The sequence below is a fragment of the Pseudorasbora parva genome, chromosome 8, assembly GCF_024679245.1.
Source record: "Pseudorasbora parva isolate DD20220531a chromosome 8, ASM2467924v1, whole genome shotgun sequence".
Lineage (NCBI taxonomy): Eukaryota > Metazoa > Chordata > Actinopteri > Cypriniformes > Gobionidae > Pseudorasbora > Pseudorasbora parva.
The window spans coordinates 32,787,544-32,914,564 of NC_090179.1; the positions used below are offsets into that span (position 1 = coordinate 32,787,544).

At 37.8% G+C, this 127,021-nt stretch overlaps 3 protein-coding genes and 1 long non-coding RNA gene across 6 annotated transcripts; 1 reads left to right on the forward strand and 3 right to left on the reverse strand.

Moving 5' to 3' along the window:
• The first annotated feature begins 1,068 nt into the window (after window positions 1-1,068).
• On the forward strand, window positions 1,069-55,965 carry npas1 (neuronal PAS domain protein 1). Its single transcript, XM_067450970.1, has 12 exons — window positions 1,069-1,580; window positions 12,279-12,454; window positions 15,406-15,644; window positions 32,009-32,076; window positions 35,280-35,369; window positions 44,815-44,989; window positions 46,355-46,467; window positions 47,612-47,808; window positions 48,731-48,837; window positions 49,488-49,635; window positions 52,452-52,564; window positions 52,657-55,965. The coding sequence occupies exons 2-12, from the start codon at window positions 12,360-12,362 to the stop codon at window positions 53,622-53,624; spliced, it is 2,313 nt and encodes a 770-aa protein (XP_067307071.1). The 5' UTR covers window positions 1,069-1,580; window positions 12,279-12,359; the 3' UTR covers window positions 53,625-55,965.
• A 13,287-nt stretch (window positions 55,966-69,252) lies between these two features.
• Window positions 69,253-74,148, reverse strand: tmem160 (transmembrane protein 160). The gene is made up of 4 exons (XM_067451787.1): window positions 73,866-74,148; window positions 73,493-73,517; window positions 71,032-71,124; window positions 69,253-70,843 (listed from the first exon to the last, which is right to left on the reverse strand). The coding sequence occupies exons 1-4, from the start codon at window positions 74,079-74,081 to the stop codon at window positions 70,542-70,544; spliced, it is 636 nt and encodes a 211-aa protein (XP_067307888.1). The 5' UTR covers window positions 74,082-74,148; the 3' UTR covers window positions 69,253-70,541.
• A 2,767-nt stretch (window positions 74,149-76,915) lies between these two features.
• LOC137085226 (uncharacterized) lies at window positions 76,916-80,566 on the reverse strand. 3 transcript variants are annotated; one of them, XR_010906937.1, is made up of 5 exons: window positions 80,394-80,566; window positions 79,563-79,624; window positions 79,352-79,470; window positions 78,975-79,109; window positions 76,916-77,502 (listed from the first exon to the last, which is right to left on the reverse strand). It is a non-coding gene; the product is annotated as an uncharacterized lncRNA (long non-coding RNA). The 3 variants fall into 3 exon arrangements; XR_010906936.1 differs by lacking the exon at window positions 80,394-80,566 and having other exon boundaries at window positions 79,563-80,257; XR_010906935.1 differs by lacking the exons at window positions 79,352-79,470; window positions 80,394-80,566 and having other exon boundaries at window positions 79,563-80,257.
• A 5,942-nt stretch (window positions 80,567-86,508) lies between these two features.
• egln2 (egl-9 family hypoxia-inducible factor 2) lies at window positions 86,509-108,955 on the reverse strand. The gene is made up of 6 exons (XM_067450971.1): window positions 108,737-108,955; window positions 106,684-107,994; window positions 91,824-91,943; window positions 91,591-91,727; window positions 87,832-87,899; window positions 86,509-86,870 (listed from the first exon to the last, which is right to left on the reverse strand). The coding sequence occupies exons 2-6, from the start codon at window positions 107,758-107,760 to the stop codon at window positions 86,818-86,820; spliced, it is 1,455 nt and encodes a 484-aa protein (XP_067307072.1). The 5' UTR covers window positions 107,761-107,994; window positions 108,737-108,955; the 3' UTR covers window positions 86,509-86,817.
• Window positions 108,956-127,021: the final 18,066 nt, after the last annotated feature.

Genomic DNA, 127,021 nt, shown 5'->3' on the forward strand with positions numbered 1-127,021 from the left:
GTCCACCATTTGAGAATTACCGGTCTATGGTCTGTCCTCATTCAGATAGCTGGCTAAAAGTGTGTGTTTGTGTGACTGGATGTGTGTTTGACAACTTTTTAGTCAGCTGTTTAAACTTTGGAGGTTTTCTATGATCTGGACTGTCCTGCTGTCCTTTATTCCTCTCTCTCTCTCGCTCTCTCTCGTCTTTTTCTGTCCCTCTCACTGACAATTGCAAAAGTAAGAGTTCTCTTACGCTTTTACCACGCGCTTCTTTGTTTTCCTATTATCCTGTCGCTTCCGCATCACTTTCTGCGTTTACAGCCGCACACATTCTTTTCTCCTCCTTCCAGAGCACTTACGCCAATTTCTGGCTTGACATAATCTGAAATGGTGCTTAAGTGAATTTATGTTGTGCTCAGTGCATTAACTTCTGCCGTTTTTGCCTTTATGTTACGGAGAGCTTTTGTGCGAGCGCACGGAAGAAAGCGAGAGAGAATGAGAATTTGAAACCCAGACCACGGACTAGACAGCCTATCAGTATTCAGCGGAGAAAGTGAGTGATGGAGAGAGAGAGAAATGGAGGAAAGAAAGGAGGAGGGGGTGATGTATCAATATTCTGAGTAGTGTTTGAGGGCAAGAAGAACGAACCGAGGAGGGGTGGGAGAGGGGCGCGGGTGCGTGAAACAGTCCAAGCGGGTTTATTCGCTCAATGTTTGTTAGTGCGAGAGAGCCCGTTGGGGCGAGATGATATCGGTAGAGCAGTTACGTTGAGGACAGAAACTCAAGTATGTGTTTGTCTGAGAGAAGTGTTGTTCAAGTCGAATGTGACGGAATCTTAGTCGAACGTTAGCCATAACTCCACTCTCCCTCTCTCTTTTTTTACTCTGTGTGCTAATCAGCATTTGAAAGGCAGCTTTGACAGTGAGAAAGAAAAGTGAGGGCAGCGGGGAGGAGGGAGTGTAAACGAGAAAGAAACGAGAGAGAGAGAGAGAGAGAGAGTGAAAGAGAGAGAGAGGTAGGGGCCGTACAAGCATTTCTTTTATATTTACTAGCGATTGAGGAGAGAGAGCGAGGGAGAGAGAGAGAGAGAGAGGGGGGGAGCGGGTGAAGAGACGACCGGTGCGTGCAGCTTTCCCAAGAGGAAATGAAAAGAAAAGAAGCTCAACGAGGAAAGAGAGAGAGCCAAAGCGGGGAGCACGCCAGAGAAGGAAACAGACTCGCATCCTCTAACTCCAGTCATATCTGAGGCGATCCCGGTTGGAAAGTGAGCGAGGAGAGAGAGCGAGAGCACGGTCGCTGCCGCCGTGCGCCCACAAACACACACACACATACACACGCTCTTGCGGCAGCAGACCGCTGTGTGTTCGCCTGCTCTTTTGTGCCAGCAGCTGGGATTGTTCTTGGCCCCGTCTGACCCCCTTGTCACCCCCCGTGTGAGTGTTTGTATGTGTGTGTGGGAGTGCGAGGGGTCCTGGAACGTGGACTGAGCGGAGGGGAGGGTCACGGTTCGGGTGTCCGGACGGGTCCGAGACAACTGAAGAAGAGGAGGGATACATCTGCCTCCGAAACAGCTGCTCAGAGTTGGACATGCACATCAGGTGAGTCACGCAACTGCTCCTGATATACACATGTCAGACTGTCAGATGTATTTCTGACAGTTTTAAGTCTCAATGATGTCAATCCGAATGGAGGGTTTCTCCTTTCTCCACAAACTTGTTGAAGGCTTCATGCCGGGAGGCTTGGCTTCCTGGGAAAGTTTTTGGGAAAGACACTTTACTCCTAAGTACACTCATCTTTCCCCCTTAATGACGGAGGTATTGGGAGCGGAGGGGGGGAGCTGGGGTTAATTGTGCGGACCACCTTGGCTCGTTCTCAAACATCATCTCTCACTTAATTAGTGGATTTTACAAGATTAGTGCGCTTTGCATTGACGGCGTGTTCTGAGGAAGGTAGTGAATGGTAGCGGCGAGGCGCTTGTCTTCTGTTATCTGATGTCTTTGGATTTAACAGCTTCTTCTAAATGACTGGATTTGTATTAGAAATAAAAAGGCGTGGGTAAATATTAACCTTTTCCTTCATCGGTCAGTTTGGGCTTAACATGGGATTATTAAAGAAACTAAAAAGCTATTGTAATAATGAGTTTTAATTCAGTTCTGCTTGTTTTTTAAATTAACTTTTTTGCTGAGAACAACATTTTTAAATAGTTAAAAAAAAGTAATAAAAAACATGTAATTATAATGATCCTTTTAATAACAATAATTTGTCACAAAACGATTTCTAATTTGTCGCACGTCTTAGAAAAAAATTGTTATTTTGATATTGGCAATATTCATGTGAATATAGTGAAGTATTATAGTAATAAAAATGACAAAGGGTGTTTTCAAGTAGGTCCACAAAATTATTTAACTTAATATTATTATTACTCAGTAGTTACTATGTACTTACATACTGAAGTGTCACCAATATATCATTTTTTGAGTTTTTTGAGCTATATTCCTTGATAAACGGAAAGTTCATACTGTTAGTTTGTACTATGCTGGACAATCGGAATTACTGTAAAGGACAGGAAATTGTTTGACACTTTCACACTGACTATGGCAGCAGTTATCAGGAAGAAAAACAAAAAAGTGAGTGAAAAGCTTTCCTGGGACAGTAAGATTAAGAGGGTGGAAGTTTGTTTTTCTGTTTTCTTCTCATCATTTTGCTTTGGTTGAGTGTTTCTATCAATATCTTCATATTAGTCTGGAAATCTACCTGTTGCTCATTAAATGTATTTGTTTAAACACAAGTGAAAATGGGCAGCTTTTTCTACCTGGCCTGCCTGGTAAAAATAGCTTTCATCTGTGTGGTGTAATGTGGTGAGAGCGATTCAGTCATATTCTTTTTTTTTACTTAAATAAAAGTGGTTTATTTAGATGATACTATAGCAACTTGGTTACCTGAAGCAATTTTTGTTTTTTATTATTATTGCTTATCCTGGTGAGGATAAATTGCTTTTGTAATTAGTTGTTGTTTAGACCCTGGCTGGACAGTGTTTTCTGAAGAAAACATTACGTTACAGTTTTATTAGTCAGTGTAAGCGCATTAATCAAAGACACAAAAATGGCCATTTAATTGAAATCGAGCTGCCCTGTTAATAAAGTATACACAACCAAAGACTATATCCGCATGTGCGTAAGGCATCAGGGGCATCTTGGAAATAAACGTGAATTGAGAATGGATAGAAGTTATGCAGGTATGTACAAGAGAGCTATAGGACCATAAAAGCCGTCACACACACACACACACACACACTCTCAGAGCGGGACAGACAGGCCTGGTGACAGACAGTGTCAGGGAGGTGTCAGTGAGAAGCTGTTGGTGTCACACTTGGTTGACCTGATCTGTGGTCAGGCTGTCCACTGCAGCCCGTTGTGACTCCTTACATAACCACTTCCTGCCACTCACACCCAGCTCTGCAGGGATGTGCTCGGATATTTATATACTCAACATACACACACACACACACACACACACACACACACACACACACATCGATATGCCCTTATAAACACACACACACACAAACAAACAAGAGCCCCTGAGTCTCAGTCTTCTGCAGTCAGAGAGATATGATCTTGTTCACTGATTTTGACCTCCTGCATCCTAAAAATGTTCTCTTATCATCCATAACCTGCACACAAACATCACACAAGTGTCTTGCGACAGTTGTGTATGGTTTAGGCCATTTTCAAAAAATAAATAGAAATAAAATTAATAAAATAATTAATATAAAAAATTATATAATTGTTTCATATATATTTAATATTTCCCTTCAAATTCACCCAGTGCATTTAATTATTTTATAGTAATTTAAATAATAAAGTACAACATATTATGTATAAAAAATTTACATTATAGTAAACTTTTACTTTTTCCACATTCAAATACCTAGAGTTTTGGGAAAATGCGGTTAAGCTTATTTTCCCCACAAATATATATTTAAAAAAAAAAAAAACCTCAGTGGTGCAAAAAGTGTTTTTACAATAATTTTAATAATTAGTAAGTAATAATAATCAGTAATAATTAAAGTACAAAAAATTATATATATATATATATATATATATATATATATATATATATATATATATATATATATATATATATATATATATATATATATATATAATATTTGCATTACATTGGGGAAACCTTGGGGAAATATGATTAATTACAATTAAAATATTGTATCAGATCAATAATTGTATCAATATTTTATTAATGAAAAATTAAATTTTTACTTTTTTTCTATTGATTTTAAGATGAAATATGACTCGGATATGTTCATGAAAGGATTTATAAGATTCACACACATATCCTGCGTTCTCCGTGTCAAAAAAAAGCAAGAATCATGCATAGACTATATACATTTTATATATACTTCGCACATCATGCGAAATCCTCTAATTCTCATTGGTGTGCAAATGATGTTGGCCAACGAAATGGGACATTTAAACACACCGATGTGGCTGCATGTCTGCATATAGACTCTAGGCTTCTCTCTGACATTCTCTCTGTGGCTATTTGACCCTGTGTGTTTTCAGGACACGTTCTCTGCCTGAGGGGGAAATGCTGTGTGTTTCAAATATGTTGTGTATTTTTTTAGTAGTATTCAGTTAACTACAATACAAGTGTTTAATATTCTGAAATGCATTTTTTTTCTTCTCTCCATAGTTAATTAATTTTTGAAAAGCTGTAGAGCTGTCCACATCCAACCCGAGTCAAACAAATATAGATTTAGACAAATTCATATTGAAATCTCTCAACATATGCTGGCATATCTGAATTTAGGACATAGAAACTCTCAGTTGGTTCTTTAGAGTTTTAAGGGTTGAGAGAAGCAAAACCATTATTGATATGTTTTGCTTTCAATCTTTTAGTCTCTTATAGCCCAATTTCTGGTTAAACATTGTATTTAAAAACTTAACACGCAACATTTCTCTTCACGTGAGATGTAAGATCTCAGGGGCCAGTCCGGTATCCTTTACACTTTCCGTTTTACCGTTGCGGGTCAGAGGCGGGTAGGGTCAGTTTGATCTAATCAAATGGGGTATTGATTCCATTTGATAATTAATGGGCCAGGTGAAGATGAAGATGCAGCCTCCAGCTCTGAGGATTTGAGAGGAACCTTGGACTAGGAGTGATGGGAAGCCGCCAAGGTCAGCGCCAAACCACAAGAGTGCAGAGCGAGAGAGGTCCAGTTAAATGAGATAGGGAGAGAGAAATGCTTGTTGACCAGAGCTGATTTATCAGCGTTCGAAGAAAATGAGACTACATCTGACTTCCTAATGCTGGACTTCAAATGCAGAGAGATGTGAAGAGAAATTAGTATTCTGCAGAAACAGCTCCATATATTGATGGAAAACTACATGCAGTATATATATACGTGTGTGTTGCTGAACTATTTGCACTTCAAAGAAGTTGGATTAATAATTCCAACAGCAAATATAATTGAATGTTACATGCTACAACATCATTTCTGCAGTTATTTTTATTAAACGGTCATTTGAAATGCTCTTTATAGGTGCATCAAAGACAGAGGAGGTAAATTATGGACGTTTTCTTTCATGCATGACTCCAGGTTAATCTTTTAAAGGCATCTTTTGTTCTCGTGATTTATTTTAGTGACATATGGCTGAATTTGTCTTTGCGACTTTTGCAACCTTTCCAGAAATTAAGTTTTCTGGCAAACGTCTGGTTTATGACTAATTAAGCCCAAGTTCACCTCGAAATAATATGCAGTTTTTATTACAGAACAAACTGGACTTTTAGAAGTGCATATAAAAACAACACACTGAACTATTTAAAGAAGGATGTTTGGGTTACATGGTGCGGTCAACATAAAGTAAATGAAATATCACATTTTTGTAGAATATCACATTTTTGTAGAATAAAATTCATCGGAGATGCTCTCTAAAGACAAGAAGACAGCATATGAGCAAAGACAATATTAGAAAACAATGGAAAATGTACATCCTAAGTAAAAAAAAAACACTAAAAAAGTTTGCATTAGTTTATGGATCCTAAAATATGTAGTAACTGCTATGATACAGCTGTTCACCAGCACTGTATATCAGAGACGTTTTTGACCAGGAGTGGCAAGTGAGCTTCTAATATTGGTGCACAAAATGTAAACAGACATACTTTAAACATAATTTCCTGTCAATCATTGCAACTTCACAATCTAAACGACTACATGACGAAAGTACAAACGACTGAAATGTAAAAATTTAAATTCTCTCATCACCTTCAGATCGTTACAAGACATATCGCTTTCCTTCTTCTGTGAAACAAAAAAGCAGACATTTTAAAGATTTTCTAAATATGAAAAAAATATATATATATTTCATGCATTTACAATAAAATCAGATCCGCAATTCGACAAATGCTTCTCATCTGAAAGCTATCGTATGGCTTGACAAGACGGGCTTGTCTGGATTTTTTTGTGATAGAAGTATTGTGCTTTTTTGAGCATAAAAGCTTCAGTCACCATTTATTGTAATTGCATGGAAAAGACCGACCAGTCCATTATTCATAATTTCTCCTTTTTTTGTTCTGCAGAAGAAAGTCAGTCATTTGGAATGACGTGAAGGTAAGTGATGACCGAACTGTCAGTTTTGGGTGGTACTAATACTTTATCCAAAGCTGAAGGTGAAATTTCAACGTCAGTTGTCAATCCCTCAGTGTCAGTTTAAACTCCAGAAAGTTATGGCTGGAAATCTGTGTGACGTGACCAGCCCACCACAGCTGTTTGCTGTTTAGATTTATTAAGAGAAAAAGGGGGAAAGGAAACCGGTGCCAGGAAAGTGAGAGAGAAAGTGCCCGATGGCCACATACAGGAATTGTTTTCTTCTTCTGTCAAAGGCATTCAAAGGTCAAAGTCACCAGAGTCACCCTGCATTACAAAAAATGAATAATCCAGAATGTTCCAGAGGTCCTTCACACATCCTCATACCACTGCATGTGACATTTAAAACGGAATGGCAGTGTTATATCTGGCCTGGAAATGTGGGACCAATAAATGTTGTGCGAGAGAAAAGAGAGGGAGTTTGTGTGTGCATGAAAGAGAGTTGGTAATAGACGTGGTGTATTGTCTCCGTGCAGATTGGTTTAAATGTGCTCATTTTCCCCATTTGGCAGCTCCATAGGGAGGGGCGGAGCGCACTAACGAACCTCTGACAGCTGGAGGCCCTAATTAACGATCCCCTCTGAAAACAAACAGCCACAGGCTCCGCCAAACACACACCCAGGCTCGGTTTGCTCCCGCACCCGGCCTGAGCCAAATCCCACCGCATACAAGCCATACACGGGATCCACATTCTTGTTGCTTTTAGAACAACATTAGTATAAAATAAAATAAAACATTTTGAAACTTAAAAAAAGACAAAAGCACAAAACAAAGTTACTACAACTTCAACTAAACTTGATAAATGATATCATAATTTTGGAACAACTTGCATTGCATTCTTAGTATGTATATATATATATATATATATATATATATATATATATATATATATATATATATATATATATATATATATATATATATATATATGTACACTACGTACATATGCAGTTTATGTATTCCCTGGGAATCGAACCCATGACCTTAGTGTTGCTAGCATTGTTAAAACTATGTTGTACTGTTTGAGCTATAGGAAACTGTTTAGGCCAGTGAGACTAACTAAGCAAATATTTAATGAATAAAAAGTTAGGGAATTTATTCATTTTTGTTGTTCAACAGGACCAGCAAAAGATGTTTATCCAGGAACATGTTGGCTAAATAAATCACAAAAAGCTTTATTGATTGATGCCGTGTATTGATATATTTTCACAAATACATGAAGCAGCTCTAATGCTGCCAAATATTAATTTCCTGTAAATGTCCAGTCCTTCAGTGGAAGGACATGGTCTCTTGTTCTCAGTCTGGTAGATTTGATGTTTTCTAGACTTATAGTTGACTTTCAGAACAGAACGTGACCTTCTCTGATGCCATTGTCCGTTTGTGAAGGGCAGGAATGCTAGCACACCTTGCATCAAGGTTACAGAGTTAATTGAACAATTACGGTGGACAGGACCTCCATTATGTGTGCAGAGATAGGGAGGATGCCGAGCGAGATCCCACACGCGATTAGATGAGGCATGATAGGCTAAAGACCAGCAATCACTATGTGTGTGCGGTGCAGTTGCTAATGCTAATTGCACTCATTCACTTGTAATTTTTTTTTCCGGGTGTGCTTCTGATCTCTTATATGTGCCAAATTTTGTGCAAATGATACATCACATACAATTTATCAGCCATTTTGAGTTTATATGCTTCATTTAGGTATCAACTTTGTCTCAAAAATTCTTAAGGACTATAAACGAATGTGGAATATGCTGATCAGTTTGGGTTTGGTACCTAGGAGATCTAAACACATTTTCAGACCTTGCGATCTTATCAGAAACACTACACTGTGATAAATAATTTTTCCAAAGGTGTGAATAAAACATTATTGGAACATTTTACAAGAAAATAGTATTTTAGTCTTTTTACTTCAAAATTTCATGTTTAATTTGACCGTCTCCTTTCTTTGTAATTGTTTACCAAATTGAATAGCAATTTTTGGGAGTGAAAATTGTTTCTACCCCAAATGTTTTTCACTGTAGGATTTATTCTAATTATTTATTACCAATAATTATAAAGAGCAAGTAACACATTGAATTAAACGTGAAATCTTTAAAGTAGAAAGACTGAAATAGTGTGTTATAACAAACTTTGTATAACAAACGAAAATCACTTTTTCAGTGTGGAAGAGATATCAGTTGTCACAAAAGTCTCCATTTTGCGCTCCATTATATATCATTGCTGATAAACAGTTGAAAACATGTTATAGAGATTGCATACGATTTTTCTTTCCTATGGGCAACAGAACATCGTCAAAGTGATGTATTATGGCTATTAGCACATTAAAGCACATCCATACAGTCTTGCTCGCTCGAGAATAAGCTGCTGTGAGCCATGATGATGTTGCTGGTGCCTGTTATGGGCTCACTTGAAATTAACGAGGCTTTATACAAGTTCATGTCATGTCAGAGGTGGCATCGACCCATATGATGAATCCGCTGATGTTGTGCTAGTTGTGTGAGTGTGTGTGTACCTTGCCAGGTCAGGTCAGAGGGGTAGTGTAGGGCTGTGGCATGTAGCCAGTATGACTGTGTTTTGATTTACTCAGAGCTGGCCAGCGGGCATCTCACGCCTGTGGGTATGGCATCATGCTGCTGGAGGGCAAGCTGGCCCTTTAAATGTCATAGAGATGGGGCCAGGATGAGCACTGCGGCCAAACAGCCCTGGTCTGTGTGTGTGTTTGTGATTTGGATGTTGCTGTACGGCCACAAGCCCAGTTGGATTTAAAGAGAAAAAAGTTGTAACTGTATTTTGGAACATTAATAACATTATATATCCTTACCCAGATATATACATTACAGTACACTGTGTTAGGCCGTATGTAATATATATAGCAAATCTCAACTGCTTGATTGTTTTAAAAATGTGACCTATGTTATCAGCCAGCGTTTATATTAATTAATATATAGTACTACGTTATCTCCATACATTTAGTATAATAACGTAGGGCAATATATACAACTATAGCGTATCTTAACTATAAGGCATATATAACAGAACTGGCTCTCTTGTGTCTGTACTCATGTTTGGGGTTATTTGATAAACCATCACAAATACACAAATCTCAGTGGCTGTTTGAAAACACTTTATGTTTACTGAAGTATACCGATAGGATATTCATTAAGCACCACCTACTGCCATTGAGTGAATTTGCATTTTGCTTCAGCCCGTCTGCCTTTTTTTCTTTTTTTATGCATTGGTCTGAAAGACAAATCACATGCAAAAATCAGACCATTTTTTTAGTCAGAACAGTCATGTTGGTGTGAATAGGCCTTCAGTCTGTGTTGTACATTATGCAAGTAACTTTATCTTCATGAATGAGTCATCAACCGTTTAATTTAAAAACACTGATTCACTGAGGAGCAACATCATCTTTGTGAGTGTCTCATTGAAATTGACCGTAGTTATGAGTCATTGAATAATTCATTCAACTGATGCATTCAGAAACGCTGATTCATTAAAGAACGAACAAGTTAACCATCTTAGTGAGTCATTCTACAGATTTATTCAAAACATTGATTAATTGAGAAACAATCGTCTACTTCTTGACTATATATAGTGGGCGAAAAATTGTGCGACAAAAGATGTAATTCCCAGTACTTGTAAAAGAGACAAAAGGTACCCAGATGAGATGTACCTACTACTTCTGGTGAGATTCTGAAATGCACATACGATGGACATTTTATATGCCTATACTGTAATCCTGTAAAAAACTGTAAAAAAGAATTATACATTCTTATTATAATAATAGTAAACAGTGTTTTTAAATTTTTTCAAAACTCAATAAAAGTAATTTATGCTTATGGAAATTAAATCTGCGATTTTAATGGTTATACAGGTCCTTCTCAAAAAAATAGCATATTGTGATAAAGTTCATTATTTTCCATTATGTAATGATAAAAATTTAACTTTCATATATTTTAGATTCATTGCACACCAACTGAAATATTTCAGGTCTTTTATTGTTTTAATACTGATGATTTTGGCATACAGCTCATGAAAACCCCAAATTCCTGTCTCAAAAAATTAGCATATCATGAAAAGGTTCTCTAAACGAGCTATTAACCTAATCATCTGAATCAACTAATTAATTCTAAACACCTGCAAAAGATTTCTGAGGCTTTTAAAAACTCCCAGCCTGGTTCATTGCTCAAAACCGCAATCATGGGTAAGACCTGACTGCTGTCCAGAAGGCCATCATTGACACCCTCAAGCGAGAGGGTAAGACACAGAAAGAAATTTCTGAATGAATAGGCTGTTCCCAGAGTGCTGTATCAAGGCACCTCAGTGGGAAGTCTGTGGGAAGGAAAAAGTGTGGCAAAAAACGCTGTGAAGAGGTGACCGGACCCTGAGGAAGATTGTGGAGAAGGACCGATTCCAGACCTTGGGGGACCTGCGGAAGCAGTGGACTGAGTCTGGAGTAGAAACATCCAGAGCCACCGTGCACAGGCGTGTGCAGGAAATGGGCTACAGGTGCCGCATTCCCCAGGTCAAGCCACTTTTGAACCAGAAACAGCGGCAGAAGCGCCTGACCTGGGCTACAGAGAAGCAGCACTAGACTGTTGCTCAAATTTTGCATGTCATTCTGAAATCAAGGTGCCAGAGTCTGGAGGAAGACTGGGGAGAAGGAAATGCCAAAATGCCTGAAGTCCAGTGTCAAGTACCCACAGTCAGTGATGGTCTGGGGTGCCATGTCAGCTGCTGGTGTTGGTCCACTGTGTTTTATCATGGGCAGGGTCAATGCAGCTAGCTATCAGGAGATTTTGGAGCACTTCATACTTCCATTTGCTGAAAAGCTTTATGGAGATGAAGATTTGGTTTTTCAGCACGACCTGGCACAGTGCCAAAATCACTGGTAAATGGTTTACTGACCATGGTATTACTGTGCTCAATTGGCCTGCCAACTCTCCTGACCTGAACCCCATAGACAATCTGTGGGATATTGTGAAGAGAAAGTTGAGAGATGCAAGACCCAACACTCTGAATGAGCTTAAGGCCGCTATCGAAGCATCCTGGGCCTCCATAACACCTCAGCAGTGCCACAGGCTGATCGCCTCCATGCCACGCCACATTGAAGCAGTCATTTCTGCAAAAGGATTCCCGACCAAGTATTGAGTGCATAACTGAACATAATTATTTGAAGGTTGACTTTTTTTGTATTAAAAACACTTTTCTTTTATTGGTCGGATGAAATATGCTAATTTATTTAGATGAGCTTAATGCCAAAATCATCAGTATTAAAACAATAAAAGACCTGAAATATTTCAGTTGGTGTGCAATGAATCTAAAATATATGAAAGTTTAATTTTTTATCATTACATTATGGAAAATAATGAACTTTATCACAATATGCTATTTTTTTGAGAAGGACCTATAAGTATTTTTTAATTTTTTATTTGAACTAGTATGTTACCACTTATTAACCAGCTAGATTACCCTAGCAACTGCATTGTGTGTGTTAAAACAATCAGAACTCATTAATATTATATTGTTATACTGAAAAGTTAATCTTCAGAAAATGCAAAAATATAGTTAACATCATTATAGTTTATTTCAATACACATTTGACTGTTCTTTTGTCTTTCAGCTCTTCTGTTGGGGGTCTCGGACTAACATAGCCTCGGCCAACCACAGCCTGAGTTAGAAGTGGCGGCCCATAGGGGACGTGATGGCGGCCATGCCGTTCGTCAGTGAGGGCAAGTGTGTGAGTGTGGAGTGGGACTTCTTACAGGGGCTCCTCGCCAAACCACCCACCTTACCCTGGTGAGTATACACACACACACACACACACACACACACCTTGATGAAGATTTTTTAACAATTACATTTCTCTTTCAAGCTTTTGCTTTTGCCATGGCTCAGCGTAAGCCGTTGGTGTGGATCCATTAGCAGGAGATTAACTAAGTTTTAGTAGAATTATTAATGTCCGCTCAGCTGTGGAGGATATAAAACTAAACAGGATCAATGGCTCTGTATTGATTGAACCCTCCAGGGTCGTCTTACTACAACGATGAGATGTTCTAGCTAGGAGACTTTTTTTCATTTGGAACAATGCTGTTTACACTCTGAGAAATCTCACAGGGCCAAACCACTGATCGACTGACTTAACTTGACACATACAGTATAGTGATATTCTGTAGACCAGGATTTCACGCTCAAGCTTTAAACTTTTCCAGTCCTTGAGCTTTTATTGTGGACAGAATACTGCTGAAAAGCTATAAACGTCTGCCCGCAAAAATGTTGAAAATTGTGCAACTATGTAAATAAAGTGAACCTAGAGCCTGATGCGTTCTAATGCATGTTAAACTCGCAGCACATGCAGAGATGGACTTCACTGCATTTACTGCCGGGTAGACGATTAATAAACCAGATCACGTTTATTTGCATGCCGCCCTTCACTTTGAAACACGCAGCGCATCAGATTATACTGTTATTTAATTATATCGCCGCTTTTGATTTGATAATCACTCTAAGCTCTATCGAGATTATCGTGCAGCTCCATTATTTTAATTTTACATTGGATACCATTTTTATTTGTTTTCATCTACTCTTATACACTCTGCCATTCCCTCGCACACACATAAAGGTTATAAACTATTGTTAAAAAGATGAAACAAATAAGTTTGCTGATTTACACACTCCATCCCTTAAAACACAACACAGTTCTGTCTAAACAAATAAATTAGTCCCTTTTCAATTTGAGGAACTGACTCTTTTGTATGTGCTTTTTGGCAGTTCCCTTTTATTCTATGGGTCCCCCTCTTCACACATACACAGACACATTTTTCCGCGCCGTCCCTCCCTCCCTCCCTCCCGTGCTGATACTGCCCTGCATCTGCAGGATGAATGAGAATCAATGTCACAGACACAGAAAGAGAGCGAGGCGCGTTCGGCTCAGTCTTTCAGTGCAGTCACAAATTGTAGAGTCGCCGTGACAACATAATTCCTCCACTCAGGCCCCATTGAAAGCGAGTCGATATCCAATCAGAGCGACAGCTACCTGGGCCTGCCTCCGCGACAGCCCCTCCCTCCATTGATCCCTCAATCAAGACTGGGGCTCACCACCCAGGAGGGAGCCTGGGAAAGAGACGCAGCGATTGGATTTGGGCTGGACGCTGGCGCAAGACTTCTGATGTAAGATCAGGCCTCCTACCGGCTACAGTGAACCTGATCACGGGTCAGCCATCACACTCGTGTGGAGTACAGCTGATGGAATCAGAAACGATCCAGAGGGACACCTTGCCGCTTATTATCGATCTCCAGTGAGGGTTCTGCCTGAAATGACATCACACAACCTTAATAAAGTTGGCATGAAATATTAAAAATCACCCTATCTATTTTCTAAATGTTAGTAATCAAAATGTTATTCGATCTTCTGGTGAGACAACAGACTACTACTTCTTCTATGGTGACACATGCTGGACTTCTCTAATCATTTAGTCCACTTTCTCATAATCGAACGCAAGCTCGCATTCAGATCTAGCTTTATCCAATCAACCAATGTTCTTGTAGGAGAGGATTGTAGATACTAAATCTTTTATTTATTTATTATATTTTTCATTATTATTTTATGTTAATAATTTCTTCTTTCTTGGTCTCTACTTTTGACCATTCTTTTGTAATCCTGCCCTTGTGTACCTGCTTTCCATTGTTATGTGCACACCATGGACACATCTAGACAAAACAAGATCTAGGCCTTGGACACACTTATATAATCACATGCAAACATGATCTTAAGACACGCGTACATTTGAACATTAAGGGCCGTATTTTAACTATCTAAGCGCATGGTCTGAAGCTCATGGCGCAGGTGTACTTAGGGCATGTCCGAATTCACTTTTGCTAGTTTAAAGGGTTGTTCACCCAGAAATTAAAATTCTGTCAATAATTACTTACCCTAATGTTGTTCCACACCTGTAAGAACTCCGTTTATCTTCGGAACACAGTTTAAGATATTTTATATTTAGTCTGAGAGCTTTCTGTTCCTCCATTAAATGTATGTAAGGTATACTGTCTCTTTCCAGAAAGGTGATAAAAACATCACAGTCCTCCACACGTGACATCAGTTGGTTAGTTAGAATCTCTTGAAGCATCGAAAATACATTTTGATCCGCAAACAAAGATTTGAACGGTTATGAATCAGCGTATTGATTTAGAATTCAGATTGCCAATGTCAAGTGATTTCAGCAGTTGGACACGCGATCCAAATCATGAATCAATACGCTGAGTCATAAACATTCGAATCTTTGTTTGTGGATTGAAAACAAACCCGGAAGAGAACTTACTTTCTTATCATATTTCTAATATGCCATATATGGTAAGTATTATAATTGAATGTATTGAATCTCGTGGATGATTCTGCCTTATCTTATGTATAAATATGACCTCTGCTTTAATGAAGTTGAAAATGTTATGGTATTACACTGGCTCTGTGTCGGCTTGATATTTCTCCCGAGATCTCGCGCTGCTGCCACACTGGCAGGGTTGAGGCGCCTGTTTTCAACTAATGACTGATAGCTTTGAGGCAGTTTAGATAGTCTACCTATAAATTAATCACTAGATATTGCATAAATAAATCAGAGTTTCTTATTTCTGGTTAATGCCTGCAACCTTATCGCACCCTTTATGTTATCCGCAATAAAACATTATCATTGTATAGTCACTGTTGGTCATCCTCCTTCTCTTTCTTTCTGTCCTCTCTTATTTTTCACCAGCTTGCAGAACTTGAGGAAGGAGAAGTCGCGCAATGCAGCTCGTTCTCGGCGGGGTAAAGAGAATTTTGAGTTCTTCGAGCTGGCGAAGATGCTTCCCCTCCCCGGGGCGATTACCAGCCAGCTGGACAAGGCCTCCATCATCCGCCTCACCATCAGTTACCTGCACATGAGACACTTTGCCAGCCAGGGAGACCCACCCTGGAGCCCTCTAATGGAGGGAGAGAACAACTGCAACAAGGGTAAGCGTGCTCATTACACCCGATTGTGAATCTTTAGACTGGCTTACTTAATATGCCCATGAAATTAGGATGGACAGTTTTGGGTTTTGCAGCCCTGACCAATGTATAGGTCAAAAAACAGTTTGACAGTCAGATTTGTTATAGGTATAAACATTAAGTAGACAATAATTTTTCATGATTGCATATTTTTTAAATTAACGTAATAATATAAATTAAATAATAATACAAATATTGTATTTTGGCAGTATTGGCTACTGATTTTGGACCAGATGTTTTTAGTTGTTAAACTAATATGATAAAAAGTATTCAGTTAACTTTTTATACTTTGCATAAATTACAGATTTTTTTTCCAGTATTGCTTCATAAACAGGTGTTATTTTCAAAATGAATTATGAAATTATAAAACACCTGTTTATGAAGCGGTATTTAATAAAAACAATTTTCACATGTTTCACATATTTTGAGGCATTTATTTATTTATTTATAATTATTGATTTAGTTGCGCTCTCTCTCTTTTTAAAATTAGGCCTTTCATTTCACATAAATTGAAGAATTATTTCTTTTGGTATTATTTTCCGTATTGCTTCATAAACGGGTGTTTTCCTTTTTTATAACATTTGAAACAGCAGGCCTGATTGAAGATGCCCCGAGTAAACAGTAAAGATGAGCAATGAGAAATTGTGAGATCATCACTACATCTCACATATTTTGATGCATGGACAGCATCAATCCTGATGTCGATTTGTATTTGAGGTGCCATTAACAGAGGAGATGACTTCGAGTGAACCACGACAAAACTCAAATCGAACATGACAGTGGCGGCCTGTCGATGAATACAAATGCGTTATTAATTTAAATTATGAATTTAAATGGAATAGGCTATTATTGTCTTATAGGTCGCTCGTGTACGTCGCTTGGGATACTCTCACTTCGAAAATTGCCGGAGAAGCAGAGAGAGCGCTTACACATGCACACACAGAACGACACACACAGAAAAGTAATTGAGATTGCGCCACAAGAGTAATCACTCGCAGTCATGCGGAGTTAAACACGGCTCATCTGAAATAATGCATTTGCTAGTTCACTGCCAAATTATTGCAGCATACAGACTGTATACAGATTGTAGGAGCAAAATCTACTGTCAACGCCATCATCAGGATACATATTCCTTTCTTATGTCTCTTTTCTGAGGGAGGCTCTGTCATTTGAGTTTAATTTGAGAGCAGGGTCATTTGGCTTCTCAAATACGCTCCGTCGTTCATTACATCCTCTGATAGGTTCATCTCAATTGTGAAGTGAACAATAGATCTAACAGCCAATTAGCCGCTGCCAGTGTGTAGGGCTGTGTGGAAGCCGGCGGGGATGAACAAAAGAGCCAGAGCCCTCGCTGAAGCTTGTTAACAAGTGGCCAGACCAAGGAAGTCTGTTTCTGAGAGATGGTCCTTTTGTAGCCTGCCTGCGAGCCTCATTATACCTGCCGCATCAAAGCGATTCGGTCCTGTTAAAATACCTGGGCAAATGTCTTTCTTTCTGCTTGCCGTTTTTGTCTGTCGGTCTCTATATTCTGTTTCAAAGCCTAGTGAGCTGCTGTCCACTGTCTACTGTGACTTACTTGGAGTGTTCAACAGTCAGTCTAGCCTTTAAAAATGTAGTAAACTACCATCAAAGCATGGTTTATTACATGAGTCGATTTTTTTTTTAAATGTATATAATATGATATATTAACTGCAGGGTTATCTAATAACATGGATTTTGGCTTAAAATATCAAAACTAGCAAATAAGGTAATTAATATTGAATATACTGCCATTCAAAGTTCCTGGAATTAATACTTTTATTCAGCAAGGACACATTAAAATGATCAAAGGTGGCAGAAAAGACATTTGTAATGTTACAAAATATTTATTTCAATATTTTTTTCTTTGAACTTTGTCCATCAAAGAATCTTAAAATATGAAGCTGTTCGAAATTTATAATAAGCAGAAGTGTTTCTTGAGTAGAAAATCAGCATATTAGAATGATTTCTGAATGATGAAATTCAAAATGATATTTTGTTTTGTTTTGTTTTGTTGCATTCTTACAATTTTAGTGTAGAATGAGTAAAGCTATTTGTTGTTAGTTTGACAAAGTTTTAAGTAAAATCTTTAAGCTGCTTTGTCTCAGCGGTCTAACAGCACTCATTAATGTCAAAAACAGATGACCAATCAAATCAAACAAGGCGTGTCTTATTGTCACCGTAACAGTGCAACTAGAGTTGGTGGAAAGATTTAAGTAGATGTAAGTATTAGACAACTGGTTTACATTTTTCCATGACCGACAGTAATAAATTATCTAGTGATGCAAACTACTTAACTTTTCATGAAATGTTGCCATTTTGCATTAAAAATATGTGATTATGATTAATGTACTTCATAACCGAATGTCATGAAACAAGAAACATTTGCGTTTTCGACATCAAGAACTATAAGGCATTTTTCACCAGGGCTGTTATGCTAAAAATGTAGCATCATTTCACCCTAACACTCTGTTCTATATAGACAGCACCTCATGTGACACTCGATCATCATAAGAAGTGCACAGTGAGTTTGTGCTATCTAGATAGGCAGCTCAGTAGATTTGGGAACAGAGCTTACACACCCACTAAACCAAATGCATATACAATAACCTGATCGAAAGAAAAACCACACAAAGGGTAGAAGAAATTATCTGTGTGATTTGTAATTATAGAAATTAACTATATAACGAGGAAAGCATAATTGCAAGGGTTGTCTAATTGCCATTATTACTGAGGGGAAACATGTAGGCTACAATTAGGTGTGTAGATGTGTGTGTGTATTTGTGTTTGTGTAGTAGATGAACATTCCTATGAGAAAATGAACAGGGCCTAACTGTGTGGTTGTGTGTAGACACAAATGCAACCTGAGAGTAGATAAATGTAGACAGCTATGAGAAACTAAAGGATATGATACAAACGAGAGTCTGAGAGCCTGATCGTCACACTTGAGAATATCTACAACAGATTGCTAAAGTAAGGCAAGCCGTCCTTTTATCATACATTAACCCACAATCAGGAGCTAAAGTTCTGTTTTAAAAGAAATTAATGTCATTATAAACCACATGCTGTACATTCAGATATAGTATAATGTTATGTATATATTATTTTTGCTGATGTACTGTTACTGATAGTTATAGTGATAGTTAAGTACTGATAGTACTTAACAGTACTACTGATAGTACTGATCGAACTATTAATAAGCAGTAATTAGGAGTTTATTAAGGCAAAAGTCGTAGTTAATAGTTAGTTAATAGTGAGAATTGGACTTTAAACTAAAGTAAGACCAAAATGAATTAAAGCTAAATATAAATAAATTAAAAACGGCAAAAGCACATTTAATTAATCTAAAATAATTAAAACAACATTTCTTAATGTTAGTGAGAAGAGAAAAAAAACTTTTAGATATCAATCTGCATATACGATGGAAGCAGTTACGCTCATCTTTGCTTGCTATTTTCAATATAGAGTCGTTTTACTCGATACCTTCAAAAAAGCATATACAAAAGACCTGAGTTGAAAGCGAAGCAACCTGTTTTACAGAATATGGACGTTTGTTGCGCATTACCCCATTAATATGGCCAGTCAAGCCAAAGAAGGCGGTCACATAAACAACTCTCAGTTCCGCAGTTTTACCAGTGAAAGATGCGTTGATGGATTATTCGGAGCATTTTGTTTCAAAAACAAGGCACAGTGAAATGGAGAGTTCAAAAAGAAACATTTGTTGACAGATGAAGCAGCCAATTGTATTGGGTCTGACAGATGCATCTAAAAAGTATATGATACTTTGTCTGTAAATGATGTTTTACAATGATAATGTTTTCAGATACTTTACTCGCATGCAATAATGACTGGGCGTTTCCTATGCAATGACATTAACCAAAAACTGTGGCTGTTTACTGACAAGAGCCACCCCTTGAAAACAGATCATTTCAGACAAGTGGGTGAGATTGACAGTTGAATTGTTTTTGTTTTATTTGTTTAGTTTTTTGTACAAAAACCTTTATTATCATGAGTGAACCTAAAGGAATTTTTTTAATAATTAATCAGTTCTTTTAATGTTCACTTTCTTTTTTAATTATTCCCTTACATCACTTTAAATCCTTTAATTGTTTAATTCAGGCATTTAGGCATTCTTATGGCTTTGGAGTTAAATAAAACACAATAATAAACTTAATTTATGCAGACATTTAACACTAAAAAGAAAGGCAATATCGTAATTTAAAATATGTCAGAATGCTATTTTAGCACATTAAGCTGGTAAAAATGAATTGCGAGTGATTACTAGATATGACTGGATTTCACACTGAAATAGCTGCAGCTGTTCAGTGAATGTGTCGTGGTGATGCTGTTTGCTGGAATGAGCTGGGCCGGTACGGTCATGATGCATATCTCAAACTGCAGTGCAGGAATGTGAGTCCGGGTCGGGCTCCTCTCAGGGCGGACGCTGACGGCGGGTGCGAGCGGTGTGAAGAGGGGGAGGGGAGGCAGTGCGCGCTGGTGGGGTGGGGGGGTGGTATGGCTTTTGTCTGCTTCCCACGTTTCAAAACCAGGACTGAAAAATGAATAGACAGAGGAAAATCAATTGCATGACCTTCACACAGGGCGAGAGTGAAAGAGGGAGGAAGAGAGAGGGAAAGAGACGGGGAGGGCGAGATGAGGAGTAATGGAGGGACGATGAGGGACAAGAGGAAAAGTAAAATGGCTGTGACACAAAAATAGTGATATTTTATCTCTCTTTATGAGCTGTGCGTATACATGTGTTGTGTGTGTATGTGCTTGTAAGTGTGTAGTTGTACAGGCTCTGCCGGGGAATGACAGTCTTTATGGATAATGGGGTGATTAAACCTTTTATGTCCGACCGTCAGACCTATGGCCCTTAAAAGGATACATGCACATATATTATCCCGCAGTGCATGTGGATCAGCAGATCAAGTACAAAACAAGCGGCTCCAGTTTTAAACTATTTTTTGTACATTAGTTTGGCATTTGCAAAGTCTAGCATCACTACACTGTCAGAAAAAAAGGTACATTTCTGTCACTGGGGCGGTACCCTAAGGTACAAAACCAGAAAGGTACTAATATGTACCTTTAAGGTACTAATATGTACCTCTTAAATATGTACCTCTTAATATGTACACTCTTAAAGTACTATATGTACCTTTAAGGTTCTAATACGCACTCTTAAAGTACTGATTTGTACATTTTAAGGTACTAATATGTACCATTTAGGGGTGAGTAAGGTACAAAGATGTACCTTTTCACTTTTGTAACTTAGGGTACTGCCCCAGTGACAGAACTGTACCTTTTTTTCTGAGAGTGTATTATTGTTGTTCGTATTTAGGATCTACCATAAGTATTAAACTGGTGCATAACTCATCCATAACCATTTGTTCTCAACCAATCCACTATCTGAATGATAACTCGCATCATGCAGCTTATTGAAGACAGGCGTCCTGTTATATTTATAAGCGACTGGATAGATGTACATTGGAAGGGACAAGAATATTGTGGTCTTTTTATTTAATTTTTTAACTAAAATATTTAAGCATCCTTAAAACAAGGATTAATTATAAATTAGAAGGAAAAAAATGTTTTGAAAAAAAAATTAATACGTTTCTTTTATTGTTTATTGATTATTTTAAAATAAATATAAGCATATTTTTAAATAAATGTAATGAGGTTTAATGTTATTGTTGTTTTTAAAATATATAATATAAAGCACTAGTGTGACAAACAGTAAAAAACTAAAAAATCATATAATATTTTACTGAATATTGATAAAATTATCCACAAATATGTAGGCCTACAGTTTAATATGCCCCTACAATCAATTACTTCCAAAATAAATACAAAATCTGTCCTAATTTAAAGAAAGAAACAATATTTGGTTTCATTAATTGGAACTCCACAAGTATTACAAGGTGGGGGGAAAAATCCCCCAAAAAACTTTTATTTTAAAAACCTACAATTTTGGGAATTAGTTATATTCCAGTAATACTCCACTAAATAGCCAGTAAGTTTTAGTCCAATGTGATAACTAACATTTTCAGGAAAAAGAAAATCGTCTCTGAAATGACCCGCACAAAACATAAGGGCTAGAAAATGAAAATCTTAAACCTTTTATCTTTGATTTATCAACTACGGAAAATCTTTCGACTGTGTCATTCCTGGAAAACGGCTCTTGTGCAAATGGGAATAGAGTAGGACTGCAGCTATCGATTCTTTTTATAATCGATTATTTAAGCACTTAATCCATCGAGTATTTAGATAATAATTACTTTTTGCTTTATTAAAGAGCAATACTAAATATATAAGACAAAATAAGACTGGTATCTTAAAATTAACATCTAATTTGTTTTCTTTTGGAAAAATTAAGTTTTATTGCTGAAATTGCATACATTAATAACTGTGAAACTAGACAATTTTAATGCATATACAATGACTATATTATATCATATAAAAAATATATTTCAAATTACTTAAAAAAGGTAAACATAGTTCAATCTAAAACTAAACCTACAACCAATAAACCAAAACCAAAATAATAGTCCTAATATAAATAACAATAATGCCTAAATATTGCATTTATGTTGTGAAACTTAACCTTCATGTTTCAGCTCAGGCATGACATAAGCCTATACTGTCTTCTGAAGGCTGTGTGGCTTAGAAGCACAAAATATTGGACAGAGTAACTTGAAATAAGAGCAAGAGATGCACGGATCAGCTCTAATGTCACCGAATCCGCTGTTAAAAACAAACCATCCACCCGATCGTCACCCTCAGTGTTAAGCGCAATGTTATCGTCACATATTAGCTACACTAAAGTAGTGTGCTTTAATCAATGAATAAATCAATGAAAGCACGCAGTTCTGAAAGCACGAGCACTGCTCATCACAAACACACACACACACACGTTACAGCTGATGTTTGTTGCGCCTATAGCGTTGAGAACATTTTAATGGTGTATCTCGAAGATATTATCAAGTATATAAAGTCTCATTAAAGATTTCATACACATCACAATGACAGTGATCCATGTGCAAAGCTGCAAACTCCATCGCGTTCATGTATTTGGAGCATATCGAGTATCCCGTTTTGGCCGAGAAAGTCCCGTATTTTACCCTTCTTTCCCGCCGTCCTTCTTTCTTGCCTACCTATTGTAGATGGTCTATTTCCCTGTTATCTACCTAAAAAGGGCTATGATCGTTTTCTGTTGCTCTGAGTCAGATCAGATTGCACAGACGTGAGCTTCTGACAGTCAAAAAGGATAGTGTGCTGTTGACTAGCACTACTCCGCTAACGTTAGGCATTCACTCAAACTAAACTCGCGGTGATAATGAAACCAATGTGGTGCACGCATCAATCATCCATCGGCCTACAACTATGCTTTGCTTTTCCCATTTCTTCCATTGACATTCGACCAGTAGCTTACATGACGCTAGAAATTCAGTCTCTCCCAACTTTTACTTCAGGCAGTGACTGGGAATGAGTTCGATCTTTAAAAGAGATCTAAAGTTTATTAATATTAGTTTCGAATTCCCCCAGCTGAAGATAATTATGTCTGCTATGATTTTGTAGATGGCCCGTTTTGAGAATACTTCTCTGTAGCGCCACTTTTGACGACGTCCACTCGCTTAGCCTCCTCACCCACAGGTTTTGCTGGATATATTTACTTTTTTCTGAAGGAAATCGATACAATCCTACACCTTTTGCTGAATATCTGACGGCGCAACCCCAAACACAACACGTTTTCGTCATAGTTTCAACTTTATTCAACAACAATGATCTTAACTATCTAACTGTTTACAGTAGCCGGCTGGATCTCTTCAGTTTGTCAGTAGAAGCTGCTCGCGTTCTGCCACCCGGAAGTATCTTTGTGCCGATTGTTTACAAACATTCTGAAATGCCGTATTCAAATCAACACATTATGTTTTCTCCCAGTTTTCCCCGCGCATACTCCCAGTCCTTACACAAAAAATGTCTTTTTGCAACATCCGTGTGTTAAAAGGACTAAACAAAGCATCGAGGCAGATGATTTTGCCTCGAGGATTTTTTAAATTAGATTAACTCGAGTTACTCTATGAATCGTTTCAGCAGAATAGAGGGATGAAGAGATGACGTCAAAACCAGGAAGGACAATTCACGCACTGGTTCCCTCAAGATTTTCCTACGGGTTTTTATCATGGGGGTTTTCAATTCATAATATTGTACTTTTTAATACAATTAAATAAACTTAATTTATATAACCTTATTATTAGGGCTGTCAAAATAAACGTGTTAACATATGCAATACAATTTACAAGTTTAACGCATTAAAAATATTGAATGCAATTAACGCAGCATTAGTTTTTTCCTGTCATCATTTGGCTAGTTACATTAGGCCTATATGATGTGATAAGAAGCGCAATAAGAATGCAGTGCAGTACTGGTGTGCATCCGTGAATCTCCTGTCTGTGTCAAACACGACTCACGGAATGCATCTTCAGGCAGTACTTGAACGGACAAAAACACACAAAATTATGCCAAAATACCAGTTCTGTTGAGTGTCCTCGCAATAAGTTAAATTAGTTAAATTAAGTCTTAAATGAACAAAGAGTTGGTATGTATCAGATCCTCGTCATGTGCGGCAGTTCTTAAAGTGACAGCAGTAATAAACCTGCTGATGTTTGTCATTAATGTTAACCCCAGAACAAAAGAAAAAGAGAAAATCCCTCAATGCTCTTGACTGAATAACTTTTGTAGCTTTTAATGTGGATTGGCTTTAGAATTTAGAATTTATGTTGTGAAGTCTGTGAAGTGTTTGATAACTTTATTTAATTTCTCTATTATCTTACCTGTTAGACCTACCTAAATATCTTAAAGCACTGTATATAAGGTTACATGGGTAAAAAACAACAAAAGCAATAACTTTTTTGTGCATTTTGACGGCAAGTAAAAATCTGAACCGGTCTGACTAGGCCAATAGAAACAGTTGAGCCCTGATATACTGAAGGCACAGATAAATGTGACATTTATTATAATGGGTTTATGTAAAGATTGTTTTTAAATTCATTTAAAGGGGTGATGAATTGAGAAATCAACTTTCCCTTGATCTTTTGATATATAAAAGGTCATCATAATATAAGTTTATCCTGTAAGTTTCAGAGCTGAAAACTTCCTTTTTAGTCAAAGAAAAGCTTAAATAGACACTAGGCCCAGAAAACGATTGTTTGCTTCATCCTGATGTCATAGCGCTATGAAACACACACCTCTACAGAATGTGTAATTCAGTAACCCCGCCCACCGACTCATGGAGCTGTTCAGATCACTAGCCAGCAGCAATAAACATGTGGAAGAAGATAGCAAGATATTGTGAAAGAACACAGTCGCTGCATAAGCTTTCTTCGGATCATAATATTAGGAGTGTGTGATACTTCCTCACGTAGGGAAGACTGTATGTGTGTTTGTTTCATGTCACTGCGGAATCCTTTGTCAACAAGCCTCAAGTGCTGGATTTGCAGACACAATGTTGTGCCTTCTATATTGGATCTGACAGGAATGGTGCAAAAAATGTATGTGAGTAAAATGTATTTTTTTGTAGTAATAGTAGACCAGGGGCTGTGTGTTTTCCAGATGGGCTACCAAAACGTACGCTGATTGGGAAATTCTTTCTTGATCTGGTTGCGCATGTGTGTGTGTGTGCATGTGTGCGACCAATCCTGCGGGCCATGAAATACAGAAATAATATTCCAATCAATCGCGGATGGGTGAGAAATATATCATTGTGTTTGTTTGATAAAGACGTTTACGAGCCCTGTGGTCGAGAGAATATTTGCAGTTGCTGCTTTCAAAATAATCTCTCCATCATGTGAACTGAACTGACAGGGGCTAGATATGACAGCGGAGTAAGTGTCATATAAATATAGCTCATTAAGCTCATTAAATATGCAAAAACTTTTACTTCCAAGTCTCCAGTGCGGCACACCCATCAAAACCCAGCGTTCAGAAGAGAGCCTCAAAACAATGTAGAAAATTACTTATTAGTTTGAATGTAAAAACCACACGAAAGTCATTAGTTGACCTCAGGAAACAGTATAAAATAAGAAAAAAGCTAGTTCATGACACCTTTAAATTGTACTGGACATAATTAATGGATAAAATTGGCACAAAAAAGATCTATTTCATAGAGACATCAGTGGCTATATTACTATCAAAGTAATATATTATTAGTATATATTACTATATTACTTTATAGCCTGATGTGGTCATATTCAATTCTAGTGAGAATATGAGTCTGAAACTGCTCCATTGGGCTGTGATTATGGGACGTGTTTCAACCCAAGCAGGAAAGACATCAATTGGATAGACCTACAACCAATCAGAGCAACGGAGCGACGACGCATAACGTCAGTTGTTAAATGTCAACAGAACTCAACTGCACTGTGTTGCCAACTCTGCGTTTGTTTTCCACGGGTTGTTTTCCATGTCCGCGGGTTGAAACGACCTCAATTATGTGATATATAGACCGAGGAATGCAAATTTTAGCAGGCAACCTTGCCAAAATACCACACATTTTACCCCCCAAACGCCTTTTTTCTGGAGTAAAAAAAGCCATTTAAATGCAATTAGGGAGGTTTATTATTAAAAGAAGAAACAATAGTTTGATATTATTTTTTAATTATAAATATAATTTTTATATTATATATTTACTTCCTATTTTTAATATGAAACTAGGCAAGAGTTTTGCATTGGCAAGCACTTTTTCTTTAGATAAATCAGATAACTTTAGATAAAAAAAATTCAGCGCAGATCAGTGCTGCTATGTTCATACAGTTTCGGAACTGATTAAGTTCTGGGTCACACACATTTTCTTTTGTCCAGGTCTCGCACTCTCTGTGACACAGTCTTGTTTTTGACTTTCACACCATCTTTCTCTTTCTCCTTCCACTTGTTTCTCTTACTCTCCCTCCTGCCAGCTCTCAATGTCTGTCTGTCTCTCCTATTTTCAAGCATTTAAAGCACTGAGGGCTTTTAAGGGACGTTAATTGCACTCAAATTATGTTCGACCGTGCTAGGAGAGAGGTAACAGCTTAGAAAGAGGGAGAGCGAGAGAGGGAGGGATGGCAGAGTGAAAGGATAATTGCAGCGCAGAGGGACATTGCGACTGGAGACGCTTTCTCTGCCTCTTTTCGTCTGTCTGAGAGTCATTCCTCCTGTCTCATCCGTGAGGTTAGAGGTGGGGGGAGCGCAGGCCGCTTTACATCCACCGCCCTGTAAACAAGTTGCTAGGCGATCAGCCTACGATTCCCATCAGCCAGCTGGACTGGGCAAAGGAACCTGGAATGAAAGGCCAGCCTTGCAGTTTCCATAGTAACCTTCGAACTTCGTTAAAAGGTTTCCAGCTTGAAGGAGGGGAATAAGGAAGAGGAAAGAAATGAAAAAGAGTTAAAGTGAGCTGAGTGTTGAGGAAAAGAAAGTCAAATGACTTTAGTTATTTCATTCTTTTACGTGCTTCAACGTCCTAAAGACCCTCAAAGCTGACCAATGAGTCAAGCTGGAGTTAACATGAACCTGTTATTTCTCAGAGGTTTCTCGTTCATAATTTCTCAGTTAGGATTCATTCTTTAAATTCTTTAAAAGTTTCTCTCAAAATTCTGTAAGGAAAATAAATGAGAGGATAGCTGACAATATATAGAAAAATTATGTAAGACGATAAAACATTTGTTTGAATAAAATATTTAAGGTATATCTTTAATATTTAATGTAAAACAATTTTGTGAGGTTTATACTTAAAACATGTTAGTATTGGATAATTTGTAATTTGGATAGTATGAAATTTGTCTTTCATGTGTATATATTTACACACACACACATCGACAATACATTATAATATATATATATATATATATATATATATATATATATATATATATATATATATATATATATATATATACTTTTTACATATATACATTAGTTCAATATAAAATATTTTAAATAAGTATAATATACTTTATGTTATAATATATTTTATATTTTGTGAGTGTGTTCATTCTGAAAGCTGGTATTTTTAAACCTAAAATATACATAAAACAACAAATCATTAAAGTATTCAATATTTACAAATTTGCTTTATCAGTTAGATCCTCTGTACCCCCAGGCTGAGAAACAACACCATCATTCTCACCCACTGCCCTATTGGACCTGGTTCGACTTCGCATTAGCCTCTGCTGTTGCAGCTGACTTTGGGAAATGAGGGCCGACCATTGTCCATCCATCAGGCAGTATGGCTCCTGTCAGCCCTGCCCTATAGCTGGACTGCATCACTCACAGACCCTGTGGGAAGACCCTTGGTGTTTGGATGAGGGGGGTTGCTAAACTATTCAATCGTCAACACGCATGTGACCCCCAAAGACGAACAAGCAGTGCTCTGTGTACCCACAAGTACTGAGTGGTGATCCCGCTTTCTGCGCCAGACCCCCTTTTCAAGACTCTGAATGGGACAGACTCATTGATATTCCTGTGAGGGGACCCCATTCTTAAAGTGCCGCTGAGTTTTGGGGTGTGTAGTTTGGGTGCAGGGACTTATCTATGTGTGTACTTGTGTGTTATTTTCAGTGGGTTCTGATGTTAAAAGAATTGTTCACCTAAAAATTATGGTAAGATTTTTTTAAATCTTCCCGGTCTGCTGACATTTATTTTGACATCCACCTCAAACATTAAGATGCTCATGATACCTTTTGTTAACTCTAAAATAAGTAAACACACGCCACCAACTAATTACCCTTCGACAAAGATGCCATAGAAATATACGGAGCTACCGCAAAAACAGAAGGTCAAACAAAAAATTATAAAGATGTCTGGCCGCGAAAGAGAACTAAATCAGCTCCTGACTGGACGTTTTCTGTGCGTATGCTCCGAATGGAACACGGACAAGCGTAGTAGCCTTGGTCTTCGGTTGCATGACTGAACAGTCAAATACACACAGAATATGTCAAAATGCCAAGATGTTGAGTATTCACGTAAACACAGTTGATGTACACACTGTGGGTTGTACACACACACACACACACACACACACACACACACACACACACACACACTCATTCACTCACACACACACTCTCTCTCACACTCACTCACTCACACACACTCTCACTTACTCACTCAGTCACTCTCTCTCACTCACTCACACACACTCTCACTTACTCACTCACTCAGTCACTCTCTCTCTCACTCACACACTCTCTCACTAACACTCTCTCTTACTCACTCACACACTCTCACACTCACTCACTCACTCACTCACACGCTCTCTCACTTACTCAGTAACTCACTCACTCACTCTCACATTCTCTCACTTACTCACACGCACTCTCACTCACACACTCACTCACACATACTCACTCATACACACACTCGCACTCACTCACTCACTCACTCAGTCACTCACACACTCTCTCACTCACTCACACACTCTCTCACTTACTCACACATTCACTCACACACTCACACTCACTCACTCACACACACTCTCTCACTCACACACTCACTCTCACACACACACACACACTCTCACTCACTCAGTCACTCTCTCTCTCACTCACTCACACACACTCTCACTTACTCACTCACTCAGTCACTCTCTCTCACTCACACACTCTCTCACTAACTCTCTCTCTTACTCACTCACACACTCTCTCACTTACTGACACACTCTCTCACTCATTTACTCACTCACTCACACACTTTCTAACTCACACACTCTCACACTCACTCAATTCAATTCAATTCAATTCAATTGGGCTTTATTGGCATGACATACATGGGTACATATTGCCAAAGCATTTCACAAAGCAAAACAGAAACATACATCAAACATATTCACGTTTATATTTATATATACACATACTATACAATACATATATTATTAATCAGGATGTGTTCACTCAGTACATCTCAATTTGTGGCACTCACTCACTCACTCACTCACTCACTCCCTCACTCACTCACTCACTCACACACTCTCACTCACACGCTCTCTCACTTACTCAGTAACTCACTCACTCACTCTCACAAATTCTCTCACTTACTCACACGCACTCTCACTCACACACTCACTCACACATACTCACACACACACACACACTCGCACTCACTCACTCACTCAGTCCCTCACACACTCTCTCACTCACTCACACACTCTCTCACTTACTCACTCACACATTCACTCACTCTCACACTCACTCACTCACACACTCACTCACACACACTCACTCACACACACACTCTCACTCACTCACACACTCTCTCACTCACACACTCACTTACTCACACATTCTCTCACTCACTCACACTCACTCACACTCTCACTTACTCACTCAGTCACTCACTCACTCTCTCACTCACACACTCTCACTAACTCTCTCACTCACACACTCACTTACACACACTCACTCACACACTCTCACACTCTCACTCACACACTGACACACTCTCTCACTCACACACTCTCACTCACTCACTCACTCACTCACTCACACACTCATTCACACTCACTCACTCACTCACACACTCTCTCACTCACTCACACACTCTCTCACTCACTCAGTCACTCACTCACTCTCTCTCTCACTCACCCACTCTCACATACTCTCTCACTCACACACTCATTCACTCACACACTCACTCACTCACACACTCACTCACTCACTCACTCACTCACTCACTCACTCACTTACACACACTCACTCACTCACTCACTCACTCACTCACTCACTCACTCACTCTCTCACTCACTTACTCACTCACACACTCACTCACTCACTTACTCACTCACACACTCACTTACACACACTCTCTCACTGACTCACTCACTCACTCACTCACTCACTCACTCACTCACTCACTCACTCTCTCACTCTCTCACTCACTTACTCACTCACACACTCACTCACTCACTCACTCACTCTCTCTCTCACTCACCCACTCTCACATACTCTCTCACTCACACACTCACTCACTCACTCACACACTCACTCACTCACTCACTCACTCACTCACTCACTCACTCACTCACTCACTCACTCACTCACTCACTCACTCACTCGATCAACCTCACAGTAAAAGCCCTACTTAAATAATTCAATTTTGCAGCTTATTTTTGTTTGTTGCATATGTGTTTTAGTTGTCTATGGACCTAATTTAGTTGTTATTATTAAAATGTTTTTTTTTTGTATAATATTATATTATTCTTTTGGGAAAAAAATACATTAACCAAACGATTAACCAAAAGGTTTGGCTTAAACCAAAAGATTTCCAACCCCTTATGAAATATATTATTTATTTCATATAAGTACTCTTTCTAAGAGGCTTCTTTAAGTATTCTATAAGTATTCTTTAATGTTAAAGTTTACTTGTTCTTTACAAGGGTTGACAAGTGGGTGAATAAATGTCAGTATTTTCAATTGTAGGTTTACTATACCTTTAATTTCTGTATCTGTTCACATGTCTCCCTAAAGACGTTTCCTGGAGGTGTATATTTTGTCAGTTGAACACTTGTATTGTGGCAGGAGTACCATGGGAAAAAGGTTTATACTGTAGAAGTGAGCTCACAGTCTGTCTCCCGTTTAGTAGCACCTCAGACAAATGCTGTCATCCTCTCTCAAAACACTTATTGATTGCCGCAAGCATCCCAGCCACACACACATACGCGCGTCCTGCTGTGAGTGCAGGGAATTTCAACTGGGCTTCCACAGCGTAAGATCAGAGCGGGGCATGTTTGAAATGCACCACGAATGTCATTTGTGTGATTTGTAAATTTGTTTGTTTGGTGATGACAGGCCGCCCAGGATGCAGTTGTGTGCTGAGGATGAATTAGCATGTCTCTGTCAGTGTTATCAGCCCAATAAACCGCAGAGGCTCTGATGTTTGCTGTCTTTGATAGTCTCTCTGAAATACCAGTAAAGAACTGGGAGGCTGTATTTACAGCTGCTTAATGCTATTATCTGCTTTTTTTCTCCTGTAGAAGCCAAAGAGTTTGACTGTCAAGATGTGTCTATGTTTGAGAATATTATAATTGTTCTGCTTTATGCTAATGAATATGTTTGAGAATACCATCACTGTAAAAATGTTAAATATAAAAAAAGATTAATTGATAGATTTATTGATCTGTTTAAGTTGCTGTGGTTTCATTGCATAAATATACTTAGGTTTAAATGTATATTTTTGTTTTAGAAATTACAGACGATTGGTTTTAAACAGCTTCTTGACCAGTGTGTTTGCTTTCTTGACAGTGTTTTAATTTTTTTTTTTTTTTTTTTTTTTTGCAGTGCGAAGAACAAGTCATTCATTGGTCACTGACATATTTGAACAGCACCTTGGAGCTCATCTGCTGCAGGTAAATATAACCAATTTTAATTAAATAAATATGTAAATATGAGTTTGATTTATGTGCATTTACGGAAATTGAAGTAAGTCATGTGATCTAGTTAGTCATGTGCATCACATCAATTATTTTTGTTTTTCTTCAGATGATTAGATATGTTGGGCCTTTTTACACATTACCGTTCAGCAAGATTTTTTTTTGAAGGAATTCATTCTTTTTTTCCCAGCAAAATGTATTAAAGGTGCCCTAGAATGAGTTGAAGCAATATGTTAAATTGTTCTCTGATATCTACATAGAGGGTATGTGGCTTATTTAAGGGCAAAAACCAGATACAGTTTACAGGTCCATTTACAACCCTATACATTGTCCCTAGGATGTAATGCCCTGTTTTTGCCTTATTTGGATGAGTCATGAATATTAATGTTGAGCTCTGCTCTGATTGGCTTATTTCAGCAGCTCACAGCACACTGCAGTTCAGTTGTTCAGCGAAGCGGCTCGTGAGTCCTGACCGTCCTGACAGAACACTGACCGACTGAATGACACTTTAAGCAGAACATCTCAAATGGAGATTGATAAAATGCAGCCTACTTGTTTATTGGTGTTTTATCATCCGTGCGTGAGAAAGAGCTCACGTGCTTGCGGTTGCCAGATTGCAGTCATTTAAATTCCTCAAACAGAGCTTTTCTGTGAGAAGAACATGCACAACAACCCGGTGTTCTAAACATCTGTCAACCATATGCATGTGAGCTCTCTCTCGCATGCGGACGATCTGAAAACACCAATAAACAAGTAAGCTGCATTTCAGCAATTTCCATTTGAGATGTTCTGCTTAAAGTGTCATTCAGTCTACATTTTAGACTTGTCTTTTTTCGTCAACGATATTGCATGTTTAAATAACGTTAGTCACAATGTAGGCTACGTAGTGACTCTGTGATATAAATATATAACATATTTTTACAAAATTAATTAAGTCGTTTTAACTTATATGGTGGAAAAGGTGACGTTTGATAAAAGGATCGAGTGAATGATCTGTAAGCAACGTATCTATTGTTATATTTTGTAATACAAAATAATATTAACCTTTGTAATTAGACACTCTATTTAGTTTTGTATGGTGCTTGGATTGTCCTATTGTTACTGTATTATATCTTGCGTTATCTAGACAATGCGGTCTCTCTAAGAAACTTTCAATTGGAAATTGTTTAAACAGCTAACGTTAGTCAATAAGTGGATACATCACTATTTACTGCTTTTAGGAATATAGTCCGCCCTTTCTTCAGTTTAAGACGCTGAGTGAAGCTTGCTTGAAATGGGCTGAACAAATGAACGATTTTGAATTAAATTGTTGTTGTATCCGATTATAATAAATCTCAACCATGACTGTTGACATATGAAAAGTACTCACGTCTCCTGCACAGCCTGGAACATGGCATGTGTCCATGAGAGTTGCCGATTTTGCTATCCTCAAGTGCTTGTTCATCTGCAGTCCCAAAGATTCAGCTCTGTCAGTTCCACCTGAAAATGAACATATTCGGACATATGCAAATGTTGGGGGCATGCATATAAATGATCCCCAATGCTTGCGTCACGGTTGGCCTTATGTTGAAAATCACTTATTTTTCCGTGGTGTTTTTCATTCACGAGATTTACATAAGAAGTAGGAGGCAATGGTGTTTGAGAATCACTGTATGTGATGTCCATGTACTGAACTCTTATTATTTCACTATGGCAAGGTTAATTCAATTTTTCATAATAGGGCACCTTTAAATTCACAGTAAAAACTTTTATAATATTAGAAAATATTTCTATTTCAAATAAATGCTGTTTATTTTTTTTTTATTTTTATTTTTACTTTCTATCCATCAACCAATCTTGAAAAAAAATTGATCATATTTTTGCAGCTTAATTTTTTGTCAAAATTGATAATATTGTCAATATAATAAGATAATTATAATAAATATTTTTTGAGCAGCAAATCAGCATATTAGAATGATTTCTGAAGGATCATGTCACACTGAATAATTAGTTTAATGAATTACATTTCAAAACATAAAAAAGATTTAAATATTTTAAATTGTAACAATATTTCACAATATTACAGTTTTTACAGAATCAAATAAATTGTATAAATAGTATAATGCTGCATCACCAAATTAATTCATGCACACCATGTCTTGTTGTGTCCAAACTATTTGGTGTCATTTTGTAAATCATTACTGGTCTGCTTAAAAAAAAAAAAAGTAATTAGTAAGAGGGGAAAAAAAAGTTATTAGAAGGTTACCTTGAGAAAAATGTAAAACGTTCAAAGAGAGGCGACTCTGATAGGAATCAAATGAACACTTCTGAAAATCCTTATGATTCTTTGTCTCGTCCTTTGTCAGTAATAACTAGATAATTGTGCTTTATTTCCACCATTCCTGTCATTCCGGTCCACTCTCATTTGCATAGTGAACTCGTCACTTGCATAAATTACTGCTGCAACAACATCAGTTCTCAAGTAAAGTGCCCACTCTGCTTCACTTGTCCCTGTGTGTTATTACAATTAATATTATTCTTTAAATTAGTCCTTTAATTGGATGACTGTATGCTTTTTATCTGCCAACCGCTGTTCTGCTGTACAAAAGTTTATTTTGAATTTGAGGGAAGCTGTTGTGGTTTCTGTCTAAATCAATTTGATTCTTCTCTCATGTTGTTTTTGCTTTGAAGTCAATGTTTATGTCTACAGCTTGATTCCATAAAAATCTTGTGATTTGTTCAACAGTATTGATTTTGTTGGTTCAGGGTTAATCAGGCATTACATAATAAAATGTGGTCTCTATATGAAAAAAAATAATAAAATAAAATGAAAATAAGTTGGTCTGATGACATCAACTGAAAAATATTTTCAGTCTATTGATTTCATATTGACATCAAACATCATATATATTCTAACGGGCTTTGATTGTGTTGTGTTTAGATCTATGCATGCATATAATACAATATCAATGAAATCATGACTGTTTTTGATTACACAAAAGTGCACTCTGTTTTAATAATCTTTTGTCATGCTTTAAATAAGGACATGTGTTGACTAACACACTAAAACACATGTAAAGTACTTTTTAGTCAGTCTGTGTGCATGTGTTTCAGAAGAAGAAAAAATGTGTGTGTGAGTTTTAGGCTTAAACCATACAGCTTTAGTTTCAGCTACAGATATGTTTTTGTTTTTTTTGCAGTCTCTGGATGGATTTGTGTTCGTGGTCAGTCAAGAAGGCAGATTTCTGTATATCTCAGAGACTGTGTCCATCTACCTTGGACTTTCACAGGTAAGACAAAAAATGCTTACACATTGTAGCATACTTTATGCTTGGGCTTTGAAACTATTTATTTCAAAGACACTGCAAATCCATTAGTCAATATTATTGCTGTGTATTTTCAAAGACATCTCAAAAACGTTGTTTCCTACTATCACCAACATGTCAATGTGCGGGCCGGGGCTTTTCCACAGTAAGCGCAAAAACACCTTTAAGAAAGGACAGAAAAATTGGGTACATATAGCAATATGGGAGGCACATTATGTATGTGATGTATATTACGATGTTATGAACTATGTCTTTTTCCACTGACTTTCTATGATGTTCAAAATCATTTCTAAACATGCTGAGATGTAGAAAGCAGCTGTGTGACTCTGAGATAGTGAATGGGAACATGGTGTGTAACAATAGTGGCACATGATTTGCTGTTTGATAACGTAGTCAAGCAAAAGGCTAATCATAGCAATTGCGGTTGTGCAATACATAAAACGCCTCATCATTCTGATGCATTGAATTGTAGACGAGTATAATTCGTTCTTCCTCTTATTCTTTTTGGTTCAAACATACAGCTCTGAAATTTTTTTAGAGGCCACTTAAAGGGTGGTTCCGTGTTTTTTTTCTAGGCTTGGATGTGTTTATAGGGCACAGTATAACATGTCTTAATACTTCTGTTTTTAAAAAATATATTTTACTTCCACACCGCTGTCTCTACTGTCCTTTGAACGGCTCCCTTGCTTTCTGCTTCTATGAAGCCCATTCCTCCAAAAAACGCAATGGTCTTAGATTGGTTAGACAGCCAAATGTAGTTTCATGTATTTTTATTGGCTTAAGTGCCAAGCACAGGTTGCCGGAAACGCCACGCCCCTTACCATTACGGGCAGAAGTCACATCCAGGGTAGTGTTTATGTTAATAGCAAGGGTTTATGATGTCTCCAACCCAGGAAGAAGCTCGTTGTAGTCCAAACCGGCCGTTTTTGTAGGCAATAAACTGCCATAACTTATAGACAATATCTCTGTTTGCATTGAACTTTCAGCGCTGTAACTTTGCAGATACTGTTTATGCTCAAGCAGCAACATTACACACTAACTAAAGTTAAAAAAGTTAAATCGCATGCAACTACCCCTGTAACATTGATTTCTCAATGTTAAGTGTTCTCTTAATTTTTTTCAGAGCTGTATATGGCTGAATATAAACCATTGTGTAGCATTTAGTAAAGTAAAGCTGACCAAGTGGATCAGGTATTCTGAGCTGGTGTGATTGAGCTGGTGTATTCTGAGCTGGTGTGATTGAGCTGGTGTATTCTGAGCTGGTGTGATTGAGCTGGTGTATTCTGAGCTGGTGTGATTGAGCTGGTGTATTCTGAGCTGGTGTGATTGAGCTGGTGTATTCTGAGCTGGTGTGATTGAGCTGGTGTATTCTGAGCTGGTGTGATTGAGCTGGTGTATTCTGAGCTGGTGTGATGAGCTGGTGTATTCTGAGCTGTGTGATTTGAGCTGGTGTATTCTGAGCTGGTGTGGAGGCGGGGACTAGTTTGCATATTCACGGGGGCCACATATATTAAATGAAGCAAGGGTGAAGAATTATATTAAAGCTATTTTAAGGCATGAAGAAATTATTTTCACAGGAAAGAACATCATTTTGGTTATCAAAGATGATTTAAGGGCTACAATTATTGACTGCAGTTAGTATTGTTTTTTTTACTTTTACTGTGAAAGATCAATATGTGTGTCTAACTTGGACAAATATTGAAATATTCAATTGTTGTGATTGATTTAATTAATTGACATCTTATAACTAATTCAATTTAAATCTGAAAATGATTGACAGTCCTAGTTTAAGCTATAAAACAACTGTGATATACTTTCATCTGTGTTCATCTGTGATTGTGTTTTTTGCATATTCTGAATTTCCCTGTGTCCCTGTGCTCATTTCTCCAGCTCTCTTCCTCTCTTGAGCCTCTCGCCTCTCCAGGTGCTTTCTCTCTGTTGATTGCCTGTGGCCTCTTGTACAGGGAATGTTAAGTCCTGCCATTTCACCCAGATGCATAAATAATAACAGTAATTACTCGCACAGCAATCAAAGCGTCGCTCCAGCGAGCCGAGGTCTGTCTCGGGAACAAATCGATAGACATCTTAAAAGCCACATTGATTGTGTGGCAAAAAAGAATACACACACACAAACATACTCTCGGAAGGGTCTGAGGGGGAAGGGAGGACAGATAGTGAGTTTAGGAGGGTAAAATAGATGTGAATGAGTTTGATTGGTTGAGGAAAACAAGTAAAATTGAGTGGTTATCCCTTTTTTGGGCATCTTGCTGATTCATTATTGACAAGTTCTGATCCCTGAATACCTGCACAAGCAGGAGGTATATTCAGTAAAAGTTTTGTTTTGTCCGCTGTCTTTCTATTTTGACAGGCCGCAGCAGAAATAAAAGCTCTGTAGGCACAACAGACTCACTGCTTACAAGGAACTACCACCAGCTCACACAGAACACATTTTGTTTCTAGCCCTTAAAGTTATTAGCATAAACTTGAGTGCAAATATGGACTAAGAGATTTAGTAAGAGACTCCAAATTTGCTATGGAGACAGTTCAGACTGTTCTCTATCTGTGTGCCAAATTTCAACGCTTTCCCACAGAGTGTAAGAAGAAAATATAATAAGAATGGCAAACATTACAATCGGTGCCTATCTTCGGTGCTTGGCCCCTAATAACATTTATTTAACTATAAAACGTTTTTGTATTTAAAAAGCATTTAAGCCTAAGATCAAAGTGTGTTTAGAAGCATGAGAAACATCAATTCAGTTAAGTGTCCTTTTACAGTTTTAAAAAAGGCGACTACAGAGATTAACTGACACATTAAACATCATTAGCCAATAGCCAAACAGGTAAAATCATTCAAATGTATTAGTCCATTTTCACAGTGCTGATTATTTTTTTTTAATCGTGGTCTTACAAACTACTATATCATTGAGATCATTTTTTTGGTTTATATAAAATAAAAGAGTTGTTGGAAGCTTAGTGGTGGTGATGAAGTCGAACAACTGTTTTTTAGTTTGTTCATAGCCTAAGGTTTATTTCTGGCAATTGTATTTAGGCCTCAAAATTGATAAAAGTTGTGTTCATTTGCAAAAAACTATCTTGACGGACAAAACCTGTCAGTGTCATAAACTTTTGTGGATCACAGAGATTTTTTTTTTTTTTTAAATCCAAAGGCCAATATAAAATCCTATTGGATTTTTGTCTAGGGAACCAGTGTAATGGCAATTTCCAGGGTGGCCTGAAAAAACATGTCATCACTGCAGTACTCTATTGTTTACATGGTCCTTCACTCCGGCTTCTGTCTAGGTCTCTGAGGTCAACACAGGAGGAAATACATTAACTGTAAGCACATGACCCCACTTGTTACCTTGTGTCAGAGGTCATGACATGCCATCGTAGATAGAGCCATCCATTCTGGTTAATCCTTGTGACCTCTCAAAAGACAGTAGGGTTCCTTAGGCGGATTACGCAGGGTCAGGAACCTCGAAAGCAGGATGATACGCCTGCTTCCAGGATGCTTGCCCTACAGAAGCCAAAGCTTCAGGCCTAGATTGGAGGTCTAGGAGCTTAGCCTCTCGTCTCCTCTCTATGGCCAAAGCCACACCATCTGGGAAATGTGGAGGGGCGTATGGGGTTGGAAATTGATCCTAGGCTGATTAGTATGCAGACCCATCACCTTGCCTCCTCCCCATCTCTTCCTCCTCCTCGTCCTCTTCTCTTGCTCCTCTCCCATCAGTCAGAAGCAGACTGAGAGAGTGTTGTGGACAACTGCCCAGACGCCTCATACATATTAAATCCTAGCTATTATTTATATCATGTCTTTCTCTTGCTCTCTCCTGCTCTTTCTCTCTCTCCTGCTCTTTCTCTCTCTCCTGCTCTCTCTCTCTCTCTCCTGCTCTCTCTCTCTCTCTCTCTCTCTCTCTCTCTCTCTCTCTCTCTCTCTCTCTCTCTCTCTCTCTCTCTCTCTCTCTCTCTCTCTCTCTCTCTCTCTCTCTCTCTCTCTCTCTCTCCCTCCCTCTCTTCTTAACCCTCTTCTTAACACTTACCAACAACCTTTTCTCACCCTTCTATTTCTCATTCGTCTTTCAACGTCTCTCTGGTTCTTTGAAGAGCCTTTCTACTGATGTCTGATTTTCAAACACATAATTCTTTTGGTTTCTTGTTATGGTTGTTACAATATTAATTGTATACAGGTAATTATGAAATATAAGGATATACACTATACTGCAAAAAGTATTGGGACTCCCCCTCCAGATCATTGAATCCAGTTGTTCCAATCACTTCCATGACCACATGTGTATAAAATCAAGCACCTAGGCATGCATACTGCTTCTACAAACATTTGTTAAAGAATGGGTCGCTTTCATGAGGTTAGTGAATTCACTCCATTCACTCCAGTGCAATAAATCCATTCATGAAATTTCCTCACAACTAAGAATTTCACGGTCAACTGTTAGTGGTATTATAACAAAGTGGAAGCAATTGGGAACAACAGCAACTCAGCCACAAAGTGGTCCACATAAAATCACAGAGCGGAGTCAGCACATAATGAGGTGCATAGTGCGCAGAAGTCACCAACTTTCTGCTACAGTCAATATCTACAGACCTCCAAACTAAATGTGGCCTTCAGATTGGTTCAAGATCAGTGCGTAGAGCTTCATGGAATGGGTTCCATGGCTGAGCAGCTGCATCCAAGCCTTACATCACCAAGTGCAATGTAAAGCATGGGGATGCAGTGGTGTAAAGCATGCCACCACTGGACTATAGAGCAGTTGAGACGTGCTCTCTGGAGTGACGAGTCACACTTCTCTGTCTGTCAATCTGATATATGAGTCTGGGTTTGGTGGTTGCCAGGATAACGTTACTTGCCTGAGTGCATTGTGCCAAGTGTAATGTTTGGTAGAGAGGGGGGGTTATGATGTGGGGTTGTTTTTCAGGGATTGGCCGTGGCCCCTTAATTACATTAAAATTAACTCTTAATGCTTCAGCATACCAAGACATTTTGGACAATTTCATTCTCCCAACTGTGTGGGAACAGTTTTGGGATGGCCTCTTCCTGTTCCAACATGACTGCACACTAGGGGTGTGCGATATATATCTTCTGCGATAATATCATAATCGAATATATCCCTCTCACACATCCCTCTCTGGCGCACGCTTTCCCTACGTGAGTCTATATTTATATCATAAATGTGATATTTATTTTATACAAGTTTACTAAACAAGAATTTAAAATTAAGTGACTTACATTTTAGACACCATATTGCCCATGTTTACTCTATTTCGCCAACAAGAATAGTTCAAAACAAAGTTACAGCACTGTAATCGCGTCCCTGAGCAACACGCAGTGTTTTCTTTCTGAATGAATCTGCTTTCTGAACGAATCAGTTGAATCAATGATTCAGGGACTAAGATGGATTAAGATAGTCAAATGATTTGTTACTGAATGATTCAGTTGTTTGAATGAATCGGTTGAATCTGAATGACTCACTCATTAACAGTGACTTGCTGCCGCCTACTGGCGGTTTTAAAGTATCTTTTCAAGTTTTAAATAATTTCAAATATTAGTATTCTATGTTATGTGTTTATAACATCAAAACATTATTTATGCATAACTGCAGGCTATTTGTCACCTCTAAAGCTCATTAAATAGTCTGTGTAAATGCCACTTCTGTGTTAGTAAATGCTCATAAAAGGAAAAAATACATTTAAATGTTTTGGAAAAGATGATTTCTGTAACTTCTGTGAACTGACCACAACACAGAATATGAAGAATATAAAAAACTTCTGGAGTCAGCTGATCACCAGCACCAAGATATCAGCATAATAACACGGTCAGCAAAATATTGTCTAATTATCGTTATCGAGAAAATCCCAGAAAATATTGAGATATAATTTTTTGGTCAATATCGCACACCCCTACTGCACACCAGTGCACAAAACAAGGTCCATAAAGACATAGATGAGCAAGTTTGGTGTGGAGGAGCTTGACTCAACCCAACAGAACACCTTTGGGATGAATTAGAGTGGAGGCTCGAGCCAGGCCTTCTCGTCCAACATCAGTGTCTGACCTCACAAATGCACTTCTAGAAGAATGGTCAAAAACTCCCATAAACACATTCCTAAACTTTGTGGAAAGCCTTCCCAGAAGAGTTGAAGCTGTTATAGTTGCAAAGGGTGAGCCAACTCCATATTAAACCCTACGGATAAAAGAATGGGATGCCATTAAAGTTCATGTGCATGTAAAAGCAGGTATCACAAAACTTTCGGCAATATATTATAAAACTCTTACCCCGCAGGCGTTTTTAGAAGAAGAAAAAAAGCAATTTTTCTCGTAGAATTGGACTTCCTTTTAAATGTTGCCACTGGTTGATTTTTTTCTTCTTCCTGTAACGACCCTCCCATTCCCTGCCGGAACATACTTTTTAGCATTATTTTAATATTTTGGGGCTATTTTTGATTGACCTTTAGGCTAGTTTTTTGTGCTAGTTTCCTGAGATGGCAGCCATGTACCATGAGCACCACTGTGTTAAGATAAACACATTTAAGCTTAAAAGTCACATGCATTATATTCCATTTCACTACGTCTAGCTGATTTTGAATGCAAGAACGTGTCCATTGAACGGCCCCTGACACGATACTACAGGTCACCACACTTACTGAGCAATACCACAGAATAAGTAAGGAGCTGTTCACACAGGACGTGTTGTCAGCAAAAGGAGAGCAACAAAATGGAAAAGAATTGAGGTGTCTCGAGATGTACTTTTTAAAGTTTCACTGTTTTGACTTGACCTATCCTCTTAAAAACAAAAGACAACCTATTTCAAACAATTAAATTTTCACTTTCTCCATGAAATGTCTTTTTATCAAAAAGTTATAAACCCTTAAAAGACATTGTCATTTTGCACATTTTGATTTAAATACGCAATGAAATGAATACCATTGGTAATTTTAAATACAAAGGTACATGAAAATGTAAAAATATATTTTTCAATAAATAATAAAATGTTTCTATATATATGGTCCATATAAGCTGTGAATGCTCTGCATACCCAAGCCATTCATGGACCCGCTAATTAACATTAACACTGTCAATTACTATAAATTACCTTGTTTGATGTGTACCATAAAGCTTACATTAAAAAATATTGGTATTACGTATGTAACTATTCATGATTTATTTATTTTCCAAATGACTTTACGGAAAGTTTCTGTAAGTGGATCCTCAACAGCTTTGGTGCCTATGCTCTTTTGTTACGATCGTCATCGCTATCCCGCGTTCTCATTGGTTTGCTGGCATTTGGGGGATTTCCTGCGCAGGGAAAGCTGTCCGCGAATCACTCACCCAAGCTGGAAAATGTGCTGCCAGATCTCGATCAACAAAAATAACATTGTATAACAGTAAATATTATATTAATATTATAAATGTAAATATAATAACATTTTCACAGTATTTCATTTTCTCCATAAGGAAATTATTTTTTTACTTATTATACTTATTTTTACTTCTTAATAATAAACTTTAAATTGACATCTGCCATGGTTTTCTTATTTGTTGTCTCTGATTTAGACTGTCCTCAGGCGATTAGTGTGTCCTCAGGCGATATATCGTTTCTGCGATATTAGTGCAACCTAGTGGAATTACAAAATTGCAGCATATTTCGTCCATTTATGGGTGCTTGTTAAGACATCAACAGATAAAAAATGTATGCTACTTTCAACAAAAGGTCAAACATATTAGGAATGCTTTTAGCTGTGTTGCTATGTGTCATTGAGAGTAAAGAACTAAGCACCTAATACTGTCTAGAACGAAAGCGAGTGTCACGCTTATTATAAATCCATCAAATGGATTTTGACATCATTTTGACATAACCCAGCATATCCGGTTAAAAAGCCTGTCCTCCAGTGGATCCTTTTAATTGAGATTTCCCAAAAGCTCCCTCATGCACCTTTGGTGTCTGCTTGTTCCAAACATCTGAGATCCCATCAGCGCCACTCCAACAAGCTAAAAAACCCTCTCCAAGGCATTGTGGATCAGATTAAGTTCTTTTAGCCAGACCACCTGTCTGTTAGATTTACCTCCACCTTTACCTCTCAATTAGCCAACACAGGCTTAAAACCCCAGACTCTTCTCAATTCATCCCTCAACTGATCCCCAATTACACAGCTCAGCTTTTCATCCACCAAAGTCTCCTTTCTGCTCTTCCCTCTGTTTGCATGCAACCTGCCTTGCACACACACATTAATGTCCTTGACGGCCAGCGGAAAATCCTTTAAAATCCCTTCGTAAATGGATCTAATCCCATAATAAATGGCTGTGTCCCACAGACAAGGGTGTGAGGGAGAAACCGGCCTTTTATCAAGATACTGTAGAATGAAATCTGACCCTCACAGATTACTTTTTTATTGATCTAGGAGTCACAGAAAATGCAAATTACAAAAAAATTCTTCCTTACTAGTTAAGTAAGGTGTTATGGGAATATTTTTAAAAAACTGTTATAAAAAACCTGGATATATTTTCTAAAATTCTAGACCTGGAGAAGTTATGTGAATTAATAAAATTGTAAAAATCCATGGGCATTTTTATAATGAATATGCATTTTTCGAGTTAAGCCAAACTCGTATATTTTACATGTAAAATTGACAAAAATATTTTTAACAATCCTCATCCTTAGTTCTTATCCATTAAATCATGAACAACTGGAAGAGTCATGTAAATTCATTGGTTAAAAAGAGTGCAAAGATTAAAATGAAAAGTTTTTTTAATTAAATTGACAGAAACTAGGCATGTTGGACCCCTGAATATTGTAGTGAACAATGGGGGGCCTTGCAGTCAAAAAGATCTTGACCATCTTGGTCCCTTTTCCACTTTTGTTTGCATGGTAAAGATCAGCTTGGGAATGCTTTTGTGTTCCACAGGAGGAGGAAAATGGATTTGAATGACATGAGGGTGTGTAAATGATGACAGAACTTTTTATTTTTGCCTGAACTATTCTTTTAAGAGCGATTTGTATGTTTTTCTTTGGTTCGTTTTTATAACATTGTTAAGTCTATACATGGTTGGTGATTTTAAGTTTTATGAAGCTCACCTGTTTTGAGTTTCTTATACGTTTTGTAAACTGCAGCAGGTAGAATTTTCAGTTCAGGTCATGATACACTATAATTAATGTTTTATGTGTAGCATTGCTTTTATCTCTCTCTCTGATGTTTGCTTCCCCCGTGTAAGGCTTTAGGAATATGTGTATGCTTGTGTACACTTGTGCATTACAAATGTAGAAATAGCTATAGACAAGCTTGTTTTTTTTTTCAAGGTCACTCATTGGTTGTTAGCCAATATGTTGATCTATGTCATGTTTCTTAAATGAATGTTACTCTGTATTGATCTGTGTGCATGTGTATGTATGTGCCTGCTCAGGTTGAATTGACTGGCAGTAGCGTGTTCGATTACATCCACCCTGCGGATCATGTGGAGATGGCAGAGCGTCTTGGCATTAGGCCGCACCTCCGAGCCGAGGCAGGCTGTCAGACGTCCCATGAGAGTGCTTCAAGCTCCGCCTCCACATCCTCACTTGCTGGCACTCCAGAACCAGGTAACACGCCTTTAGAGGTCTAGCTTTATTTAACTGATATTTTTCCTCAAGACTCTAAAAATATGCTGTAACTTTCAGAACATAAATCACATAATGAAACTGCGCAGCAATATCTTTATAAACAAGATGTATGCATTTTAGCACATGACCACTCACATACACGATACAGTTTAGATAGACCAAATCCCATCAGGTCTTGTGCTGATCCTGGGTAGAAGACCAGCTGCTCTGCAGAAAAGTGTGAAATTTTCTCATTTTTCAGAGGGTATTTGCATAGAAGGCTTGAATTTTAACAGCAAAAAAACGCTAATTCTAGCATTAGAGAGGGGGTGGAAAATTATCATGAAAACCTAAAATACTACCGCTTTGGGTGCAAAAGACCTTGACAAACATTTTATGTGGAGCACAGAAAAAAGTAAAATTATAGTTCTTTCCTGCATATTTCTCAACATTGGTTGTTCTTATCTACACCAGTCTGAACCCTGAAAAAACTAAAGCAAAATTGAAATTCTGTCATTAATTACTCACCCTCATGTCATTCCAAACCTTTAAGAGTTTCGTTCATCTTCAGAACACAAATTAAGTTATTTTTATATAATATAAGAGCTTTCAGCTATGCAATTACCACTTTGATGCTTCAGAAAGTTCATAAAGAGATTATAAAACTAATCCAAATGAAATGAGCAGTTTAGTGCAAATTTTCTGAAGAGACTTGATCGCTTTATATCATGAACAGAATTTTATTCACATATAAACATTCATCAGTTGTAGTAAACATAAGCTCAAGCATGTTTACTTGACGCGCGAGAGCCAATGAGGTTCATTCTCGTGTGTTATGCAGCACGTTTGAGCTTCAGCAAAAACCAGTGAGGTTTGTTCTCGCATGTATGTTCGCTGGTGAGTTTTTATATATACGACTAAACCATTTAATTCATATGGATTCGTTTTACAATCGCTTTATGAATTTTTTGAAGCGTCAAAGTGGTAGTTACGTAGCTGTCAATGGAGGGACGGAAATCTCTTCAGATTTCATCAAAATATTTTAATTTGTGTTCTGAAGAAAAACGAAAGTCTTACTGGTTTAGAATGACATGAGGGTGAGTAATTAATGATACATAAATAAAGAATACATTTTAAGGTGAACCATCCCTTTAACCCTCACCGGAGAATTAACAGATTGTACAAGAACATACAAACAAGATCGTAAAAATTCATTCGAATTCACCAAAATGTAAAATGGTTAGGATTTGCCTTGGGAGTATGCTGGCTGTCCAGCTGTTACTTTTAGTTGTTATATCAGATCTGTGGACAGTGAAATATTGTTCAAAAGGTGGATATTTTTGTGTTGCGTGTTTTTCCCTGTAGCACCATCCAGCCCCTGTTCTCCAGCCAGTGAGTTGTCAGAACGTGGCTTCTTCATTCGGATGAAATCCACCCTCACCAAGCGTGGCCTCCACATTAAATCCTCGGGCTATAAAGTGAGTTCTTCATATGGAACATGATACATGTGTGAGGACTGTAAATTGTCCAAATGTAATGCTTTTCTTGTGTAGTTTTAAGGACTGTGTCAAGACGAATGTTTGTTAGAAAAATTCAGTGCGATTAAGAGTCTTAATTTGAATAAACGACTGTTAATGTGTCTGTTATGAACAGTGTGAACAATTGCATCCCATCAAAGCAATAGGATATTTTATGAAAATGTGTTCTAATATATTTTCCATCACATTGTGAAACTGTCACATGACCAGAGGTCCTGCTGTTATATAAAACCATTTCTGTGTTTGCAATCGCCCCCTATACCCTAATTCACTATTCCCTACTGAAGTCCACTAATATAGTGCACTTGAAGGAGTCAATGAAAACAACTGAGTATGCCGGAAGGGCTGCCGCTTTTGCAAAGTTTGTGCACACTGTTTAATAATAATTTGAAACTTGGCAAACTAGCAGCTCCAGTAGTAAAATGAAAAGATTTATGGAAATGATGTATAAACATACATTTATACCTAAATAATATATTACATTACAGTAAACAGCAGATGAAGAATCTGCAACTGCTCTCTTGTCTCAGTACTCTTGTAGCGTATTTTCCATGAATAAGGTCGCACCGAGTCAAAGTGGCATTGTTGAAAGAAAAAAATGTACAGATAAGTCACAGCGATGTTTGTCACATTTTATTATTACATCCGTGTACAATACTGGTAAATAAAACAAAGCATTTACAAAAAATATAACATTTTAGTTCCCTTCACCCCAAAATTAGTAATATATTTTAACATTATACAGAACAAGAATAAAAAATAAGTATAAAATAAAAACTAGTGTAATTTATTATAAACAGCATATATTATCCAAACTAAATGACCACACAAACTGTTAAAAATCTATGTGAGGAGAGAGAAAAAAAAAAAACATAAGTTCCTGCATGTTTGAGATGATAAAACAACACCATATATATTCTGTAATATATGCTATTCAGTGTGGTTTGATGTGAATACAAAAATCTGAACAGCTGTTTGAAAACTTGTAAATACTCTTTGGCTAAAATGTTAGCATTAAATCATTTTTATGAGTGATTGAATGATTTCATAAACTGAACTGCTCATTTAATTCCGGTGAATTCAGGTGATTCATGTGACAGGTCGGATTCGGTGTCGGCCAGCCCTGGTGCCAGGCTCCTCCCGCTCCTTGCATCGGCCAATGGGATTGGTTGCTCTGGCTCACACGCTTCCGCCCTCCACGCTCAATGAGGTGCGCATGGAAAGTAACATGTTTGTCTTCCGTGTCAACATGGACCTTCAGATCACCTACTGTGAGAACAGGTAACCTCCCAGCATGCCTTTCAGTCTCGGTTATATTGTTTCTAGCTACCTTTGCCATAGTATTTGCCTAAAATGATTACAGACAATAAAGTGTCTGCGGTCTGCGCATGGTCCAAAAGGGTTGTACCTAGTCTTTTAATGAGTTGAGGGTGTGTTTTGGCTATAACGTGCAATATTCTCTTATATACATCTCCTATTCTCTTTAAAAGAAGTTGCGCTTGGACCATGGCTGAGTCGATATTTACATGGTGGAATGAATGCTTCTCCAAAAAGGAATCCTTTTATTTTTAATAATTAAAAATGTTTGTGTGCTGCTGCGCATCCCTGTTTGTGTAATAAACAGAGCGTACACACATGAGGTGCACCCACCTATAGGAGCAAATTACTAACACGCCCTTTAAATAACCCAAAAAATACTGCGCTATTAATTTTAGACCAGGTTTTTGTTGGTCAATGGCAGTTTTTTTCAGTTGCCTCAAAATAGCAATGTGCCTGAACGCACATAAGTGCATCTGCTATTTAAACAAATATTTTAATTTATACTATGGAAGTCAATGGCTACCATCAACTGTCTAGTTACCAACATTCTTTATCAGCACAAATAAACTCATACAGGTTTGAAATAACGTGGGTTTGAGTAATTGATGACAGAATTTTCATTTTTGGGTTATTTATGGCCAATTCACATTGCGCCGACAGACAGCAGCAGACACTTCATCAGATTTTGTTGAATAAGTGTGTTACCTCTGTCTTTCTGTTAATGTCTGTCGCATCTTGTTCTTGCTGATTGGACATGTTAAATCGCTGCTTGTCGAGCCGCGGAATGTCTGAGAATTGACGTACTGTGTTCTGGTGATTGTCTGTGTCTGTCGGTTCAGTGTAAATCAGCTTTTATATATACGTCCTTGTGTGGATTTTGTAGGATTTCGGAGTATATGGACCTGAGCCCAGCTGAAGTGGTCGGCCAAACCTGCTACCACTTTATCCACGCAGAAGACCTGGACACCATCAGGCAGAGTCATGAAGACTGTAAGCCTGCCAGGATTTGTGGTCTCTTTTATTCACCTCCCCGTCCCTCAAAAATTATTTTAGCAATCCTGTGTTTGATATTGAGTTACTAAAATAGCTTGTTGCACAGCTCTTTCAAAGTTATTTATTTTTAGGATTTTATTTTTTATTTATTTGCAAGTATGCATGCACTCACGCTTGGGTTTTATCATGTCATAATGACCAACAAACTGTTATCTTTTACCTATAACGTAGGACGATAAGAAAGTATGAAGATCTTTTGTGAAGCATAATAGGAATGAAAAGGGAAAAAAGAAAATAACGTTAGTTTGAACACGTCATCATTTAAAGAATCAGTTTTTGTCAGTTTAAGAACCTGATGCTGGTGTTTACATTTTGACAACAGCGCCCCCAAGCCAAATAAACTAATTGTGTAACTCTTTTCCACATCCAGGTTTAAGAAATGTTCATGTGGATTTTGAATTTTCAAACCTGACTTCTTCACTAAAAATCCATTCACACCAAGATTGATAACGATAAAGATAACGAGACGAGAGACGAGAGAACTGCAGCACATTTGTAAACAGAACGATGTCATACACTGGTGTGAACACTAATGTACTTATCATTCTTAATGTGTACTGGCCTTAACTGTTTTTCTTCTCTCTTAGTGCTGCGGAAAGGGCAGGTTGTGACAGGGTATTATCGGTGGTTGCAGAGGAGAGGAGGGTATCTGTGGATTCAGTCCTGTGCCACCGTGTCCATTAACCACAAAGCGCCCCATGAGCGTAACGTCATCTGGGTCAACTATGTGCTCAGGTCAGCTTTCTAATGACCTTATGTGTTTGTGCTTTTGAGTGTTGTGCTACAGTATGAAAAATATGGTAATGTGATGAGAGTTTCCACAGTGGCCCTTGTAAACGCTCTTCTTCTCCATCTGTCTACAGTAATCTTCATCACACAAGTGCACACACATTCAAAGAAGTCAGGCAAAAACAAGAAAAAAATTGGCTGAATTTCAGTGATAATTGGACTGGTGATATATAATTACACCAAATGGATGTCAAAATTTTCTGGCTGAATGGTGTTTTAGTTAATTAGCTTTGTAATTACGATAGCTAATTAACTTCTATAGCACCCTGCTGGAGCCATGTTCATAAGGGCTGTGTGTGTGTGTGTGTGTGTGTGTGTGTGTGTGTGTGTGTGTGTGTGTGTGTGTGTGTGTGTGTGTGTGTGTGTGTGTGTGTGTGATTGAAAGCGGTATCATAAGTGGGTACCTCTCTTGCCATACTGTTCTCTGGGAGGAAGAAACATTATAGCTGTGTTCCAAAGTCTTCCTAACGGTCATGAAACCTGTAGATATTTTAAATTTTTCATAGACTCTCTATTCGTTGCAGTTAAACAACAAAATAAAATGTACACAAATGTGTCCCTGCTCTTGATACAGAATCACTGATGAACACCTTGGGTTTTAATGAGGAATAAAACGACAATGGTGGATAAGAACCCAGAACCGAACCTCAGACACGCTCGTCAGAAAAACGCTCTACAACTGGACCGCGAATCTACAGTGAGGAAAATAAGTATTTGAACACCCAGCTATTTTGCAAGTTCTCCCACTTAGAAATCATGGATGGGTCTGAAATTGTCATCGTAGGTGCATGTCCACTGTGAGAGACATAATCTTAAAAAAAAATCCAGAAATCACAATGTATCTTTTTTAAATTATTTATTTGTATGATACAGCTGCAAATAAGTATTTGAACACCTGAGAAAATCAATGTTAATATTTGGTACAGTAGCTTTTGTTTGCAATTTACAGAGGTCAAACGTTTCCTGTAGTTTTTCACCAGGTTTGCACACACTGCAGGAGATTTTGGCCCACTCCTCCACACAGATCTTCTCTAGATCAGTCAGGTTTCTGGCCTGTCGCTGAGAAACACAGTTGGAGCTCCCTCTAAAGATTCTCAATTGGGTTTAGGTCTGGAGACTGGCTAGGCCACACCAGAACCTTGATATGCTTCTTAAAGAGCCACTCCTTGGTTATCTTGGCTGTGTGCTTCGGGTCATTGTCATGTTGGAAGACCCAGCCTCGACCCATCTTCAATGCTCTAACTGAGGGAAGGAGTTTGTTCCCCAAAATCTCACAATACATGGCCCCGGTCATCCTCTCCATAATACAGTGCAGTCGCCCTGTCCCATGTGCAGAACCCCCCCCAAAGTGGGACCGACTAACAGGTATTTGAGGGTCAGAATTCTAGCTGATAGACAGGTGTTCAAATACTTATTTGCAGCTGTATCATACAAATGAATAGTTAAAAAAAAATCATATATTGTGATTTCTTTTTTTAAATTATGTCTCTCACAGTGAACATGCTATGATGAGAATTTCAGACCCCTCCATGATTTCCAAGTGGGAGAACTTGCAAAATAGCAGGGTGTTCAAACTTATTTTCCTCACTGTATGTGAAGAATCTTGGGAGTGACAATATTGCATTATGCTATAGTTAGGAGATGTAACATTAAAGATGAAACTATCATGTTAAACATGACTTCCCCCACTCATCCACTTTTTTTAAACAAAGTTACCTGGATAACTTTATGCACGCATTATGGATAACTTTCGACTCACTATACGTTCATGTTGCTTGCATTTTATGCGTTTACTCACCGCCTACAATGAGTTGCAAATCCAATGGGACTTTCTTATAAAACATTTGTTACCGCAAATGCCAGGAACACACTTGGAAAAATAAACGGCATCCCCTGTTCCCTTAACGCTGAGTTCTTTGGGAAGCTGATCAAGGTCATCTTTCCCTCACAATCAAAAACACACTTCTTTGGTGAAATTATTAAAAAAATATATATATATTCTCGACTTGCGTTACCCGAATGATGGGCATGCTTTCTCCTGCTCTGGTTGGTGTGTGTGCACGCTTTTTCAGGAGAAGTGTCTATATCGATTTTCTGCCCTTTATGCTTCACTTGTGAGAAACCGGAAGGAGTATTTTTGGCACAGAAATATTTTTCAAATTGTTTGACAATGCTTAGCATAGAAATCCAACTCTTAACAGTGTAAAAAAAAAAAAAAAAAAAAGATTAAAAGATGTGTAAAAAAACAATGTGCAATGATTTTAAATCAGACAAATGCTGGACCATAAATAAACTACAACAAGATGAGGATAAAAATACAACATATAAACACACTATGTCGAATTTACCATACAAGTCCATTTAAAGTTACTATTAAACAAATGTAGCGTCAGATCTTTTTTCTGTATTGTGACAAATAATCTGAGTGAAAATTTAGCCGTGGGGTTTGAGCTGAGTAAATGAGGAGTCTGACATACTTCACTATCGTAAGATTAAATTAGGATATTTTGATTAAAAATTACAAGGTCAGAATAAATAAATAAAAAAATTAAATGTATGCATGCATGATCTTAAACAATAAGATCAATAACAAGCATTTAGGGTATAGTCCTCCTATAGTCCAACCTCCTGTTGTGTGATTCAGCCATACTAAATGATTGGAGAACACCGTTAACCTGTGGCACAGGGTTTAGCATTTAGACTGTCAAATGTGTAAAGCTCCCTAAGGTAAACTGCTTGCACTCTTTTATCTGTATTTTCAGTCGACCAGAGCTGGCAGACATGCCTCTGGACTTATTACAACTCCCAGAAAGCCTGAGGGCAGAGCGGCTTCAAGCGAACTCCTCCCCACGCAACAACTCTCCAAAGGCACAAGGTACGCTCTTAGCCCCACACACAATTATCCACCCATACACTGGTAATAAGTAATTTTAACAGCCCGAATCAGCAGACTTATCTTTTCTCCAGGCTCCACGGCGACACAGCCATTGAAAGGCAGGTCCGAGACAGACCACAAAGGGAAGGAATCCTTTTCACACACTGCTGCCAGCCAATCAGAGAACACCAGGAAGAGATTGCACCAATCTGACCCTGAAAGCGGTCCTCCCGAGACGAAGAGGCGGATTGAGGTGTTCCGTCAGAGAGAAGACAGCCCTTGTACCTCCTCAGACCAAGCCAGCGACAGCGAGGTGGAAGAGGACGATGAAAGAGAGAGCGAGTGGGACCACAACCCCACCAGCAAACAGGTGAAGAGTGAAGAGGGGGAACTGAAACAAGGCAATGGGGCCAATGGAACAGGTAAGATCCACAACGGCCGTGCTGTGATTCAGCATCTTAAGAGCGTGGTGACCAGTTCTGGGTCGAATATTAAGACTGAACAAGAAGTGATAGGAACAACTCTAGGTGCAAGTTCTGGGAGGCTCTGGAGCCAACCTCATCCCAGAAGTGTAGGAACCAATGGCAGCAGCCCACCTTCCCAACCTCCAAACTCCACCCCAACAGAAGCTCCACACAAGGGTCTGTTCAACCCACCATCTCCAACTTTGTCTCCACCCATTTCAGTCTCATCTCTGCCCAGAGATGAACGTTCCATCCACGGAGGGCGGGCTCCGGACTTCGAGCTACTTCAGAGATTGACTGCGAGTGGGGCTGCGGGACGTGTGCTTTTTCACCCCCTGGCTCTTGGTCCACAGGGGCCTCAGAGTCTCTACGCTCCCAGCACCATTCGCTACGCCCCACCTGAGATGCCTACAGCTCATGCAGACGGGCACCGCTCAGACCATGTGGCCAAAACTCCTACTTTCTTTCCTCACCTGCAAAGGATCACGTCTCTGCCTCCTTTTAGTGGATTTTCTCCAGCCGAACCCACCTTTCCTCCAACTTTGCCCTTCTGTATGAACGGACTGAGAGGGGCGGCAGGGACAGACGAGGATTGAGGGAGAAAGACATTTAAAAAAATGTAAAGGAGAGTGCGGAAGAGATTGTAAAGGACAGGGCACAATGTTGAGAGAGGAACTTCAGAAGAACTTGAGGTTTGTCAAACAGTCTTCCCAGAATCCTCTCCGGACTTTCCTGTTAATTTGTTAGTGTGTCTTCCTCTCTCTGGACAAGCAGTCAAAGCCATACTGAACATATGAAAGACATCATGCAACTTACACAGGGGGGCCATCGTTGAGGCCTGAACCATTGGGAATATACAGGCTCTTTGATGAGGGGCATGGTCCTTCTTGGCCCTGGGAGATGGGTCCGTCTATGATTTGTTTTTGTTTTTTCCAAGTCCCAATGAATTTAAAAACAACACAGGAATATGCAAGTATGGACAAAAGCAGCATGGCGGCAATTGCCAAATAAGACATTCCGAAGGAAATTATACATACAGAAAGCACAGTCCACAGGTCCTTGACTGACAGAGGGATCATACTGAAAATAAAGATTAGAACTTTTGAACAGTGTAGAATTTTCATTTTTGTAAAAAATTGTCTTTAAACATCTAAAAAGAATCACTTGAAAAAATGATAAATTCAAGGTCATAGCCATATATAGACTACACAGAGCTGAGAGACTTCATTCGTGCATAGGCCTCAAAAAGATTTCCCTTCCACAAGTCATAAGAAATGTAGGGGCTTTTGAGGGGGGAGGGGGGTTATGGTTAAGTGTGTCTATTTGTCATGTATCATGTCCAAGCACTTATAGTATATATTGTTGCATACATGTAGCACTTCATCCATGGCCAGACATTCTAGTTCTAAAACCACAGGAATTACGTTTACAGCTGTTGTGGCAGAAATGTGGTGAAGATTCTGAAAACCGAAGTGTGGAGAACATTGTCTGTTTTATAAAGGTGCGATGTTTTATTCTAAAAAATGAAATGCTCATTGGAAGAATATCACACCCTGTTAAACCCAAGTCATATTTCACTCAATAATATTAATATAATTTGCCTGCCTTATGGGTTTTTGTGACATTTTTTTTAGGTGAATTAAGCACATTCTTTACAGAAGTACATCATTAAAATCATTATTACAGTAATGATACTCAAATGAAAATTGGCAATGAGAATAATATCCAATTATTATTATTTTTTTCAATTTGGGGGAAACTACCCAATTTTCATTAAAATAATACGAAAAGGAACAGGTTCCTAGCTTCATTAAATATGCTAATTTTCTTCAAGCGGAAATATAATTCCATTTTTTTTGCCTTTTGATTTTGGGATTAAATGTGACCTGGACATTGTAGAATTGTCCCATATGTAAAGCCGAGGCACAGGAGCTCTGTCTCAAAATCTAGTGAGGTGCCTTGCATTGTAAAGCATCTTATGGGCTTCTGACGTCAGGCTGTTCTATAGACAATAAAACTGAGATACCTCATTTTGACCAGATTCTAAGATAGCATCTCATTTCATTGTGGATCCCAGAATACATTGCAGCAATATTTGTGTATAGAGTATATGTATTCTTTGTGTTTATTAAAGTACTGTTAGCAACATTGATGTTAGCAAACATCCAATTATTGAAATCGGAAGTATTTTTGTGTACTTTCTGTCTGTGTAGACCACAGATGGCGAGGCAGCTCACTAGATTATGGAACAGAGTCAGGGTGACAAACAATATTGGTCTATGTACATTACAGACATAATTATTATATCCTAACTGTATTTAAAACCCTAAAAATTAAACAGACCTATAATGAGTAGCTAAAGATCCTGAGCTAGCTTTCTCAGATATAGGTACCCTTCACAAGGATTGATAGATGACAAACATTTTGATTCCTTTCATACTTGCAGTCACTAAAATAGTTTTATGAAGAAAAATATGGACATTGTAAGTGGACCACAAAAAACAATATCAAGTTCTGGTAACTGATGAACCTACGCCGATGTGGTTTAAGCTGTAACTAATCACAAGAGGACAGATACACGCTTCACCGTGTGAACATTTTCTTGTTTTTTCAATTTTATGTGTATGCGGGTTTCTCTGCCCATGCAGTATTACCAGATATGATGGTTTTCAGTAGCACTAAATGATATGAGATGGTTTTTATTTGTATTTGTGATTGAGTATGAATGTGTAAATAGTTGAGAGAATCAGTCTTGAAACATCAGCACATGAGTTGGTGTTCCCTTAACCTTTGCCATCACTGTGACTCTAACTTCTTTATGATGAGATGTTTGTGAAAATACAACGCCATGAGCATTGAATGAAAATGATACACTGTAAAAATGATTATTATGATAATCCAAACCACAATAATAAACTCTATTCCAATAATGGAGCATTTCTTTGTGCCATGTCATTCTGTTCTTTGCATATTCAAACTTGGCCCGTCAAGAACATCAGGTTTGATGTCAGTGACACCAAACGCCAGTGGTTCATGAATAAAGAAATTAAAAAGGGGTTTGGGATGAGGGTGAATAAATTATGACAGTCAAATTCTGGCATTGTTGATGTTGTTCCAAACCCATGACTCTTTTTCATTACACAAAGGATCATTTTTGACAAATTTGTTCTGGTTGCTCATAGTTTAGAAAATATTGGATACTTTCCATAATGTGGTCACTCTTTTTACTATGAATGGGGACTAACACATCCAAGCTTCAAAAAAGGTCATAAAGTGGTCCATACACTAGAACAGTTTTGTGAACTGGATTAATTAAAAAAGGAAAAAAAAATTCATAAATCACTAATTTGGGGTCAAGGAGGTGGATTTTAATAGTTTTAGAGAACAACCACAACTAAAATTTCTCTCTGATTCTTGCTCAAAGCTATCATATAACTTCAGAAGACTGGGAATATAGTTCTTTAGTCACGGTACTTTAACATTCTTTTTGAAGCCTCTTTTCTTTTCCTTATTCACTTTAAATAAATGAAAAAGTTCCACCAGCACACTGTTAAAAATGTATGCTTTGGTGTTAAAAAAAAACACAAAAAAAGGATTTGAATGTACTGGTTTGGATCAACATAAATTTATGCCAGAAATCTTTTTTTAAGAGAGCTATCCCTTCTCTTTAAGGGCGTATTCACACTTGGCAGGTTGGGTTTGGTTAATACACACTCTGGTGTGATTTCTCTGTTTGTGCGGTCCATTTGAATAAGTGTGAACACTGCCATCTGGTGCACACCAAACAAGCATACAGAGACTGCTAAAAAGATGGGTCTCACTCTTCTTCCAAACAAACTCAAACTTCTACCAAAAGCATTGTTCAACAATTGTGTTCTTAAAGGGTTAGTTCACCCAAAAATTTAGATTTAGATTTAGATCATCGCATTGTAAAATTATTGTACAGCCACTGTAGTGAGATGGACTTTGTAACAACGTTTTTAAAGCCTTTTATGGGTCTTGTGAGTGGGAATGTACTGAATACCAATGGAGGCCTTTCTGAAGCCTTTCTCAGCCATTAGCTTTCAACAAAAATATCTTCGTTTGTGTTCCGAAGATGTTACGGGTGTCCAACGACATGAGGGTGAGTAATTAATGAAATCATTTTCATTTTTGGGTGAACTAACCCTCTAAGGCCCCGTCCACACGAAGCTAGCGCTTTCCTAATCCGATCTTTTTTTTTCCTCGTTTCAAGAAATATGCGTCCACACGAGATTACCTAAACTGACTAAAACGATGTAGTTTGCATGCCAGGCCAGTGTGTGGCGCTGTAATTCTGGTGAGGCAAAATCTCACAGTAAAATAACAAATACATTTGCTGCTTAACAGATGTGTTTTATTAATGCCTACACCTACCCCAACCCAAAACATACCCTCACAATAATGCAGATACGTTAATTCAATGACGCAATATTGATGTGCGCATGCCAAGTGCCCGTAGTTGTATCCCTTAACTCTTCACCGTGCCGGACGTAGTGTGATGACATCACCGTTTCAGAAAATATACGGATTCGCTGTACACACAAAAACGGAAGATGATCGTTTTCAGATTTACCCACTTTGGGACCCTGTTTCGAAAAATATCGGATTCATGCTTCTAAAATGCCGGATCTATGTGGACGAAACGCTGATACAGTACAAAATGTATACGTATACAGCTAAACGCGTCTCCGTGTGGACGGGGCCTAAATTCCACTGATCTCTGTTGGTAACAATGGAAATTGCCATGCTTTTGGGAAACACACCCCAGAGAGGGATTCAAACTGGCATTTCTGACATGGGAGGCAGATGTGTTAACAAGAATGGTTAAGACGGCAGTGTCACTAGTGCACCTCTTGAGGCCAGGAGAGTGAGGTTTACTCGCACAGCTCTTACTAACTGGCCTCTGTTACACTCACCCCCCTAAACAACCTCACTCCCACCTGGGTCACGGCACCAATAGTGATAGGCACTTTCAAAACACTGCTTCATGAAGCTTTGAAAATCTTTTGCTTTGAATCCGTGGTTCAGAGCACGTATCAAACTGCCAAAGACACGTGATTGCAGTAAACAATGCTTTGTTGTGTCAAAACTCTTTCGAAATGTTTTGAAATTTCAATGGTTCACCATGGCTCAAACAATGAATCATTCATGCTCACTGAGATCGTCTCCTAACAGCGAACCATTGAACAAGTGTCTATGGTCTGATCTCTGATCGGTTTTATAAAAATTAAAAAAAGCATTTTAATGACACATTTGTATAATTAAAATGAATAATAGTTAATAGTTTCTTATGAGCCTGTTTAGCTAAGCTATCCTTATAACAAACAAAATTGGTCTGAAAATGTATACAAGAACACATATTATACAGAGGCTTAATATTTATTGGCATTAGATTAAATATTTGTTATGGGTTTTTAAAAGCTGTTTTTATGCATATTTGGCCTGAATTTTTGTTGCATTTACATTGTTCTGACCAGCAGGGGGGGTCACCAGCATGTGGTGTTTTGAACGCTTCAAAAAAGTTAATCACTTTGTGAAGCAATTGATTCAAAGCTTTGAAAAGAATCGTTTCTCCCATCGCTACCAATGTAACCCTTCCGGTTCAACTTGCACGTTCTGGATACAAATCGAACCAGCATTGGAGGTGCTAACAAGGACACTAAAGACTGCAGCATCAGTCACTATAGTGTGCCTTGAGGCCAGGGGAGTGAAGTTTGCCTGCACATCTCTTACTGGCCGATCTTTACACTCATGCTCCTTAACATCCTCACTCCCATCCGGGTCACGGCACTTTTGAAACACTGCTTCATGAAGCGTCGAAAACTTTACAAATCTTTTGTTTCGAATCAGTGGTTCAGAGCACGTATCAAACTGCCAAATACACGTGATTTCAGTGAACAATGTTTTGTTACATCATAACTGTTACGTGATTTTTTTGTTGCATTTACACTGCTTTGACCAGCAGGCGTCAACAGCATGTGGTTTTTCGAACACTTCAAACAGTGAATCATTTTGCGAAGCAATTGGTTTAATTGATTCAAAGCTTTGTTTCTCTCATCATGGAACTCTTCCGGCTCTACTCGCTCCGCTGGGAGAGGGATTTGAAACAGAGTTTCCGGCATGGGAGGCTGGCACACTAACTAAAATGCTAAAGGCCGCAGCTTCTAGCATCAGTCGCTAACATGTTTTTTGAGGCCGGGACTGAGGTTCACCTTCACATCTCTAACTGGCCTCCATTACATTCACTCCCTAAACATAACTCACATCCAGGTCACAACCTCTCTGCTCTCAGCGGGCTTCAAACCGGTGTTTCCGGCATGGGAGGCACGCAAACAAGGGTGAAGGAAGCAGCTTCTAGTCGCTAGCTCTTGAAGCCAGGGGAGTGAGGTTTACACACACAGCTCTTTACTACATAGCCTCCATTACATAAAGACATCTAAATTAACCAAAAACAGGATATGATGTCACAAGATGTCACAAATGATGTCACAACCCTAAAAAGGACGAAATGCAGCAGATCTTAGTTTGTGTGCAACAGATGAATACCTGGGGTGTTTTGACTCCTTTACACATTTTATAAACTCTTCATGAGTTCTCTGGTAAAAGATGCAATCCTGTGTATGCACATACAGGTTAGCCGAGGACAGGATGTCCTGCAAGTTCCATTGCAGAATATACATCATAAAAGCTTCTCTTTTTTTGTACCTTTTGGTTTGGTGATTTTCACTCGCTGACAGGTTTTGCGAAATCGTAGACAAATGCCCAAAATAGGAGGCAAATTGGTGATTGTGTGGTGTGTCGGTCATCACAAAGTGTGAATTATCAAAGACACGTTCTGAGAGGACTGACGATGCATCGCCGACGCCCATGAGATATTTGGCATGCTAATGCTGTGTTCCAGGCAACCCATAACCTGTTTTCTACCCGTGAAAGTGTATACTGGAAGGGCAGTCAAACCCGTGACTTCCCACCCGTGAACTCATGCTAGATCGATGTACTCCTAGTTACGCACTCTGATAGCCCGCAAAAAAAACAAACAATGGCAGCCCCTATGGATATACAAATAACGTCAAATAAAAGGTATTACAGCTTTTCTGGCTTATGAACCGTTTTTTCTCCTCTGCTTCCCTCACATTAAATAAGAGTAAGCACCTTTGGTGATAGAAATGATTGTAAATGAGCATAAGCCTTGTACGGTTAACCATGCTTTGTTTACATCTAGCTACCGCAATTCCTTGCGCTCAGGCAGTTTTCCGCGACTTTGCTTGGAACGCTACAAAGTCTTGAGTCGTGGTTTAAAGTCGTAAATTATGGGAATAAAAACCTGCCTGGAATGCAGCATAAATATCTGCTGTCGCATATAATTCGTATTAAATTATTAATTTACCTCAGCTCTTTTCAGAGAACACAATCCTTGCTCCCTGCATCCCCCCAACCATTTCCTCCTCCATAATGTTCTTTTTAATTTTTGGCTGCAAATCAGTACATAGAAAATTTCAAACACAAGCTTCTTGCGGGCTATCATATTTCATAACAATTCTGTTCAATCTGACGACTTTAAAAATCGTGCAACGTGAACTTGGCATAAGTAAAACCTTTTTTTGGTCCGGAACAAAAGAACCAGGAGAACCGAGAGTGTGAACGCACCCTAAGAATAGCATAAAAAGTACAATGGCAAAAAAAAAAAAAGTACACCAGTTGCATGCTTGGAAACTTTAAAATATTTGAAGTCTCTGTCTTGAATGGCGTGAAGGGGGTTGCTTTTGGATTTGAAAAGTGAACATTCAAAAGGGATTAACAATCGGCTATTATCTTGTGTAAATTTTGTAATCCACACCGGTCCATGTTAACAAGTTCAAAAGAAGAGGAAAAGAAAAGAAAGATGAAAGAACATGGATCGGATTGATGTGATAAGCTGCTTTAACAACAGCTCCCTCTGGGAGCACATGTAAGCTACCCAACTCTGTCAACTCTTCCGCTCCGCTCACAATAAAGCCTTTTGATTGGCGTTCATCATAATCCGTGTACAGATTCATAACTCTGGCTCCGTGTCTTTGAAACAGAGTTGGTGAGCGGCCCGCTGTCAGAGTAATAGGCCGGAGGGTCGAGACAAAGGCAGACGTTGTGATTGAAACGTGGAGCGTGCTGGTGTTAGCGATGGTGTTGTGTTGTTTCAAGAAACCCCAGGGAGGGGCTCTGACATTGAAGACGGGTTAAAACCTGTTTTACATTCAAGTGGCAGGCCTCAGTTCATTAGTGTGAGGATCATTCCCTCTTGACGACTAAAGGAATTGCATACTAAAGAAGCTGAGTTGTTGGGAAGAAAAGGCGAATGGCCGGACTGTGTGCGTGCGCATACGATAACTCGACTGTGACCCGAAGTTTCTCCTCTAAAATATCCTCCACAGCCATCTCTTAAAAGCAGACTGACATATACACAGGAATTAGTTCTCTTTTATAGCTCATTTTGGCAATAAATAGGGAGAACACTGCGGTTTTCAGTGATCTTGTGTTGCAAATTGACATTACGATAACAACAAATGAAGTTGGGTTTAACATACTGGTTCCACAGGATGGAAATGCAGCTCTGTGTGATTATGAACTCAGTTCATGTAACGCAGGTGTGTGAAGTCTGGCTTGTGGGGATGTGTTTGGGCGCTGTGCCCTTTAGCAGTGTGGCGGCCCCTGTAGACGCCCTGAATTTGAAGCAGAGCTGCGTGCGCTGAGGGAGAGACAGACAGACCGCGGGCCTACTGCACTGAGACACGCCCGGAATCAGTAACTAACGAACTGCACCAAAACACCAGAGAATGAGGAGGAGTTGGAGAATAGGCAAGAAAAGCAAGGAGAACATATTTTCACTTCGTTCTTCAGCTCTCGATGTTGTGGGGGTAAACAACTAAATGCAGTGGCACAAGTGTAGCTGCATATATTTATAGAGTTATAGTAGCTTGGTGGTTTTCTGAACAGGCATAAAACTGCTGTTGTGATTTGTGAGTCTTTTTTTTTCTCTTTTGTGACGTATATGCGAGTGAAACAGCTTTTTTAACTAGATAAATATAGGACGGGACTTGATTGAATTGATGGGATAGTTGTGGTTTGCTATTGGTCGATCTCATGTGAGTGACAGGTTGTCCCGCCCTCGCACCAGAAAACACGTCATCGGAGAATAGATAGCTATCGCTGCAAGATGGGTTTTTTTTTTTTTGATTAAAGATTAATTTTAAAAGAATGATAAATATTTACACGGATAAATCATTTATAATAAAAACTGTTCAAGAAAAAAGAGGTTAGTTTGATTACACCATACATAATTAAAACACTTTTTATACAAAACTCTTGAAGTGGAGGACAAGCACATGCTTAGAATAAACGGAATGAGATCGTCTGCTGGTGTGGATCTCACGAAAATGCGTACAAATAGTACGAGTGTGCAATGTCGTGGAATGTATATGCCAAAACTCATTTTGGCGTGTCTATGCCACGCTGTTTTTCGCGTGCATATGATACGCACTTTATGACATATTATACATACGAACCCCCCACCCCACCACCCTAACCCTACCCAAGAGTATGTCATATACACGTCCTAAAGTGCGAATCATATGCACGCAAAAAACAGTGCATGATATGCGCGCCAAAATGAGTTTTGGTGTATACATTCCACGACATTGCACACATACTATTTATACGCATTTACATTTGATCAGGTTGGGACGCTAATGCAGTTATTGTTCTTGGTGTGAATAAGCCATAAGAAAAATGACATTGAAAAACAAGAAACCGTTGATAATTGCGAGGAAAGCAATGTTGTTTATTTTCTAAAAACCTCAGTACCTCAGCCGGTGAAAAATTATCTAATGGGACTCGGGCAGAAATCATATTTATGGATGAGCTAATGTATTAAAGATTTATTAACATTACTGTAGTTTGAAGCAGGGTGGGGCTGAAAGCCTCTGGAGCGGAACGAGGCTGCTGGAGCGATGGTTAATGAGAGACAAGTGCGACACGGCGCGAGAGCAGTGGATCTTTTTTTATGCCGTAGTAGACGGCTTTTTCCAGTCATGTGTATGTGGGGTAACAGCGCTGTTTTATCATATTCTATACATTTAAAAAAATATATAATAATCTGTCGCTAAAGCACGCCCTGATGATTTCATTGGTCCGAACAGTTCCTGTTCAGAGATAATTACTCCTCTATGGAGCAAGGCCAGACCGAACTGCCCGACCTAAAAATGTTGTGGGCAAAGGGCTAAGTTTGGCTGGCATCCAGGCTACAGATCCATGTGAACGAGGACCGTTTTGACAATGTTGTCGTCTGTATGTGGAAAAATAAAAACGTAAACATTTTAATAGAAACCACTGTCGCATAGACGTACCCTAAATCTCAACATTTACTAATACAAACAAAAATGTGTACAAACATAACACTGCAGTAAACTACCTGTAAATCAATATTAGGCATGGTAAAACATGGTACTCGCAGTAAATCAAGAAAAAGTTAGGTGCCATGCAAAATTTGAGGAGTAATTGCATTACTCACCACAAATGTACTGGAGCAAAGAGTACATACACTTATTCAAAAATGTAGTCAAGTAAAGAGTAAAAGTGAATCATATTTTGGATACTCAGTAAAACTAGCCAAAAAGATACTCAAGTAGAGTAACTAATTGCACTCACTGAAATTTATTCTGAAACATTTTAAATGACTTTCTGCTAGTAATTGTCACTTACCTACAATAATTATTTCTTAAAAAATAGTTGCTATTTTAACTAGTGTTTCGAATTGGAAAGCTATATCTTTGGCAACACTGTCAGCTTGTTAACCTCTAAAGGCCACCAACATGACATTTCCACCTTGTGCAGTGCTGAACTCATGCCACCTTAAGCATCAAACCTGTCCTTCTCAGAAATTGCGGGAGACAAATGTGCTTGCATAGTCCCCATTTATGTACATATTCATAGACTCATTATGTACTGTAAATAGCACTGAAGGTCATGCATAAACAAATAGTCTGTAACCAGTGATAAACACTTCCAATCAACATACAATGAATGTCATTGATTTTTAAAGTGTACATTTATAGAATGTTCTGCATTTCACATTGATATAAATATACATAAAACAAAACAAAAAAGTCACATGGTGAAAAACAGCATGAACATCATCAGCCAATCAGGCTTCAGGTTCAAAAGTCACAGCAAAGACAATCATCTGCCTCTTCATGTCTTACTAAAGACTCAAAATCAAAACGAAAACCTGACAAAATTCTAATGTGTTCTGGAAGTTACAAAACACAACCAGCAACAATTCTTAGATGCATTTATATGCTGACAGATAAGTGCCATAATTTCTCTGAGGACTCGTACAAGGTCTTTGATAACAACAACAGCCACTGTGACAAAAAACCAATGACACACACACACAAATTATTTTGGATGACAATAATTAAAATATATAATCAAATAAATAGGCAGCCCTTTTTGAAGATGTACAAACAGAAGTGGAACGACTAATGAAAGAAGCAGCGCACATGTTCCAGAGTCCCCGGCCAGCGGTATTAACAAACCTTGCACGCATACAGATCAACACGTTTGTCTGTTTACCGCAAATCCCTCCCTCCAGAGACGCCACCTGCCCTTGATATCTGACACAACCTGCACTCACGTTTTGTTTGTAACTTTTTACTATTTAACAACTTTTTGTCATTACAATTTCACGGTTGTAATTAATTAACCCCTAATGTGGTACAGAAAGTGTTATCTGAATGACATTAGATTATTTTGGGTTCAACACAAGTTACTGAAGTGATGGATGTTGCCAAGCGCTGCACTACAATAAATATTAGGCTAAAACACACACACATACAGTGGGCACGGAAATAATTCAGACCCCCTTACATTTTTCACTCTTATATTGCTGCAGCCATTTGCTAAAATCATTTAAGTCATTTTTTTCTCATTAATGAACACACAGCACCCATAGTGAAAGAAAATACAGAATTGTTGACATTTTTGCAGATTTATTAAAAAAGAAAAACTGAAATATCACATAGTCCTAATACAGCCATGAGTATTTTTGGGAAAGATGCAACAAGTTTTTCACACCTAGATTTGGAGATCCTCTGCCATTCTTCTTTGCAGATCCTCTCCAGTTCTGTCAGTTTGTATGGTAAACGTTGGTGAACAGCCATTTTCAGGCCTCTCCAGAGATGCTTAATTGGGTTAAAGTCAAAGCTCTGACTGGGCCATGCAAGAACAGTCACAGAGTTAAGCCCCTTTCACACTGCACGTCGGACCCGCAATATTCCCGGAACATTGCCGGGTCGCCTTCTGTGTAAAAGCAACCACGTCCCGGGATTGATTACCGAATTCGACCCGGGTTGGGGACCTAGTAACATTTTGGTATTCGACCCGGGACGAACGCTGTGTGAACAAAAGCCGAAACTAATGCCGCAACATGTATGTAGTTATCGTGCGACTCATAGAGCTTGTTTTTTCAATAATACAACCCTGCAGTGCCAGAAGAGCTAGTCTGTCTTTTAAACGCAGAAAGTGTTCGTATACAAAAGAAACTAAAATTAAACAAGCAGAAATGTGTGCAAACTGGACACAAGTCGAGACCACGGAGCTCCTTACTATCCGCGCTGAAGCTGAGATCGCTCGCCGTTATACGTCACATCAGGATGTCACGTGTCAACTCGATCCGGGACCGTTACGGGTTGTGTGTGAAAAGTGCACATATTACGGTATTTCGCTGGCAGTGTGAATGGACCAAATCTAGCGACCCGTTCCCGGGTCGCATTATCCGTGTATTTGCCGGAATCGCAGTGTGAAAGGGGCTTTAGTGTGAAGCCACTTCTTTGTTATTTTAGCTGTGTGCTTAGGGTCATTGTCTTGTTGGAAGGTGATCCCTCGGCCCAGTCTGAGGTATGGAGCACTCAGGAGAAGGTTTTCATCCAGCATATCCCTGTACTTTGCCGCATTCATCTTTCCCTCGATTGCAATCAGTCGTCCTGTCTCTGCAGCTGAAAAACAACCCCACAGCATGATGCTGCCACCACCATGCTTCACTGTTGGGACTGTATTGGACAGGTGATGCCTGGTTTTCTCTACACATACCACTTAGAATTAAGGTCAAAAAGTTCTATCTTGGTCTCATCAGACCAGCGAATCTTATTTCTCACCATCCACGCAAACTCCATGCGGGCTTTCATGTGTCTTGCACTGAGGAGAGGCTTCTATCGGGCCACTCTGCCGTAAAGCCCCAACTGGAAGAGGGCTGCAGTGATGGTTGACTTTCTACAACTTTCTCCCATCTCCAGACTGCATCGCTGGAGCTCAGCCACAGTGATCTTTGGCTTCTTCTTTACCTCTCTCACCAAGGCTCTTCTCCCTTGATAGCTCAGTTTGGCCAGACGGCCAGCTCTAGGAAGGGTTCTGCTCATCCCAAACGTCTTCCATTTAAGGATTATGGAGGCCACTGTGCTATTAGGAACCTTAAGTGCAGCATACATGTTTTTGTAACCATGGCCAGATCTGTGCCTTGCCACAATTCTGTCTCTGAGCTCTTCAGGCAGTTCATTTGACCTCATGATTCTCATTTGCTCGTAGATGCACTGTGAACTGTAAGGTCTTATATAGACAGGTGTGTGGCTTTCCTAATCAAGTCCAGTCATTATAAACAAACACAGTTGGACTCAAATGAAGGTGAAGAACCATCTCAAGGATGATCAGAAGAAATGGACAGCACCTGAGTTAAATATGAGTGTCACAGCAAAGGGTCTGAATACTTAGGATCATGTGATATTTCAGTTTTCTTTTTTTAAAATCTGCAAAAATGACAACAATTGTGTTTTTCTGTCAATATGGGGTGCTGTGTGTACATTAATGAGAAAAAAATAACTATAAAAATGATTTTAGCAAATGGCTGCAATATAACAGTGAAAGAGGGTCTGAAGGGTCTGAATACTTTCTCTACACACTTTATATATAGTTCCAACAATGGTTCCATATTGACTGTACTTATGTAGTTCTGGACTTGTATATATACATAAGTCCAGAACTACATAAGTACAGTCAACATGGCTGTACATTAAAAATAATTACATTAAACTAAAAATTAACATATTTTTATGAGACACAATAATGTAAAAACATATGCTGTCATGACTTATTGGTCATGCCATTTTTACAGTGTGCTGTTTTAAAAGAATAACCACACAAAAAAAGATAAGATTATCTTTGCAATTGGAATATTGCATCGCCTGTCAAAACCATGTGGAAATGTTTGGTCATGACAGGAGGTAGAATTGTACCTACAGGGTGCGCAAAAATAAATTATTTCACGTACAGGTCCTTCTAAGAAAATTAGCATATTGTGATAAAGTTCATTATTTTCCATAATGTAATGATAAAAATGTAACTTTCATATATTGTAGATTCATTGCACACCAACTGAAATATTTCAGGTCAAAATTCCTCAAAAAGATTTTCCTCAAATCTCAAAAAATGTGCATATTTCATCGGACCAATAAAAGAAAAGTGTTTTTAATACAAAAAAAAGTCAACCTTCAAATAATTATGTTCAGTTATGCACTCAATACTTGGTCGGGAATCCTTTTGCAGAAATCACTGCTTCAATGTGGCGTGGCATGGAGGCGATCAGCCTGTGGCACTGCTGAGGTGTTATGGAGGCCCAGGATGCTTCGATAGCGGCCTTAAGCTCATCCAAAGTGTTGGGACTTGCGTCTCTCAACTTTCTCTTCACAATATCCCACAGATTCTCTATGGGGTTCAGGTCAAGAGAGTTGGCAGGCCAATTGAGCACAGTAATACCATGGTCAGTAAACCATTTACCAGTGGTTTTGGCACTGTGCCAGGTCGTGCTGAAAAACGAAATCATCTCCATAAAGCTTTTCAGCAGATGGAAGCATGAAGTGCTCCAAAATCTCCTGATAGCTAGCTGCATTGACCCTGCCCTTGATAAAACACAGTGGACCAACACCAGCAGACATGGCACCCCAGACCATCACTGACTGTGGGCACTTGACTTCAGGCATTTTGGCATTTCTTTCTCCCCAGTCTTCCTCCAGACTCTGGCACCTTGATTTCCGAATGACATGCAAAATTTGCTTTCATCCGAAAAAAGTACTTTGGACCACTGAGCAAAAGTCCAGTGTTGCTTCTCTGTAGCCCAAAGTGGCTTGACCTGGGGAATGCGGCACCTGTAGCCCATTTCCTGCACACGCCTGTGCACGGTGGCTCTGGATGTTTCTACTCCAGACTCAGTCCACTGCTTCCGCAGGTCCCCCAAGGTCTGGAATCGGTCCTTCTCCACAATCTTCCTCAGGGTCCGGTCACCTCTTTGCAGCGTTTTTTGCAACACTTTTTCCTTCCCACAGACTTCACACTGAGGTGCCTTGATACAGCACTCTGGGAACAGCCTATTCATTCAGAAATTTCTTTCTGTCTCTTACCCTCTCGATTGAGGGTGTCAATGATGGCCTTCTGGACAGCAGTCAGGTCGGCAGTCTTACCCATGATTGCGGTTTTGAGTAATGAACCTGGCTGGGAGTTTTTAAAAGCCTCAGGAATCTTTTGCCGGTGTTTAGAGTTAATTAATTGATTCAGATGATTAGGTTAATAGCTCTTTTAGAGAACCTTTTCATGATATGCTAATTTTTTATACATTTTTGAGGTTTTCAGTTGGTGTGCAATGAATCTAAAATATATGAAAGCTTAATTTTTATCATAACATTATGGAAAATAATGAACTTTTATCACATATGCTAATTTTTTGAGTAGGACCTGTGTATATATATATATATATATATATATATATATATATGGTTTATTTTTAGTTAAAGTAAGTTACCTGGTTGCCAGGCAACTAAATGAAATAAGTTTAATTACTTACTATAACTGAAATAAAATAAGTTAAGCTAATTAGAAATATTTTAAAACAAACAAAATATATACAAATGACTAAACCACATAATGGAATTTCTAAAACTTAAAAAAAAAAAAAAATACTATAAAAGTTAATTAATACTAAAATAACACTGCCCCTTATACTTCTATTCTAAATACAAAACTGTGTAAGTGCAGTTTACTGTACTTTTAATTTAACTTGTTTTGAATCTGAATCATTCCTTTAGCACCACTGATTGTTTATTCAAAATAACAGACAGGAAAAATGAGCAAGTGACAACAATTTAATCTGTGATATGACATTTTGGATAACACTCTTGAATTACTCTTCGACGATAAGATGTATAAATTTGCCTTTAACATGGAAAAATGATTTAGACATCTAGAGTTGACTTATTCTATAAGTGTGCAATATAACTGATTAAATGTATAGTAAACATACATACACTCCAATAGAGTGAATCACTGTAAGAGCATGTGTGGCCCACACACACATGACTGACACCACATCTCGCCTCATCCGATTATATACACACCAAAGACAGGATGCTTTAAATTAAAAAAATTCTATACTTTGGATTCATGCATAGTAAAAGAAAAGTTGCTTTCATCTCTACTGAGAGAAACCCATGAGCTGGAAGATGAAGTCTAGGAGTTATTATCAAATCTACAAGGAGTGATTTTATTGAATAAGACTAGAGCGGGATATCTGGAGGGAATTGTGAGAGACGCGAGGTAATCATTTTAAAATAAATCTCAAAGAATGAGGCCAAAACAATGGAAAAATGCTGCAGGATGTAGAAAACGAAGTAAAAAAGCTCTAATATTGTAACACTTTACAGTAAGGTTCAGTTTGTTAACATTATTTAATGCAATCATCGAACAATATTTTCACAGCATTTATTAAACTTGATTAATGTTAGTGTTCTACATGTGGAAATAAATTTTTAAGGTCATAATTATAGATGTATATTTAAATTAAATAATATATAAATCTTAAACAAGATATATTTTTATACATTATAAAACAAATATATATTTTGTATAAATAAACTAATGTATCATCAAAAACAATAGCATATTTATAAATAAATGCTGTAGTTATTATCAGTTACTTAATGCATTGACTAATGTTAGAAAATCAAACCTTACTGTAAAGTGTTTTACCAAAAGAAATATAAGAACTCTTATTTCTAAATCCCGTCACTATATTAAATAGTGAACATGCTCAACAGTTGAACAACCGAGATGCTTAACTAGTTGTCCAGTAAGTGCTTGATTTTAATGTTTCAGCACTCATATCCCACAACCCACAAAATATGAATTTATGTCACTGACCCTTTATAAGCAGTGGGACAGCTCATGTTTAGCTGTAAAAGAAACACAAAAACTCACTCAACCCAATAAATCAAGCACTAGTACTGCACAATAATGTTGGCAGAGGCCACAACTCCACACCAACCTGAAACCAGGTTTGCCTTTTCTCTTTATGCAGTTTATGAATACAGATCTCTGGCTCTGGGTCAGTGTAAAAGGCCATTTCAACTCGGGGCCTCGTCTCACTTGTCTTGGCCTTTTTCTTCAACGCCACGTCTCTCGCGACGGGCTCTGCACTCTGCGCACTCCCCGCTTTCCTCTCCCCCGTGCTCTTCCTCATCCTCGTCGTGAATGATCTCCACCTCCAGGCGGCCGATGTAGAGCGATACCGCGCACAGCCAAAAGAGGGCAACGCTGGACACCACAGCTGTGTGGATCAACACAGCCGGCAGAGAGAGGAGCATGATCCTCCTCAAAGTCAAAAGACTGCCCACGTACGACGCTCCCCCGAACGACACGCACACTCCGCCCAGGATGAAGAACGCTGGGGGAGAAAAGGAATAAAGCTTTCAGAACAGGAATAGAATTCGGGTCAGATGTTAAATCAAGATTTGTTTTTTTAAAAACTCACACACAAACCAATGACAGAGCTGAGAGGAAAAGGACTGAGAGCATGCATTAAAAAACAGGGGGAATGAGAAGAAAAAGAAGAAGAAGATGTAGTAGGCCTACCATATCCAGCCTCTCGGCCCACATCACTCTGTACAAATGCAATAACACCAATCCCTGTTGCAAGGAGACCATTGCGGAACCAGGACAAAAATCCTGCAAAAAATAAATAAAAAAAGTTGCTTAAGTTACCTGTTTATCCACCTAGATGCCTAAATATGCAAAACTAGGGATGTTCAATATGACCAAAATCACGATAGGAGTCATTTGATTTCATGTTAATGATATATCTCACAATACAGTTATTTTACGCTTTAATAAGTTTCTGATATCAACCATTTAGATTTCATAATTATTATTACCATTTTCAATATTATTTAAGCGTACACAGTTTAAGTAAAAAATGATAAAGAAAGAGCAAAGAAAAACTACAATAGAAAAAAAAGACACAAATGAAATAGACCTACCTGAAAAACACCAAGCACTAGAAATACTACATTAAATGAATAACGTAATCAAATGCATAAAAAAATAATGCTTAATCTTTTCTGTGTAAATTAAATATACATTTTTTTCTTATTAAAGTTACAAAACTGATTTAGTCAAGAGCATTTTTCTCTCTTTTTGTGTTGTTTGATTAGCATTAATAATGACAGCCGGTAAATTTGGATGCTGTCACTTTAAGACTAACGGCACAGATCGAATACACTTGTGCGCGTTCTCTCTCAACTGCTAACATTCAATAAGACCTTTATTTGCAAATACATGGTCACTTTGACACAAATGTGTGTAGTTAACCGCTCAAGCCGAATTAGCTGTAAAAAAAGTTTAGTTCTCAAACGACCAGACAGCTCTGAGAAAGTCTCTCACAGAATGCATATACTAAAATAAGTTTCAACTGTGTTTTAGCTGTTTAAAAATCACCTATGCTATGAATCTTTTTTTTAACCTCAATGTTTAAAAATGGATGCAAACAATACTTTTGTGGCATCAGCGCAACATCACGTGAGTGTGTAACCGCGATAGAGCCGATAGTCCAAAATCTCTACCATTTGACAAATATGTACTGATTAATCATGTCTACCCGTATATCGCCCACCCCTATCCAAAACATTTATTCAGAACTTTTGTATAGAGTGGAACAGTTAGGTTCTGGAAGGCTAATTGTTGTCAGATTGTGTGGGTGTTCAAATCGAGATTGCAATTATTTAACGATTAATCATGCAGCTCTACTGCATTTTGTACAAGTTATTTTTAAACAACTGTTTAACTGCAACATTCCTGGTGAAAAACTAAAGTACACATGATTCTGCAGAGAAATCTCCACTAATTAGAGAATAGAGTGCCACAGTCAGGTTTCGAAGGCGCAGGCTTATTAAGCTACATTTATACAAACATTGTTTAACAGCAGAATTTGTAGTGGAAAACTACGCTACCCATGATGCTGAGCAGAAAATTTCACCAATCAGCTCCACCCACTCCCATGACCTAATCTAGTCTGTCTCCCTGTGCTCTTAAAATACTAAAAGTCAATGTGAACCAGAGGTTTAAACTGACTTCAGTTTTGTGACAAATGGAATATAGAATAGAGGGCAGGCTTTTATTTTAGCGCACGTCCTCTCCATCTCTTGCTCGGTTGGAGTGGGTAAGTATATTCTACACAAGCCATCAAAATGATGTCAACAGAGCAGAGAAAATGCCATTCCTAAACCAAAGCAAATTTTCAGATTTCGATTAAAGATTACCACACACACAACAAACTTTTTTTTTTCTTTGCACAGGTTAATTGTTCACCACTAGACTAGAAATGTGCGTTAATGTAAATAGGGTCACTTTTGAGTTTTAAATCTTTGCATATATATGCATATTTTATGCAAGCATATGGATTTTTATTTGATAATGCTGTTCAGTGGTTCAAATAAAAGTCTGTAATGTGATGACCTTGTAGGTTTTTTAAATTATTATTATTCCTAGGGGAAAAATAAATGGGGAAAACTCATTCAGAACCCAGTAGGTCTCTAAAAAAGTGGCCATGCACTTTATTACAATAACCACAATTTTGGTTGGTAAAGGAATAGTTCACCCAAACAATGTTCTTGCATTATTTACCCACCCTCATGTCATTATAAACCTTTATGAATGTCTTCCATTCAACACAAAATCAAAATGATACATAAAATGTCCATCAAAAAATACCAGAAAAGTATAAGAAGTCTATATTACTCCAGAAGACTTGGAATAAATTGCAAAAGAGCTTTGTGTGAGGAAAATACCAAATTAATTTAGTTATTCTCTGATAATATTTTGCTCCAGCGGGAAGTTTAACATCATGACTGAGTAATTCAGACTGATTTTATGAAACGGATCAAGCAAATCATTAAAAAGATCTGATTTGTACACATATAACTGTTAGGCCACATAAAAAGGACCTTAAAGGAACTTGTCCTTCGCAAAAAGTTATCGAGTTCAGAAGATTAATTTTCTAATTGTCAATAATTTGTGTTCTGGACAGATTATATCTCACCTGTTTCATGAGACTTCCGCAGCATCTAGAAAATAAATTATTATGGGAGTTTATAAACAGGTATTAAAAATGGTACAATTGACATATAACATTATAACATGGTAGTGCCGAGATGTTAGGACACGGCAGTGTTAAATAACACGATTTTGTACCATCGTAGAACCCTATTCCTTTGATTAGCATATGAATAAAATGGAGCACAAAGAGTAACATGGTACGTTATGCTACTAAACGTACCATAGTACTTTTCGTAATTAGTTTAATATATCAAATGAAACCATTTGAATTGGTGTGTAAATTTAAACAAGTCTAAAGTAATACATTACTTGTAAAGTGAGAGCATCAGAAAGAGCGAGTCAATGTTTGTGTTTACCAGCGCATCAGCTTTATCTAGTTCAGTGAAGTACTGTTGTTCCACTGCTCGTGTTCTGTTCAGCGGGTTTTTCTCCGCCGCCCGTCGCGCGCTCCCCCGGTGAAGCGCGCGTGCCGGTGTCCACACATACTGCAGCACCGACCGCCGCACGACCTGAGAGAACGGACACGCAAGCCGAGACAACCGCCTGCACATTAACCAACTCATGGAAGCCATCGTTTACGATGGAGGAAAAACCCAAAACACGACCTTTACCCGACCTCTGAACTTTGACACTGCCGGTGAGTGTGTATAAAGACGCAGCCTCGTGCTCGCAGGAGTGCGTGTGGATTTCAGTGGCGCCATCTATAATTACTTCCAAGTGATTAATGTATATATGCGTTCGTATTTAATGTCCCTGGTAAGTTTAGTTACATCTATTTGTCACAGTACTATATTTTAAAATATATAATTTAGATTTAAAGGGGTTTTAAAGGTGCAATCGTAGGAAGATGCTGTCGACATTGTGCCCACGAGGTGGCGCCAAACTACAACAAACCTTGTGCTGTTCTTCTTTTCCCTAAAATCTTTGTGTACAATAAGAAATTGACATATCAAGTAATAATGACTTTATGTCGTAATTATGACTTTTTATGTCATGCTTTAGCCTTTTTATATCATAATTATGATGTGTGTCGGAAATTTTCTTCCATAATATTTGGACCAGTAACAAAGTCTAGTGAAGTGGTTGTCCAAAAGTAACTTATCGATTTGTGTAATATATACATACATGTATAGAGTGACGGGTAGATTAATAACAAATTATAATACAAATTACATGATGGAAACCGTAGTTAGTAACATAATTACTTTACAAATTTTAGACTACTTTTAGATTACTTTTATCACATAGTCTACATTTAAAATAGGATATTACAAAGGGGAAAAAATGTCATCAACAAAATGACAAGTAGTGACTATTAAACATTACAACCCACCAGATTTTCCCAAACTGGGGTTTGTGAAGGAACTTTAGGGGGTTCATATTAATACATTAATAGTTTTATAAATGACAATTTAAAAAGATAAAAAATAAAGAATTAGTTAAATTCTGAATAATTCACTGTCATATTGTAAATATGAATGAAAATATTACATTTTGGGAATATTAAAAATATATATAGCCTATATATACAGTGGAGATCAATATTAGAGAACAACATACAATTTCCTAAATTTCAAGTCAATGCTCAGTCCTTTTTTAAATGATCCTAACAGGAGCAGAAGGGCAGTTTTTTTTACACATATTTCACAAGTTAAATATATTCTGAAGTACAGTATACAACTTAAATAAGAAAATTGAAAAATAAATCTGGTCAAAATTAGAGAACACTTTCAGATACCTTCAAGCGTTGGGTGTTAATCTGGCACTCGGTGCTAATTTCTGTAATAATCTAGCAAACCCTATTTAATTTGAAGCAAATTTTCCAATTTTCACTGACTTTGCAAGATGGCAAGCCACTCGAAGGTTACTGGAACCCTACGACACCAGGTTGTCCAGATGAAGGCCAAAGGGATGACCCTTTCCGCTATTACAAAAGAAGTTGGTCCCAAATAATTTCTAGAATATTGAAGCTTTATAAAGACACTAATTCATTCAAGTACCTCAAAAAGGTACGCAAGACCAATGCATGAGAGGACAGGACAATGTGGGAGACTTTCAATGGGGAATCGGTTCAACACTGCAGCTGGAATTACTCGCCAGTTCAGAGCTGAACACAGTAAGGATCTGTTTTGCCATACACTGTCTTGTCATTTAAGAGAATTCAGACTGAATGCTCACTCTGTCTGTAGTGACCAAGCCTCTCATCAGCAGAAAGAATCAAAAGGCTAGACTAACCTTTGCTGAGGAACATGTTGTTTGAACAGAGGAGAACTGGTCTAAAGTACAATTTAGTGATGAATGCAAGTTTAATTTATTTGTGTCTGATGGGAAACAATGTTCGGCATCAAACCGGGGAAAGATTGAACCCAAAGTGCCCAAAGAAGTCAGTGAAAGATGGAGGAGAAGAGGCATGGGTTTGGGGATGTTTCTGCAGCAGGAGTTGGTTGGGCGTATTATACAGCTACATGGCAGAACCTCAGAACCTGTTTATCAGAACATCCTTCGGCAACATGTGGTTCCTTCACTGCGAGCATCTCCCAATCAGCCCGCAATTTTTATGCAAGACAATGCCCCCTATCACACTGCAAAATGGGTAAAGCAGTTCCTTGAAAGTGAGAACATTGAAATAATGAAATGGCCAGCCCAGAGTCTGATCTAACCCCCATTGAAAATCTATGTAAAATCATTGGCGACAAAGTTATGGCTAAGAACCCACTACAGTTACTGAACTGTGGAAGAGATTGGAAGAAGAGTGGACCAAATCACACCGGAGCAGTGTGAGTATCTAGTGATGTCCTGTGGCCGCAAATGTGCTGAGCTCATTCAAAGCAAGGGCCTCTATACTTCCTACTAATTTTGACTGCTGTAAGCATCACATTTTAGTTGTAATTTTTTTTTTTTTTTTTGTGCTCCATATGTTATTGTTCTCTAATTTTGATCACAGTGTTTTTGACAAAATAAAGGTTTTTGTTGAAGTACCTTGGTATTTTGTAAAACATGCTAGCAGAACAATGGTATACCCACAGCTAATCGTCCAACAATATTTTAGAAAAAAGTCTAATGTTTCTAAATTGTTCTATAATTTTGATCTCCACTGTATATATATATATATATATATATATATATATATATATATATACTCACTTAAAAACGTTGGGTTAAAAATAACCCAACACATAACCCAACTGTGGGTTGGTATAGCACCTTCCCAACGTTGGGTTATTTTAACCCAATGCATTGGGTTACAAAACAGTTGGGTTAAAAGTAACCCAACAGTTGAGTTAAATTTTTATTTTTATTCAAGCCATTATTTTAATAAATAAAATACCCATTGTTTTCAAATACAGATTTTTTTATTTGTATAAAACAATACATGTGCATTAAAATATATATTTTAAATGTCAAACTAAATATTGGGGAGTAAATATTTATTGTAAATATACATAAATGTGTAAATATTAAATTCAAAATACACAGCACACATAATACACAAAAATGTACATAAGGTAAACATACATAAAAGGTGTATATACAAAACAAAAATTAAAAATGAACACAACAAATATTAAATTAAAAACCTATACAAATATGGACAGAATACACAAATTCATAATATTAAATTCTTCCAGAAATAAACAACTTTATTAAAAAATCTACATTGTACACTGTATGCCTTTATGTGTTGTTAACATATCTTAAGTAGCAAAACAAATACAAATTATGATAATCAAAGTTTTTAATGAGGCAGCAAAATATATATTCAAGTTTGCATGCTACAAAATCTCCCAAATGGGGCAGAGGTCTTTGGATAGTTCATGTCATAAATAAATAAAAAATCTGAAACATACAGCCAGTGCTTGAAATAAGGTCTTCTGTTCAACTGCCTCCACAATGAAAATGAAAAAAATCAGCGAGGTCTCTTTGTCACCAGGCATCGTCATGTGGATCCTGGCTTGTCTCACTGTTCAGCTAATGCTGCATGTTAGTTCCAACCTTAAAAGAATTAAAAAAAGTTCAGTTTGCTTGCACTGTAAAAACATCAGCAGTGTTAAATTACGTAAAAGTTACAATGAAGCAGTGTTGTACTGAATTAAACAAATTGTCACTAATTAGTCATTACATCTGCTGTTCATTTTTCACCAATCAACATACTAATCCTCATGCTGTTTCAAACCTGTAAGACTTCGGTTCATCTTCTGAACACAGAAAGGCCTAGAAAGGCAGTAAAGATATTAATGTAATCTATGTGACTCCAGTAATTCAACCTCAGTTTTATAAAGTTCCCTTAACCATAATTTACCACTTTATTTACAAAACATTAATCTCAACACATGTTCACGAGAGCCCCTTGACGCATGCGTGTTGTGTTGAAAAGAGAGCAAATGTTGTTGTGGTTTTTTTTGTGTTGTTGTTGCAAAAAGCACTCGTGTCGCTTCATAAAACTGAGGTTAGACCACTTGAATCCCATGGATTACTTTAATGCTGTCTGTCCTGGGTCTTAAAGTGGTAGTTGCGTAGGTAGTCAATGGAGGGACAGAAACCTCGCAGATTTCTTCAACATTTGTGTTTTAAAGAACAACGAAAGTCTTACAACAACACGAGGGTAATTCATGAGATAGTTTACCCAAAAAAGAAAATGACTCCGTGATTTACTCACCCTCAAGCCAACCTAGGTGTGTATGACATTCTACTTTCAGACAAAAACAATCTGAGTTATATTAATAAATATCCTGGCTCTTCAAAGCTTTATAATGGAAGCCCATAATTTAAAGCGCAAAAATGCATCCATCCATTATAAAAGTGCTTCACACGGCTCCGGAGATTAATAAGAACCCATTGAAGTGAATTGATGGGATTGTGTAAGAAAAATATCCATATTTACCACGTTATAAAGTAAAATATCTAGCTTCCAGTGGACCGCCTTAAGTATTCAACTTCTGAAAAAAGCATAACTGCTGTGAGAATAACGTCGGACGTAGCGTAAAAAAGCGTAAATGCAGAGACGATTAAGTTGAACGTAGCGTAAGCGTTTTGAATTGCGAGAGGCGTTACAGTTTCTTTGTAAGTTGAATAAGGAAGGCTGTCTGTCGAAAATTTGTTATTTTAGTCTATAAAGTTTTAAATATGGATATTTTTTCTACAAAAACCCATCGATTCACCTCAGAAGGCCCTTATTAACCTCATGGAGCCTTATGGATTACTTTCATAATGGATGGATGCACTTTTTTGGGCTTCAAATTTTGACCATTATAATGCTTGGATTAGTCAGGACATTTATTAATAACTGATTGTGTTCGCCTGAAAGAAGAATGTCATATACACCTAGGATGACTTGAGGGTGAGTACATTATGGGATATTTTTTGGGTGAACTATTGGATAATCTATTAACAAGCAAAATCACTAAAGGAAATAATAAATGGATGCACTTTATCAAAGCTAATTTGATAGTGTTGCTTTTACTTACAGGCTGATGGGTGAATGTAATTAAGCTTCTCTTCATTTCAGCATATGTTGGACACACCATGTTGTCCATTTGTGAGGTATGACGATGATGGCAGGATGGCAGGAAAGGTTTTAAAGGCAATTTCTCCATGATCATCTTTGAAAGACAAGTTAACAGAAAAAGAGAAAAAAACAGTTTTCACCTATACCAAATGTGTGGACCTGATTTCATATGCACTTAGACACAACCAAAACAACTTATTGAAATTAAAACATACTGTATGAAAATGAGAGAAGACAGCTGAAAAAAATAATAATAAACTGGTTGTTTCCCAAACAACCTGGTTCTGTAGTAGACCCTGCACTGCACATTGGCCTATCTAATGTTATTCAACTTACCAGCTTGTTAGTAGACTCCAAACCCGGAAATGTGATCAGATAAGGAAGACATCGAACTTGTGTACTATTGGTGATACTCCAGGACTAGAGTCGAGAACCACTGAGATCCAATCCTTCTTCTGCAGTAGAATGAAGCAGGGGAAAATAACCAAAAAAGTATATAAGTCTTTAAAAAATAATTGTGTACAACTTGTTTCAATATCGTACTCACCTTTAATTAAATGGCAGAGGTTCAACTGTTCTAGTCTTTGCTTCACAAATGAATCCATTGGTCTACAACACAGGTATATAACACATTTAGTACAACATATTTAAAATATAGGCAAAAACTGTCATAGCTTCATAAGAAAACGTACTTTAGTTGTATGATTTAGCTACTCCTGTAATACGTTTAATAGTAACATGCATAATATATATTCATATGACAACATTCATTATGAATATAGGCCTACCACATTTCTGCCAAATTATCATAGTTGCAGTTTGTGTTAACTTACTACGGTACAACTAGGTAATTTGTGGGTTGGAAAACATTCTAACTGTCGTGAACTAACGTTACAATTGTTAGCACAATATTTCAGTTTTCTGCGTCAATGCTGTTGTGAATATCTGCACTCATTCATCTCACAACAGATATTTAGAGTAGTAAGTTATACTGTTGGATATTCGGCGAATTCAAACGCTTCTCCCTGGATCTCACAGCGCTGCTGTGGTGTCGTGTGACCGGGTCTGAGCGGGTCTGAGCTCGCGCTGCACGGGCCGAGCTGATAATGCTCCGCGCGGCTTTAGATAGTGATTTCAGACCAGGCATAAGTTACTTACTTTCTTTATCGCCGTATTAAGTTTCTAAATAGGTACACTAGAATAATGTTTTTACTTTATTACTGCTAGCGAGCTAACTGGGATAGCTATGGTTTATTTTTCCAGAGACTATTAACGGGATTTTTTAAAATAAAATTCAGTTTTCGACTATATTCAACGTTTCAGTACACAATACATAATGTTATAAGAGTTGTATTCATAAAAAAATGACATGTCTTACCTTTCATTTCATAATCAGGCTGCAGCAGCGTCTTCTGTTGGCAGTAACTGGACGGTTTGCCGTTAAAATTTGAACCGTCACTGGGGAAACCATATTTAACCCAACGGCCGGGTTATTACTAAAAATAACCCAACGATGTTAAAATAACCCAACGTTTTGCAAAATAACCCAACATATTGACCCAACATGTGTAACCCAACGGTTGGGTTAAAAAAATAACCCAACGTTTTTTACTGTGTATATATATATATATATATATATATATATAATATATGTGTGTGTGTGTATATATGTTTTTTTTTTTTTTTTTTTTTAATGATTTCTGTTATATGATGCATATTTGGATGCTTACAGTGCCACACTTAAAATACTTCAAAACTAATAACATTTATATATATATAAAAAATATACACACACTTTTAAAGCAAAACATTTCAGAAAAATACGTTTATTCGCAGTTGGAAATTTCCAAGATGTATATTTTGCAACTTGGGAGCTGGTTTCCTGCTGGTGGTTATTAGCTAGTTAAACACTTACCATGTTCAAAATACCTGTCTGACCACCTTAGGATGGTATGAGCTGGTCAAAACTGCATGAGTTGTTTTGTTGTGGCAAAACACTTTTTAAAATTCCAAATCCTTTCTAAGCAAGGTCACTGTATTGTACTGTATTGAGAACAAATATAACATAATAACAGTGATTTAAAGCATGTGCTGGTTTTGTTTATAGCATATGTATGTTGGTGTTTGAGTGGCCCCTTCCGGCCTCCTCTCTCCCACCGCAGAGGCCTTTTGTCTTGATGTGATCCTCTGGGATTGTGGGTCGCCACGCCTCAACAACCTGATGGTCATATAGCGTGAGGAGCACAGAGAGGAAGGAGGGGGTCAGAGGAAAGACGGGACGGTGTGTGTATTTGTATGGACGTGTGTGAAGAATGCCTTAAGGAAAGGGCCGCTTTGATATAAACAGTAACTGCGCTCGGGTTGTCACGCTATGATGCTGAAGACTGCAGACGTCAAGGCAAAGCATGTTTTTTTTTATGGCTGCCAATTTAATATGTTCATTAAGTGTGCATGTGCACATGGAGCAACATTTAAACAATCTACTACGGTCTACTAAATCTCAACTGCGAAGTAGATTGACTTCTAAAGACATTCAATGCTTCATTCCTCAATAATGTATATCTCTTCATTTGAGGGCTTTTCTCACTATTTATACCATTAAATTGAAAAGCTTCATATTTTTGTATGTATCCACAAAAATATAAAGCAGCACAACTGTTTACTACATAGAACATCAGCATTAATTTCCAAATGATCATGTGACACTAAAGACTGGAGTAATGATGCTGGAAATTCAGCTTTGCATCATTGGAATAAATTACTTTTTACATTTTATAACATATCCAAATAGAAAACATTTATTTTTTAATTGTAATGATGTTTAATTCATAATATTACTGCAGCTCGCTCTGGTTTAGTTCGAGGTCAGTCTGAGAGCATATTGACAAACTGCTCTTGTAATCTGAGATGGATCAAAGAGCAAAGGGCGCATTTGTAAACACTCACACACAGTGCAAATGATTAAATTGAATGAGCAGGAGGCTTACACTCAATCAGAGTCTGGACCGGATAAGGAAAAACACTTCCTGTTTGTTGACACATTCCAAGGCTAATATCTCTCCTGCAGCTAAGGAATGCAATACGGCACTGTTCTAGGACCAGTTCTTATTTAAAAACACTGCTACTTATCAACATTACATCAATCGCTTCTCAGCGTTATCAAGCCAGTGTACTAGTTAAAAGTTCAAGTAGTAGTAATATTAGTAGGTCACACGCGTATTGTAAGACTGATGTATTGATTTATTTATTTCTCGTATTTACATACAGACACAAATAAATTCTCATTCTCAGTTAAAAGTCCCATTTATGTGTAGGCCTACCAGTGACATACTACTGATTATAATCATGTTTTTTTAAAATACTTTTCAGAATATCAGCCACTTTTAATTTTGCCACACATCACCATTAGAAAATTAAAATAAAATACATTTGTATATCTAAGTGTTGTAAAAAAATAAAAATAAAATAAAAACAGTGACTGATCAACATCTAAATTTTTCAGTTGGTCAAATTGAATTTCTGTGAATTGATGAACAGTTCAATTGGAGACCTGAATTTATTTGTACAGTGTATATGTTTCCATCTAGTTTTATTTTATTTCAGTTATTTGCTAATGCAATACCGTTTTAAAATAACGTTTTTCATCTAATATTATTTATATTATAAATTATGCTTTATTTCAATTAAAGTAAATGATTTTTAAGTTTTAGTCTCACACACACACACACACACACACACACACACACACACACACACACACACACACACACACACACACACACACACACACAGTGAATACCTATGCACATGTGATTTTATATATATATATATATATATATATATATATATATATATATATATATATATATATATATATATATATATAATATGTTGTGTGATCTCACCCAATAAAGAGAAAAAGAACACAGTGGTCATCTGTACAAAATCTGACATTTTAATTAAATACTGCTGAACTCAGAAAGGTTAAGCAAAAGTCTTTTTGTTCTCAGTTGATTTAAGTTTCATACTTTTACACGGCACTAAGCATTTTTTTTCTGTTTTTTCTGCTTCTCGTTCAAACATAACACATATATGATAAAGTGCTTTACTGTTTCGCTTCTCTGGCCACCTCTGGCACTCAAACTGAACAATACTACACTCTCTCTGTCATGGTATGCTGGGAAAACTGCTGCTCTGTGCTCCTTTCTTTTCCAGATTGTGACTATATTCAGAATAGCACACTACTGTACTGTGTCTATAGTATATGCTGTGCATAGTATGCAAATGTTTACATGAAATAAATGTATGACGTACAACATTTGCCAAAATGTGCAGTATACAACCGAAGCACACTGCATGGATCACTGAACCCACAATGTATTGTGCTTGACTTGACCTTCTGTATCCAAAGTGACAGGAGGTAATATCAGGTCCATTTTAATATATTTACAAATCTCAAAATGTATTATCTATATTACTATATGCAATTTACTAGATATTTTTTACACAAACTGGATTCAAAATGGAAAACATGCTGTCATGGCAATGGGCTAGTTCATTAGTTTAATATACAGTACTGTTTAAAAAGAATTGCATTCTGTTGCCTTTGATTTTATAAATAGTAAGCAGTGTACAGTGTACACCGTGCAGTATGCTAGAGTTTTATTCTGAATATAGCCTCTTTTAAGCAGCTGATGAACTTGCAATGCCCTCTGGGAAATGTAGGCACAAGTGTAGAGTATTTGTGGACACCTGATAGAATAAGGCTGTTGTATTTTCCAGGGCTTTGTTCGAAATCGCCCCATATGCCCATTTACTATTCCTTACATTACTCCAATATTATAGTCCACTTGAAGGAGTGAATGAAAACGAGTGGGCTGCCGCTTTGCATGCTTGCTGTTTAATAATAATTTGAAACTTTGCAGACTGGCAGCTCCACTAGTAGCCTAATGAAAAGATTTAACTTGAACTCTGTCATGGAAACTAGCATGCATAAACCTTAATCAAACAATTTGATAGTCAAATAAAAAAGGAACCAGCGGTTTGACAAATGGATGGATTGATGATTCATGATGGGAATGCTTAGCCGTTAAGAAAACATCGTTTGTACCTACTCGTTATCTGGCTCATTGTACACCACTACAAATGGCTGTCCCCTCCAATAGTGCCCTATTTAAGAGTATAGGGGGTGATTTCGTACACAGCTCAGGTCACCTATCCACCTTACAATCATAGCGGCAAATGAATAAGAAGTCTCCACACATTTACAGTAAACAGCTTAGGCCTACATGCGAGAAACAAAATTCTGTAAATGGTCAAATAATTAGCTAATCAAACCAGCGTGTATGATTATGATACTACATTAAAATCAAATGATAAGTAACCCTTTAGTAATATCAAGCAGCGTAACGAACAGTCTTTGTACATCTAAAATAACTGGAAGCAGATGAGGGCGAAACAGATAAAGTTACTACGGCCGCGCCCACTCTTCCGTACAGAATAAGGTGATATATATATATATATATATATATATATATATATATATATATATATATATATATATATATATATATATATATATATAGAATAGGTGGATAAGCCTCTGCCTCGTATTGATCTCTTGTGTTGTAGGCTACAGCGCCTCTCTGAGGCTGGAAGGAGATTGTCAGCTCTCAGTTAAGTGCTTCTAGAGAGAAAGACACTTTAAAGCCAAGCTAGCATGCAGTATTAGCCTAATTCTCACATTTAAAAAGGTTGCAAGCACCCTGTTTGACCTTTTGTTACAGACATACATTCTGCAAATTGCAAACTTGGTTGTAATTGTCTTTACATTATAACATGAAAACATCCCTTGCACTAGGTTTAGCACACGGCTAGCTGTGCTTAGAATCCAATTTTTTTAGGTTCTACTTGTGCTGGTATGCCCTCGTGCCATGTACTCTAAAGTTAAGTCCTTGTCATTATTTTCTAGGCAAACATAACATCTTTCTAAGCAAATAAGGCGGTAGAATATGCCAGATTCATGTGTGTGTGTGTGTGTGTGTGTGTGTGTGTGTGTGTGTGTGTGTGTGTGTGTGTGTGTGTGTGTTTTTGTATGTATGTATGCATGTATGTTATTATTATTATTATTATTATTATTATTATTAAGAAACAGGTAAGATTTCTTGACAAAAATAAAATAAATCATGGCATAGTTTATTATTATTACTAAATTATATTCTTATTGGTTTATTTAAATAACCATTCTCAAAATGTATTCAAATGGCTTAGAATCAGTAATTATCTTTTCACTATGAAAAAAAAAGAAAAAAAAAAGAAGTGTATTAATTTGGATAAAATATGGCTAGCAGAAGCAATATTCAGTTAGTTAAAATCTAAATCAATTCGATGTATTGATGATAAATATATAAACATGGTCATCGTGTGTTTAAAACCCATTCAGTTTATTAGTACGATTACAGAAATCTTACCCGTTTCTTTACCGGTTTCTTGTATGACTGACAAATGTGCATCATGTTTATCAAGTTTATGTCAAAACTGTATTCTAAATATATGGAGATTTTATGTGGAATTAATTTTTCTTTCTTTCAATTGTCAGTGTGGAATGTTCAATATATCAGTTCTGTATTGGGTATAAGCTGATATTAGATATTTTTAAATCTTTCGATATTGGATGTTTATTTGTGCAGCTCACTGAACTTTCTGTACTTTTACATTAAATTATCTTTGTTGAAACGCTTAAACTTCTTTAAAAACACTAATAATTTAAGAACACTGTTGAATGTAATTATTTTAAAATGTAATTACATTTACATGTAGGATTTAAAATGACTAAATTCACAAGTAGGCCTATTTTATTTAAAATGTACTACAAAAAATTATCCAATTTGAATATTGTCAATTGATCAGTTATCGGCGTTAGTATAAAATTAATTGTTGTTTAGTATTTTCGGCAATAATTTTAATATTGGTGCACCCCAAAGTAAAAAACAGTCCCAGAAAAGCATTTGAAATGAATGTTGGGGCGTTCTGGATGCGTTTATCAAAGTTGAATTACATGTTACATGAGATGTGACACAACAGCAAAGACAATAAAAAAAATAGCGCAGTGAACGGCCCTAAAGTCTCCTGAAAACTATTTTAACAAATTTGATGTTGCTACCAGATTCGCATCAAAGACGCAGCAAAGACGGGCATGAAAATTGACACCTTCAGAGGGCGCTGTTCATTCTGAGTGAATTCACCCTGAATGTTTCCTAGGGCTATGGGCTCAATCGTAAGGAATTTTGTCCACTGAAGCATTCATGCATAATTTGATTGTTGGTTATTTGTCAGTTTTAATGATCTAGCTTAGTTTTGGCGTAAGTAAGATGTCACTGTTACGCTGGTTACACATTCACAGGGCTGAACAGGATATGACAAAGGCCACTGGAAAATCTTACTTGCACACAGGGGTGTAGTGTTGTGAAAAGCGAGGGTTGAGTTTAGAGATTGTAATTCTTATTTAATACAGTAATTACTCAAAATACTAAAGTAACTAAAGTCCACTTGTGATGTTTCGGTTGTTGACTTTTCAAAGGATGAGGAAAAATCGTCCATTCCTGCCAGCCCTCCAGTGCCGTGACCATCAAGTCCCATGTTCATCCAATCAAATAAAACTTGTTGGATTTTTGAGGCCATAGAAAGAGCCATGATTGTTTGGCTGCTTGCGTCTCCTATTAACGACGTCCATTCGTGCAGAAGCACGGGCCGCCACACACATGAACAGGACGCTCTTGAATGTTCACTCGAATGGCTGAGATTCAGGTCTTGTTGCTCTGTGTGACAGGCACTTTAACTCCTTTCTGTCCTGTAGCTGTGAAGGACAGAAAGAGAGACACAGAAGATAATTAACGATGGACAAAAGGCAAATTTAAGTAACAGACAACTAAACACAAGACCCTTGTGCTGTGCTGAAAATGCTTTACCTCATTTACTTTTACCGGGTCAAAAATGGACCAACCTTTTAAATGGATTGTAAATTTAAGTGTACATGAGTGTACCAAGGTGTACTTTTTTTAGGGAGTGTTGTTATACCCTGTGTGAGCAAAGTCAGAACGTTTTAAATCAATGTAATAACATTAACTAGCATATTAGGTGTTGTCGTAGGAGGCCAATTTCAGTGTAGATGGCTTTGTTGATAGTTTTGTCATATCAGGAGACAGTATAGGTTGTTTGTGTGTATGTAAATATGCAGCTTATATATATAGTAATAGGCTATCTATTTTTATGGCTCTGAATGTGGTTCATCCACTCAGATTGATGTTTTGAATCTTTAGGTTTTCACTTGCCTTTCCTAACGTGAAGCAGCTGATTTTGCACAGACTTGTCATTCAAAAGTTTGGGGTCAGTACAATTTTATAGTTTTTTTATAAGCCTCTTATGCTCATCAAGGCTGCATTAATTTGATCACAAAAACAGTAATTTTTAAAATTGTGTGAATATACATTTTAAAATGTAATTTATTCTTGTGATGTCAAAGCTGAATTTCCAGCATCATTCCTCCAGTCTTCAGTGGCACAAGATCCTTCAGGAATCATTCTATGATGGCTCTCTTCCTGAATAAAAGTATTAATTTGCTTTCCCTGACCTCATAGGTCTCTTTTCACATTGCATTATTTGGTTGTGGTCGGCGGTGCCCTTCAATCGTCATTCAACATCACCGTGAGAAAATCAGTTGCAATCAACCAAACCCACACTGAACGCTAAACTTCCTGAAACATGTAGTGAGAAAATAGCCTAAGCCACATGTTTCTTCTGAGAGGTATGAAACTCACCCAGTCTGTACTTCTCCTTAGCTTCAGCCCGCTCTTTTGCATCAAAGTACCAGACGGTGATGGCGTAGCTGTGGGAAAAGAAATATAATTTCAGTCACAATTGAGAGGGGTTAGACAGTCTGACTAGGTAGTATTGATCTGATGAACTCAAGGCTGTTTAGGGCTGTGAAATGGAGTTTGAGATGTGCAGTCATGTGGATTACTCTGCTCAAAGCACAGAAAGGGTTAAATCAACACTAGTAGAGCAGCTAGTTTGTTTATTCCTGGCCCTGTCCTACCGGCACGAGTGCACAAACTGAAACGACTGCCGCTTGCACTCAGGAAGCACGTACTTCCTGTGCCCCACCTCGGCCCCCAGCTGCGATGGTGGTTGATACACACCTACCCTCATCCTAAATGTAGAATGTAATGTAAAAAGTAAACGAGAATTGTTATACTACACCAAAAATGCAGCATTTAATTTGTTTCATCCAACTCATTTCAAGACAAAACCACTTCCTCAGGAAGAGCAACTGCAGGTGTGGTGTTTATAGAGCAGGATCAAATTAAACCATAGTGTTTGTAGCGGTAGGAGAACAATGGCAGTGGACGACTGAGGGACGGGGTCAGACGAGTGCACTGTCATGCACGTGTGTTGGGATAGATCACAATAGATGAGAGATTACAAGAAATTTAGGACACTGGTTGTAACCACATGACGTTTTACAACCTGAACTGGAGCGAGATTAACAGTGAAAAGATCTCGATTCAAACTGACAAGTACAATCACAATGAACGTTGGCATTGGCCCAGACAGAGCTGTTGTCATGTATAGGGCAGTCTTTTCAACCACATAGTATCATTGTTTCGGATATAAACACTGATGATTATGATAGAGATCAAAACAGAGTAAAGCACTTTTTAAAAGAAACTTGATGCTTCAAATAAAGATCGTTAAAGTATCTAAAGGTGCTCAAATCAGGATTTTTTAGACCCGATGACCGATCACTAGAAGCATTATTGGCCAACTATTCTTAGCTACAACATATTTTAAATAAGAGATGAGAAAATTTCATGAACTGATAACTTTATTTATTGGCAAGCAACATGTGCGCCATATTCCATTCTCTTTCTGTGATTAGGAAGAGCTTAGAGCTTAGAGCTTAACAAATATAGCATTCTTGTGAAATATATAATACAAATGAAAAACAGAACAGTCTTTATCAACAGAAAGTAATTACATGAAATATAGATTAATACTACTCAATCTACTTAAGAGCAGTCTTTTCTTGTTTAATTAACATTAATGACAAAGACAGCAGCAGAAATATTAGATGGCTGTCACTTTAAAGAGTTCATAAAATGAGAAATCAACTTTCCCTTGAGCTTTTGATATATACATGTAATATCCTGTAGGTTTCAGAGCTGAAAACCTTCTTGTTAGTCAAAGAAAAGCTTTTATTGACAGCTGGCACAGCAAATGGTTGTTCTGGGAATGTGCCTCTCTTTTATGCCAGTGTGGTGAAACCACCTTAACCGAAGAAGATGAACGCCTGATTGTGTAGCGCCGGCCACCGTTTTGTGCATGGCATGTGCATGACAGATAAATAACACAGCCCTACGTGGAGCTAAACCGGTTACAATATTATGAATGCATTGATGAACGTTACTTTTAATGAACATCCAGATCACGTGGGGAAGACATTGCTGTTTGGTGTCTGTTTCACTACGGATTTGTTTGTAAAAAAAGAGACTGGATTTGCAGACAAGATGAGATTACATGAATGAATGAAGCAACACTTAAAACTATGTTTTATATGTGATAATATTGTATAATATTGTATAATATTGCATTGTTGCAGATCGTTTGATTTATGTGTGTACGTGTCTAACTGAACATAACTAGGCTGTCACAGGCTGGAGAATACTTTAAGGTGTTGCTGGTTCATTATGCTGCGATTTGTTATTAGACTTGGACATGTGTGGGCCAGGGTTTGCATAGCCCAATATCCCAAGATTATGTGTTTTCCAGACAGGCTACCAAAATGTATCACTGGCCTGCTGATGGTTTATCTTAAATAGTGAAATAACATTTATTTCTTGATGTGTGTTGTTCACTCTCTTGACTTGATATTTGAAGGATAAATACTCTCATGGAAGTTTTGATCATGCTGATTTGTCTGATTCTGCAGTGAGGCTTGTGTGTGCGTGTGTCCGATAAATTGGAGCACCCTTAATTTTTGTATCAATTACATTAAACCACCAGTAGGTGGCAACAATTGATTGTTAAAAAAGTTTGTCATTGAATCATTTATTCAACTGATTTGTTTAAAAACACAGATCCATCCAGAAATGAAACAAGTAAAGTCATTGAATAATTCATTCAAGCGATTCGTTATAAATGCTGATTCATCCAGCTGTTCAACATTGAATGATTCATTCAAACTGATTTTTTTAACATTTGCAGCAATTAATATTTTGTCAGAACATGTTATTTTGTTTAGTTGTCTATTCATAATTGTGGAAGAATCGTGATCTCTGTTTTAAACAAAACCCAAATAAATTGATACTCATTTTATCCAGAATCGTGCCGCTCCAACCTAAACTAAACTTGTTTTGCTGTATAATGCTCAATTTATCTCACAAAGTCATGAGGGTCTGCAGGGGTTTTCTTTAGGATATCACTTCCTTCTTTGTTTTATCTCTACATGTCTTTCTGTATGTTGTTTGCACCACATGACTTTGATTGACAGATTGCTTTTATAAGCACTAACTTATTATTAAATTATAATAAGAAAGAATGTGTCTATTAGGCATACCCAACACCAGTGAGACTGGGTCAAAATAAAACTGAATTAAAGATCTTTTCCATTTCCTCTAGCAACAAAAAACAATACCTTCGCAGTCTGTTACATGGCCACAGACAATGTACCTATTTTAGTTTAACATTTTAAACACATATGCTAAGGAGTGGGGTTAAAAAATGACTGCAGTTATGGGAAATATGGAGTCTATTTGTGTCATAAGACCAAATGTCATTCCATATTTCATCATCATTGTCAGTAGCTAACTCCTTTTCCCATTGATTTTAATAGTCTGTGTATCAGCAGAAGAAATTGAACACAAATAACCATAAAGACCCAGAGACATTTTTTTCAGATCATAAAAATAATAACTTATTTAAAAAAAAGATATTTTACTATTCCTAATAAGTGCTATTAGTAATGTAATGTCTTAATTGTAGGAAATGAAACAAATCTTGTTTTAACAACTACTTAATACAACTGTTACTTCTGAGTTAACTCCATAAATTACATACATTTATTGTCTTTATAAGAACAAGTCCCTCAAGTAACACCATCGTTTGAAACAGTCATCCAAAATTCCTGGGGTTAAATAAGGATTGTTTAATTTAGGGGTAAAGGAAGAAGTAAATTTAGATCTACCTTCAAGTCTATAGATTGATTTCTATGCTTTAACAGTGTTAACTATAATTAGGATTTTCATCTACCACTTTTACTTTTTGAAAACTTTTAACAAAAAGAAGAGCTCTTAAAGGAAATTGTGAAAAGAAAGATTCAATTTCTAACCAACTAGAGGAAGAATAATTACTAACCCACTCTGCAATATATCTCAGGTGAGATCTTAACGGATAAATCCAATCACATCATACAACTTTACAGATAAAGTACTGACATTTTTAATCCGGGCTTGTGTGTGTGTGTGTGTGTGTGTGTGTGTGTGTATGTGTGTATGTAACTGTAAACAATGTTTACTTACCGGGTGGCAAAAGCTGGTTTCACCTCATGTGGATTCCGGCGATCTGACCAGAAAATGAGCAGACGGTCAAATAGAGGCTCAATGTTGGCAACAACATTACTACCCTCGGGGAAGATCTGCAATAACCCTCCATGAGCCTTGGAAAAGAGATATAAAAACAAACGTTAGAAAGGAGTAAGACAAGACTCTTCTCCTGAATGAACCAAGTAACAGTAAGAGTAAACACAGCACACCTTCACATCCCAGTCCTTGTTCAGGTAGTAGATGCAGGTTATGCAGCGTCCGTCGCCATTAGGATTGTCCACATGTCGCACATATCCTGTTCCATTGCCAGGGTAACATGCCACCATAGCCTGGTTGTGCAGAAGAGAGAAGTTTAAGGAAACATAAGATTTGTTGTTGAACTGTTAAATAAGGACATTTTGTGGCATTTGCTCTAATCACAAGCATAAAACACAAAATCAGTGTGTTTTGAAAAAGTATTGTGATCTGATGACTGGGATATGGCCACATTGTAGTGTAAATGCTAATGTGCTAAACACCAAAGAACCGTCTATCGCATTACACATAATAATTGTAACAAAACAAGGGATCTATCTAGGTAAAATTAACACAAGTAACTGATAAAAGCCTTACTTGGAACTGTAACTTTGACTTATTTCGGGTTTTGAAAGAGACAGTTTTGACTATGACAAGATAGCAAGTGGAAATGCTAATGTTACTCGCATAACACATAATAATCATATCACAACAAGGATTTTGAACTAATAAGTAACATTTTAACTAATGTTGTAGGTTTCATACAAAAGACATTTTGACATTTTTACTTGCTGTCATTCCCCATAGGACCTTACATGCATACCCTTGGATGGATCTTATTTGTATCTTTAATTCTTTATCCAGTAAATCACAACAACTTGACTGCTCTCTTCTGCACTACATCTTTTTAACTTATTTACATATTATTTTAGTCATCTGGCCCTTTAAGGGATTTACAGCTCGCTTCGGTGTTGGAATGATGAAGCTCTTCTGTGGCACATGCCAAAGGTCACGCACACACATACGCTTATAAATAGCACGCACTGTACGGTACATCTACACAGAGCAACCCACTGCCTGACCGCCCACAGGCCGCCATTATCACTGCTGTTTATGTGGGTTTATGACCACAATTCGGGTGATGTATGCCATGCCAACCAAGGTGAAATAAGATACAACTTCTTTCATTAAATACATTTGACTCTGCTATAAAGATAATGATAAAAATATAGTTCTTAAAAGCGTTCCCAATATAGCAGAATTCACAGCTGTAACGATAGAGAAACTATATCGTTGGAATCACATTCAGAAAGATTTTATCCAGCTGATGAACGATAAAAAATGTTTTCAGCAAATCAGGCATTTAAAGCGGCAAACATGCATGCACTTAGAATAAACAGAACGATATTGACCGCTATTGTGGATGCTAATATAGTTATCATCCTTGGTGTGAACGGGCCTTAGCCCAAAACTTTATATCTGTTTTCCAGTACGTGGAGCTGTGCCGAAACTCTGCATGTTGCCCGAGGTTGTGCTTGTGATGACATGTACCAAGATTCGTCTCAATATGCTAAAGTGTTGCAGAGATATAACCTTTCATCAGTTTTGGTGTGTTCTTCGTCAAACGTGTTTGTGCGTAATTCGAAAATACTTGGGCTTATGAAAAAGCTTTTAATTACATTTTTGCCAGCATGGTGTGAAGAGGATCTGAGCCAATTTTGGTGACTATAGTATCGGATGAAATGTCTAGTTTCAGAAAATAAACTTTGATTAACGTATCACTTATTCAGAATACCAGAAATCTCATCTCAACCCAAGGTATCAGGGGAAAATAGTTTTTTGTTTCTAGTCCTTATGGTTGAAAAGTTATTATTAGCATGAAAAAAAAATCACAAACTAGCCCCTGTAAATGTTGAAATTACCCTATGACACCATGAGAAACAATCACAATGAGATCACAAGAATGCATTATACTTATAAATAAATACATTAAAATAAGGTGAGAATAATAAAAATTAAAACAAAACACAAAAATCTTACCAAACCAAACTTTTAAATAGTAGTAAATGCGATTCCAATTAGATTATATTTAAATATTTTTGAAGGAGTTTAATTTTGTTCACATGCTCTGTTGTGCTTATACAGGCAATGGCAGTTCAAATTTGGCTTGTACCATTTCCTGATCCCCACCCCCAATCACTTCCCATCCTTTTTTGACTGCCATGCCTGATATAAAGGCCAACAGCATTTGGCTTGCCTTCTGTAGAGCTCAGTTTTGGCACAATTGCTGCTCTGGATGATATGAGGCATTCCTGGGCTGGATGATGATGGGGGTGATGGTAACAGGTTGGTTTCAGAAGGCATGAGTCATCAGGGTGTACTGTTAGCTGCCAGCTCTATGATATGGTCAGCACTTTATCAAACCCCAGAGAGAAAAATCCCCCTAACCCTTATCACTGCATCACAGTATAGCAGTAAACACAACGTGTGTCACATGGGTTAAACAGGAGCACGTGGGCGGATGGCAGAACGGGCTTGTTAGACCGCCTTTTCTTTCACAGCCAGCATGCACTCCGGCAATTGGTTTGTTTGACGATCCACAAAGTGATTGTGCACTTTTCTTTAAGAGATGATAATTCTGTCAGTGTTTACTCACCCTCATGTCATTCCAAACCTGTATGACTTTCTTTCTTCTGCAGAACACAATATAAGACCGTTTGAAAAATGTTGTTAACCAAAGTTAGTTTTGACCATTGTGACCATCGTATGCAGAATGGACAAATTAACACCGAGACAAAATTTTTTTTTTTTTTTTTTTGGTGTTCCACAGAAAACAAAAAGTCAAACAGTTGGGGTATGAGTATGTCTCTTTAAACATCCTTTTTGGGCAAAACTGACGATGCAATTAGCCTTTAAAAAAAAAAAATTGGCAATTGATTTTTACTTGCACTGATAAAACTTCCACTGCCCGTAAAAAATCCAAGTTAATTTGTCAGCACATCCCCATACCCCCACCCCCGTTTCCCAGACAAGGCTTCAGCCTAGTCCCAGACTAAAATGCATGTTCAAAAAAGCTCTAATCCTGGTTTAGTCTAAGCACTGTCTGTGAAGGCCTATATGTTCCAGAGATAGATGGCGTTGAAATATGTTTGAGAAAGTGCAACATTTGGCCTTAAAAACCCCAGAAGTAAAAATAAAATAACATGATAATTATTAAAATTCATACTATGCCATGTTGATTAGCAGATCTCTAGGTTATGAAATATTCATCAGGTTACACATGGTTTGTACATTTGATGACCTCAAATAGCAGTCTAGAGTTGCTTTGACTGGATTTTTACTTGTTTTTTCTCATAACAGAGTAGAGGGCATGACCTCCACTGGCAGACTGAAGCGTATAAAGGAAATCAGCTATGACAATTTAATTGAACAGATACTGTGCAGAGCAGAGAAAGTCAAATTATCCAATTAGGAAGAACAAAAATGAAAGTGCCCAAAGACATACACAGCTAAATGCCCCAAAACACTACAGCACTGTCATCAGTGTCCCATGCAGCTTTACAGCTAACACTCAATTAAATGGTCTGTCGCCCAAGTTATTTAGCATTACGAAGTCTGATTCATTCTAGTCAAATGGCTGATCCAGATGGTTCATGTAAATAAATCGGTTTCCCAATTACACATGTTTTAGCTTTTTCCCATGAGAGACTGATGGTCAAGTTTAAAGGCAAGGCAATCTTTAACAAAAAATGTCAAATGAACTGATGCCAAGATGTCATATTTTATGGCTATTTGATGTCCTTTCCTTGTTTTATGATTAATAGGCAACAGTTCCTCTAAAGCAGTATCAGTGTGATCATGAAAGATCCTTTCATGCCTTGATAGTCAGGTAGATATTGAGCACAGAGTGTGCTGAGATAAAAGAGTGTAAACCTGATGATGAGAGCGCAGAGGATAAGTAGGACATGGGGGAATTACACAGCAATTTTAGTTGTATACTTTGATAGTACTCTGAGGTGGCTCAGAGCAGGCATCATTTGGTCTATCTTATGCAGCATTACACAGAATTTTGAGCCGTCACAGAGCAGCCTTAACATATAAAGCTGCATTCAGAATTTTCTGCAATTTTCTTGCCATTTTCATGCCATACTTTATTCGTTTTGTAACTCATATCATTTATCAAGAACATGAGTGTGATGAATTGAACAATGCAATCTCATTCTCAGTCTGAAAGTAGTGTTCTTAATTGTATTGAATGTGGACTTCTAATGTACTTTAAATATTAAAAGTTGATTTTTTGCTTTGCAGATAATGTATTAATGTAACAAAAGGCCACTTAAGTGTATATATATATATATATATATATATATATATATATATATATATATATATATATATATATATATATATATATATATATATATATATATATATATACACACACACACATACAGTGTCTTGCGAAAGTATTCGGCCCCCTTGACCTTTTGCCACATTTCAGGCTTCAAACATAAAGATATAAAAGTGTATTTTTTTGTGAAGAATCAACAACAAGCAAATCAAAAACTGAAAAATTGGGCGTGCAAAATTATTCGGCCCCTTTACTTTCAGTGCAGCAAACTCTCTCCAGAAGTTCAGTGAGGATCTCTGAATGATCCAATGTTGACCTAAATGACACTGTCCATAGGACAACAATCAGTCGTATACTGCACAAATCTGACCTTTATGGAAGAGTGGCAAGAAGAAAGCCATTTCTTATAGATATCCATAAAAAGTGTTGTTTAAAGTTTGCCACAAGCCACCTGGGAGACATGGAGCCACCTGGCCAGATGAAACCAAAACTGAACTTTTTGCCAACAATGCAAAACGTTATGTTTGGTGTAAAAGCAACACAGCTCATCGCCCTGAACACACCATCCCCACTGTCAAATATGGTGGTGGCAGCATCATGGTTTGGGCCTGCTTTTCTTCAGCAGGGACAGGGAAGATGGTTAAAATTGATGGGAAGATAGATGGAGCCAAATACAGGACCATTCTTGAAGAAAACCTGATGGAGTCTGCTGGGACGGAGATTTGTCTTCCAACAAGACAATGATCCAAAACAAAGCAAAATCTACAATGGAATGGTTCAAAAATAAGCATATCCAGGTGTTAGAATGACCAAGTCAAAGTCCAGACCTGAATCCAATCGAGAATCTGTGGAAAGAACTGAAAACTGCTGTTCACAAACGCTCTCCATCCAACCTCACTGAGCTTGAGCTGTTCTGCAAGGAGGAATGGGCCAAAACTTCAGTCTCTCTATGTGCAAAACTGATAGAGACAAACCCCAAGCAACTTACAGCTGTAATCGCAGCAGAAGGTGGCGCTACAGAGTATTAATTTAAGGGGGCCGAATAATTATGCACGCCCAATTTTTCAGTTTTTGATTTGTTAAAAAAGTATGAAATATCCAATAAATTTTGTTCCACTTTGTTCCACATGATTGTGTCCCACTTGTTGTTTCTTCACAAAAAAATTACAGTTTCATATCTTTATGTTTGAAGCCTGAAATGTGGCAAAAGGTCGCAAAGTTCAAGGGGGCCGAATACTTTCGCAAGGCACTGTGAGGAAAATAAGTATTTGAACTAGGGATGCACCGAATGTTCGGCAACCGAAATTATAATAAGTAATAAGTAAAAAGGCCGAATAATTTTTGCCGAACAATGACGTTTTTAATGACGCGATCAAATAGTAACCCACGTAGAGTGAGAGGCGGGCGCTTTATGCAGCAAATATGTCAGCAGTGTGGAAGCACTGTTTAGTGCTGCATCTCATGTCATCGATGAGAAGAGGAACCGACTTTCATGTGAGAAAGCAGAGAAGCTACTTTTCATAAAGAAGAACCTGCCACTTTTCCTGAAGAAGTAGGCTAAGTAGGCTTATGTCTAGGACAGTTATTTATTTGTTGTGGGTTCATCCACCTTTTTTGCACTATTCAATGCACATTTGATGTTGTAGACATACAGAGTGTATTTTTGTTATGTGATTTATTTCTCTTAAAAGCAACACAAAATAGTAAAAAGCTAATTTTTACTATTTAATTATTGTAATGGTAAATAAATGGCCAAATAAAACCGAAACACCGTGTTCGGTATTCGGCCAAGCATTTCATTATTATTCGGTTTCGGCTTCAGGCCAAGAATTTCATTTCGGTGCATCCCTAATTTGAACACCCAGCTATTTTGCAAGTTCTCCCACTTAGAAATCATGGAAGGGTCTGAAATTGTGATGAGAGACATAATCTAAAAAAAACCTATTTTTTTTTATGATGCAAGTGCAAATAAGTATTTGAACACCTGAGAAAATCAATGTTAATATTTGGTACAGTAGCCTTTGTTTGCAGTTACAGAGGTCAAACGTTTCCTCTTATTTTTTTTATTTTAAAGGGGGGGTGAAACACTCAGTTTCAGTCAATCTCATGTCAATCTTGAGTACCTATAGAGTAGTATTGCATCCTTCATATCTCTGAAAAGTCTTTCGTTTTATCATATTTATAAAAGAAATATGGGCTGTACCGAGTCTTTCCGGAAAAACCCGAGCGCCTGGAGGCGTATCGTGTGGGCGGAGCTAAAGAATGACCAGCACACCCAAAGCGGTGACGTCCTCAAGCGTGGAGAAACCCATCTATCTCAGCTAAAACAGATAATGATCCACAATCAAATCTGAGGCTGAAATAAATTGAACAGGAGAAACGGCAACATCAGGATGTCCGTCTTTGTGGTATGTACTGTATTTAGGGGCCTTTGTGTGTCTTTATGCGCAGTTTATGAGGACATGATTCGGTGTATCGACTATTGTATGTGACTAGACCTTAGAGGTAGCAAGCAAAACGGTTTTGCACGTCAGAGTCAGACTAGTGTTATACAGAACAACAATGGAGTAACCGTTAGCGCATTTGAATGACGAAGCACGCGATCGTATCGTTTACTGATGTTTACTCATGCGACGGTAGCCAACAGCAGAGACATTTGAAGTTGATTTACTCACCGGCTGCTTCTAAAGCAGGACCATGAACCTTTATCGCTGGGACCGCTCCGTCAAAAACACACTTCTTTGGTATGATTTGGTGAAGTCCTGTGACAGCAGTGACCGTGGAAATCCACTTTGCGACGCGACTGAAGCGATGCCTTGAAGCTTCCCGTCATTTCTGTGTTCAAATCGGTTCAAATGCAGTGCTGCCTTCCCGGAATGCTGTGCTGAAGCGTTGAAGTCGCTCGACGTCACCCATAGGAATAAAGTGGAGCGCGGCGCGTCATAAGTGTTCACGGACGACTGGATCTGCACCTGAGTGTTTACGGCGTGCATTTCCTTTCTCTCCCTCTAGTTACGCGCGCGCGCACCCTACCGGGAGAAGAGCCCGTACAGCCCATACAAGGACCTTCCGATCTATTTAACGTCAAGTCGAGCCATACTCGAAAAAAACTTGCCGAAACTTGTGAGAAACCAGAAGGAGTATTTTTAACACAGAAATACTCCATCAAACGTCCAACATTAGTTTTTGAAACTTTGTCTATGTTTAGGATGGGAATCTAAGTCTTTAACAGAGTAAAAAGCTCAGTATGCATGAAACAGCATTTCACCCCCCCTTTAACCATTTTTGCACACACTGCAGGAGGAATTTTGGCCCACTCGTCCACACAGATCTTCTCTAGATCAGTCAGGTTTCTGGCCTTTCGCTCAGAAACACAGAGTTTGACCTACCTCAACAAAGATTCTCAATTGGGTTTAGGTCTGGAGACTGGCTAGGCCACACCAGAACCTTGATATGCTTCTTACAGAGCCACTGCTTGGTTATCCTGGCTGTGTGCTTCGGGTCATTGTCATGTTGGAAGACCCAGCCTCGACCCATCTTCAATGCTCTAACTGAGGGAAGGAGGTTGTTCCCCAAAATCTTGCAATACATGTCCCCGATCATCCTCTCCTTAATACAGTGCAGTCGCCCTGTCCCATGTGCAGAAAAACACCCCCAAAGCATGGATGCTACCACCCCCATGCGTCACAGTAGGGATGGTGTTCTTGGGATCCAAATGGTCATTGGCAAACTTAAGACGGGCCTGTACATGTGCTGGTTTAAACAGGGGAACCTTCCATGCCATGCATGATATCAAACCATGAAGTCTTAGTGTATTACCAACAGTAACCTTGGAAATGGTGGTCCCAGCTCTTTTCAGGTCATTGACCAGCTCCCCCCGTGTAGTTCTGGGCTGATTTCTCAACTTTCTTAGGATCATTGAGACCCTACAAGGTGAGATCTTGTATGGAGCCCCAGTCCGAGAGATATTGACAGTCATGTTTATCTTCTTCCATTTTCTAATGATTGCTCCTTTTTTCACCAAGATGCTTGGCAATTTCCCCGTAGCCCTTTCCAGCCTTGTGGAGGTGTAGAATTTTGTCTCTAGTGTCTTTGGACAACTCTTTGGTCTTGGCCATGTTAGTAGTTGGATTCTTACTGATTGTATGGGGTGGACAGGTGTCTTTATGCAGCTAACAACCTCAAACAGGTGCATATTTTGTGCAATTTAGGATAATAAATGGAGTGGAGGTGGACATTTTAAAGACAGACTAACAGACTAACTTTGAGGGTCAGGATTCTAGCTGATAGACATGTGTTCAAATACTTATTTGCAGCTGTATCATACAAATAAATTGTTAAAAAATCATATATTGTGATTTCTTGTCTCTCACAGTGGAAACATGACAATTTCAGACCCCTCCATGATTTCCAAGTGGAAGAACTTGCAAAATAGCAGGGTGTTCAAATACTTATTTTCCTCATTGTAAGCAGTCTTTAAAATAGCATAAAAGATGAGAAGCCTTTTAAAGCAGAGAAAAAGCTGTTTTTTTTGTGATACATTGCATGTTCAGATATTCATACATCAAAATATTCTGGGTGGCATTACATTTTTATGAAAATTATATAAAATGCTATCAGTGGCTGGAAACTTTTTTTAAATGCTGGTGGGGAAGGGTTTATTTACTAGCAATTCATATATAAATCTAATAATCTGATACACTGTTTATTAGTTGCTGGTGTGGTAATGAATGGCTTGTCTCTTCATGAGTCATACATTAACTCATTATTATCTGTGCATTTGTTAAGCATGAATTAATTCTTATCAGCACATGTATAGTAAAGTGTTACCAAAAACACATTTTACATTTATCAAGCAGTTTGTCACATCTTTGCCTCACACTCTCATTAATGTCTGACCCTGCCCTCATGTTAGTATCTATAAAGTGGAGTAATGCAAAAGCCCCAATATTCTGCTGGTGATGTTTCTTTTGGCTGGTATAAGCACGTTACTCTCTCTGGGAGGGGCATGTGAGGTCTACTGCAGATGCCAACGCTGGAACACGCTGTTCCCTCCTTTTTATTCTTTTCCCCTACGCAACCTCTGCCACGTTGTCCCAAGATCGAATGGTTTCTATGCATATGAGAATGAAACCAAGGTCGTTCTCTGAAAGCACTGGTTTAGAGAGAAAGAAAGCTGGGCATAGGCACCCACACTCTCTTGCAGTATTCAAAACGCTACGTCTTGTTTCCAAGGCAACAGCGAGAAATATTTTTGCCAACTAAAAAGTAAAGGGTCTGATAAGGAGAGGAGATGGAGAGGAAAAATAACTAATGGGAGGGTTGATTAAGGACAATCAGTGCACTGGAGAGCAAACGAGGAAGTTGCGTGTCCGCAGAGGAATAGAGATGTGAGATGAAAGCTATTCAAATGCTATAGGAAATGCTGCAACCTTTTTTGAACTGGCTTTATCACTTTAAATTTACATTACTTTGCTGTAACCAGTTCAAATAATAATAGTGCATACTTTTAATAAAATCCAAATGGTGCTCTCAACTCTAAAATTACCTACATTTTAGGGCTGCAACAACTAATTAATAATGATAATGAAAACAGTAGACAATGAATGTCAGTATCGAATGCATTCAAATATATGGCAACATGCAGATAACCATCAGCTCCTAATAAACACACAACAATGCGGGTTATCTGTGTTTGCATGCATATTTAATCCGGTTTTGATGTCAAAACCTAAACAAACATGAATTAGCCGCTAGAATTAAGACCTTATTCATGGTTTGTGTGAACTTAACATGATTAAAAAACACAGTTTAAGGCATTTTCATGACCTTAAACATTGTGCTGTTATTGTGCATTAACACTGTAAGATTGTAAACGCATTCATTGATTAGTCAGGTATGTACTTGGGGTTTATATTGTAATATTTATATTTTAAACATTACTTTCACTACATATTTACACATTTTGTTTCATATAATTTAGTATTGTCATTGGACAATATGTGGAATAACATGCTTTTAAACTAAATGCTGAATTAGTTGATTTCAAATACCTTTCAAAGGGAAATATAAGAAATTATTATGTTAGTAAGAAATATGTTTTTTCTATTTCTAAGAACGGTTACCATTATTTTTAATCAAATAAATACAGCCTTTTATTTCAAAAACATAAAAAAATTACCCTAAACTTTTGAAAGGTACTCTATCTTTTTTTACATTTTTATTTGATGAAATTGCACATTGAAACATTGTTTGAAGGATAGCATTGAATAACATATTTCAACAAGATGCTCCTCATGAACAAATAAACAACAGATCAATTAATTATCAAAAGTTACATGACTAGTAAATATCAAGCCACAAACGTTCTTGCAAGATGTTTTCCCACTTGCAAAAGTATGTGAACGACGCAATACTCGCGTTCCCATTCCAAGTGCTGAGCTATGAGATTTATTCTTCAGATGTAAATATATGACTCACTGAACATATGTGCAAAGTTGCACGTCAACATTGGCTTCTCACGCCTCTGATCATTTACACATGCAAACAACAATCTTTCACTGGCGTTTCCTAATGTACATAGTCTTAAAAGCCGGAATGAGAGGAAGACACTCAAGATTAATGCAGTGTTCCCTTCAATGTATATTAACAAATATTCCCTGCAGATTAAGGATGACGTAAGGACTGTGACTGCAGCCTGACTGATCTGACCTGACCCATTGAACAGAAGCCTCTCCTCACTCAATCACACTGCAGTGAACATGCTGTAGCTTCACAAAAAGGTCATCCCGATCAGGTTTCTAACGGAAACAGCAACGGACAGGCTGTGATTACAATAAGAATGTCCACATGGTCCTGAGTCAGTCTGGCTTTGCATTCATAATACTCCAGCAGCAATAAATCTGATGTGCATTCAGACATAAAGACTCGATAAGCTACACAAGGCTTTATACTTAATACGTTTGAGCTGGAATGGAGAATATATTCAAGTTTGGAATATTATTTTTTGTTATATTTTTGAAAGACGTCTCTTATGCACACCAGTGATGCATTTATTCGATTAAAATAGAGTAATATTGTGAAATATGATTACAATTTAATTTTAATATATTTTAAAATGTAATTTATTCCTGTGATGCAAAGGTGAATTTTCAGCATCATTCCTCCATCTTCAGTGTCACATGTTCCTTCAGAAATCATTCTAACATGCCGATTTTCTGGTTTGCGGTTAAAGTCACAATATGTAATTTTTCGCCAGTAGAGGTTTCTTTTTTAAAACAAAGGCTTAGTTTAGGCTAGCTGCAATAATGAGTGTTGCCAGTGTAACCAGTTACATTACTTACCCGTCATGAAATAAATATAAAAATAAAGCTATATAATATATAACCCTCGTAAATGGAGGGTAACGCAGGTATGACGTCATAAACCTGGTTAAATTTGCTTATTTCTCTGAATTGAAACATTCTTGAAAACATTGAATTTATTAATCAATCAATTATTAATTATGGATCTTATCATCAAGTTTTTTTGCTGTTAAATATTTATTTGGAAACTTTGACCTTTTTTTGGCTTGAGTTGATGAATCGAAAGTAAAAAAAACAAAAAAAAAAACAGTATTTTTGCTTTCTCTTTTGTATCATTATTCACTTGAACAAAAAAATGCTTTTCTTAGTATTTTTGTCTTGTTTCTAGTCAAAATGTCAAAAAATTCTTACATTAAGAAACATTTACTAGACAAGTAAACATTATTGTCTGGTTAGGGAAGCTAAATAATAAGTAAAATACTCTTGTTTTCTGTTTGAATTAAGATTATTTTGCTTACCCATTGGCAGATTTTTTTTTTGCTTATTTTAATCTTAATTTTGAGTTATTTTTCCCAAAAACAAGACAACTACTTTTACTTGTCTAATAAATACTTCTTGTTTTAGGAATTTTTTGATGTTTGGACTAGAAACCAGACAGAAATACTAAGTAAGAAAAGCCTTTATTGCAGTGTGGTCAATCTAATAAAAAAAAATAAAAAAAAATTCTTACTTACCCCAAACATTTGAATAGCAGCTAGTGTATCACATTCACATTATCCACAGAATTATGAGGCAGCACAACTGTTTTCGACATTTATAATAATAAGAAATGTTTCTTGTGCACAACTGTTTTCAACATTGTTAATAATAAGAAATGTTTCTTGTGCAGACAATCATCATATTACAATGATTTCTCATGTGACACTAAAGACTGGAGTAATGATGCTGAAAATTCAACTTTAAAATAAAAGGAATAAACTACATAATATATCAAAATATCAAAATAGACAAGAGTTCTTTTAAATTGTAATAATATTTCACAATACTGTTTGTACTGTATTTTTGATCAAATAAACACAGCCTTGTTGATAAGAGACTTCTTTTTAAAAGGGTAATGTACATGTTTTTTTAGTGCGGAGATTGCCACAGCAGGAAGATCACATACCACTGGGCACTGGTTTGACATGGCAAGCTCAAATAACCAAACCTGCGTCATAGAGGCAGTTTTGCTCTGACACGCCGAAAGGACTGATGCAGCACTCTGCGCGCATATGAGTCAATGTTCAATCACACACTTACTGAGCAATGCATGTTTGTAATGTCAAATATGAAAGTCATAATTACTCTAAGACCAACTTGATAATAAAATAAATCACGTTTTCTGATCCAGGGTCTGTTTTTGTAAATGCGTAAATATGTCTGATAAGCTCTGATACGGTCTCAAGCACACAATGAACACACTGTGTATACAAGCACGCGCACAAGCACTGCGCCTTAGTGGCAGTAAGAATATGTTGTTTGTATACGGGCTGGAGATAGAGATTGATAGAAGAGTCTTCAAAGCCAGAGAAACACTGATCTGGGAAATGATTAGACTGCATTTCTCAGACTGCCATAGTTGAGAACATTGGAACAGTGAGAAACACAACACAGACAGTCAATATCTAGTCTGATACATCCAAGACCCAAACGCAACTTTCTTTGCATTGCAGGTGAATTGTTGGCTAAACTATAGCATCTACTGACACTAACATACTGAAAAAGGGGAGACTCGGAAAGTTGTCTGGCATAGATGTTCACTAGATTTCAGAAACTAAGAAGGCATGGTCACATTAGCGGAATTGCCATAAAAAAAAATATATATATATATATTACAGACTGTAAAAACATATGGATGTAGTGTCCGTGACCATATAGCGACAATGTGGGCAGATCAGTATTATAGTTGATATTTATTTGAAAATGTAGTGACTGAGCAAGCCAGTCGTAAAACGTAAAGTCGGCCGTTACCCTCTTGGCAGTGCGTCACTCCCAGATAACTGAAAATAGGCAGAGGCAGGACGTCACGTGGGTGGAGCTGAGGTGACGTGATGACTAACAGACGGCAGACAAATGGCTATCCACCTGTCACTCAAAGTGGCCATGCCCTTAATTATGCAGAACTTCATGGCTTAATATAATTTAAACAAATGAGTTAGAAAAAAAGTCACACCCTCAGTTGTCATGAAGGGCAACATTAGCCGTATAGACCAAAACCACAATTTGTACCAGGCTGTAAAGGCTTTTTTTCTGCTGTAAAGTTGGGCATTTTAACATGGGGCTCAATGAGCTTCTGCTCCCTTCTGGAGCCTGTCCCTAGTGGCCAGTCGAGGAATTTCAGTTTAAGTCACTGCAAGAGAAACTGTGGGGGTTGCCGCTTGGATTCATCATGATTAATCAATTTGACAACACATAGTTTTATTATATCTATGCCTTTATAGCCAATTAGAGCAGGAATACAGTTTATATTTTGTGATGATACAAGCAGTTGAGTCAAAAATCATCTTAAATTTGCTACAGATGGTGGGTAAACCTGTGAACACAATAAAACCACACTGGTCAAGTATATTTTTAGATGTTAACAAGGATGTTTTCAGGTCTTTTCAAAGGCGTATGTATGGGTTGTGGTAAATTATCATGTTTTTGCTGAAAAGCCTGCTTTATGGCATGTTCAAATATGACAACTACCCTATATATTTTTTATATAAACTATTGTAATTTTCATGTGCAATAATAATGATTAAAATGTTAAATAGATTTTTTTTGCCTATACAGATATTAACGTTCAAAAAAATAAACCCTGAGAAACATCCACAGTTTACCATACAGGTCCAAACAAACAGACCCAATAAAGAAAGAAAGATATGCTATCATTTATCACCCTCATGTAATTCCAAACCTGTATGACTTTATTTATTCTGCTGAAGACATAGTTTTGTAATATTTTACAGAATGTTGGTAACCAAATATTTCTGATTACCACTGACTTCTTTTTCTATGTTCCACAGAACACTTTTTTAAAACAAGGTTAAAAAAATAATTTCAGTAGAGATGCAATAGAAGAAACAATCTGAGTTCCCAAAAAAGTGTTTCTGTTAACAGTTCTTAAAAGAACCATGTTTCCTTAGTGTTAAGAATATTAGAATATTAAAAGTCTAACCCTTTTCCACTACAAAAAAATATTTTGTGCAATGGAAAGGTTCAATGTATGTTAAAAGTTCTTCATGGAACCATGCCAATAAGGAACCTTTACTTTTAAGAGTGAAGAAAGAACGTCATACAGTTTGCAACATCATGAAAGTGAGTAGATGGAATCAGAATTTTCATTTTTGAGTGTGCGAACACAAATTTGCCACTCACCTTTGTGCGGCCGTTAATGACATAATTCCCCAGCTGTCCATTGGCTGCACTGCGCATGATGGCCTCATCGATGTGAGCCATGAGGCCTCCGATGTTCTTGCAGCCTGGCTCGTTACCTTCGACCCAGGCAATCTGGTCGCCACGAATGTTCTTAGAGGGGATGCTCTTTTGGCTGACTAACTGGCCCCCTCTGAATTTCCCACTGTGATTTAGAGTCTCCACTTCCTCCAGCACCCTATCACCCAGTCGATCGCCCAGAAAGACATCTTTTACGCAAATGCCGTAGAAGTTCATACAGGGAACTATGTACTGCTGAGCCATGTGCTCTGGAGACCAGCCTGCACTGGTGGCCACTGCAGGTGGCACTGACCGAACCATTGCCTGCCTATTGTCCAATTGGTTCATAGTAGTTTTGAGCCCATTGTGATGGACCCAACTGGGGGACAACAGAGAGCTGTTGTTGTGTTGGTGATTGGCTGCAAGGGGAGTAACAGCCTGTGTGCTTTTACTTGAGTCTGTTTTAGGGCACGTTTCAAGCCTCCTCCTTTTGCATTCAAGTGAAGGAGAGTCCGGTGCATGGGGCGTTTCCGAGGACCCCATTCCGGGAAAACCACTATGGGCCCCGAAGTCTCTGTTTTCCTCATCTTTTCTCCTCTGGTGCTGGAGTTGTCTGAATCGCACATCTCCACAAGGTCTTTTTGAAGTCCTGTCCAAAGTCCTGTCCCCCTGAGCAGTGAGGCCCCCATGGGGAGTCTCCACCAGTCCATTCAGATGCAAACACCCGCTTTGCGTCTGCTTAGGGACATCATGATAACTTCCTTCAGCTGTAGGTGAAGGGGACACAGCTTCTCCACCATTATACAAAGGCAAACCGCTCTTCAACTCCTTCATAAGCGTGATCCCGGAACCAGATCTAGACGCATGTCCTGCCAGCAGCTCCTCTGCCGTGGTCGCATTCAAACCCATTGTGTTTACCGCGTGAGACTCACCACAGCCATTGGTGACTCTCTCTTGCCGTGAACGGATACTCTCGCGTCCGTGTGCATTTAAAAGGTCCGTGTTTTCCAGTTTCTCCATGTCATGTCGTCTACTCCTGGATGCTCACGTAGCTCACGTCCAATCTTCATTTTCTGCAGAATTGGCTCTGCTCATGCCTGCCAAGCGGCGCTGTTTTCACGAAGCTCGACAATAAACTTCCACAGTTCAACGCTAACACAGTGCTTTCCTTCAGTTTATTAGTTGTTTAATACAGAACTAACCATTAACTATTTTCCATGGCTGTTTATTTCCAGAGCACGGGTTTATGAGCGTCTGGAGACAGAGAGTAACAATGGTTAAATCACTTAAACATTATAGACACGTTAAAACGGACACAAATCTGCACAGTCACACTCTCTATCATTTCAATGATTAGGCCTGCATATCAACCAAATGGAGAAAATGGAACGTTTGTAATGAAACAATGAATACAATGAAAATTTAATATAACTTTACGTATTAACTTGAAGGTTTATCTTCATTTATATAAAATATATAGGCCTACAATGGCGAAAAATTAAATAAATAGGCCTATAGTAAAGTAAAAGAACGAATACAAATATTTAAATAAAATGCATGTAATGAAAGATGCTAACATGAAAGTCTAATCTAAAGTCGTAGGCCTATATATATATATATATATATATATATATATATATATATATATATATATATATATATATATATATATATATATATCTTAAAATTTTATATGCAGGCTATATATTGCATAAACGGACAAATGCGGACAAGTTTAAACGCCAAAGCTAATATAACGCACTAAAATAGTTTTAACCAAAATAATAATAAAAACTAATTTTCAGCTGTATCGTTAAGTAAAAAAAAAAAAATAATCCAGTGAAATGATAGGGCATCCAATTCATTAGTTTAACACTTAAATATGTAAGCTATTTTTGTAATACCATCCATCATAATCATACTCTCATATATTTGTCTCTTTATAAAGGTTCAATACAAAAACTGAGACGATTTTGGCGTATTTTAGACTACTTACCTCTATATGATAAAGTCACTATAAAAGACCAGCCGCGATTGTAAATAATTTCCGGTGTTCTCTCGTCCATATTCAATACACGCTCATTTCAGATTATATAAATAACAAATAAAAAAACGTTTTCACAGACAACACTGTAATTTCTGCCCATACAATCCTTGGTGAACAAAGAGTAACGCTTCGTATCTAATATAGGCTAACACTGTGCGGGTAGCAAAATTACACAATCTACTATGGCCAAGACTTAGCTCATTAATATTAATATGCGATGCTCTTGAAGCATCCAATCAGGTAACCTCATTAATATTCATGAGCCTAATCTTCGCCATAGTAGGATTATTAAACTGAAACTCGTTTCCGGATATGATAGCGGGCCCCTCCCTCCCCCTCTCTCTCTCCATGAGCGGCTCTGTCACTTACACGTGCGCACATTCGCATCACGTGACCCTGAGCGCCACAATAACAAAACAGTGGCTCATAAGACTTTCAAACAAAATATGGACAGCTGATATAAGTATGAAATAATTATTTATATACAGGATAGCTATATTTAATAACAATTTCTGTTTAAATTATTATCATGGTCCATTGCTTTATTGGCAACTATTCGGGCACTCACTGTTATGTCCCACTTTTGTTTATTTATTTTTTATATCTACTTTACCTTTTTGTTATATGAAGGTCACGTAGCCAGACCACAAATTGTAAAAAAAAATATGGACGTAGTGTCTATGACATCACCCTTAGTTTTCTGAAGAGCATTTTTTGAAGCCTAAAGTGAGCGGAGCCGGACATTGCCATCTTGGTAGTGTGTCACCGGGCATCAGATGGCAACTTCAAAACTCCCGAAGTGTTTCCAATTTTGTATGCCATATTTCAGTCATGCAAGTGCAGTTCCTATCTCTCTGAATGGGGAAACGTCAAATTCTCCAAAGCTGTTCACCAAGCTGACTAAATTTCAAATTTGAAATCACCAATGAATACTGACAACAGCTGTCTCATAAATGGACTTTCTAAATGCTTAAATCATCACACAAAAACACATTTTTCAATGCGCATGTGCAGTATAGCATCCGGAGCTTCCAACAGCAGCTGCAGTGATGCATGACTTTACCAATTGGCGATTAGGTCTTCAAATAAGAAGGCGGGAATTAATCTGCCATATGTACTTTCTCCCATTTGTAGTAATATGTCTTTTTAGATCTTCTTTGACCATATGCATCAGATGCTCAGCCAGTGGTCCATGTGCATGAAGTCTGAGGCCGAGACGAGGTCGAGACTTTTTTGTTTCCAGATTTCCATTCTTAAAGTATGAGAAGAAGAAGAAGAAGAAGAAGAAGAAGAAGAAGAAGAAGAAGAAGAAGAAGAAGAAATATATATATTTCCCTTTTCACACCATTCTTTGTAAACCCAAGAAATGGTTGTGTGCAAAAATCCCAGTAACTGAGCAGATTATGAAATACTCAGACCGGCCCGTCTGGCACCAACAACCATGCCACGCTCATAATTGCTTAAATCACCTTTCTTTCCCATTCTGACATTCAGTTTGGAGTTCAGGAGATTGTCTTGACCAGGACCACACCCCTAAATGCATTGAAGCAACGGCCATGTGATTGGTTGATTAGAAAATTGCATTAATGAGAAATTAAACAGGTGTTCCTAATAATCCTTTAGGTGAGTGTATATGCTGGCTTTTGTTTAAATATGCTCATGTGTCATGTTCGCTTGTTTGTTCATTTGCGATTGTATTGTCGCTCACTTCAGTGATGATAACGACCCGTTTACACACCGCATGGAGCATCTAAATCTCCTCACTGTCTGTTTAAAGCGTCACCTTTAGGTGAGTATATACAGTGCCTTGCGAAAGTATTCGGCCCCCTTGAACTTTGCGACCTTTTGCCACATTTCAGGCTTTAAACATAAAGATATAAAACTGTAATTTTTTGTGAAGAATCAACAACAAGTGGGACACAATCATGAAGTGGAATGAAATTTATTGGATATTTCAAACTTTTTTAACAAATCAAAAACTGAAAAATTGGGCGTGCAAAATTATTCAGCCCCTTTTCTTTCAGTGCAGCAAACTCTCTCCAGAAGATCAGTGAGGATCTCTGAATGATCCAATGTTGACCTAAATGACTAATGATGATAAATAGAATCCACCTGTGTGTAATCAAGTCTCCGTATAAATGCACCTGCACTGTGATAGTCTCAGAGGTCCGTTTAAAGCGCAGAGAGCATCATGAAGAACAAGGAACACACCAGGCAGGTCCGAGATACTGTTGTGGAGAAGTTTAAAGCCGGATTTGGAGACAAAAAGATTCCCCAAGCTTTAAACATCCCAAGGAGCACTGTGCAAGCGATAATATGGAAATGGAAGGAGTATCAGACCACTGCAAATCTTCCAAGACCTGGCCGTTCCTCTAAACTTTCAGCATACAAGGAGAAGACTGATCAGAGATGCAGCCAAGAGGCCCATGATCACTCTGGATGAACTGCAGAGATCTACAGCTGAGGTGGGAGACTCTATCCATAGGACAACAATCAGTCGTATACTGCACAAATCTGGCCTTTATGGAAGATTGGCAAGAAGAAAGCCATTTCTTAAAGATATCCATAAAAAGTGTCGTTTAAAGTTTGCCACAAGCCACCTGAGAGACACACCAAACATGTGGAAGAAGGTGCTCTGGTCTGGAAACCAAAATTTAACTTTTTGGCAGCAATGCAAAGCGTTATGTTTATATACATAATATAAATTAAATTATATATATATATATATATATATATATATATATATATATATATATATATATATATATATATATATAAATTAAATTATATATATATAATGATATATATATCATTTATTTTGAATTTGCGAAAATAATTATTTTATTTTGTATTTAGCTGCAGAAGCTCATCTGTTCACCAAGTCTGAAAAGCAGCCATTTGTAGGCTTTACTAAAACAACTCCCACACAAACACACACACGCACGCACATAAATCTTTCAACAGTATTACTTGTAGTGTCTTGGGTGATGATATTTGTATTAGCTGTATTATGCTCATTTACCCAATGTCATAACAAGAGTGAGTGACATTTTCTTGCGTTCAGAGCCAGTAATCAGAGGGTTCTGAGTTTGATCCCAGCAAGGAACCAAATCACTATCGTTCCTTCCCTTCTTTTAACTGCCAGTTGCTAATGCTTCTCATAAGATTTTTCATTAGATTTGTTTATTGCTCAGGTGTAATGCATGGGCAAATCTGCCATTGGAATTTTGTCCCATTTGGGCTACACTGCGCTAAGCAGCTATGCCGCTAGTTCACCCCAAGCAATTATTTTGTTTTGTTCAGTAGATTTGCGTGAACAAATCTAGTGAACACATTATGTTGTGAAGTGTAAACCTTTAAAGGGTTAGTATGCCCAAAAATGAAACTTCAGTCTCATGTTGTTACAAACCTGTAAGACTTTCGTTCATCTTCAAAACACATGAAAACATTTTTGATGAAATCTATGAGATTTCTGTCCCTCCATTGACAGCTACGCAACTACCACTTTGATGCTTTAAAAAGTTAATAAAGTGATCATAATCAATATGAATTGAGCGGTTTAGTCCAAATTTTCTGAAGAGAATCACTTTATATGATGAACAGGTCGAAATTAGGCTTTTATTCACATTTTAACATTGATCAGCGAACATAAATAGAAGCTCAACTGGGCCTGCTTGACGTAGCACGAGAATGAACTAAAATGAGCTAAAATGCTTTGCGCAACACAAGAGTGAACCTAATTGGTTCTCCTAGATCAAGTGAACATGCTTGAGCTTCCATTTATGTGAATAAAAGCCGAAATTCAAACTGTTCATCATGTAAAGCAATCAAGTCTCTTCAGAAAATTTTGACTAAACCACCCAATTATATGGATTAGTTTTACTATCTCTTTATGAACTTTTTTGAAGTTTCAAAGTGATAGCAGCATAGCTGTCAATGGAGGGACTGAAAGTTCTCAGATTTCATCAAAACGATCTTATTTTGTGTTCTGAAGAATGAAAGTCTCATGGTTTTGGTACGATATGAGGGTGAGTAAATGATGGCAGAATTTTTCTTTAGTTTTTCTTCAGTGTTTGATACATGCTGTTCAACTTTACATGTCTATGTGTTATATTAATTTAAGAAAAATTTGTAATACACTCTGCATTCCTTTTTGTAAATGAATAAATAATGAGAGTTATGTGCCGTTTTGAAAAAAAGCAATGTCCCCTTTGCACTTGTAAACCTGTCATCTCTTCTCAGCAGTATCAAATGTGATTGATGAAGAGAGAAACAAACTTATGTGTGAGAAAACAGAAATGCTTCTCATTCTAGCCCAGGGGTTTTCAGCTCTGGTCCTAGTGGTCCACTTTCCTTCAGAGTTTATCTCTTCTTGTAACTGCATGCCTGAAGAAGTTTGATTAGCTTGTTCAGGTGTGTTTGAATACTTGGAGCAAACTCTGCAAGACAGTGTACCACGAGTTCCACAGTTGTAAATTGAAATCGGTATATTATAGCGCCTCCCGGTGTCGGAAGCGGTAGCCTACACGTTTAAGGGCCATTGGGCAAGCTTGGGCCCTAGCTACGATTAGGCAATTGCACTTGAAGGGCAGAGAAATAAAAGAGTGAAAAATCAGTAACAACTAAAAATAATGTTGTAAATTTAAAGTTGTAAAATAAGGTAAAATTGTCATTGTGAAGTGACATTTATCTAATGCTCAATAGTAAACACTATATAGATATCTTACTGTCTTGTTTGCTACATTTATTTATCTGTTATTTTGTTAGTTTGTGGTGTTTCATACCTTCCTAAGACCCAGGGTCATAGGTTACGCTATCCCCTTGTAAATGGAATATTTTCCTTTGATGTTGATTTATGACAAACCATTTGAAAAGTAGTCATATTTAAATTATAATTACAAAATATTATGTTGACCCGGTGAAACCTCAAATGGTATCTCTGAAAAGTCCTGAATGTGCTCTTTAAAGGACATCTAGACTTAAAACTGTGACACGTGTGGTGTCAGAGAAATTCACTCAAATAAAACATCCTCGTACGTTATTTAACTCGCCTATTTGAATCAGGTGGGTCACGGGTGGGATTTCCGGTAAGCGGGTGTTTTGGTTGTATAGCTAATGAAAGTTAATTAGTGTACGCTGTTTCTATTTTTCATATTTAAAATGTTTTTGAAAAGTTTTTGGAACGATGTGTGCAGTCCGTGACTATCAAAATAATCGGACGAAACTGAATGTGGTTAAAACAAGAGTGTTATGATCACAAACCGTTTATAAAATCACAGTGCTAATTATCCCCAGTGGTTTTCCTCCTATCGCTTGCCTAACCTACTGCTGAAGAGGACAGAAAGGTTTGGCTTCAGAACCTCTATTTAAAGCTACATTGTGTCATTTTTTTGGTTTATTCTTAGCTAAAAACACTTCATTCTTTTAAAAATATATGTGCTCATTAATGTATATTTACTTCTTTCAAGTAATAAAGTATTCTAATATGCCATTGAAAATATATGGGTGAGGGGTTCGGATGGCGGTCAGCATGTTGCTCCTCCATCTTGAAAGTACATTAGCCAAAGAGGGACATACCCATAAATTCAAGCTTTGCCTTTCACGTTTAACACTCGATGGCACCGTGTCGAATGTGAAGAGGGGGATTGCCATGTTAATCTTGGACTAAATCAGAATTGAGAGGAACAGAATCTATTATTCACTGGACGGTCATATACCTTTTCACCGCTAGATGGGGGAAAATATCACACAGTGTAGCTTTAAAAAAGCCTCTAAAGAATCTGTCTGTGTGCTCCTTTCACTTTTTTTGACAAGAAGCAGACAGTGGAGAATGGCTTGGCTTGGCTGCGATAACGGCAATGATAAGATTCCCTGCGTCTCAATCAGCTCCCTAGTTCACTAGTCAGGGCACTGATCAGGACATAAGTCAATAGGCTGACTCCCTGATCAATGCCCTGACAACTGAACTTGGGAGCTGATTGAGACTTAGTGCGCTACGAAGACTCTACTCTAAAAGTATAACTTAACTAAATGTAGGGCCATGGTATGTTCCCCAAACTACTACTAGGTTGCTAGGTATACCTTCTTAAAGGGGTCATATAATGCAATTTTTGTACAAGTTAATATGATTCTTTAGTGTCTAAATGAAAACTTTGTAATATACTTTAATTATAAAATTCTCATTAGTATTGTAAGAAAACACTCATACCTGGTCAAAAACAGCTCTGTTTTCAGCAAGCCATTTCACTACATATGACTTTTAAATGAATGGCGTGTGTGATGTCACACGGTCGAATGGCTTGATTTGAGACAGGGGAAAACATATAAGGGATTTTTTATCATTATAGGATGGTTGTGTACAGGCACTGCCAACACACTTCTCCATACTATCAACTTGTAAAAGTGCATGTACCATTATATGACTCCTTTAAGTGCGACATCATCAGGTGTCCGTGGTGGCGGTGCTGAATTGGTTTTGGCTCAAAAATCGATTATTCTTCACTCTACGCAGGGCCTGTTTATGTGAGAAAGCTGTTCTTTATAATATAAGCACTCCAGAAATAGTTGAAATTGCCTTTAACAGGACTCGCGAGATCTTATATATATATTATATATGTAATCCAAATTGCAAACTAAACCGTGGATATTTTATATAATTTTGAAATGATTATGTGAACCTTTATTTTGAAGAGTGTCGGCCGTAGGTTAGGTGTAGTTTATATTATTTACATTTTATGATCAGAAACAGAAACTCTAATTTAGATATCTAAGTAAATATGTTATTTCTATAGATGAATAGCTAATTGTCTCATTCTATTCAGATGAGTGTGTTGACACAAGTAGAAGGCTCTTACATATTGTGATCAAACTCGGGATCCAACACTGGAAGATCATAATAGTGTGCTTTGCCGAAATCCAGCATCAATACAAGAAAGTGTTTGGTTTCAACAGTCTTTTTCAGTGCCTCCCGAAGAGCTATTGAATGATGTTCATTACAATTGAAGCGTTATTCAGTCATAACAAATCTGTCACAGCGTTTTGGAATTGCTGAGTATTGTTGGTGTGTGGATTGACATAATGGCTGTACTTCTTGTCCCACAGCTGCCTAAAGACACCATCACTTTGTTTTGACTAAGCAACTTGTACTTCAGCAGAGGTTCGCCAGAGCACATGCCGTTCGGAGAGCTTTGAAGTTGTGTCTTTCCTTCCCCATTGCGACATATATTTGAGTAAAACTTCTTCTCGAATAAGGCTTGGAATTGATTTTGTCTGTGGAGAATTGATTGGATGGTTGTGGTTTGCTATTGGTAAATCTCATGAGAGTGACAGGTTGTCCCGCCCTCGCCCCAATAAACGCATCATCAGAGAAGCGAAGAGAAGTCACTGCAAGTGTGAGAGTTAAAGGGGTGGTTGCATGCGATTTCACTTTTTTAACTTTAGTTAGTGTGTAATGTTGCTGAAAGTTCAATGCAAACAGAGATATTGTCTTTTAAAGTTATGTCAGTTTATTGCCTACAAAAATGGCCGGTTTGGACTACAACGAGCTTCTTCCTGGGTTGATGACATTATAAATCCTTGCTAGTCAACACAGATGTGACTTCTGCCCGTAATGGTAAGGGACGTGGCATTTCCAGACAACCTGTGCTTGGCACTTCAGCCAATAAAAATAAACTACATTTGTCCATCAAACCAATCTAAGACTGTTTTTTTTTGGAGGGATGGGATTCAAAGAAACGAGCAAACGAGCCATTCAAAGAACAGTGGAGACAGCGGTGTGGAATAAAGGTCAAATATAAGATTAAAGCTGCGAGCAGCGATGACGGGCCCAAGCCGGGAGCACCGCCACCCCGGTGGCATCAGCTTTACTGTGCACAGCAGGCCAATAGGCATTTAATATGGGAAAAAATAAATAAAGGGACTATGTCAAAGTCATTTGAATTCACCTCATTAACTGCAGCAACTGGTGCTGCTATGACCAGGAACCACAACACTCACATCTCTGAGATCAATTACATTTTATTCATTAATTTTATGTCAGATGATGTCTAATGTCAATTTCAAAATGAGTGCAGAATACTGTCCAAATGCTGAAGTTGTATTATCCTTACACTTCTCTTTATGTGTTTTTGACCTACCGTAGCTTGTAATTGTTCACCAATTTTATGCAGCAAAAAGCATGCTTGTTTTTATTTCAATATGTGTGGCATTCAATATTTTTTTTAAATAAAAAATAATAAAAATAAAGCCAAATCACAGAAACCGCAAAAATTATTTTAATATCAGTGTCAGGTAAGAGGAATATGCCTGCATACATTTTATGGAAGTGTATTATAAACAGCCACTTTTAAATGTTTAAATGTAATTAAATTTAAAATAACGATATCAAAGTCATCTGAATATATTTACTGGTCAAAGTCGACCTCTCTAAAACATGCAGCATGTTTTTATACCGCTGAGAATGTGCACGACAGGCAATATGCATTTAAACAGGAGAATATTTGAAAATTGCTCTAATATGCCACATGTATCACAGCAGCTGGTACCCCTATGACCACAAGCCACACCTATTATGAAATTTAAATATAGATTTTTTTATTTTTATGTATTAGGATATAATGGGTCACTTTCAATTATGTGCAAATGTATATTTTGCAGCTCAAAATGTTGTTAGTTCAGAAGGCCAGTATTTAATTAAAGATATAGTATATTTTTAGTTTTTTTAAAACTTATTTTTCACACTAAAGTGATAGTTATTTGTGATATGAAGGTTTAAATTATGACAATCAAGAGACAAGGTGATACACACAAAGAGTGAGACCCCTCCACACACACACACACACACACACACACACACACACACACACACACACACACACACACACACACACACACACACACACACACACACAAACAACCCAAACAGAGTGAAACTCAGAGAGGGAGAGTGAGGGGGGAGGGGGACGACAGACAGAGAGGCAGAGTCTAATTCCGAAAGAAACAAGATTTGAAACAAACAAAAAAATAATAATCTAAACAGTGGGAGAAAGGTTTTTTTTTTTTTTTCACTGTCTGGAAACACTGTTTTGCAATAACAATAGTTTTATCTTCAAACCGGTGTTCTCAAGGACATATCCAACCTGGTTCATAACTAAGGCTATACTCCCCCTTCTTGTTATTCTATATCCTTTGCTCTCATTTTCGTCCACAAATAAAAGGCATTAATCTGCTTAAGTTTAGGTTACACAAACTTCATTGTTTGAAAAGGAAACTCAAATGTGTTTTTTCTATTGTTACAAATTAACTGGTTCTATAATTTTATTGTAACCCAGAATAATATATTTTTTTATCCTTTAATGCTTGCCAAAGCACACAGCAATGAGCTAATCTTTTCACAATCAAAATGAAGCTGGCACCATCCCCCTCCAAACACACACACACACACACACACACAGAGAGAGAGAGAGAGAGAGAGAGAGAGAGAGAGAGAGAGAGAGAGAGAGAGAGAGAGGCAAAGTGAGATTTAGATTAAACATATTTTTCAGCAAAACAATAATAGTAAAGTCTAAACGGTGGGGAAAAGTTTCAAGCCACACCTATGATGTAATTTAATTATAGATGAATTCTAATAAAATAGGATATAATAGGTCATTTTCAAATATGTGCAAAGTTATCTTTTGCAGGGCAATATTTTGTAAGTCCAGGAAACCTGTATTTAATTCAAAAGTATTTTTTTATTTTTTTAACTTATTTTTTACATTTGTATTAGCCTATGTTATGTAACGGTTCAATTATTACCATCGAGAGAAAGTGACTGACACACACACACACACACACACACACACACACACACACACACACACACACACACACACACACAGTAAGCTGCAGGTATAAGCTGCAGCCCATCCCCCCTCCACACACACACACACACACACACACACACACACACACACACACACACACACACACACACACACACACACACACACACACACACACACACACGTTTGGTTCGCTATCTTTTTGGGGACTCATAGACGTAATGGTTTTTATGCTGTACAAACCATATATTCTGTCCTCCTACACTGCTCCTACCCCAAAACCTACCCATCACACAACTTTCTGCATTTTCACCTTTTCAAAAGAACTCATTCTGTGTGATTTATAAGCTTTTGTACCCATTGGGAAGTCCCCATGAGTCTGTGTGCATTCAGGTTTAAGTCCCCACCAGGCTAGAAAATCATTCACACACACACAGAGGCAAGTTTTTTTGCTTTAAAACTTATACAATATTGCCCTCTACTGGTCATTTAAGTGAGAGCATAAGTGTTGAAAAAAAAAACAAAAAAACAGTGTGATATAAAGAATAACCAGCAGGTGGGAGTATAGCCTTATTTATGAACCAGGTACTTGTGTCCATATTTTGTATTTTTTAGGCTTTTGCTACGGGAACACCGTTTGAGATATCCAATAACCGTTCGCATTTTAGCATCTTCTGTATATTTACTTCATGTTGTCCGAGTTTGGAGGAGATTGAATGAATCGCTTTTGAGGAGAAGGCAAAAACTCAGAGCTCGCTTTCGACTTCTTGTTATCTTCCAACCAAATTATCTGACTTCCTGTTGGTCAGAGCTAATGACTTTAAATTAGAAAGTTGTCCGGCTCGAAATGTACAATATATATACCGAGTTTGGTGAATGTACATAAAACTAACCCCCCACTTTGGACAAAAGATGGCGCTACTGAGCCCCTCTACCACGCCCGTTTCTGAATCTTTGCTTGCATCTTCTGGACAGCATGTCAGATGTGTGTGTTGAGTTTCATGCAATTTCAAGCATGCTAAGTGTCTCAAAAACACCTAAAAAGATTATTGGACTTTGACACATTGCCATGACAACAGTATTTCAAGAATCAGGAATCCATTTATATGTCTATATCTGCCATGTTTTGACATTATACTGATGAAGTTTGAAGTAAATCGGGTGAAAATAAGATGGGGATTTAAAGCATTTTTGAAAGTGACACACTTCCTGCTGCCAGTTGGTGGCGCTATAACTTTGACTCACAAAAGTCATATCCATGTGATCGTCCTCTTACAACGAACACACAGCTGAAGTTTCATCTAAATGAATTAATGTATGCAGAAGTTATAACACACTTCCTGTTTCCCTTTTCTCGCCATAAATTCGTCTCCTCGCCACGGCCAAACCGTTTGAGATATCAAAAAGTTGCTCGCAATTTAGCATCCTCAGTGTCTTGACTTCAGGCTGACCGAGTTTGGTGCTGATCGGGTGAATTGTCTAGGAGGAGTATCGCAAATTCCAGAGCGTGCGTTTTCCGAACAACCCATAATAGCTCACTTCCTGTTGGGCTGACGCATAACTTAGAGCACGAAAGTTGTTCGGCCCGATGAGCTCTATATGTGTGCCGAGTTTCATATATGTACGTGAAAGTGTGTTTGATTTATAGACCATGTTTTCAGACCCCACTTTAGGGGGCGCTGTCGAGCCCCCCTGCCACGCCCGGGTCCCAGCCTTAGCCCGGCCCTGATGGCCGCGCATTCTGATGTGTGTGCAAAGTTTCAAGAGTTTTCGAGCATGGGAAGGGCCCCAAAAATGCCCAAATAGTCGCGTAAAAAAATAATAAATAATTAAAGCTGCGAGCAGCGATGACGGGCCCAAGCCGGTGGCACCGCCACCCTGGTGGCATCAGTTTAACTGTGCACAGCAGGCCAATAGGCATTTAATATGGGAAAAAATAAATAAAGGGACTATGTCAAAGTCATTTGAATTCACCTCATTAACTGCAGCAACTGGTGCCGCTATGACCAGGAACCACAACACTCACATCTATGAGATAAAATTACATTTTATTCATTAATTTTATGTCAGATGACGTCAAATGTCAATTTCAAAATGAGTGCAGAATACTGTCCAAATGCTGAAGTTGTATTATCCTTAGCCTTCTCTTAAAAATAAATTAAGCCAAATCACAGAGACCGCAACAATGATTTTAATATCAGTGTCAGGTAAGAGTAATATCCGTGCATATAATTTATGGAAGTTTATTATAAACAGCCACTTTTATAAGATCATGTGAAAAATTTTTTTTTATCCATTTGAATTCTATCAATAAATAATTAGTTTAAAGAGGTGTCATACGTGATCTTTGCAAACACAGCACATGACCTTCTTTAAAGCCCATGTTATAGAAAAGTATTTAGGATATCACTTTCAATTATGTGCAAATGTATTTTTTGCAGCTCAAAATTTTGTAAGTTCACAAGACCAGTATTTAATTAAAGATATAATATATGTTTTTGTTTTACTTATTTTTCACAATAAAGTGATAGATATTTGTGATAGCCTATGATATGAAAGGGTTAAATTATGAAAAAACAAGAGACAAGGTGACACACACACAGAGTGAGAGAGACCCCCTACACACACACACACACACACACACAGAGAGAGAGAGTGAGAGAGACCCCCCCCCCCCCACACACACACACACACAGAGTGAGAGAGATCCCCTCCACACACACACACATAGAGTGATCCTGAGAGGGGGGGGGGGGGGGGGGGGGTGACAGAGACACAAAATCAAACCAATAGCTTATTGGTTCTCATTTTTGTCCTTAAACAAAAGGCATTAATCTTCTAATTTTTAAGTTACACTACTTTTTTTTTTTTTTAAAGACACTCAAATGTGTTTTTTCCTTTGTTAGTAATGTTTTTTTATATTTATATATTTTTTATTAATAATTATTTGTATTAACACAATTATTTAACTAATTATATAAAACAATATTGTCAATGCCCTACAAATAAACTGGTTTTATACATTTATTTTTTTATTCAAACCCAGAATAATATGTTTTATCCTTTAATGCAGGCCAAAGCACAGCATTGAGAGGTAATCTTTTTAGACAGAAGAGTGGCACACACACACAGACACACACACACACACACACACACACACACTGTAGAAATCAGTGACACATGTCCCCATGAGTCTGTGTGCATTCAGGTTGAAGTCCCCACCAGGCTAGAAAAAATAACACACACACATACACACACACACACACACACACACACGCACACACACGCACACACACGCACACACACACACAGTAGTAATGCTGAAGTATGCTGCAGGCAACCCTTATAAGCTCAGCCCATCCCCTCGATCCCCCCCCCCCCTCCTCCCAACACACACACACACACACAGACTCATGTCTGGTTCACTCTTTTTGGGGACTCAAGCATAGACGTAATGGTTTTTATGCTGTACAAACCATATATTCTGTCCTCCTACACTGCCCCTCACAGGAAACTTTCTGCATTTTCACATTTTCAAAGTAACTCATTCTGTCTGATTTATAAGCTTTTGTACCCACTGGGACGTCCCCATGAGTCTGTGTGCATTCAGGTTTTAGTCCCCACCAGGCTAGAAAACCATTCACACACACACACACAGAGGCAAGGTTTTTTGCTTGAAAACTTATACAATATTGCCCTCTACTGGTCATTTAAGGGAGAACATAAGTGTTGAAAAAACAAAAAACAAAAAAACCAGTGTGATATGTAGAATAACCAGCAGGTGGGAGTATAGCCTTATTTATGAATCAGGCACTTGTGTGCTTATTTTGTGTTTTTTAGGCTTATGCTAAGGGAAAACCGTTTGAGATATCCAATAACCGTTCGCATTTTCGCATCTTCTGTATATTTACTTCATGTTGTCCGAGTTTGAAGGAGATTGAATGAATCGCTTTTGAGGAGAAGGTAAAAACTCAGAGCTCGCTTTCCACTTTGTGTTATCTTCCAACCAAATTATCTGACTTCCTGTTGGTCAGAGCTAATGACTGTAAATTAGAAAGTTGTCCGGCTCGAAAAGTACAATATATATACCGAGTTTGGTGAATGTACATAAAACTAACCCCCCGCTTTGGACAAAAGTGACACTTCCCACTGCCAGTTGGTGGCGCTATAACTTTGACTCACAAAAGTCATATCCATGTGATCGGCCTCTTACAACGAACACACAGCTGAAGTTTCATCAAAATGAATTAATGTATGCAAAAGTTATAACACACTTCCTGTTTCCCTTTTCTCGCCATAAATTCGTCTCTTCGCCACGGCCAAACCGTTTGAGATATCAGAAAGTCGCTTGCAATTTAGCATCCTCAGTGTCTTGACTTCATGATGACTGAGTTTGGTGCTGATCGGGTGAATCGTCTAGGAGGAGTATCGCAAATTCCAGAGCGTGCGTTTTCCGAACAACCCATAATAGCTCACTTCCTGTTGGGCTGACGCATAACTTAGGGCACGAAAGTTGTTCGGCCCGATGAGCTCTATATGTGTACCGAGTTTCATATATGTACGTGAAAGTGTGTTTGATTTATAGACCACGTTTTCAGACCCCACTTTAGGGGGCGCTGTTGAGCCCCCCTGCCACGCCCGGGTCCCAGCCTCAGCCCGGCCCTGATGGCCGCGCATTCTGATGCGTGTGCAAAGTTTCAAGAGTTTTCGAGCATGGGAAGCGCCTCGAAAATGCCCAAATAGTCGGGTTAAAATAATAATAATAATAATAATAATAATTAAAGCTGCGAGCAGCGATGACGGGCCCAAGCCGGTGGCACCGCCACCCTGGTGGCATCAGTTTAACTGTGCACAGCAGGCCAATAGGCATTTAATATGGGAAAAAATAAATAAAGGGACTATGTCAAAGTCATTTGAATTCACCTCATTAACTGCAGCAACTGGTGCCGCTATGACCAGGAACCACAACACTCACATCTATGAGATCAATTACATTTTATTCATTAATTTTATGTCAGATGATGTCAAATGTCAATTTCAAAATGAGTGCAGAATACTGTCCAAATGCTGATGTTGTATTATCCTTACACTTCTCTTAAAAATAAATTAAGCCAAATCACAGAGACCGCAACAATGATTTTAATATCAGTGTCAGGGAAGAGTAATATCCGTGCATATAATTTATGGAAGTTTATTATAAACAGCCACTTTTATAAGATCATGTGAAAAAATTTTTTTTATCCATTTGAATTCTATCAATAAATAATTAGTTTAAAGAGGTGTCATACGTGATCTTTGCAAACACAGCACATGACCTTCTTTAAAGCCCATGTTATAGAAAAGTATTTAGGATATCACTTTCAATTATGTGCAAATGTATTTTTTGCAGCTCAAAATTTTGTAAGTTCACAAGACCAGTATTTAATTAAAGATATAATATATGTTTTTGTTTTACTTATTTTTCACAATAAAGTGATAGATATTTGTGATAGCCTATGATATGAAAGGGTTAAATTATGAAAAAACAAGAGACAAGGTGACACATGTAGTGATTTTTACTTTTGTCCACCCAAGGACACTAAGTAAGGTAGTGATTGGTACTCACTTCACCACTGACGTTGTGAATTTTGGATCACACGTCACTTAAGGTGTGGTTATGAGTACATCAGATGACCACCTTCCCCCCTCTTAGTTTGGGACACTAGTCAAGGCCTTTTGCCTTGGCTGTATGAGAACACTTCGCACAGGAGGCTGCCCAGTCATTTATAATGAATGTAAAGGGGGGAGAGTTGATCAGCTGATTTATCTGAAAGATTGGTGAGATTTCTAACTTGTAGAGCCTTTTCTGCTTTATCAGCACAAGGAAGACACAATTGTAACAAAATAGATTTTATTAACAAAAGATAAACAGAACAATTAACACAACTACTAAATGAATACAATGAATGATAAAGGAATAAAGTGCGTAAAATGCATAAAATACATGTGAGTAAGTTAAGTGTGGCTATAGAAGAGTTACGTTATCTTATGGAAAGATAAACTGTTGTTTCTCTGAAACTAAGGTGAAGAACCTTATTATGTATCAAACAAATAAACGAATGATTATTTGTTATGAACTAGCATCAGTTATATTACCTCTAATGTAAATTAGAAAATCATAAACTGATAATATACAACAATGCCAAGGTCTCTAGAAAGAGGTTTGGTTAAGTGATATTTACGTTCCACGTGGTTGAGTAAGCAGCCCGATGGTGATGACTTTTTCCAATGGTTTTGCTGGGAGACAGTGCAGTGAAGAAAGGAGCTGGAATCTGTTTCAACAGCCTTGAACACGAAGGTCTGTGGGATGCTGATCTCCTGGGGCACCAAAGGGTCCTAAAATCTGGAACACGCAGATGAGGCCCTGAAGTAGGTGCAGAAGGTCCTTAATCTGGAACACGCAGATGAAGGAACCTTGAAGTGAAGGTTTGCTCTCCTGAGCTTAACCTTGTTGCAAATGTCTCTGTGTGTCTTCTGCCTCTTTGGACCAGACACTCAGAAGTTGGTCAATCTGCTCTGATCTCTTTAGCATGGAGACTCTGGACGTGCTGTAGTCGTCTCGCTGGACTAAAACTCTGAACGTAGTGTTGGTTAATGTCTCTTTCCTCACAGGCTGGAGGCTCAGAACGTTGTCGTATCTGTTGCTGCCTCACAAGCTGTAGATTCAGATCCTCGGATCTTGTGTTGTCTCTCTGGTTAAACCAGAGGCTCAGAACTTGGTTGCTCTGTCAAAGTCTAATCCTCGGCGGACAGACTCAGAACTTGGTGAACTGTTTGTCTCTCGGATGTGGAGACTCAGAACCTGGTTGCTCTGTCACAGTCTAATCCTCAGCGGACAGACTCAGAACTTGGTGAACTGTTTGTCTCTCGCGTGGAGGAGACTCAGAACCTGATTGCTCTGTCACAGTCTAATCCTCAAGGGACAGACTCAGAACAAGGTGTGTCTATTGAAAGGGTACCTTTATCCTTTTCCGAATAGGAGGAGATTGCAATTTGGCGCTTCTCCATTCCAGTGTTGCTATTGGCTGCTGGCATCAGAGAGGGCACACAGTGTGGCCCACCCTTCTTTCCCCTGTGGAACTCATTTGCATACTGTACACAGTTAGAAGTCTTTAAAGTGTCTTTAAAGTTCATCAATGCATTTCTCACTTTCCAAACCACCATCAGAATACCCTTGGCAATGTACTAAACACATAGACACCAAACATGATGGAAAAAGGTTGAACTGTCATGTGTTCATTCATTTGTTCATTAACAGCTGAATTTGTGGAAGATGTTGCATTACAAATAGCTGTCACTGAGAATACTTATTTCTCTGAATAAGTATGAGATGGATATGTGTAGTTTACATCAGTCTTAAGGTTTCCAAACATAGTTGTGAATGGATTTGGATGGATCAGTTTTGGTCTTTCTTTGTTTCACCCACTACTGCTGAAGTCCTGAGGAATGTTTATGGCCGTCACAAATCAGGTCATTAGGGATCCATCTCTAGATGGGTGAAGGGCAGAAACTGCATGTGGACCAATGAGAAGTCCAGTCCTTCCTGGGCTTGGTACTAGAGGTCTTCTTCTTGCCCTCAAAGAGGTGTCTGGCTGTTGTCCAAGCATCTTTATCTGATGGCGTTGGACATCTTGTTTGTGCTAGACCAACAAGATCCAATCAAAATGGAGCAAACCTTTGTCCACTGTTATGGGCAAAGAGGGGCCCGGCCATAAACTGGGCCCTGGAATTCTGGTGTCCACTACACACACACACACACACACACACACACACACACACACACACAGAGAGAGAGAGAGTGAGAGAGACCCCCCCCCCCCCCCACACACACACAGAGTGAGAGAGATCCCCTCCACACACACACACACACACACACACACACACACATAGAGTGATCCTGAGAGGGGGGGGGGGGAAGGGTTGTGACAGAGACACAAAATCAAACCAATAGCTTATTGGTTCTCATTTTTGTCCTTAAACAAAAGGCATTAATCTTCTAATTTTTAAGTTACACTACTTTTTTTTTTTTTTTTAAAGACACTCAAATGTGTTTTTTCCTTTGTTAGTAATGTTTTTTTATATTTATATATTTTTTATTAATAATTATTTGTATTTACACAAATATTTAGCTAATTATATAAAACAATATTGTCAATGCCCTACAAATAAACTGGTTTTATACATTTATTTTTTTATTCAAACCCAGAATAATATGTTTTATCCTTTAATGCAGGCCAAAGCACAGCATTGAGAGGTAATCTTTTTAGACAGAAGAGTGGCACACACACACAGACACACACACACACACACTGTAGAAATCAGTGACACATGTCCCCATGAGTCTGTGTGCATTCAGGTTGAAGTCCCCACCAGG

Bases quoted from the DNA above. Each gene is read 5' to 3' on its own strand.
- npas1 (XM_067450970.1), top strand. From the start codon at position 12,360: ATGGCGGCCATGCCGTTCGTCAGTGAGGGCAAGTGTGTGAGTGTGGAG. The intron at 12,455-15,405 runs GTGAGTATACAC...ATTTTTCACCAG, and splicing joins AAACCACCCACCTTACCCTG to CTTGCAGAACTTGAGGAAGG. The intron at 35,370-44,814 runs GTAAGACAAAAA...GTGCCTGCTCAG, and splicing joins TCTACCTTGGACTTTCACAG to GTTGAATTGACTGGCAGTAG.
- tmem160 (XM_067451787.1), bottom strand. From the start codon at position 74,081: ATGGCTTCCATGAGTTGGTTAATGTGCAGGCGGTTGTCTCGGCTTGCG. The intron at 73,518-73,865 runs GTAAACACAAAC...TTTATTTTCTAG, and splicing joins TAGATAAAGCTGATGCGCTG to ATGCTGCGGAAGTCTCATGA. The intron at 70,844-71,031 runs GTAGGCCTACTA...TTTCTCCCCCAG, and splicing joins GGGCCGAGAGGCTGGATATG to CGTTCTTCATCCTGGGCGGA.
- egln2 (XM_067450971.1), bottom strand. From the start codon at position 107,760: ATGGAGAAACTGGAAAACACGGACCTTTTAAATGCACACGGACGCGAG. The intron at 91,728-91,823 runs GTGTGCTGTGTT...CTCTTTTCCAAG, and splicing joins ACAAGGACTGGGATGTGAAG to GCTCATGGAGGGTTATTGCA. The intron at 87,900-91,590 runs GTAAGTAAACAT...CTTTTCCCACAG, and splicing joins AAACCAGCTTTTGCCACCCG to CTACGCCATCACCGTCTGGT.